The sequence below is a fragment of the Macaca thibetana genome, chromosome 9 (genome assembly GCF_024542745.1).
Source record: "Macaca thibetana thibetana isolate TM-01 chromosome 9, ASM2454274v1, whole genome shotgun sequence".
Taxonomy (NCBI): Eukaryota; Metazoa; Chordata; class Mammalia; order Primates; family Cercopithecidae; genus Macaca; species Macaca thibetana.
The window spans coordinates 38,271,044-38,415,222 of record NC_065586.1 but is presented as its reverse complement, the minus strand read 5'-3'; the positions used below and the strand labels follow the sequence as shown (position 1 = coordinate 38,415,222).

The following is a 144,179-nucleotide window of genomic DNA, read 5'->3' as shown; positions in this document are numbered from 1 at the left end:
TGACTGTTTGGCAGAATAGCTCATTGTCAGGTAGAACTCTTTTCTAGGGCTCAAACTACATGGCCTAGATACAATGCACAGATAAATGGGCCAACCCCACCTTTCTAGCACATTGGTTATTAGCAAAAAGCTTCAGCCTGCGCTCCAGTTATGGCTATAGTTGGCTTCACAGGTGTGTCAAGATTTCTACTAGATGGAGGAGGAGCCCTGTCAACAGGGTGATGACAGGGCTGCTGCATGTTGCTCTGGAGGTTTTTCACTGCACAGTGAACTGCCTGATCACAGCAGCCCTATACAAAACTGGATAACACAGTTCTTAATGGTTTCTTACTCATTGAGCATTTCCTGATTGAGTGGCTGTGAGGCAACTTTTTACAAGACAAAGATATTAGCTCAGAGGATCAAGTAGAACAAATGTATCATTGCTAAACACCAGGGGTTTGGCCTAGGTGTGGTTGCTCACCACACAGAAAGCCAGTCACTAAGACGAGTATTGCCAGGGAAGAAGGGCTTTATTGTGGATGCTGTCAGTCTAACCATCAAATTCGTCTCTCTCTCAACTAAAGTTAGGAGTTTATATAGACAGGAATTAAGGGGAGCAAGGAATATGATCAACAGGCAGTAGGTGGTTAGACGAGAGATCTAGTATCTCATTGTAACCACCTGTGGGAAAACAGGACTGAGAGAGAAGGAAGAGGAGTTAGTCAACTGGCAACAGGTCTCATTGTCCAGTTGTGGTAATCTGTAAAGTTTCAGTTCCATGAAACTATGTGGGAGTCCTAATGATCAGTTTATTGAGAAAGCAACTCAGATGACAAACGTTAAATTTCTCAATTTAAGACTGGGAGGTCAATCCTATACTTTGGATATGTTTGCTTGCCTAAATCTGATGTTGAATTGTAATTCTCAGTGCTGGAAGTAGGTCCTAGTGGGAGGTGATCATGGGGATGGAACCCTCATATGGCTTAGTGCTGTCTTTCTGATACCAAATTCTCCCAAGATCTGGTCATCTAAAAGAACGTGGCACTTCCCCCAACTCCCTATCTCTTGCTCCTGCTTTGCCTTCTGCTATGACTGAAAGCTGAGGCTTCACCAGAAGCCAAGCAGATGCCAGCACCATGCTTCCTGTAAAGCCTGCAGAACCTGAGTCAATTAAACCCCTTTCCTTTATAACTTATTTTCTTTATATTACCCAGTCTCAGGTATTTCTTTATAGCAATGCAAGAATGGTTTGACAGTCAATTTCTATGTTTATTCCCCCCAAAAAAGCCCCCATAAACATCAAATGTATAGGAAAATTGAGCTGGTTTAAATATCAGAAATTTGGCCCATATTAAGAATAGTGGAATTATTGTATTGTGCGCTTACTGAGTGGTGTTGTAAATTGACAACTACACATTTTATTTGGTTCCATGGAAAATTATGACCCCTTGAGACTTTATGTTTACAATTATTACTACTGTTCATTTTACCATCTCCTCAACCTCCATGCAGCAGGGGCATGTTGAAAATCACACACTCCAAAAATTAAATACAGGACATTTCAAAAATTAACATTGGTATTGAACACACTCCCCCAAATCAGTCTTACTTGCCATTCGTATTTTTTCTGTAGTGAACTTTCCATACCAATCTTTCACCAATTTTCTCTTCTATTCTTATCCAAAGCAGTCTTACAAGTAATTTTTTTCAGCCCATAACTCGCCTTTCCATTTCCTTAACTGTGTGCTTTGAAGAACACAAGCTTTTTAATTTAAAAAGATCTAACTTATCAAAGTTTAAAGTGCATAAATCTTTCGTATTATTTTATTTTATTTTATATATTTATTCTTAATTTATTTATTATTATTATACTTTAAATTGTAGGGTACATGTGCATAACGTGCAGGTTTGTTACATATGTATACTTGTGCCATGTTGGTGTGCTGCACCCATCAACTCGTCAGCACCCATCAACTCGTCATTTACATCAGGTATAACTCCCAATGCAATCCCTCCCTCCTCTCCCCTCCCCATGATAGGCCGCGGTGTGTGATGTTCCTCTTCCTGAGTCCAAGTGATCTCATTGTTCAGTTCCCACCTATGAGTGAGAACATGTGGTGTTTGGTTTTCTGTTTTTGTGATAGTTTGCTAAGAATGATGGTTTCCAGCTTCATCCATGTCCCTACAAAGGACACAAACTCATCCTTTTTTATGGCTGCATAGTATTCCATGGTGTATATGTGCCACATTTTCTTAATCCAATCTGTCACTGATGGACATTTGGGTTGATTCCAAGTCTTTGCTATTGTGAATAGTGCTGCAATAAACATACGTGTGCATGTGTCTTTATAGCAGCATAATTTATAATCCTTTGGGTATATACCCAGTAATGGGATGGCTGGGTCATATGGTACTTCTAGTTCTAGATCCTTGAGGAATCGCCATACTGTTTTCCATAATGGTTGAACTAGTTTACAATCCCACCAACAGTGTAAAAGTGTTCCTATTTCTCCACATCCTCTCTAGCACCTGTTGTTTCCTGACTTTTTAATGATCGCCATTCTAACTGGTGTGAGATGGTATCCCATTGTGGTTTTGATTTGCATTTCTCTGATGGTCAGTGATGAAGAGCATTTTTTCATGTGTCTGTTGGCTGTATGAATGTCTTCTTTTGAGAAATGTCTGTTCATATCCTTTGCCCACTTTTTGATGGGGTTGTTTGTTTTTTTCTTGTAAATTTGTTTGAGTTCTTTGTAGGTTCTGGATATTAGCCCCTTGTCAGATGAGTAGATTGCAAAAATTTTCTCCCATTCTGTAGGTTGCCTGTTCACTCTGATGGTAGTTTCTTTTGCTGTGCAGAAGCTCATTAGTTTAATTAGATCCCATTTGTCAATTTTGGCTTTTGCTGCCGTTGCTTTTGGTGTTTTAGACATGAAGTCTTTGCCAATGCCTATGTCCTCAATGGTACTACCTAGGTTTTCCTCTAGGATTTTTATGGTATTAGGTCTGACATTTAAGTCTCTAATCCATCTTGAATTAATTTTCGTGTAAGGAGTAAGGAAAGGATCCAGTTTCAGCTTTCTACTTATGGCTAGCCGATTTTCCCAGCACCATTTATTAAATAGGGAATCCTTTCCCCATTTCTTGTTTTTCTGAGATTTGTCAAAGATCAGATGGCCGTAGATGTGTGATATTATTTCTGAGGACTCTGTTCTGTGCCATTGGTCTATATCTCTGTTTTGGTACCAATACCATGCTGTTTTGGTTACTGTAGCCTTGTAGTAGAGTTTGAAGTCAGGTAGCGTGATGCCTCCAGCTTTGTTCTTTTGACTTAGGATTGTCTTGGCAATGCAGGCTCTTTTTTGGTTCCATATGAACTTTAAAGCAGTTTTTTCCAATTCTGTGAAGAAACTCATTGGTAGCTTGATGGGGATGGCATTGAATCTATAAATTACTTTGGGCAGTATGGCCATTTTCACGATATTGATTCTTCCTATCCATGAGCATGGTATGTTCTTCCATTTGTTTGTGTCCTCTTTTATTTCACTGAGCAGTGGTTTGTAGTTCTCCTTGAAGAGGTCCTTTACATCCCTTGTAAGTTAGATTCCTAGGTATTTCATTCTCTTTGAAGCAATTGTGAATGGAAGTTCATTCATGTTTTGGCTCTCTGTTTGTCTGTTACTGGTGTATAAGAATGCTTGTGATTTTTGCACATTAATTTTGTATCCTGAGACTTTGCTGAAGTTGCTTATCAGCTTAGGGAGATTTTGGGCTGAGACAATGAGGTTTTCTAAATATACAATCATGTCATCTGCAAAGAGAGACAATTTGACTTCTTCTTTTCCTAACTGAATACCCTTGATTTCTTTCTCTTGCCTAATTGCCCTAGCCAGAACTTCCAACACTATGTTGAATAGGAGTGGTGAGAGAGGGCATCCCTGTCTTGTGCCAGTTTTCAAAGGGAATTTTTCCAGTTTTTGCCCATTCAGTATGATATTGGCTGTGGGTTTTTCATAAATAGCTCTTATTATTTTGAGGTACGTTCCATCAATACCGAATTTGTTGAGCGTTTTTAGCATGAAGGGCTGTTGAATTTTGTCAAAAGCCTTTTCTGCATCGATTGAGATAATCATGTGGTTCTTGTCTTTGGTTCTGTTTATATGCTGGATTATGTTTATTGATTTGCGAATGTTGAACCAGCCTTGTATCCCAGGGATGAAGCCCACATGATCATGGTGGATAAGCTTTTTGATGTGTTGCTGAATCCGGTTTGCCAGTATTTTATTGAGGATTTTTGCATCAATGTTCATCAGGGATATTGGTCTAAAATTCTCTTTTTTTGTTGTGTCTCTGCCAGGCTTTGGTATCAGGATGATGTTGGCCTCATAAAATGAGTTAGGGAGGATTCCCTCTTTTTCTATTGATTGGAATAGTTTCAGAAGGAATGGTACCAACTCCTCCTTGTACCTCTGGTAGAATTCAGCTGTGAATCCATCTGGTCCTGGACTTTTTTTGGTTGGTAGGCTGTTAATTATTGCCTCAATTTAAGAGCCTGCTACTTCAGGAATTCAGCTTCTTCCTGGTTTAGTCTTGGGAGAGTGTAAGTGTCCAGGAAGTTATCCATTTCTTCTAGATTTTCTAGTTTATTTGCATAGAGGTGTTTATAGTGTTCTCTGATGGTAGTTTGTATTTCTGTGAGGTCGGTGGTGATATCCCCTTTATCATTTTTTATTGCGTCTATTTGATTCTTCTCTCTTTTCTTCTTTATTAGTCTTGCTAGCAGTCTTTCAATTTTGTTGATCTTTTCAGAAAACCAACTCCTGGATTCATTGATTTTTTGGAGGGTTTTTTGTGTCTCTATCTCCTTCAGTTCTGCTCTGATCTTAGTTATTTCTTGCCTTCTGCTAGCTTTTGAATGTGTTTGCTCATGCTTCTCTAGTTCTTTTAATTGTGATGTTAGAGTGTCAATTTTTGATCTTTCCTGCTTTCTCTTGTGGGCATTTAGTGCTCTAAATTTCCCTCTACACACTGCTTTAAATGTGTCCCAGAGATTCTGGTATGTTGTATCTTTGTTCTCGTTGGTTTCAAAGAACATCTTTATTTCTGCCTTCATTTCGTTATGTACCCAGTTGTCATTCAGGAGTAGGTTATTCAGTTTCCATGTAGTTGAGCGGTTTTGATTGAGTTTCTTAGTCCTGAGTTCTAGTTTGATTGCACTGTAGTCTGAGAGACAGTTTGTTATAGTTTCTGTTCTTGTACATTTGCTGGAGTGCTTTACTTCCAATTATGTGGTCAATTTTGGAATAAGTGTGATGTGGTGCTGAGTAGAATGTATATTCTGTTGATTTGGGGTGGAGAGTTCTGTAGATGTCTATTAGGTCTGCTTGCTGCAGAGATGAGTTCAATTCCTGGATATCCTTGTTAACTTTCTGTCTCGTTGATCTGTCTAATGTTGACAGTGGGGTGTTGAAATCTCCCATTATTATTATATGGGAGTCTAAGTCTCTTTGTAAGTCTCTAAGGACTTGCTTTATGAATCTGGGTGCTCCTGTATTGGGTGCATATATATTTAGGATACTTAGCTCTTCCTGTTGAATTGATCCCTTTACCATTATGTAATGGCCTTGTCTCTTTTGATCTTTGATGGTTTAAAATCTGTTTTATCAGAGACTAGTATTGCAACCCCTGCTTTTTTTTGTTCTCCATTTGCTTGGTACATCTTCCTCCATCCCTTTATTTTGAGCCTATGTATGTCTCTGCGTGTGAGATGGGTCTCCTGAATACAGCAGACTGATGGGTCTTGACTCTTTATCCAGTTTGCCAGTCTATGTCTTTTAATTGGAGCATTTAGTCCATTTACATTTAAGGTTAAGATTGTTATGTGTGAACTTGATCCTGCCATTATGATATTAACTGGTTATTTTGCTCGTTAGTTGATGTAGTTTCTTCCTAGCCTCGATGGTCTTTACATTTTGGCATGTTTTTGCAATGGCTGGTTCCGGTTGTTCCTTTCCATGTTTAGTGCTTCCTTCAGGGTCTCTTGTAAGGCAGGCCTGGTGGTGACAAAATCTCTAAGCATTTGCTTATCTGTAAAGGATTTTATTTCTCCTTCACTTATGAAACTTAGTTTGGCTGGATATGAAATTCTGGGTTGAAAATTCTTTTCTTTAAGAATGTTGAATATTGGCCCTCACTCTCTTCTGGCTTGGAGAGTTTCTGCCGAGAGATCTGCTGTTAGTCTGATGGGTTTCCCTTTGTGGGTAACCCGACCTTTCTCTCTGGCTGCCCTTAAGATTTTTCCCTTCATTTCAAGTTTGGTGAATCTGGCAATTATGTGTCTTGGAGTTGCTCTTCTAGAGGAGTATCTTTGTGGCATTCTCTGTATTTCCTGGATTTGAATGTTGGCCTGCCCTACTAGGTTGGGGAAGTTCTCCTGGATGATATCCTGAAGAGTGTTTTCCAACTTGGTTCCATTTTCCCCCTCACTTTCAGGCACCCCAATCAGACGTAGATTTGGTCTTTTTACATAATCCCATACTTCTTGCAGGCTTTGTTCATTTCTTTTTCTTCTTTTTTCTTTTGGTTTCTCTTCTTGCTTAATTTCATTCATTTGATCCTCAATCGCTGATACTCTTTCTTCCAGTTGATCGAGTTGGTTACTGAAGCTTGTGCATTTGTCACGTATTTCTCGTGTCATGGTTTTCATCTCTTTCATTTCGTTTATGACCTTCTCTGCATTAATTACTCTAGCCATCAATTCTTCCACTTTTTTTTCAAGATTTTTAGTTTCTTTGCGCTGGGTACGTAATTCCTCCTTTAGCTCTGAGAAATTTGATGGACTGAAGCCTTCTTCTCTCATCTCATCAAAGTCATTCTCCATCCAGCTTTGATCCGTTGCTGGCGATGAGCTGCGCTCCTTTGCCGGGGGAGATGTGCTCTTATTTTTTGAATTTCCAGCTTTTCTGCCCTGCTTTTTCCCCATCTTTGTGGTTTTATCTGCCTCTGGTCTTTGATGATGGTGATGTACTGATGGGGTTTTGGTGTAGGTGTCCTTCCTGTTTGATAATTTTCCTTCTAGCAGTCAGGACCCTCAGCTGTAGGTCTGTTGGAGATTGCTTGAGGTCCACTCCAGACCCTGTTTGCCTGGGTATCAGCAGCAGAGGCTGCAGAAGATAGAATATTTCTGAACAGCGAGTGTACCTGTCTGATTCTTGCTTTGGAAGCTTCCTCTCAGGGGTGTACTCCACCCTGTGAGGTGTGGCGTGTCAGACTGCCCCTAGTGGGGGATGTCTCCCAGTTAGGCTACTCGGGGTTCAGGGACCCACTTGAGCAGGCAGTCTGTCCCTTCTCAGATCTCAACCTCCGTGTTGGGAGATCCACTGCTCTCTTCAAAGCTGTCAGACAGAGTCGTTTGCGTCTGCAAGTTTTCTGCTGCTTTTGTTATTGTTTACTGTGCCCTGTCCCCAGAGGTGGAGTCTACAGAGACAGGCAGGTTTCCTTGAGCTGCTGTGAGCTCCACCCAGTTCGAGCTTCCCAGCAGCTTTGTTTACCTACTTAAGCCTCAGCAATGGCGGGCGCCCCTCCCCCTGCCTCGCTGCTGCCTTGCAGTTAGATCTCAGACTGCTATGCTAGCAATGTAGGAGGCTCCGTGGGCGTGGGACCCTCCCGGCCAGGTGTGGGATATGATCTCCTGGTGTGCCTGTTTACTTAAAGCACAGTATTGGGGTGGGAGTTACCCGATTTTCCAGGTGTTGTGTGTCTCAGTTCCCCTGGCTAGGAAAAGGGATTCCCTTCCCCCTTGCGCTTCCCAGGTGAGGCGATGCCTCGCCCTGCTTCAGCTCTCGCTGGTCGGGCTGCAGCAGCTGACCAGCACCTATCGTCCGGCACTCCCCAGTGAGATGAACCCAGTACCTCAGTTGAAAATGCAGAAATCACCGGTCTTCTGTGTGGCTCGCGCTGGGAGTTGGAGACTGGAGCTGTTCCCATTCAGCCATCTTGCTCCGCCCTATTTAATTTTTTTGAGACAGAGTCTCGCTCTGTTGCCCAGGCTGGAGTGCAGTACCAGGATCTCAGCTCACTGCAAGCTCCGCCTCCCAGGTTTACGCCATTCTCCTGCCTCAGCTTCCCGAGTAGCTGGGACTACAGGCGCCTGCCACCACGCCCGGCTAGTTTTTTGTATTTTTTTAGTAGAGACGGGGTTTCACAGTGTTAGCCAGGATGGCCTCAATCTCCTGACCTCATGATCTGCCCGTCTCGGCCTCCCAAAGTGCTGGGATTACAGGCTTGAGCCACCGCGCCTGGCCATATTATTTTAAATTAAGTGCATTAAATTTATTTTTGTATGTTCCATATTTATTTTCTATATTCCATTGTGTATATGCACCATATTTTATTTATCCATTCATCTGCTGATAGATACTTAGGTTGCTTCCAAATCTTGGCTGTTGTGAGTAGTGCTGCAGTAAACATGGTACAGATATATCTTCAATATGCTGATTTCCTTTCTTTGGAGTATATATCTATCAGTGGAATTGCTGGATTGTATGGTAGCTCTATTTTTAGTTTTTGAGGTACCTACAAACTGTTCTCCATAGTGGTTGTACTACTATACATTTCCACAGTGCACAAGGGTTCCCTTTTCTCCACATCTTCTTCAGCATTTGTTACTACCTGTCTTTTGGACAGAAGACATTTGAACTGGGGTGAGATGATATCTCATTGTAGTTTTGATTTGCATTTCTCTAATGGATCAATGATGTTGAGTACATTTTCATATGCCTGTTTGCCATTTGAATGTCTTCTTTTGAGAAACGTCTATTCAGATTTTTGCCCAGTTTTCAATCAGATTAGATTTTTTTCTATAGAATTGTTATAGCTCTTGATATAGTTATAATTACAGCTTCTGATATAGCTAGTGATATAGTTTGGATATTTGTCCCTGCCTAAATCTTATTTTGAGATGTAATCCTCAGCGTTAAAGGTGAGTCTTGGTGGAAGGTATTTTGGTCAAGGGGGAGGATCCCTCATTAATTGATGCTGTCCTCGAATCCAGGCCCTTATTTCTGCCATGTACATTTTGGAAAACTTTTTCCAGTGTTAAGAATAAATATTGGGAGTTTTACTGAAATATTAAATTTATAGAAACTAGTATTAATAATGAGTCTTTAAACATTGAACTTCACTTTATTTTTAAATTTTTGTGGGTACAAAGTAGGTGTAAATGTTTATAGCGTTTTGATACAGGCATGAAATGTGTATAAACACATCAGGATAAATGGGGTATCCATGACCTCAAGCACCCCTCACAAGACCTGAGTACTCACAAGATCTGGTTAAGTGTGTGGTACCTCCCTCTCCCTCTGTCTTTGCCCCTGCTCCTAGCATGTGAGGAACGTACTCCCCTTTTGCCTTCCATCATGGTAGGAAGCTTCCTGACGCCTCCCTACAAGCTGATCAGATGTTAGCACCATGCTTCCTGTACAGTCTGCAAAACCTTGAGTCAATTAAGCCTCTTCTTTATAAATTACCCAGTCTCAAGTATTTCTTTATAGTATTTCAAGAATGGCCTAATACAGACAGATAGTTTGCAAATATTCTCTCCCATTCTATGGGTTGTCTCTTCACTTTGTTTCCTTTGCAATGCAGAAGCTTTTTAACTTGATGTGATCCCACTTGTCCACTTTTGCTTTGGTTGCCTGTTTGTCAGGTATTACACAAGAAATCTTTGCCAACTCCAATGTCCTGGAGAGATTCCCCAATGTTTTCTTTTAGCTGTTTCATAGTTCGAGGTCTTAGATTTAACTTTTTAATTGATTTTGATTTTTGTATATGGTAAGAGATGGGGGTCTAGTTTCATTCTTCTGCATATGGATATCCAGTTTTCCCTGCACCATTTATTAAAGATATTATCTTTTCCCCAACATATGTTCTTCATACCTTTGTGAAAAGTGAGTTCACCGTAGATGTATGAATTTGTTTCTGGGTTGTCTATTCTGTTCCAATGTGTTTGTTTTTATGCCAGTATCATGCTGTTTTGTATACTGTAGCTCTGTAGAATAATTTGAAGTCAGGTAATATGATTCCTCCATTTTGATTTTTTTGTTTGGTTGTTTTTGCTCAGAATAGATCTGATTATTCTAGGTCTTTTGTGGTTCCCATATCATTTTAGGATTGTGTTTTCTATTTCTTTGAAGAATATTAAAGCTTTCTGGATGTTCCACAGTTTATCCATTAACTTGCTGAATGACATATTTTTTCTTTTTTCCTGAGACAGGGTCTCACTTTGTCTTCCAGACTGGAGTGCAGTGGCATGATCAGAGCTCATTGTAGCCTCAATCTCCCAGGCTCAAGTGATCCTCCCACCTCTCTGCCTCCTGAGTATCTCGGACTACAGTTGCATGCCACCATGCATGGCTAAGTTTTGTATTTTTTTGTAGAGACAGTTTTGCCATGTTACCTAGGCTGGTCTCAAACTCCTGGGCTCAAGCAACCCACCCACCTCGACCTTCTAACATGCTAGAATTACAGGCATGAGCCACTGAACCCAGCCAGAGTATTTTGGTACATGAGATGATTCAGGCTCATCTTGTATTTATCCCAATCTCTGACTAGGAATCATCCCTGGTCCCCTTTTCTGTGGATAGTATTTACAAACTAGTAACTTGGCAGTTGGTGTGCTTACTGTTACTGAGGTGTCACTGTGTTTATGTCCTCTCAGAATGAATCACAAAATACATGTATATGTGTGCACACAACAATTTATTTGTTCCTATATATTTAAAAGATATGAGCTCTATTCAAATCCCACACTCCAGGTTTTCTAGCTTCTCTTCATTCCTATTTTTATAAACACTTTATCTAACAGAGAGAAACCTTGCTGTCATCATTCTCAACATATTTATTTGCTCAATAGTACCAATCTCTCAACAATGCTGCCCATCTCCTCCCCCTGTCCCTTCCACACCTCACCCTCAGCACTCTTGGTGCCAGCAGACAAGAGAACCACGACTCCTCTCATCCCATGAGGCATGTCTAACTCCTCCACTCTGGGGAGGGAAGGCAGAAGAGACATAAAAAGTCAAAGAGGGGAATCAAAAGAAAGAGGAATAGAAGGTCACATTGATTTTTTAAAATAATAAATCATCTTTTGATTGTCCTAATAAACATCTCTTGGTGATGATATAGTTTATGGATATGGCTAGATTTTTCTTTTTCCAATTTTAGGATTTTGCATCTAAATCTATGAGACTTTGGTCTACAGCTTTTTTTTTTTTTTTTTTTTTTTTTTTTTTTTTTTTTTTGGTTTTGGTTTTGGTATCAAAGTTGCACTGGCTCAAAAACTGAATTGGAAAATTTCCATCTTTTTTCTTCTAGAAAAGTTTGTAAAAGCCTGGTATTCTTTATTTCTTAAATATTTGGAATAACTTCAGGGAAGCCCTCTGTCCTAGAGTTTTCTCTCTAAGCAAGTTTTCAAATATTCCACTCAAGTATTGTTTGCAGTTGTGACAAGGCACAATCAATCTCTGATATGACCTTGTTTCCAGGGCTTTTACTGATGGCATGTTCACCAAAGGACAAATCCGCTGAAACTTCCTAAGTTCTAATAATTTCTCCTCCGTATTGCAACATGCAAGGCAACAAAAATTCTACTTGTTTTCTTCTCAAATTAGTTTTTCAGCCTCCTGCCCTATGCAGCATGAGACATCTGGAAAATTATTGAGAAATTATATGTGTTTGAAGCCCCTAGTGTATCCATTTTTTCATTGCAGTCGTTTGTTCTCCTGGTTTCTGGTCCCCCCATGCCTTCCCCTGACCCCCAGGGTATGGCCCTCTTCCTGAACCAAGTTCAGTATTCAGGTTCTTCCCTATAGCCAGAAGTGGAAAGGGTCCCCTGAGCAAACAGCTGCATTATGTGCATGTGCTTTCTGGGATTTACCACTCTCTAGAATTTTGCCCCTTTAGTTCTCTTTGCTTCTATAGCACTAAGTTGCATTTAAATATTTTCTGTAATTTCACAGTTGTCCTCAATTGGTCCATTCTGCTGCCAACTACTATACCTTACCCAATGGGGAAACCTATTTTTGCTTTTTTTTTTTTTTTTTGAAACAGTCTCTGTCACTCAGGCTGGAGTGCAGTGGCATGATCTCATCTCACTGAAACCTCCACCTCCCAGGTTTAAGTGATCCTCCCACCTCAGCCTCTGTAGTAGCTGGGATTACAGGTGTGCACCACCATGCCTGGCTAATTTTTGTATTTTTAGTAGAGACAGGGTTTCATCATGTTGGCCAGGCTGGTCTGGAACTCCTGACCTCAGGTCTTGTCCACCTCAGTCTCCCAAAGTACTAGGATTACAGGTGCGAGCCACCATGCCCAGCCTATTTGTGCTTTTTCAAAATCCCATATTTAAGTTATATCTACATATACATTTTAAAGTTATATCACCTATGAAAGATGTGTTTCAGTATGGAGAAAAATAAGAGTTGGGTACAATAAGTCACTCACAGCAGAATGTCCTGGCTTACGTGTTAGACATCTGCTAGGGCAGAAACCACCAGAAATCTGGACCCACTGTCTTCTACTAATCCTCATAAGTTGCATACAAGGCAAGTTGACTTGCCCCTTTGATCCACCATTCTGAGATGGGTCGCCCAAAATTAGTCCGTCCCAGGATTACTCAAAAATTCTGCTGGTGGGCTCCTGCCCTATGGCCCCAGATTAAGGGTTTTTCTCTTTCTTCCTGGACATACAAGAGCACTCTTGTGGTTCCCTTTGCTAAAAAATCTTCCCTTATTTTACATATGGCTAAGCAATAAACTTTTGAATTACTTATAGCCATTGGCTCCAGAGTGGCATCTTTTCAAGTCTCTTAGAAAATAGTCTTGACAATGAACTAAACCAGATATTAACAAAATAAAATGCTATTTCTCAATAAAAACCTTTTTTCACGTGGTAGTTCATGCCTGTAATCCCAGCACTCTGGGAGGCCAAAGTGGGCGGATCATGAGGTCAGGAGATTGAGATCACAGTGAAACCCTGTCTCTATTAAAAACACAAAAAATTAGCCAGGCGTGGTGGTGGGCACCTGTAGTCCCAGCTACTTGGGAGGCTGAAGCAGGAGAATGGCTTGAACCCGGGAGGCGGAGCTTGCAGCAAGACGAGATTGCGCCACTGCACTCCAGCCTGGGTGACACAGCAAGACTCCATCTCAAAATTTAAAAAAAAGAAAGAAAAAAAGAAAGAAAAAACCTTTTTTCCACATTTTCTTAAATTGCTAGATATCCTGCAAATCAACACCTCTGGTCTATATTAAATTTAGATTTTAACTTAAAACGTCCACACATTGGATACAATTAAAAATACTTTCTCTACTATGTGATGTTCACTGAGAAGGTACTTCTTATTACATATGCTCTATAAAATATAACCTCATAGTAAATTCTTTCCTATAGTTTCCTATAGTTTGTGCATTTTCTCTGGCCTCTTGACTTCACACAGAATGATTTTCCACATTCATTATATCCATGGGGTTTCTGTCTTATATGCGTTCTGTGGTGAACAATTAGGGCTGACTTCTGACGAAAGGCTTTCCCACATTCATTACACCCAAAAGGTTTCTCTCCTGTGTGTCTTTTCAGATGTTCTGTGAAACTGGAGTAGCAGAAAAATGTGTCCCTTCTCAACCTAGGGATGCTGAGCCACATTTAACCCTGTATGAACTCTCTGATGTTTACTGAGGTGTGACATTGAGCAAAATGTTTCCTATATTCAATCACCAATAATTTTTTTCCACTTTCAGTTTTATAATATAATGTATGGTCCAAATTCCAGAATAATGTTTTCCTGCATTCCATTATCTTCACATTGTTTTTTCCCTCTTTAAGTTTTCTTCTATACTGTAAGAATTGACTTCAGGGCAAGGGTGTTCTCATTATCATTATATTAACAGATTTCTCTCACTCTTTATGTTCTCTGTTCTACAAAGTTCTGACTTCACCCAGAGTAATTTCCCTCACTTACTACAACTCTAGGGTTTCACCCCAAGTGTGTTCTCTGACGTACAGTTAGTTTTGACTTAATATGGAATGATTTTCCACAAACATTACATTCATAGGGTTTCTCCCCTGTGTGTGTGCTACGATGTGCAATGAGTTTTGACTTCACACAGAATGATTTTCCACATTCATTACATTCGTAGGGTTTCTGTCTTATATGAGTTCTCTGGGGAACAATTAGGGTCGACTTTGATAGAAGGTTTTCCCACATTCATTACATCTGAAAGGTTTCTCCCCTGTATGTCTTCTCAGATGTTCTGTGAAACTTGAGTAGTAGCAGAAAAATTCTCCACACTGAATACATTTATAAGGTTTCTCACCTGTGTGAGTTCTTAGATGTTTAGTAAGGGTTGACTTCTCAGAGAATGACCTCCCATATTCATTACATTCATAAGGTTTTTCTCCTGTGTGAATTCTTTGATGTTCAATGAGGTCTGATTTCTGAGAAAGGCTTTCCCACATGCATAGCATTCATAGGGCTTCTCCCCTGTGTTTTCTGATGCACTGTAAGGACTGACTTAAATGAGAAGGCTTTCCCACATTCATGACATTCATATGGTTTCTCCTCTGTGTGTGTTCTCTGATGTTGAGTAAGGGCTGACTTTTCACTGAAGGATTTCCCACATTCTAGACATCTCTAAGATCTCTCCCCTGTGTGAGTTCTTTGATGTTTAATGAGGTCTGAATTCTTACAGAAGGTCTTCTCACATTCATGACATTCATAGGGTTTTCCCCGTGTGTGTTTTCTGATGTCTCGTGTGAGCTGACTTCTGGGTGAAGGTTTTTCCATATTCATGACATTCATAAGGCTTTTCTCCTGTATATGTTCTATGTTGTAAATGAAGGACTAATTTTTCACTGAAAAAGGTTCCACATTCATTATATTTAATAATATTGTAAATTGAGTGGGTTCTCTGAATTGGAGTGGGATTTAACCTCTGGCTGAATGGGTAAACACTCTGATGTTCAAGGAGATTGATTCCTCAAAGATATTTTCTCCACATTCTTTGCATTCATAGTGGTTCTCTTTTGGATGTGTTTGCTGATGAGTAATGAAAAATGAAATACCACAGGTTTTCCCATGTTCCGTATATTTGCAGGTTTTCTGTCCTGTGTAAGCTCTCTAATATACAAGGAAGAGTGAATTCTCAGTGAAAGCTTTCCCATATTTATTATATTCAAAAGGTTGCTCCCAATTTTTAATTTTCTGATGCCAAATGAGGCATTCAGCCAGAAGCCATTCCCATTTTTATTATATTCATAAGATTCCTCTTCAAAATGAATTATTTCATGCTTTCATCACAGAAACATTTTCCACCTTTGTTAAACTCATTGAATTTCATTCTTGAATAGTTTCTACTAGTATTAATTAATTCTGAAATATAGAGTGACAAGAAAGATTAGTTGACAAGGATATGTAAGATAAATAAAGTTAGCATTATGTTTGAAGGCTTAGTTCAGGCCATTATCTCCTCACACCTATATTATGACAACAATGTTCACACTTCCAGTCTTATACCTCTTTTCAACTCAACACAGCAGCAACAAATCAAATTTCTAAAATTTCTAATTCATAGATAGTCCTATAATCCAGACTCCAATTCTGTGTGTTGTTGTTGTTGCTGCTGTTGATGTTGTTGTTGTTTTGGAGACAGAGTCTTGCTCTGTCACCCAGGCTGGAGCGTAGTGACATGATCTTGGCTCATTGCAACCTCTACTCCCTGGGTTCAAGTGATTCTCATGCCTCAACCTCCCAAGCAGTTGGGACTACAGGTGTGCACCACCATGTTCAGCTAGTTTTTATGTTTTTAGTAGAGACAGGATTTTGCCATGTTAGCCAGGCTGGTCTCGAACTCCTGGCCTCAAGCAATTCACCCACATTGAACTTCCAAAGTACTAGGATTACAGACATGAGCCACTGCACCTGGATTAATTGTTTTTCTAGCTCTGATTCACTAGGAATAAAAGTATGCAACAATAAGAGTGAAATCAATGAGTGAACAAGCCATCCTTGCCAGAGGATCAGGCTTATGGTTCTATTCCGGCTGTGGGATTTGCCCTTTATTCCATCAACTGTACTACACTATATTGAGTCCAAGGTCCCAAGAACAAACACTTTAACCAAGCCATTCTTTTACAAGTCTAGAATGAGTATATTTCACTCTAGGTAAGTTTCGCTGTTTGTCCCTCATAAATTGCTCATTCCCATCATAATCTTATACTGATTGCTTTTTCATTGTCAGCTTACAGTCTAACAGTGTTTTTAAAAAGTTGCCCTCCCAAATTTTCCCACCACTTCCAGGTTCATTTACTAAAAAAGATGAAAGGACTGTTTGTATAATTCATTCAAGCACAAACATCAGCTGGATTGCTATTAAAATATTCTTTGTTAAACACTGAATTTTAAAATATTCCATGCAGTTCTGTTTTCGTTCACCAACTATGTCCCCGGCAGCCATTACTTTATCTATGATTTTCTCTCAGTGCCCTACATAGATATTTAATCATTGGTACTTAAAAAATAATGTTTATCAGTATTACCTAGAGAGCTTTTCCAAACACAAATTTTTTCAGGCTTCACGCTGAAATCGTTACTCTTTGAACATTTAATTTTAATTTTAATTGCTTTTTATATTTTAGTGACAGAATCGCTCTGTCACCCAGGCTGCAGTGCAATGGCACAAACACAGCTCACTGCAGCCTCTTCCCAGGCTAAAGCAAGACTCTCACCTCAGTTCCCCAGTAGCTGAGATCACAAAAATTAGCCAGGCATGGGATCACAGGTGTGTGCCACCATGCCTGGCTAATTTTTTAATTTTTCATAGAGATGGGGTCTCCCTGTGTTGCCCAAGCTAGTCTCAAATTCCTGGGCTCAAGCGATCCTCCCATCTCAGCCTCCCAAAGTGCTGGGATTACAGGCATGAATCACAGGGCCCAGGCTATTTTAAAATAATTCTGTAAAAAATGGTGAATATGGTAGAATGCTAATGAAAGTGCAACTCAAAAAAGCATGTATAGAAAAATATATTTAATATTTTGTAGAAGGAGGGATGGTCTTTACTAGGAAGAGTACACTAGGTAGCTTTCTGGGGGTATTGAAAAATCACTCTATATTCATCTCAATGATGGGTATATGAGTGTTATATATATATATATATATATATATATATAAAATTTATTAAGCTGTGACAACTATATAATTTATACTACAATTAAAAAAACAAGAAGTGTGTAGGGAAGTGATACTGGGAGATGCTGGGTGATTCAGAGCCACTGGATATTTGGGTCATGTCAACATGCTACTTCCAAAGGTCTGGAGCCTCTAAAATATGATTCCTGGAGAACATTTCAATGGTCTTGTTATCTGAACTTACCCTTTGGAATATACCTACATCCATCTGGCACTTACTAACTCACCCAGATGACTCTGTAATGGAAATTTCTCCTCTAATATCCATGGCTCCTCGCCTTTCTCCAACTTCAGGATCACTTCTGGTTTAGGAATGCAATACCCTGTGAATGAGAATTATATTACTTGGGACAAACTGGGTGGGCTTCCCTGAAGGAGGAAGACAGTATACACCAAACAGTGTACACACACACACACACACACATACACACACACACACACACACCCCATTTAATACTGTTATGGGGGCAGAGAAAAAACATTCTTTCTGGCATCCAAAAGGGATACATTGTCCTTGACCTCTGAACCTCAAACCTAACTATTATTTATATTATATACAAAATTTCCACAAGTTTCTATTGATAAGAAAGGACATACATTCTGGTCTTCTACATGGGAAACAATTCCTACCTACCTACTGAGACAAAGTGGCTGTAGTTCTCCAGCATCACATCCCTGGACAGGGTCGTCTGAGCAGGGTCCAGATGCTGCCACTCCTCTTGAGTGAAGCCCACAGTCACATCCTTAAATGACACTGATCCCTGGAAAATAACAGTTCTGCTCAGTCTGAAGTGATAAGAATCAGCTGACGTGAAAAAAAGATGTTTAGGGACTAATTCTTACCATTTTTATTATTGAAAATTAAATAGAAAATGTTATAAAGGGCCTCCATGATATATGTTGCTTTATGTTACACATTGTGGATAAAAAATCAAGAGAAATATCCTGTTGGTGCATTAATTTATTACTTAATGCAAAAATATTTAGTGCCTACATGTGCCTAGAGCTTTCCTAGTTTCTGAGTATTCCAATTTGAATACAAAAGTCTTCCTTACAAAAGAGGAACATATCTTCTCATAAGAAAACATACATAGACAGATCTACCACAGGATTAAAGGACTCACTACACAGATATGTGCAACACAGATGGATCATAAAAGTGTTCTGCGTAAATTCATGTGAGAGTGTGTCAACATATTAGATTTCACTGAAGTGATAAAACTTTAGTTCCTTTGTAAACATGTAAAACTCAATAAAAGTTTAAAAACCATAAAAAAAAAAAAAAAAAAAAAAAGAAGATGGTCGAATAGGAACAGCTCCAGCATCCAGCTCCCAGCATGAGCGACACAGAAGACAGGTGATTTCTGCATTTTCAACTGAGGTACTGGGTTCATCTCATTAGGGCGTGTTGGAGACTTGGTGCTGGTCAGTGGGTGCAGCCCAACCAGCGAGAGCTGAAGCAGGGCGAGACATAGCCTCACCTGGGAAGCTCAAGGGGGAAGGGAATTCCTTTTCCTAGTCAAGGGAAACTGAGACACATAACACCTGGAAAATCGGGTAACTCCTACCCTAATACTGTGCTTTACCAAGGGTCTTAGCAAACAGCACAGCAGGAGACTATATCCAACGCCTGGCACAGAGGGTCCCACACCCACGGAGCCTACCTCATTGCTAGCATAGCAGTCTGAGATCTAACTGCAAGGCCGCAGAGAGGCTGGGGGAGGGGCACCTGCCATTGCTGAGGTTTAAGTAGGTAAACAAAGCCGCTGGGAAGCTCGAACTGGGTGGAGCCCACCACAGCGTAAGGAGGCCTGGCTGTCTCTGTAGACTCCACCTCTGGGGACAGGGTATAGCTAAACAAAAAGCAGCAGAAACCTCTGCAGATGTAAATGTCCCTGTCTGAAAGCTTTGAAGAGAGCAGTAGTTCTCCCAGCAGGGAGGTTGAAATCTGAGAACGGAAAGACTGCCTGATCAAGTGGGTCCCTGACCCTTGAGTAACTTAACTGAGAGACATCCCCCACAAGGTGCAGACTGACACCTCACACCTTGTACGGCTGGGTACAACTCTGAGACAAAGCTTCCAGAGCAAGAATCAGGCAGCAACACTTGCTGTTTGGCAATATTCTATCTTCTGCCGCCTCTTGCTGGATACTCAGCCAAACAGGGTCTGGAGTGGACCTCAAGCAAAATCCAACAGACCTGCAGCTGAGGGTCCTGGCTGTTAGAAGGAAAACTAACAAACAGAAAGGACACCCACACCAAAACCTCATCAGTACATCATCATCATCAAAGACCAAAGGCAGATAAAACCACAAAGATGGGGGAAAAGCAGGGCAGAAAAGCTGTAAATTCAAAAAATTAGAGTGCATCTCCCCCTCCAAAGGAATGCAGCTCATCACCAGCAACAGAACAAAGCTGGATCGAGAATGACTTTCACGAGTTGAGAGAAGAAGGCTTGAGTCAATGAAATTTCTCAGAGCTAAAGGAGGAACAATGACCTAGCACAAAAAATTAAAAACCTTTTAAAAAGAATAGAAGAATGGATAACTAGAATAACCAATGCAGAGAAGTCCATAAACAAAGTGATAGAGATGAAAACCATGACATGAGAACTACATGACAAATGCACAAGCTTCAGTAACCAACTCGATCAACTGGAGGAAAGATTATCAGTAATTGAAGACCAAATGAATGAAATGATGCGAGAAAAGAAGTTTAGAGAAAAAAGAGTAAAAAGAAATGAACAAAGCCTCCAAGAAATATGGGATTATGTGAAATGACCAAATCTACATCTGATTGGTGTGCCTGAAAGAGACGGGGACAATGTAACCAAGTTGGAAAACACCCTGCAGGATATTATCCAGGAGAACTTCCCCAACCTAGCAATGCAGGCCAACATTCAAATTCGGGAATTACAGAGAACGCCACAAAGATACTCCTCGAGAAGAGCAACTCCAAGACACATAATTGTCAGATTCACCAAAGTTGAAATGAAGGAAAAAATGTTAAGGGCAGCTAGAGAGAAAGGTCGGGTTACACACAAAGGGAAGCCCATCAGACTACAAGCAGATCTCTTGGCAGAAACTCTACAAACCAGAAGAGAGTGGGGGCCAATATTCAACATTCTTAAAGAAAAGAGTTTTCAACCCAGAATTTCATATCCAGCCAAACTAAGTTTCATAAGTGAAGGAGAAACAAAATCATTTAGAGACAAGCAAATGCTTAGAGATTTTGTCACCACCAGGCCTGCCCTACAAGAGATCCTGAAGGAAGCACTAAACATGGAAAGAACAACTGATAACAGCCACTGCAAACTGATAACGGCCACTGCAAAGACATGCCAAATGAAAAGACCATCACTGTTAGGAAGAAACTGCATCAACTAATGAGCAAAATAACAAGCTAATATCATAATGACAGGATCAAGTTCACACATAACAATATTAACCTTAAATGTAAATGGGCTAAATGGTCCAACTAAAAGACACAGACTGGCAAATTGGATAAAGAGTTAAGACCCATCAGTTTGCTGTATTCAGGAGACCCATTTCAATTGCAGAGACACACATAGGCTCAAAATAAAGGGATGGAGGAAGATCTACAAAGCAAATGGAAAACAAAAAAAGGCAGGGGTTACAATCCTAGTCTCTGATAAAACAGACTTTAAACCATCAAAGATCAAAAGAGACAAAGAAGGCCATTACATAATGGTAAAGGGATCAATTCAACAGGAAGAGCTAACTATCCTAAATATATATGCACCCAATACAGGAGCACCCAGATTCATAAAGCAAGTCCTTAGAGACTTACAAAGAGACTTAGACTCCCATACAATAATAATGGGAGACTTTAACACCCCACTGTCAACATTAGACAGATCAATGAGACAGAAAGTTAGCAAGGATATCCAGGAATTGAACTCAACTCTGCACCAAGCATACCTAATAGACATCTACAGAACTCTCCACCACAAATCCACAGATTATACATTCTTCTCAGCACCACATCACACTTAATCCAAAATTGACCACATAGGTGGAAGTAAAGCACTCCTCAGCAAATATAAAAGAACAGAAATTATAACAAACTGTCTCTCAGACCACAGTGCAATCAAACTAGAACTCAGGACTAAGAAACTCAATCAAAATTGCTCAACTACATGGAAACTGAACAACCTGCTCCTGAATGACTACTGGGTACACAACAAAATGAAGGCAGAAATAAAGATGTTCTTTGAAACCAATGAGAACAAAGATACAACATACCAGAATCTCTGGGACACGTTTAAAGCAGTGTGTAGAGGGAAATTTGTAGCACTAAATGCCCACAAGAGAAAGCAGGAAAGATCAAAAAATGACACCCTAACATCACAATTAAAAGAACTAGAGAAGCAAGAGCAAACACATTCAAAAGCTGGCAGAAGGCAAGAAATAACTAAGATCAGAGCAGAATTGAAAGAGATAGAGACACAGAAAACCCTTCAAAAAAATCAATGAATCCAGGAGTTGGTTTTTTGAAAACATCAACAAAATTGATAGACCACTAGCAAGAGTAATAAAGAAGAGAGAAGAATCAAATAGACACAATAAAAAATGGTAAAGGGGATATCACTGACCCTACAGAAATACAAACTACCATCAGAGAATATTATAAACACCTCTACACAAATAAACTAAAAACCTAGAAGAAATGGATAAATTCCTGGACACATACACTCTCCCAAGAATAAACCAGGAAGAAGTTGAATCCCTGAATAGACCAATAGCAGGCTCTGATATTGAGGCAACAATTAATAGCCTACCAACCAAAAAAAGTCCAGTACCAGATGGATTCACAGCCAAATTCTACCAGAGGTACAAGGAGGGGGTGGTACCATTCCTTCTGAAACTATTCCAATCAACGGAAAAAGAGGGAATCCTCCCTAACTCATTTTATGAGGCCAACATCATCCTGATACCAAAGCATGGCAGAGACACAATAAAAAGAGAGAATTTTAGACCAATATCCCTGATGAACATCGATGCAAAAATCCTCAGTAAAATACTGGCAAATTGAATCCAGCAGCACATCAAAAAGCTTATCCACCATGATCAAGTGGGCTTCATCGCTAGGGTGCAAGGCTGGTTCAACATACGCAAATCAATAAACATAATCCAGCATATAAACAGAACCAAAGACAAAAACCACATGATTATCTCAATAGATGCAGAAAAGGCCTTTGACAAAATTCAACAGCCCTTCATGCTAAAAACTCTCAATAAATTCGGTATTGATGGAACATATCTCAAAATAATAAGAGCTATTTATGAAAAACCCACAGCCAATATCATACTGAATGGGCACAAACTGGAAAAATTCTCCTTGAAAACTGGCACAAGACAGGGATGCCCTCTCTCACCACTCCTATTCAACACAGTGTTGGAAGTTCTGGCTAGGGCAATTAGGCAAGAGAAAGAAATACAGGGTATTCAATTAGGAAAAGAAGTCATATTGTCCCAGTTTGCAGATGACATGATTGTATATTTAGAAAACCCTATCATCTCAGCCCAAAATCTCCTTAAGTTGATAAGCAACTTCAGCAAAGTCTCAGGATACAAAATCAATGTGCAAAAATCAAAAGCATTCTTATACACCAATAACAGACAAACAGAGAGCAAAATCATGAATGAACTTCCATTCACAATTGCTTCAAAGAGAAGAAAATGCCTAGGAATCCAGCTTACAGGGGATGTGAAGGACCTCTTCAAGAAAAACTACAAACCACTGCTCAGTGAAATAAAAGAGGACACAAACAAATGGAAGAACACACCATGCTCATGGATAGGAAGAATCAATATCGTGAAAATGGCCATACTGCCCAAGGTAATTTATAGATTCAATGCCATCCCCTTTAAGTTACCAATGACTTTCTTCCCAGAATTGGAAAAAAACTGCTTTAAAGTTCATATGGAACCAAAAAAGACCCCACATTGCCAAGACAATCCTAAGTCAAAAGAACTAAGCTGGAGGCATCACGCTACCTGACTTCAAACTATACTACAAGACTACAGTAACCAAAACAGCATGGTACTAATACGAAAACAGAGATATAGACCATGGAACAGAACAGAGCCCTCAGAAATAATACCACACATCTACGGCCATCTGATCTTTGACAAATCTCAGAAAAACAAGAAATGGGGAAAGGATTCCCTATTTAATAAATGGTGCTGGGAAAATCGGCTAGCCATAATTAGAAAGCTGAAACTGGATCCTTTCCTTACTCCTTATATGAAAATTAATTCAAGATGGATTAGAGACTTAAATGTTAGACCTGAAACCATAAAAACCCTAGAAGAAAATCTAGGTAAAACCATTCAGGACATAGGCATGGGCAAGGACTTCATGTCTAAAACACCAAAAGCAACAGCAACAAAAGCCAAAATTCACAAATGGGATCTAATTAAACTAAAGAGCTTCTGTACAGCAAAAGAAACTACCACCAGAATCAACAGGCAACCTACAGAATGGGAGAAAATTTTTGCAATGTACTCATCTGACAAAGGGCTAATATCCAGAACCTACAAAGAACTCAAACAAATTTACAAGAAAAAAACAAACAACCCCATTGAAAAGTGGTCAAAGGATATGAACAGACATTTCTCAAAAGAAGACATTTATACGGCCAACAGACACAAGAAAAAATGCTCATCATCACTGGCCATCAGAGAAATGCAAATCAAAACCACAATGAGATAGCATCTCACACCAGTTAGAATGGCAATCATTAAAAGTCAGGAAACAACAGGTGCTGGAGAGGATGTGGAGAAACAGGAACACTTCTACACTGTTGTTGGGACTGTAAACTAGTTCAACCAATGTGGAAAACAGTGTGGCGATTCCTCAAGGATCTAGAACTAGAAATACTATTTGACCCAGCCATTCCATTACTGGGTATATACCCAAAGGATTATAAATCATGTTGCTATAAAGACACATGCACACGTATGTTTACTGTGGCACTATTCACAATAGCAAAGACTTGGAATCAACCCAAATGTCCATCAGTGACAGACTGGATTAAGAAAATGTGGTACATATACACCATGGAATACTATGCAGCCATAAAAAAGGATGAGTTCGTGTCCTTTGTAGGGACATGAATGCAGCTGGAAACCATCATTCTCAGCAAACTATCGCAAGAACAGAAAACTAAACACCACATGTTCTCACTCATAGGTTGGAATTGAACAATGAGACCACTTGGACACAGGAAGGGGAACATCACACACCAGGGCCTATTGTGGGGAGGGGGGAAGGGGTGGGATATCATTAGGAGATATACCTAATGTAAATGAGGAGTTAATGTGTGCAGCACACCAACATGGCACATTTATACATGTGTAACAAACTTGCACGTTGTGCACATGTACCCTAGAACTTAAATTGAAAAAAAAAAAATGGTTAAAAACCTTAAAAAATATGTGGCAAGTCAATGGACTTGCTTAACAAGATAAGAGCATGTCTTACCTGCGATGAGGTAAAGGTTGCAGAGGCATGGGAGATGAGGGAGACTAGGAAATACTTTTGGCTTTAATCCTGTTAGTGTTCTCCAAATATTTATCACTCAACTGATCCATAAAAATGTTTAGCAACTACTAATTTTATTTATATTTATTTATAAAGTAAAATACAATCAATCCACATATAAGGAAAGCTTAATTTTGTTCTTATTTTTTAGATAAAAATATAAATATCCAAGCTGATATTTTCCTCCAACACTCTAAAGGACTGGCAGTATATACATAAACACAATTACCTTGCACACTTCCTTTAGGCCATAGACTCCCTGCTCCCCTGACTCCACGTCACTGATGCGAATAGCAGAACTGATGGTGAACTGAAAATACACACCCAAATCCCTGTAACGTAATTCATTTTCACTGAGGAAGCAATGCCACCAAAGTAGAGTGGAGACTGTGCTGGAGAGCAGCATTAGAGGTAGATTGTCTATATTAAGGGGCAGCAGTGGAGATGTAGAAGAGGGAATTCACTAAGCAAAGGAAGAGAGCAAGGGCTACTTCCAGAGGGCCTGCATAGAGGCCTTAGAAGATCTGGAAATTAGAACCAGGAGGTTGGGTGTTGTGGGAGGATAGAGGGCAGAGTGACAGTAAGACACATGCAGGCCATAGAGGTCTTGGAATATCTTCATGTCACGGAAGTGAGCATGTCCAGTGGAAGGCTACAAAGATGATTCTGAAGCTGGGGAGAGACTTAAGGTCTAGAGTTCAAGACCAGCCTGGCCAACATGGTGAAACCCCGTCTCTACTGAAAATACAAATAATAGCCATGCGTGGTGGTGGATGCCTATAATCTCAGCTACTCAGGAGGCTGACGCAGGAGAATATCTTGAATCCGGGAGGCAGAGGTTGCAGTGAGCCAAGATCATGCCACTGAACTCCAACCTGGGTGATACTCCATCTCAAAATATATATACATTTTGAGATTAAAAGAGAGAGATATATATATATATCAGGAAAAAAAGAGCATTCCAAAATTAAATAAATTTTTAGCTAGATTTACTAAAGAAAAAAAATGCAAAGAACTAAAATCAGAAATGAAAGTGACATTACAAAAAAAATGAGTTATAAGAGAATACTATGAACAACTGTACACTAATAAATTAAGTAACTCAATGAAGTAGACACATTTCCTAGAAGGACACAAATTACTAAAACTGACTCAAGAAGAAATATAAAATCTCAACATACTTACAAAAAGTAAAGAGATATATCAGTAATTTTTTAAAAAACTGCCCAAGGGAAAAAAATCCAGGGTAAGATGGCTTCACTGGTGAATTCTATCAAATTAAAGAAATAATACTAATCTTCCTCAAAGATTTCCAAAAATTAGAAGGGAATACTTCCTAACTCATTCCTGTGAGTTTTATTCCTGTGAGTGCCAGCCAGCATTATCTTGATACCAAAGCCAAAAAAAGACTTCACAGGAAAAGAAAATTACAGGCTAATATCCCTTATGAACACAGATGCAAAAAAAAAAAATCAATAAAATACTAGCAAACCAAATTTGGCAGCATATTAAAAACATTACATACTATGACCAAGTTGGATCTATCCCAGGAATGCAAGAGTGGTTCGATATAAGAAAATTAATCAGTGTAAGACACCACATTAATAAAACAAATGAATAAACACGTGATCATATCAATGATGCAGAAAAAAACACAAAATCCAATACTATTTGAGGATAACAAAATTCAGAAAACAGAGGAATAAAAGACATTCAAATTGAAAGGCAGAAGTAAAACTACTCTATTTGCAGATAACATTATTTAGCAAAAAATCCACAAAAAATCGGAACTAACAAATGGTTTCAGCGAAGTTGCAGAGTACAAAACCAACACATAACAATTAGTTTTTTTTTAATACTCCAACAATGAACCATCCAAAATGAAATTCAGAAAATAATTCCGTTTATGATAGTATCCAGTAGTATAAAATACTTAGTGTTATGGTCTGAATGTTTGTGCCCTTCACAACTTCATTGAATCTAATACCATTGCAATAGTACAAAGAGGCATGGCCTTTAGGAGGTGATTAGGAAGCTCTGCCCTCATGAATGAGATTAGTGTCCTTATAACTTAATGGACACAGTAGTGGCTTGACAACCTGGAGAGAGAGGTTTAGATACTGTGCTACCAATAATCAGAAATTTTATTTTTGATAAGCTTACATAAAGTAATAATGTTTTTCCAAAAATAAGACTTAGTCAAATGGTACCTTTTAACTTCTAAAATGTTTTAATACATCAAAACTGATTTGAATATTTAATATAGCAAGTATGGATAATTCCAGGAAGATGATGATCTAAGGGATCAAACCAGAGCTGAGGAGACAGGTAGCACTGGCAGGTTTAAGACATTAGATATCAGCCGGGTGCAGTGGCTCACGTCTGTAATCCCAACACTTTGGGAGGCCAAGGTGGGCAGATCACCTGAGGTTGGGAGTTTGAGACCAGCCTGACCAACATGGAGAAACCCTGTCTCTTCTAAAAATACAAAATTATCCAGGCGTGGTGGTGCATGCCTCTAATCTCAGCTACTTGGAAGGCTGAGGTAGGAGAATCACTTGAACCCAGAAGGCGGAGGTGGTGGTGAGCTGAGATCGTGCCACTGCATACAGCCTGGGCACCAAGAGTGAAACTCCATCTCAATTAAAAAAAAAAAAAAAATGGATACAAACAGGGAGAAGGAGCAAATAAATATAAATATTGTGGATAATGGTATAGCCTGGTTTCTCACTGTTGGAGAAAGAAGTTACAAAGATGGAAAACAGAAAGGCTATGGGGTTAAGATTGAAACTGGAAAATGTCTATGTAAACTCATTGTTTAAAAAACATGTATAGATAGACCAATATAAAAATAGGTGCACACATGTGTATTTGTGTGTGTGTATACATACACATATATATTTCCTAATTCTGTCAATTGAGAGGGTCTGAGACAGTGACAACCTTTAGCAATGAGCACCCAGATCTTGCTTTTTAAATTCCATCCTCCACTAGAAAGAATAATGTCCTTTGGAGAAATGGCTAATGGCAGAGGTAGTGCAGGAAAAGGACAAGATGGGCTAGGTACATCTGTTGTGCTACAGAGTAATTACTCAAAAATTGATGTGGGAGGCAGGCTGAAAATGGAATAGGTAACTCCAAAACTCCATCCCAAACTAAAGCAACAATTAAGCTGGAAAAAAAAAAAAAAAGCCCTCTCAGCATCAAGCTTTTCAGAATTCTCCAATCTAATTAAAAACCTAGTACACCCAGAACATTCCTGGTATGGCTTGCTGATGCCTGTGCCAAAGTGGACAGTATGCACGTTGTTTTCAGAGAACTATAGTTGTGTATTTTGATCTGTCTATGCTGGCTCTCTGAAAAAGTGGCTCAGAGGCTTGTCTTTGTTTTGCCTGCCTTGGAACTTTCTCAGGGCTATTCTTCCAGGAAGTGCTTGTTGAAAGCATTTAAAGACAATTATCAGGCCACAGCAGCCAGATGAGAAAAGCAGCAGATGGACTGATAAAACTGCGAATGGAAAAACTGGGAAGGAAATATATGGGGGCCAGGGGTGGGGATAAGGGGTTTGAAAAGCTCCTGCATAAACCAGGGAATTGAGGTCATGTGCAAGGCCAGGGCAATATGCATGCTCAGAAAAAACCTGAGAGGAACCTAAGCTTTCATGTCTGGTTGACCTTCAGGCTCGGTGTAAGCAGGAAGTAAAGTTTTACAGAGAGATGCAAATGGCCTGGCAAACCATTACAGGAGCACCCTAAAACAGGGCCAATATGCAAAGACCAGAAGAGTTTTTTGTTTTGTCTTGGCTCTGGGCATTTAAAGAAATCTCTGTCAAATCACAAACTGACCACTAACAGAACAGAGTTTCAGTGACCATGTACAACAAAGAACACTGACTATACAAAAATAGTTTAGAAAAGTCACAAAATAAACAAACAATGCAAAATAAACAGCAACAACAAATTCTGGGGAAAAGAATCTGATTTCTAGAATTAGCACATTTTAATATTCAAAATGCTCAGTTTTCAATAAAAAATTATGAGGAATGCAAAGAAGGTAATATGACCCACAGATACACAGAAAGAAGAAATGAATAAAACCTGTCCTCAAAGACACCTTTGATATTGGTCTTACTAGATAAAGAATTGAAATCAACTGTTCTAAATGTGCTCGAAGAGCTAAATGAAACCAGACAAAGAACTAAGACAAACCAGGAGGATGATGCTGTGCCAAATACAAAATATTAAATTAGAGAACAAAATTATAAAAATGTAATTAGGACTGTCTGGAGCTGACAAGTACAGAAACTAAAATTTTTTAAATTCAGTGAAAGGATTTAATAACAGATTGGAGCTCAAAGAGAACAAAGAATCAGCAAAACTGAAGACACTGATGGAGGTTACTCATTCTGTGGAGCAGAGAAAAATGGTGAAAAATGGACAGTGCCTAAGAGATCCATGAGACAACATCAAGCATACCAAAAGTTAATAAAAAGAGTTGCTGACAAAGAGGAGAAAATGGAACCAAAAAATATCCGAAGAAATAATGTCTGAAGACCTTCCAAATTGATGAAAAATGTGAATCTCATGTCCAAGACTCTCAAGAAACTATAATTAGGATAACCTCAAAGAACTTCAAACTGAGAGAAATAATAAATTGTCAAAAGACAAAGAATCTTGAAAGTAGCAAGAGATAAGGGACTAACCATGTACAAAGGATCTGAAATAAGATTAACAGCCAGTCTTTTATTAGAAACCATGAAGGCCAGAGGCAGTAGGATAATGGCACCTTTAAAGTGCCAAAAGAAAAAAAAAAATCAAAAATTCTACATTTGGCAAAACTGCCTTTCAAAAATGAAGGAGAATTTAAAACATTCCTAGATCAACAGAATCTGAGAGAATTTATTAGTACTAGACCTGTCCTATAAGAAATGCAAAAGGAAGTCCTAAAGGTTGAAACAAAAGGACACTAGACGGTAACTCCAATCCAAACATACAAAAAATTCAAATGGTAAAAGTAACTACTGTAAGAAAATGCAAAAGCCAGTCTTATTGTATTCTTGGCTTTTATGTGCTTTTTTCTATATGATTTAAAAGACAAATACATAAAACAATAATTATAAATATATGGTAATGTGCACACAATTTACAAAGGCATAAAATGTGACAATAAGAAGACAAAGGACAGGGACAAAGCTGTATAGGAGCAGAGTTTTAATATAAGATTAAGGCTCAGTTGGTATTAATGCAAGCTAGATTGTTATAAATTCAAGATGTTAATTGCAATTCCAAGTATTAACACTAGGTAAATAATGACTACAAAGAAATACAAAAGGAATTAAAATGACACGTTAGAAAAAAACAAACACAAAAGAAGACATATACAGAAAAACTGAAAACAAGATGTAATACACATGGAAAACAAATAGCAAAGAGGCATAAGTGCTTTATCAGTTTATCTTTTACTCTAAATGTAAATAAACTCCCAAGTAAAATACAGAAATTGGCAAAATAGGCTGGGCACGGTGGCTCACACCTGTAATCCCAGCACTTTGGGAGGCCAAGGCGGGTGGATCACAGGTCAGGAGTTTGAGACTAGCCTAACCAATACGGTGAAACCCCATCTCTACTAAACAAACAAACAAAAAAATACAAAAATTAGCCAGGTGTAGTCGTGTGCACCTGTAATCCCAGCTACTTGGGAGGCTGAAGCAGAAGAATTGCTTGAACCCTGGAGGCAGACGTTGCAGAGAGTCAAGATCACACCACTGCACTCCACCCTTGGCTACACAGTGAGACTCTGTCTCAAAAAAAAAAAAAAAAAAAAAAAAAAGAAAAGAAAAAGAAAAGAAAAAAGAAATTGGCAAAATAAATACAAATATATAATCCAGCTATATATTGTCTACAAGACACTCTCTTTAGATACAAACCCACAACACAATAGGTTGAAATTGAAATGACAGAAGAGGATAGTAACCTAAAGAATGCCAGGGTGGCTATCCTGAGACAAGAGACTTTAAGTCAAATATTATTACAAGAGAAAAACACTACATATTGATTTAAAAAAAAAAAAAAAAAAAAAAACGGTCAGTCTACAAAGGACACATAGTAACAGAAATAGAAATAAATCATCCTGAAATTTACATGGAATTTTAAGGGATCTCAAATAGCCAAAATAATCTTGAAAACCCAGGCACCTATGGTAAAATGATTTTCAACAAAGTTGTCAAGAACAGCACTAGAGAAAGGACAATTTTTCTAACAAATAGTGTTGGTAAACTGGATAGCCACATGCAAAACAAAACTACAAAAAAAATTAACTCAAAATGAATCAAAGACCCAAATCTAAGAACTAAAGTTACAAAACTCATGGCAGAACACATAGTAGAATGGATTCTTGACATTATATGTGGCAATGTTTTCTTGGATATAATACCAAAAACCACAGGCAACAGAAGTAAAAATAAATTGGACTGCATCAAACTTAAAAATTGTGCATCAAAGAACACAGTTAACTGAATGAAAAGGCAATCAACACAACAGGAAGAAATATTCACAATTCATGTATCTGAGGAGGAATTAACATAAAAAGTATATAAAGAACCCCTACAACTCAAAACAAACAAAATAACCTAATTCAAAGATGGACAGAGGACTTGAACAGACATTTCTCCATAAAAGATATATAAATGGTCAACAAGCTTATGAAAATATGCTCCACATCACTAATCATTAGGGAAATATAAATCAAAACCACAATGAAAAATTACCATATACCCAACACAATGACTGCTATCAAAACAACAAAAGAGAATAATGAGTGTTGGCAAGGATATGGAGAAATCAGAATCTTGTACACTGAGGATGGGACTGTAAAATGGTGCACCTTCTGTAGAAAACACGTTGGTGTTTCCTCAAGAAATTAAAAATAGAATTACCACAGGTTCCAGCCATACCACATTTGAGTATATACCCAAAGAACTGAAAGAAGGATCTCAAAGAGATAGTTGTACACCCATGTTCACAGTAGCATTATTCACAACAGTTAAAAAGAGGAAGGAACCCAAATGTCCACTGACAGATGAATGAATAAACAAAACATGGGGACAATGAAATATCATTCAACATTAGAAAGGAGATAAATTCTGACACATGCTACAACACTGAGGAAGCTTGAGGACATTATGCTAGGTGAAATAACCCAGTCATAAGACAAATACTGTATGATTTCATTTATATAAGATATAGCAAAAATAATGAAACTCTTAGAAACAGAAAGTAGGATGGCGGTTGCCAGGGGCAAGGAGGAGGGGAAAATGAGGAGTTACTGTTTAATGGGTACAGAATTTCAATTTCCCAAAATGAAAAAGTTCTGGAGATTAGATGTACAATATGAATATACTTAACACTGCTTCTGAACTGTACATCCAAAAATGGTTAAGATTGCTAAAACAAAAAAACCAACAATAAATAAAGATGCCTGCTTTGGCCACATATATTCAACACTGTACTAAAAATTCCAGCCAGAGCAATTAGGCTAAGTAAATAAATAAACAAACCCAAATTGGAAAGAAAAAAATAAAATAGTTTTGTTTGCAGATGACATGATCTTATATGCAGAAAATACTAAAGAATACACAAACAAACTGCTAGAAGTAGGAAACAAATTCAGCAAAATTTGTTTTTGATACAAGATTTTGAGTGTTGATACAAGATCAACACTCAAAAATTAGTTGTCATTACAGTGAAGAGTAAAAAAGCAAATTGACAAATTCCACTTACAACAGCATTTAAACAAAAGAAATTTTAGGCTTGTGGGCCATTACAGTCTCTACTGCAACCAGTCAACTCTGCCCTTGTAGTGTGAAAGTACCCACAGACTATACATAAATACATGAGTATGGCTGAGTTCTGATAAAACTTTATAGACACTGAAGTCTGAATTTCATATAATTTACAACAGCATTTAAACAAAAAACTATTTAATAAATTTAAGCAAGGATATGCAACACTTGTACACTGAAAACTACAAAACATTAATGAAGGACAGAAGACCTAGGGGAAAAAAAATCTTATGTTCATGGATTATAAGATTTAATATTAAGATAACACTCCCCAAAGTGTTATCACCCACTCTAATACTTACCCAATGCAATACTTATCAAAAACTCAGCATACATTTTTGCAGAAATAGAAAAGCTAACTAAAAATTCCTATGGATTGCAAAGCACCCTGCTGTGGAAAACTGTCAGATTCACAATAAATTAAATGTAAAATTACCATATCCCCCAGCAATTTCACTCGTAGGTATATACCCAGAACAATTGAAAGCATGTATTCTAACAAATATTTGTACATGAATACTCGTAGGAGCACTATTCACAATAGCGAAACACAGGATGACCCCCAATGTCCATTAACAGATGAATGGATAAACAAAAGTTGGTATATCCATATAACAGAATATTGTTCAATCATAAAAAGGGACAAAGTACTGATATATAACTACAACATAAATGGGTCTTGAAATCATTATCCTAAGTGAGAGATCAGACACAAAAGGCTACAAATTGTATGATCACATTCATATGCCATATCCAAAATAGGCAAATCTATAAAGACAGAAAGGAGATTATTGGTTGCTAGGGGCTGGGAGCAGAGGGGGGAAAAGGGAGCAACTGCTTATTAAGTAACAACACTGCTTATTAAGGGTACCATGTTTCCTTTGGTGTGATGAAAATATTCCAGAAATAAATGGTGGTTATGGTTGTACAACACTGTGAATGTACTAAAATCATTGAATTCTATACTTTAAAATGTCTTAATTGTGAATTTCACGTGATGTGCATGTTACCATAATTTTTTTTTTTTTAGGTATAATCCCTCGAAAGTCATTGCAAATATTCCAGTTCTGCCCAGTCTCTAGGGCTGTCACAAAGCCTGCCACATCTTAACAACCCATGATCACCCTAGCTTACCAGGACTGTTTCTTTAAACAACCATGAGTCCTAATGCTACATAATTCATTGGATTTTTTGGGGGGGAGGGGGGACGGAGTCTCGCTCTGTCGCCCAGGCTGGATCTTGGCTCACCGCAACCTCCGCCTCCTGGGTTCAAGCGAGTCTCCTGCCTCAGCGTCCCAAGTAGCTGGGACTACAGGCTTGTACCACCACACCTGGCTAATTTTTGTAATTTTAGTAGAGACGGGGCTTCACTATGTTGGCCAGGCTGGTTTCGAACTGCTGACCTCGTGATCCGCCTGCCTCAGCCTCCCAAAGTGCTGGGATTACAGGCATGAGCCACAGCACCCGGCCTAATGTTTTTCAATTTTAAGAACAGTCTTGACACTTGTGAATATTCCTTTTTTTTTTTTCAGACCGGGTCTCATTCTGTCTCCCAGGCTGGAGTGCAATGACATGATCTTGGGTCACTGCAACCTCCGCCTTCCGAATTCAAATAAATCTCCTGCCTCAGCCTCCCCAGTAGCTGGGATTACAGGCACATGCCACCATGTCTGGCTAATTTTGTATATTTTTAGTAGAGACAAGGCTTCACCATATTGACCAGGTTGGTCTCAAACTCCTGACCTCAAGGGATCCACCCGCCTCAGCCTCCCAAAGTGCTGGGATTCCAGGTGTGAGCCACCTCTCCCAGCCGCCATTATTTCTTTAAGGCATTCAGGTTCCACTATGCCATGGATTATTTCAGTAACATTGTTTGCTCTTCTTTCGATTTGCATAATCCTATCCCTAAAGAGACTGAAAACTAGGAACATGCCACTCCCAGGCTCCTTGGGACTCGACACATCCTCCTGGGATCATCTCAGAGGGAACTGGCTGTGCAGGCACTATGGAGGTGGTGCTGATCTTTCTATGCAGCCTGTAGGCCCTCATTGTCCTGGCCAGTGAAGCTGACAGGGAGAAGGAAATTGACCCTCTTCATTATGACTACCAGACCCTGAGGACTGGGGGGTTGGTATATGCTGTGGTCCTCTTCTCCCCTGGGATCCTCCTTATCCTAGGTTGCAGAAGCAAGTGCAGTTTCAATCAGAAGGGACCCCAAGAGAGGAGGAAGCCCAGTGGGGAACCTCATCACTGCAAATGCAACAAAGATCCAGAAAGCAGAGAATTGAATGAAGTGCATCCCTCCGGTGGGAAGCCTCTGGAACCCAAAAGCAGCTGCTTGAACTTTTAGATGCAAATGTTGATGTTTAAGAAAACAGCCACTTCAGCAACAAATCTTTCCCCAAGAGAAGCCAGTAACTTGTGTGTCCCCACACGCCCTTCCCTGTCCCTTCTAACACCATTCCTCCACCTGATGATCCAACTAATCTCTTGCCTCACCACTGCAGCCTGCAGGCTCCTCCAACTCCTGTGATGTGTCTGTGTGTGTGTTTGCTGACTCTAGTGTTCATAGCTACTTGTTCATGGTTATTACTGTTAGTGAACTGTGGACTCACTTTCCTGGGCAGGGGCTGAGCCATGTAGCCATCTGCTCGTCTCTGCCCCCCATCACCTCTCACTCTTGGGAGTCTGCTTTATTCCCTGGAGAGTCTAGCTCCTTCCCTTTAGAGCATGGGCAGGAGTCTCCAGTTGTCTTGGGACCTGGGAAGGTTTGTACCACTTTCATTTTCTTTCTTCATGGAATCTCTTCACTCCTTTTACAAGAACCTCACTCCCTTATCCCACTCCAACCCCAGTCTGTTCTGAAGATCAGTAATTAGAGATACAAAGCAAAGCAAGGAGTTTGTGAGCCCAGCATTGCCTTCAGCAGGCTACTATACCCTTCGATGGTTATTTTTCTCCCTGGGGAAGCCCCAGGGAGCCCTATCTGCCCTGCCCTTCACATAACACCCAGGGATTCCAGGACCAGATCTGCTGCTTTCTTTTTTTTTTCAGAGTCCCACTCTGTCACCCAAACCGGAATGCAGTGGCACAATCTCAGCTCACTGCAACCTGGGTTCAAGGGATACTCATGCCTGGGCCTCCCAAGCAGCTGGTACTATAGGCATGCAGCACCACGTCCAGCTAATTTTTGTATTTTTAGTAGAGATGGGGTTTTGCCTGGCCTCAAGCAATCCACCTGCCTTGGCCTCCCAAAATTCTGGGATTACAGGTGTCAGCCACCGTGCCTATCCCAGGCCCAGGGCTTCTAATCTGCCCTTGGGGAATGTAGCCCTTGCATATTTTAACAGCAATAACCCCAGGGGCTCTGGAACCCTACCCCTCTCCAATCTTCCTGCTTCTGAGACTTCAATCTACAGCCCAGTTTTTCTGCACACAGGCTCCCATCCCTGAAGCTGAGTCTCCAGCAGGTGATGACTGCAGGATTCCCACTCTGTTGTGGCCAGCACACTGGAATGGACAGAGGGAGAGTAAGGGGCCTTTGCTTCTCTGCCCATGTCTCCTTGGTCAGCAGAGACAACCCCCACATGATTTGTGCTGCCTGTCAGTGGTCAGAGAGGTGAGTGAGGTAGCTTAGAGACCCAGTAGGCTCCATGCAGCACTGCTGCAGAGGGTACAGGAAGAGGTCAAAGGTCATAATGAGAGTGGAAGCTCAAATGAGATCCCGCCCTTCCTGTCCTCCATGTGCCTGTGGAAATCAACCAAACAGAGCCTCTGTGGCCAGACTGCTGTTTTCTGTACCACGATCTGTCTGAACAATAGAAAAAAGGAATAAAACATTTGTTTCCTAGTGAAAAAAAAAAACTATGAACAAAAAACAAGTAAACTTCACTCAATGGATTATTTTTAAAGTAAACAAAAATTTTGGAATCTTTTATTGAGAATTAAAATATTATTTCAAGACTTTACATAAACTAACAACTTTCTCAACTGTGTTAGTTACGGGAACCAATGAGTTTCTAACTGCAAAGGAAATTAAGAATATCAAATGCCAAAAAAATCACACAATCCTTTAATCACTCAATTCTAATAGTGTAAACGCTGAAGTAAAAGAACAATTTTATGACAGTTACTTCAATGAAAATGCAAAGAACATCAGATGCTATTTTGACCTCATGATGCAGAATGTGGGCAGGACGGCCCACAACTTGGAATCATTCATGCTTTACTTCCGCTTGGACCAAGCATGTCTGTGCCCTTATGCAAACATCAACCACAATTTGTATTTGTATTATCGCCACCAAAAGCAGTTCAGAAGCAAAGGGAAAATATCTTCTGCCTTGTGATTACTTGCATCCACGGCTCTGCTGAAAATAGATGAGGCATTTAGATCACTGAACATCTCTGTGATCATAGTGAAGCTATCATTTTGTTGTTGTTGCAGTAGATTTTATCCTGGCTTTTCAAAATTTGATTGCATCTTTGGAATCAGAAAACACTTCTAGCAGTAATACTTTCAAACTGTCATTCGAGCTGAAAGACTGCTGCTGTTATATAGTTTGGCAGATGTTTACAACTTCTACTGCAATTACTATATCTCAATCTGAATTATTTTTATTTTTTTATTTTTTATTGAGACAGTCTCGCTCTGTCACCCCGGCTGGAGTACAGTGGTGCAATCTCAGCTCACTGCCACCTCCACCTCCCAGGTTCAAGCAATTCTCTTGCCTCAGCCTCCCAAGTAGCTGGAATTACTCGCCACCATGCCCTAATTTTTTGCAATTTTAGTAGAGACAAGGTTTCACCATGTTGCCCAAGCTGGTCTTGAACTACTGAGCTCAGGCAATCTGCCCACCTAGGCCTCCTAAAGTGCAAGGATTACAGGTGTGAGCCACTGCACCTGACCTTGAATTCTTTTTAATAAAAAAATTTGTTTGCTACTTTATATAGTATTAGTTGAGGAAATCATACATCTTCCATGTTTAGCTGTTACTATGTGCTGGTGACTTTCTCCATTTTTGCATACTACACAAAAAGCTTCAAAAGGAATCTTTGCTCATTTAATAAATCTCCACTTTTCAAACAATTCATCACAAAGTTTAAGCTTGAATTTAGCTATTTGGCATTGAAATATACATAAATAAAAATAGATAATAGCAACCACCACAAAAATTGAGCTGAGTGAATTTGATAATCTCGCAGCTGCCTTAGTATGTCTGTCACTCACAAGTCTGAACTCAGAACTAACATCAAACAGGGGTTGAACCACTGAAAGCATTACAAACTTGCAAACTAATAATCAATTGAAGTGGCCGGGCGCGGTGGCTCACGTCTGTAATCCCAGCACTTTGGAAGGCTGAGGCTGGTGGATCACAAGGTCAGATTGAGACCATCCTGGCCAACACAGTGACACTTTGTCTGTACTAAAAAAAATACAAAAATCAGCTCGGCATGGTGGCATGTGCTTGTAATCCCGGCTACTCAGGAGGCTGAGGCAGGAGAATCACTTGAACCCGAGAGCTGGAGGTTGCAGTGAGCCAAAATCACACCACTGTACTCCAGCCTGCCGACAGAGTGAGATTCCATCTATTAAAAAAAAAAAATCTATTGAAGTAGAGTTGCCACTGAAGTGGCCTGAGATGGCTATCCTATCCTTGGCTGGTATCTGGGAATGTGAATTTTGGGAAGGTTTGGGAACCTGGATTTCAGAAGGGTTCCCTCCACCCTGACTGATCAAATGGCTCACTGTACCTGAACAATATGGTTTCTGCAGAACACCTGCTTTTTTTTCTGGGAATCTGGAATTTTGATTTGTGCACAATAGACAGTGTCTACATGACCAGACCCCAATAAAAAGCCCAAACACTGAGTCTCTAAGGAGCAACATTTTGCAACATTTGCAACAAATGCAATATTTGCAACATTTTGCATTTGTTGTCACAGCATATTGCTGGAGGAATTCAGCACATCCTATGTGACTCCACTAGGAGAGGATGCTTGGAAGCTGGTGCCAGTTTCCTCTGGACATGGCCCTGTGACATCTCCCCTTTGCTGACTTTGCTGTAATAAGTCATAGCCATAGTGTGACTATGTGCCAAGTCCTGTCAGTCCTCCTAGCAATTTGTTTAATCCAGAAGTGTTCTTGGGAATCCCCAATACAGCTGGCATCAGAAGCAAATTTTTTTTACTTCTCACTCTTTGTCACCCAGGCTGGAGTGCAGTGGCACAATCATAGCTCACTGCAGCCTTGAACTCTTGGGCACAAGTGATCCTCCTGCCTCAGCTGGGACTACAGGTATGTATCCTCCTGAGTAGCTGGGACTACAAGCACGTGCCACCATCCCGGGCTCTTTTTTTTTTTCTTTAAAGATGGGGTCTTGCTATGTTGCCCAGGTTTATCTTGTGCTCCTCGCCTCAAGTGATCCTCCTGCCTCAGCCTCTCTAAGTGCTGAGATTACAGCTATGAGTCATTGCACCTGGGCCAGAAGTGGAATTTGCTAGAACTACACTGACTCACTAAGATTTGGCTCCATCACTGTTTGGGAAAAGGAAAAATGATGAGGAATGGTGATAAGCCTTTGATAACTGGGTGTCTATGGAGCCCCCTATGGTTTGAGAGCAGCAGCTGAACTGCTGTCTGCTTTTAGAAGCCACAGTGACCTATGGGGTTAGAAACAGCTTCTTTGAGCTATGCTGGATGAAGTGAGGGGAAAAATATACATCTGGGTGATGGCTTTGTTTTTTGTTCTCTTCTGTAGGTGGGAGGAAAAAAAAAAAACAACAGTGACAAATTGTAAAGGTGAGTGTTGGGTGGCTCCAAAATGTTAAAAGTTCTCAGGGCTGGAGCAAAGCTGGGGTGGGGAGGGTGCCAAGACTCCATCCAGCCTCTTCTTTAGCCAAGCTGCTGCCCTGTTGCAAGAGCTGCCTCCTTCTTTGCCACCGCCTGTAACCTCCCCCATCTGCTTTCCAACCTGAATCTTTCCCACAGCAGTAATGCTAACCTAACTGCAAATGCTGGATTTACTGCTATGGGTTTAGTTTGTAATAGAAAAAAAAATGTTTAATGGCTTTGTTTTTTGTGGTTATTACATCTAAACGTATTGATATGATAAAATTGATATAACATGTTAAATGCTTTCAATTTCATAAATTCTAGAGGAAACACACTGATCAGGAAAAGCTGCAGAGGAAATTGAGTGGGACACAACTTCCTTGCTTTTTGCAGCTAGTGGGCAGCTTGGAATTTAAATTCTCAATACTGGAAACAGAACAGGTCTTCAAAATTAACTATTTTTGCTATGGTTTTTGCCTATTGGAGCCACTGGAAAAAAGGAGACTATGAAGAGAGGCAATCTTGAGCTAGAGATATGCTTTGGAATTTACAAATCTGTTTTTCATCTCTAATGAGCTCTTGTAAGATCATATAGCTCACACTCAGAGGCTGATGATTTTCTGGCCCCACGTGTATAGTTTTGAGTTGGTCAGCTTGAACCCTAAGGTGAATAAGGTAAAAAAAAAGCCCAAAAAAGCCTTGCTTGTCACTCGGCTAAGAACACAGCTGTCTGGCCCTGCAGCATCTCAGTCTCCAGTTACTGGAAGAAAATATATTAGATGCTGGGGAAACTATAAGGCTACAGGGTGATGCTGCATGTTGGCAGGGAGAACTGTTCAATGTAGAAACTGTGGGAAACAAAGAGAGATTCTCATCTGTGTAGCCGCTGCTACGTGCTAATTTGGGGGTAAGAAAAGTGTTAAGAAATAAAAAAGCCAAGACCTCTGTCTTCACAGAGCTTTCAGGCTAGAAGGGAAAGTGGTCACAGTACAAATTGTATACAACTCCACTAGTACTTAAGAGGTCTGATTTATTGCTTTGAAACACAAGTGCAGGATGTTTAAGGTTTATCAGCAGCCTTTCCCTTTGCGGAAATTGTAAACTAAAAATAAAATCCTAAGCCCCCACCAACTGAAGGACACTCCCCTTAGCCAAGGGGACCCCAGAAAAACCTTACAACTGAGTTCCTGGCCATGACTAGATGGAGGTCAGACATGTCTCATTATACCCTCTCATGTTTGTGGTTTAGACACAGTAACTGACAGCATTAATGTTAAAATAGAGATCATAAGACTGGCAGAACAGACTTTCGTGGCAATGAGATACCAAATTATAAACAAGACCTAAGGCCATGCCAGGCAAGGGTTAGGTCAAGCACCTTAAACTTAAAGAGTAAACTATGGTCTGACTGCCACAAGGTTTTTCCTTTTTCTCTAGCAGCTAAATAAACACTTGACCTTGAGATAAGCAAAATGGAAACAATTGTAGCTCATCACCAGACACTAATTGGCTCCCAACCCATGTTCCAAGCACCATAACTACAGCTTTGATTAGACAAGAGACTGATTTCAGTAACTTTCTCCTGATAAGAAGACCACCCACCATAAACTGGTTCTGGCTGGGTTTACAGAGGTTGCACACTTGAGTGCCTTCATGTCCTGAAAAGACCTTTTGACTGATAGGGCCTGATTATAATACATTCAAATGTTAGGTCTCCATCCCAAAGTGAACATGGGTCACATGTTACATGCATATTGGTTCAACACACGCGCATCAGGACCACCTTCATGCATATTCATAGCTCCTCCTGTAACCTGTTGAAGATGTATGTTTAGCTAACTTGTCCAGCATAATGCTCCCATCCCAACCTATGTTCCTTCAAAGTGCCTGTCCCCGGTCTTAGCCAGAGGCATTCTTCTCAGCCTGTTGCAGGCTGTAACCCCCTATAAGAAATAAAGCCTCACTCCATTCCAAATAGTTAAATCTTGCGATTTATATTATTTTATTTTATTTTATTTGAGATGGAGTTTTACTCGTCGCCCAGGCTGGAATGCAATGGTGCGATCTTGGCTCACTGCAACCTCTGCCTCCCGGGTTCAAGCAATTCTCTTGCCTCAGCCTCCTGAGTAACTGGGGCTATAGGCACCTGCCACCATGCCCGGCTAATTTTTGTATTTTTAGTAGAGGTGGGGTTTCACCATGTTGGCCAGGCTGGTCTCGAAATCCTGACTTCAGGTGATCTACCTGTGTCTGCCTCCCAAAGTGCTGGGATTACAGGTGTGAGCCACTGCACCCGGCCTAAATCTTGTGATTTTTAAATTCAACAGAGTCAAATAAACGGCTCCTTGAGAGAGCAACATTTAAGGCAGACATTAGTTTTTATTGCCCCATAACGCTTCAGTAAGTTTCCCTGAATGTTTGCATTTACTTGTCAATCAATTCACAGTGACTGAGGCAGAAGTAAAACCCACAATTACCTTACCCCTGGCCTATGTGATAAAGTAACATATTTTTTATCACATATTTGAGAGACATCTCTGCTACTAGGAACTTTTTTTTTTAAATCTTTTATTTTAGGTTCGGGGGAATATGTGCAGATTTGTTATGTAGGTAAACTCATATCACAGAGGTTTGTTGTACAGATTATTTCATCACCCAGGTACTAAGCCTAGTACCCAATAGTTATTTTTTCTGATCCTCTCCCTCCTCCCACCCTACCCTCATGTAGGCCCAGTGTCTGCTGTTCCCCTTTGTGTCCATGAGTTCTCATCATTTAGCTCCCACTTATAAGTGAGATTGGGCGATTGCTGACCTGCATCTCTCTTGGGTGGATCTCCTAGGACATAAGCAAAAGACCGTTGGCCACAACCACTACCAAGGTCCCTTTCTCCTCTGCTTCCAAGTTGGGGAGGAAACACAAGCCCTAAGATCACCCCAGAGCTGTGGTGGGAAGCCCAGGAGAGATAAAACCTGAGTTGTTTTAAACTAGAATATGCATGTGGCTTTTTAAAGATGTTTCCAATTTTTTTGCTATTCTCCCCTTGAGATTTTGAGGTCTATGCCTACCTTACCAGACTGGACACTAGTGCTCACTTGTCACTGACACATGACATGAAAGTGATGCTGTGTAACTTCCAAAGTTATGTTTAAAAAGGCCATAAGCATCTGCCTGGTTCACTCAGGTCACTCACCTGTGTGCCCTTGACCACCAAGTCAAAGCTCTTAATGTCCTGAGACTGCTCTGCTACCTGGAAGCCCAGGGTACCTGGAAGGTCTCCTATAGGCCCTGCAGCCAAAGCCCCATGTCCTCTGCAGACATGTGAGTGAAGTCACCTCCAGATGATGCCAACCCTTTGCTGTGGATTCAACTCCAGCCAATGAGTCTTCTCTGCAGTCACCAAACACCAATGAGCAGCAATAAACCATCTTTTCTGTTTCTTCCTAGCCCTGTGAACCATGAATAAAATAAAATGGTTGTTTTGTGCATTATTTTGTGGTGATGGTGGTTCTTTCTTTAAAAAAAAAATTAACAGGAAAAGCACCAAGAATAACACTTGTAGGACATTCACAAGGTACAAAATAACATACATTGAAATCTAGGTTTCCTTCTTTCCCTCTTCCGCAGCCTATCAGGTTCTGCCTTTGGAAGTAACAATGGTTAAGTTTCTGCACATCTTTCCAGATTTATTAACTAAACAATCATACAGCACTGACACAGTGAGGAAGCTTTTTAAGGGCTTTGCTTACATTTATTCATTTACTCTTCATTCACTGTAGACACTCAGGTGGTAGCAGGAAGGAAAGTATTTTGCTCAACCAAATGAAAGTCTGATCTGCTCTTTGAATGCTGTTCCTTTAGTCACATGGTTCTATTTTATGTTCCCAAATCTTTTTTATTTTCTCCTCTAATTGAGCACGCAGAGATGTGACTCTGTTTTCTAGTTTTTCTTCCGTTTCACCACTAAATCTTAAATTTCATATGAGACAGGTAGTGATGAAATTCCTGAGTCACAGGACATGTATATATGTATGTTTATGATGGTGCCTTACACACACAAATATTTTTTAATCTAGCTGTTAACCATTAAAATTCTATACTCAGAGTGAGGAAATATTACATGTTCCTTCCCAAACCCTGTTAACTACCCCGTCAATTAAATAATCCCTGAAAAAATGGTAACATCTATATTAATGCAATTTTTATATCTAATCGATGACCCATTTGATAAAATAGTTCTAGAAACTTGTAATGAATCAGCAGTGATACAAATTTGTACTGAAGTATTTCATATCTAAAAGGGTATCTACTTTGTTTTAGACATGACAACTCTCTCATGTTTATTTTAGAATTTTTATTGTTGCATGCTTAAAGGGCTTGTCAATTCCCTTCCCTTTCCTAATTCTCATGACCAGATCATAAGAATGTGTCTGATCAGGCTGACTGATGTGCCACAACACATATTTAATCCTGGAATTTAGGGTTATCAGAAGTCTCCATTTAAAAAAATATTAATTATATGTTTTCAAATATCCGGCTGGTGAACAAAGAGTGCTTCATTTTTCTTAATGTCTCAGTGAATAGCCAGCCTTTTATGTATACATGAATAGAGAATCTCTCAATAACTTCAGAGATTCAGAAACAAGTACATAAACTTAGTTGCATAGAGAGAAAATGTAGGTAAAATACATAAGTGATAAAAGACCGTTTTATATAATTACTTTTTAAACTAAATTTATAATAATGCTTTTTAAACTAAATCTGGAACAAATTTTAAATTATTTAATCTAGAAATGCCCAGTGATTCAGGAACAGCAGAAATGGGTGGGGAGGGCATTTCAACTCAAGCATGGAACTCCTTTTATTCTCAACATGTTACCTTTTTCTCTCTTCACTCTGAAATGTTCACTATCAAATATATTTGAGAGGTCTTTTTTCCTGATTTAACATTTATTTCATACACAGAGAATAACACTGTGGGTCTGGGATTCAGGTTTGAAATGCAACATGTACTCTAAGCAACCCTTTTACCCATGTCAAAATAGCAGCAGTTGGACCCCATAATGTGGCATGTATTCATTTGAAAATTCTACGGTGACCTATCACTGTGATCATGTGATGAAGCATATCTTGCCTTCCATTCTAATCATCACACTCTGTGAGCTTTGAGGTTCAAGTTTGACAGCATTTGTCAATTTTGGAACGTCACACAAAGAACGCTCAAATATGGGGAATTTTATGTACTGTTGCTGAGGTTTCACTTTCATCTTCTAATTGTGGTTTCTTTAAATAGGCCAGTTCACTTGTACTCAAAATGTCTTCCTCATTTTTTTGTTTCCCCTACTCCAATTTGTCTATGGATTTATGAACATATTTTATAGTATTATTACTGATTTATACTTTTGATTCTTCCACCAAGCTTTTTGTCTTATTTTCCTATTTTTAGAAAAATGTACTGTTTCCCCACACCACTTTTGTACACAATCTTTAATAGAATAGACACAGAAAAAAACACAACCACACTGCCTTCAGCAGATGAGGAGGATCTTGATACCAAATACAGCATGAGACATTCCATCAAAAGGAAATTATAGACCAAAGTCTTCTGAGTATAAATGTGAAAATCTGAAACCAAATATTAGAGTGGCCTAAATCTGGATATTTTTAGGAAAAAAACCCTGAAATTTCATGGTGGGAAACATAATTTTGCTTAGTTTAGAGGTTTTGAGGGATTGTTTTAAAGAAAAATTTAAAAGATAAACAGCATTAAATGGATATAATAGTTATAAAATAAAAACATGAAAAGTCTTAAAAATTAAAATATATTAATATATTATTATAAAAATATTATAAAGGTTATAAAAATATTATAAAAGGTTATAAAATTCTTTTGTAATCAAGATTGGGATTAGATTTGTTTATAAGGTCTTATTAAAATTAGCCATAATATTAAAAATACAGCCAGGTGCAGTGGCTCACACCTGTAATCCCATCACTTTGGGAGGCCAAGGCAGGCGGATCACGAGGTCAGGAGAAAGAGACCATCCTGGCTAACAAGGTGAAACCCCATCTCTACTAAAAATATAAAAAGGAGCCAGGCATGGTGGCAGGCACCTGTAGTCCCAGCTACTCAGGAGGCTGAGGCAGGAGAATGGCGTGAACCCAGGAGGCAGAGCTTGCAGTGAGCCAAGATTGTGCCAGCCTGGGCAACAGAGCAAGACTCCGTCTCAAAAAAATTAATAAATAAAAATAAAAATAAAAAATAAAAATATTAAAAATACATTAATACTCAACTAAAAGTTTTTTTTTTTTTTTTTTAAATAAGTTTAAGATTTGTTCTCCATCGAACTAATCAAAGAGTATGTATTCCCATGTGCCGGAGTGCCAGGTCACCACATACTATTATGTTGGCTTTGCATATTTGATGATGTGTTGCTACCAGGATGCCATCTGGGTCTTTACCAGCATCCTCCTCTACATCCAGAGGACCAAGAGCATGTTCCAGAGGACCACATACAAGTATGAGATGATTAACAAGCAGAATGAGCAGATGCATGCACTGCTGGCCATTGCTCTTACGATGTATCCCATGAGTACTGATGAGAGCATTCACCTCCAGCTGCAGGAGAAATACAGGGACAAGATGCTGCACCTGCAGAAAGGTGACCCACAAGTCTGTGAAGAACTTTTCAGTTACTCCTGACCCAAGTTCCTGTCACCTGTATTGCCCAACTACGATAATGTGCACCCCAACTACCACAAAGAGTCCTTCCTGCAGCAGTTGAAGGTGTTTTCTGAAGTACAGCAGCAGGCCCAGCTTTCAACCATCCCCGGCTTCCTCAAGCTTTACACCACCATGCCTGTGGCCAAGCTGGCTGGCTTCCTGGACCTCACAGAGCAGGAGTTCAGGATCCAGCTTCTTGTCTTCAAATACAAGATGAAGAACCTGGTGTGGACCAGTGGCATCTCAATCCTGGATGGTGAATTTAGTCAGCCTCAGAGGCTGACTTCTACATTGATAAGGACATGATCCACATTGCGTACACCAAGGTCGCCAGGGGCTATGGGAATTTCTTCATCTGTCAGATTCACAAATTCGAGGAGCTTAATAGAACCCTGAAGAAGATGGGACAGAGACCCTGATGACATTCACATACATTATTCAGGAACCTGTTTTGATATATTATAGGCAGGAAGTGTTTCTGCTACCATGAAACTTTTACCTAGATCAGCCATCAGCCTGTCAACTCAGTTAACAAGTTAAGGACCAAAGTGTTTCAAATGGGTATCAGTAAGGGATCTTTGGAGCCAGGAGAAAAAAAAAAAAAAAAAAAAAAAAAAAAGATTTGTTCTCAGTGAGATTACACGCAGTAATAATTTTTAATTCTCAAATCTGTTTCTTTTTAAAACTTTTGAGATTGATATCTCAGAAGTTCAACCTTTACTATATTTTTTTACACATTATTTACAGGTCACACGTCATTACCCTCTGTTTATTTTCCCCTTCAAAATGTATATCTTTTTACTTGGCTAGAATGGTAACTTTGTCCTTCAACTTTTCCATCAGCTTTTAACTTTTCTCTCACATTCTATGTCTGCTTTTATAATACTAAAATATTGATCTCAAAGGTCAAAAAAATTTTTTCTCAGATGCAACATTTTATACTCTTAACTTTTTGATAAGTCTGAATTGTTGCATGTAATCAGGAAATTTACCATGCTATTGTTAGGTTTGTGCACAAGTAATTGTGGTTTTTGCCATTACTTTCAACGGGATTGTAATTGTAATCCCCATTACCTTCAATGGCAAAAACTGCAATTACTGCACCAACCTAATACTAGGAGCCATATATCCGCCTGCTCAAGGTGCTAGTTTTCATGTTTACATTCCTCTATAATACAGTGTTCACTCATGACCTTGAATACATTGTGCCTGTGTCTAATTAAATTCAAGTATCTTTTTCATCAAGTTTGACTTCCAAATTATTTAAATAGACTTTATTTAGGCACTTCCCATTCTCTAGTATGCCATAGTCCAGGTTGTTCAGATAGTTGCTCAATTAAGTCAGTGAGAGAGTTGGGGTCATAGATTTAATTCATTAAACCACTAAAGCATCAGTCCAGATAGCCATATTTTCAGTTAATTTCAATTAGCTGCTCATGAAGGGTTGGCCAGTCGAATGGAAGTTGATTCTTGGCACAGCCTTCAAGTGGCAATTGGTTTAAAATGTCCTGAGTTCTGAACCATCTTGGGGGCTGAAACAGTTTGGATATGTGTCCCTGCCCAAATCTTATGGTGAATTGCAATCCTCAGTATTGGAAATGACTGGGTGAGAGATGACTGGGTCACAAGAGTGTATGTCTCATAAATGGTTTAGCATCATCCCCTTGTTGCTATTCTTGCAACAGTGAGTGAGATTTGGTTGTTTAAAAGTGTGTGACCCCTCCTCCCACCTTGCTCCTGCTCTGGCCTTGTGATGTGTATGCTCCCACTTAGCCTTCTGTTATGATTCTAAGTTTCCTGAAGCCTCCCCACAAGCCACGCAGATGTCAGTATCATGCTTCCTGTAAAGTTTTCAGAACCCTGAGCCAATTAAATCTCTTTTCTATATAAATTACCCAGTCTCAGGAATTTTTTGTTTGTTTTGTTTTGTTTTTTTGGGGGGGGTTGTTTGTTTTGAGACAATCTCGCTCTGTCACCCTGGCTGAAGTGCAGTGGCGTGATCTCAGCTCACTGCAACCTCCACCTCCTGGGTTCAAGTGATTCTCCTGCCTTGGCCTCCTGAGTAGCTGGGATTACAGGCATGTGCTACCATGCCCGGCTAATTTTTGCGTTTTTAGTAGAGACAGGGTTTCACCATGTTGGTCAGACTGGTCTCAACTTTTGACCTCGTGATTTGCCCACCTTGGCTTCCCAAGGTGCTGGGATTACAGGCATAAGCCACCATGCCTGGCCAGGAATTTCTTTATAGCAATGTGAGAATGGACAAATGCAGAAAATTGGTACCAAGGAGTGGGGCATTACTATACAGGTACCTGAAAATGTGGAAGCAGCTTTGGAACTGGGTAATGGGCAGAGGTTGAAAGAGTTTGGAGAACTTGGAAGAAGACAGGAAGATGAGGGAAAGTTTAGAACTTCTTAGAAACTGGTTAAATGATTGTGACCAAAATGCTGATAGTGATATGGAAAGTGAAGTCCAGGCTGATGAGGTCTCAGATGGACATGAGGAACTTAGTGGAAACTAGAGCAAAGCTCATGCATGTTATGCCTTAGCGAAGAGCTTGGCTGGATTCCATCCATGTCCTAGGGATCTATGGAAGTTTGAACTTGAGAATGATGTTGTAGAGTATCTGGCAAAAAAATTTCTAAGCAACAAAGTGTTCAAGAAGTGCCATGGGCCAGGCATGGTGGCTCACACCAGTAATCCTAGCACTTTGAGCGGCCAAGGCAGGTAGATCGCTTGAGCCCAAGAGTTCAAGACCAGCCTGGGAAACATGGCAAAATCCCATCTCTGACTAAAAATATATAAAAAAATACCTGGTGTGGTGGCATGAGCCCATAGTGCCAGCTACTCAGGAGGCTGAGATGGGACAATTACCTAAGCCTGGGAAGTCTAGGGTGCAGTGAGCCATGATCGTGCCACAGCACTTCAGCCTGGGTGACACAATGAGACCTTGTCTCAAAAACAAAACAAAACAAAAAAACTGGTGCGACTGCTTCTAACAGCCTATGCTTGGATGTGGAAGCAAATAAATCAGTTGGAACTCACATTTAAAAGGTAACCAGCACAAAAATTTGGAAAATTTGCATCCTGCGGCCTGGCCATGTGGTAGGAAAAAAACCAAAATAACAAAAACAAAAAAACAAAGCCTGTCTTCAGAAGAATTCAAGTGGGCTGCTGAGTAACCACCTGCTAGAGAAATTTGTATAACTAGAAAGAAGGCAAGTGCTGATAGCCCAGATAATAAAAAGCCTTGAAGGCATTTTAGAAATCTCAGAGGCAGCCTATCCAAACACAGGATCAGAGGCCCAGGGAAGAATTGTTTTGGAGGTCAAGCCCAGGTCTGCACTGCCCTGCACATCCTCAGGACCCTGCTCCCTGTCTCTTGGCAACTCCAGATCCAGCTGTGGCTTAAAGGAGTCCAGGGGTAACTTAAGCTGTTGCTCTGACAAGTGTTAAAGTCATAAGCCTTGGTGGCTTCCACATGGTGTTAAGTCTGCTGCTGCACAGAATGCAAGAGTGAGTGAGGCTTGGCACCTCCACCTAGATTTCAGAGGATGTGTGGAAAAGCTTGGGTGTCCAGGCAGAAGCTTGCTGCAGGGGTGGAGCCCTCACAGAGAACCTCAACTAGGTGCTGTAGAGGAAAAATGTGGGGTTGGAGCCCCACAGAGTCTGTACTGGGGCATTTGCTAGCGAAGCCACCATCCTCCAGACCCCAGAATGGCAGATCTACTGGCAGTTTGAACCCTGCACATAGAAAAACTGCAAGCACTAAACTCCAGCCCATGAGAACAGCTTTGGGGGCTGAACCTTGCAAAGCCACAGAAGCAGAGCTGCCCATGACCTCAGGAGCACACTGCTTGCACCAATGCCCTGGATGTGGGACATGCGGTCAAAGGAGATTATTATGGAGCTTTAAGATTTAATGATTGCATTGCTGGGCTTTGAATATGCATTGAACCTGTAGCCCCTTTCTTTTGGCCTATTAATCTCTTTTGGAATAGGGTTTGTAACCCAATGCTTGTACTCTCATTGTATTTTGGAAGTAACTCTAACTTGTTTTTTATTTTACAGGTGGAAGAGATTTGAGACTTTGGACTTCAGACTTTTCAGACAATGCTGGAATGGGCTAAGACTTTGGGAGACTGTTGGGAAGGCATAACTGTATTCTGAAATGTGAGGAGGACATGAGATTTGGGAGTGGCAAGGGGTGGAATAATATAGTTTGGATATGTGTCCCTTCCCAAATCTCATGTTAAAATGTCATCCCCAGTATTGGAGGTGGGGCCTGATGGGAGGTGACTGGCTCATGGGGGTAGTTTTCTCATGAATGGTTTAGCACCAGTCCTTTGGTGTTGTCCTTGCAAAAGTGAGTTCTCACAAGATCTGGTTGCATAAAAGTATGGGGCATCTTGCTCTCACTCTCTCTTGCTTCTGCTGCTGCTATGTGAGATTCCTATTTCCCCTTCACATTCCACCATGATTGGAAGATTCTGGAAGTATCCCAAGAAGCAGATGCCACTATGCTTCCTCTACAGCCTGCAGAACCACGAACCAATTAAACCTCTTTTCTTTATGAATTACCCATTCTCAAGTATTTCTTTATATCAATGCAAGGATGGACTAATACAGGGCCAAGCAGACCATGGTCCCTTAAGATGGTCAGCTGATTATAAGGTGGCTTATATTGCAAGGTGAGGTCAGGGATTAAAACCTAGAAGTTGAAGGATTCTTTTTTTATTATTGTTTAGGTTGATTCTTTTTTTATTATTGTTTCAGCTCTTCTTTTGACTTAGCCACCTCTTCCAGGGCATTAGATTCCTGAAGAAATTCTGGGGTAGGAGCAGTTGAGAAAGCAAGTGAAAACAACTCTTTGTTCGGGGTTCAGGTAATTATTTCAAGGTCTTGGGTCTTCAGAGACCTCAGTCCCCAGAAAACCAACTACCTTCTTGTGCCAGATCCATCACTCATCAGTGCTGTGACTCTGGGCAGACCACTTCAAATCTTTCCATTTCACTTCCCTAGGCTGTCAAATATGGGTTGTAGTCCCTACTCTGTGCATTCCTCCAGGCTGATGTAAGCATCACAAGAAATAATAGATATTCTCCGTGAGCTGTAAAGCATCATACCCATGGAAAGAAAGAAAATTCCATCCTCCACTGCCCTGGAGCCACCCACGTTTCTTCTCTGTATTCAACCACTACCAAGGTTCTGGCATATTATTCTAGACATATAATCATTGAACACTTCAGGGCACTTACGAATCACCAGTCTTCTAAAGACTTTACCTCCATTTCACTACTTTTAGCCTCATAACATAACATAACACAGGCCATATTAACATTTCAATACCTCAGAACAGGGAACTGAGGCACAGAGAGGTCTCTATAACTTTCTCAGGTTTGTGCATCTTCTAAGTAGGACTTGAACCCACAACTTTATGCACCAGGCCCAGTGTTCCTGATCACTCCAATATTTCTATATTGTCTCACCTCAATACAGGTGTTTGCATACGCAGTCAGTCTGTTGGTTATTAGTGCAACTCGCACTGCAGGTTCTTGTTAAAATCCAACTGAGATTCAGGGGGCTTCGCTATGCAGATGGTGAACAATGGGTCAAATATTTAAACTGTCAATAAATGATTACTCATTTCTCTATGGTCTTTGGCAGGAAGATGTCAACAGTTGTCTTTTTCATAGTACATTTCCCAGCATCTTGCCTCCAGGATATGAGAGTAGATCTTGAGGGATCAAGGCAACCTACTGTCCACACCAGGCGGAGGAAGAGAATAATCTGCCACTGGCCTCATAGTTCGGTGCACCCTGGAAAGCAGTCAACTGAAAGTATTGTGGAAATTAAATTAAGTTCATTCAAGCATAACAATTCTAGATTATTCAGTGTCTCATATTTCAGACTACTCTAAAACTGCTATGCTATATTCTTTATTTCATGTGTGCAAATTTAAGTTTATTAAGTCAAACACTACTGCTACAACTACAGAAGATATATTTACAACTTCAAAATTGCTTCAGCTTTAATAGCATAGAATATCTCAATGTAGTATTTATATATTTAGTTGCTTATTAACCATTAGCTAAAATGAAACACTTGCTGAACAATGCTGCCATATTTTTTAAATTAATGGACATTATGTGAAACAGTTTTGAATTAACATAAAAACTGAAGTAGTGTAGAAAGTCCTCATATACCCTGGGGGGGGGGGGGGGGGGGGGGGGGGGGGGGGGGGGGGGGGGGGGGGGGGGGGGGGGGGGGGGGGGGGGGGGGGGGGGGGGGGGGGGGGGGGGGGGGGGGGGGGGGGGGGGGGGGGGGGGGGGGGGGGGGGGGGGGGGGGGGGGGGGGGGGGGGGGGGGGGGGGGGGGGGGGGGGGGGGGGGGGGGGGGGGGGGGGGGGGGGGGGGGGGGGGGGGGGGGGGGGGGGGGGGGGGGGGGGGGGGGGGGGGGGGGGGGGGGGGGGGGGGGGGGGGGGGGGGGGGGGGGGGGGGGGGGGGGGGGGGGGGGGGGGGGGGGGGGGGGGGGGGGGGGGGGGGGGGGGGGGGGGGGGGGGGGGGGGGGGGGGGGGGGGGGGGGGGGGGGGGGGGGGGGGGGGGGGGGGGGGGGGGGGGGGGGGGGGGGGGGGGGGGGGGGGGGGGGGGGGGGGGGGGGGGGGGGGGGGGGGGGGGGGGGGGGGGGGGGGGGGGGGGGGGGGGGGGGGGGGGGGGGGGGGGGGGGGGGGGGGGGGGGGGGGGGGGGGGGGGGGGGGGGGGGGGGGGGGGGGGGGGGGGGGGGGGGGGGGGGGGGGGGGGGGGGGGGGGGGGGGGGGGGGGGGGGGGGGGGGGGGGGGGGGGGGGGGGGGGGGGGGGGGGGGGGGGGGGGGGGGGGGGGGGGGGGGGGGGGGGGGGGGGGGGGGGGGGGGGGGGGGGGGGGGGGGGGGGGGGGGGGGGGGGGGGGGGGGGGGGGGGGGGGGGGGGGGGGGGGGGGGGGGGGGGGGGGGGGGGGGGGGGGGGGGGGGTCCCCCACCTCAGCATCCTTTTTGTAATCACATCTTACATGAGTGCGGTAAATGTTACAATGACTGAACTAATATTGATACATCCTTATTAATGAAAGTCTAGAGTTTGGCATAGAGGTAGAGATGGACAATCCTGATGTCCAGTTTTTTCATAACTGTATGTATCCAGCGATTAATTTTCCATTTGGTAGGAGCGTAACAGTTTTATCTTCATCAATATTTGTATCGTATGTTAGTGTATGTGACATTACTTCTCCATTACATGCTGGCTTCATTTCTTGTTGTACTTCAGACTTCTCACAGACCAGCAAGGGGCCTGCAACCATTCACGGACTGCTCAGGATTGCCATGGTTATGCTGGCCCTACAGGAGCTTGACAAACTATAGGTGGTCTTCTTATCAGGAGAAAGTTACTGAAATCAGTCTCTTGACCAATCAAAGCTGCAGTTATGGCTTGTGGAACAGGGGTTGGAGGTTAATCAGTATCTGGTGGTGAGCTACAATTATTTTAATACTGCTGATCTTGAGGTCAGTGCTTGTTTAGCTGCTAGAGAAAAATTAACTGTGGCAGTTAGAACACAGTTTATTCCTAAGCTTAGGGTGCATGACTTAACCCTTGCCTGTTGTGGTCTTCAGTCCTGTTTATAATTTGGTATCTCATTGCCACAGAGTCCATTATGTCTTATGATCTCTAATTTCACATTAATGTTGGGCAGTTGTGTCTAAACCATGAACATGAGGGGGTATAATGAGATGTGTCTGAACCTCCTCCCATCTCATCATGGCCAGAAACTCAGTTTTAAGGTTTTCCTGGGGTCTCTTTGACCAAGGGAGGGCCTGTTCAGTGAAGGGTTAGAATTTTATTTTTGGTTTACAACTCCCACAAAGGCAAAGGCTGCTGATAAGCATCTGCACTTGTGTTTCAAAGCAACAAACACACTTTTTTTTTTTTTTTTTGAGATGGAGTCAAACAATAGGGCACACAGAAGTCATGCAACATGGTGGTCCTACCACCACCTACAGCCTCTCCTCCTCATTAAAGTGGCCTGTGGAGGGCTTAGCCCAGCAGGCTTAGAGCTTCTACACAATGGGTATCTGCTCCCTGGGAGGGTGTTCTCAGGACAGCCTTCATTTGCCTGCAGGGATTTTGGGGATTGTTTTCAAAGCACAAGTGTGGTCCCAGCTAAGAGCAGCCTCATCAGCACTCTCCTCAGATGTGTTGGTCTCCTTGATGGGCCAAAAGGAAGTGAGAAGCCACTGAAAACACATATACTTATTTGTCTTCCCTTTTTATGTTACCCATTCCACCATCACATTTCCTCTTCCTCTTTTTCTCCACCCTTCATATCTTCCATACCTTCTCCGAGATGGAGGACAGGAAGTAAGCAAGTTTGTGCCTCAGTGAGTTATTTCAAGGTACATACCACCCTCCCCTGAGGCTGATGACATCTGTAATAATATTTTAAAAGCACTGTGAGGATTATATTATGCTGCGCTCTTCACACAGGTCTGTTTTTTCTCGATGACTTTAGGAACCCAGAAAGGTACAGTGGTTAAGTCAAAAATCAAAGGTCCCCAAACTAGCACAGAGGATACCTGTGGAAAAGATAAGATCTTTTCCTGCCACATTGATCTTTCAAATTGATTTAGATTCGCAGTGGCACGGTCCTTAATTCAAGGGAGAAAACTGGTGCTGAGGGAAATGCCTCTACATTACAGTTTATAATGGAAACTGTCAGTTGGTAAGAGATGCCCACCTAATACCACCTCATTCAAGGGTATTGTGTGTCTCCCGTAATGTACATTGTCAGATTTTTATCTCTAGATTTGATTGGAAAAGAAATAAACCAGGAAAGTAAAAGCTCTGTGTAAGAAAGAAGCATCGTCTTACATTGACAAGGTCTTCTTTATTTGGAGATGACTTGTCCAAAAGTTTCTCCAAAAGCTGGGAGGACACAGAGTGACTGTCGGTGTCCTGGAGGTTGGAGATTATGGATCACTCAGGGAGCTGTGCTTAATGTGGTGCGTGGAGGTGGTGGGTTCACATGCATGGACTGAGTTGACACAGGGCCATCCTCCTGGGTGGAGGAAGGATGGCAAAGAGGAGCAGCAGGAAAGAAATGAGAAACCACCAGGAGCCAGGAAGGACAGGTTTCCCCTAGAAGCATCAGAGGAAACCTGGCCCTGCCTATGGATTTTGCACTACTGGCTCCGAGAACTGAGACATTTCTGTTGTTTTAACCCACCCAGTTTATGGTCATGTGATTTCAGGCCTAGGAAGCTAATATACCAAGACAAATCAATATACCTATATTTTGAATTTGCATGCATTTCTTTCATGCATGTCCCTAATATTTACACAATTATGATTATTTTTATCTTTCTATATTTTATATACCACTAGTGTCATTTTAGGTTAATTTAAATAATTTCCCTGGTCGTGAAGACAACATAAGTATATAATGCCTGCATAATTTTATATATATATATATATACACACACACACACACACACACACACATATATATATATATATATTTTTTTTTTTTGAGACCGAGTTTCACTGTGTAGCCCAAGCTGGAGTGCAGTGGCGCAATCTCGGCTCACCGCAACAGCTGCCTCCAGGGCTCAAGTGATTCTTGTGCCTCAGCCTCCCCAGTAGCTGGGACTATAGACACGCACCACCATGCCTGGCTTTTTTTTTTTTTTCTGAGAGAAAGTCTCACTCTTGTACCCCAGGCTGGAGTGCAATGGTGCGATCTCAACTCATGCAACCTCCACCTCAGGGTTCAAGCGATTCTCCTGCCTCAGCCTTCCAAGTAGCTGAGATTACAGGTGCCTCCCACCATGCCCAGATAATTTTTGTATTCTTAGTAGAGACAGAGTTTCACCATGTTGGCCAGGCTGGTCTCAAACTCCTGACCTCAGGTGATCTGCCCACCTCAGCCTCGCAATAATTTTTCGTATTTTAGTAGACACAGGGTTTCACCATGTTTCCCAGGGTATTCTCAAACTCCTGAGCTCAGGTGATCTGCCCACCTCGGCCTCCCAAAATGCTGAGATTATAGGTGTGAGCCACTGCGTCCAACCACAATATTATTTTTAGCATAGGTTCTAATATATACTGATTTTTAGCTAATTCTAATTGCTTATTAATATCAATAAAAATGTGCAGATCATCTTGTTATTGAAGCTCTATGGATCTGTGAGCTCAGGGGAGATGCCTCCGTGTGCAGTGGGAAGCCTCAGGTGCAGCATGCCTGGCATCTACTGCTCAAGATAAGAGTGCAGGCAGGGAGCTTGCTGGGCAAATTTGCAGGAAGGAGACTAGACTGAGGCATGAGAAACAGTCTGTCACCAACACCCACCAGTGTTTTCATGCCTGAGTCAGACCAGAGCTTTTCAGATGTTACTGTGCGTACACATCATCTGAGATCATATAAAGTGTGAATTCTGATTCCGTGGGTCTGGAATAGGATCTGATGTTGCATTTCTAAAGGGTCCTTCCCCCATATTTTCCCATACATATTTTAATATCCTCAAATTCATAAGAACTGTGGAAAACAAGAAGGAAAGCCATGAGCAGACAGAAACCAAAGAGTAATCTCTTGCAGAGAGAACTAAAGACTTTTGACTTAAAATTTTCCCAGTCCAGGGCTGGGCGCTGTGGCTCATGCCTATATTCCCAGCACTTTGGGAGGCCGAGGTGGTTGGATCACCTGAAGTTAGGAGTTTGAGACCAGCCTGATCAACAAGGTGAAACCCCGTCTCTACTAAGAATACAAAAATTGGCCAGCTGTGGTGGCAGGCACCTGTAGTCCCAGCTACTCAGGAGGCTGAGACAGAAGAATTGCTTGAACCTGGGAGGCGGAGGTTGCAGTGAGCTGAGATCATGCCATTGCACTCTAGTCTGGGTGACACAGCAAGACTCCGTCTCAGGAAAAAAAAAAAAAAAATTCCCAGTCCAGGCCAGAAGATGGCTAGAGAGGACAGCTGAGAAGCTGACAGAGGTGCCACTTTAAGAAACACCAGAAATGAAAGTAAATACACTCCAAACCTCGATCTCCCCTCTGACTCCTGTTCAATCTCCCCATTGGCGCCTCCTCCAGTCTTTGCTAAAGTGTGGAACATCCTCACCCTCTCCCATTCCTCATCTCTGATTCACAATTTTCCATCTTGATTCTTCAGTCTCTCTTTCTTTCCTATCATCTCCTTCTCCCCTGTGACCTCCTCACTTAGTCAGCAAGTTCTCTATGTCCAAAAAGTCACAGGAAGTTTTTCAGACCCTGGAAGTTGTCACTCGCATCCCCTTCCTTTAGTGAATCTCTCTAACCCCTCACTTCAGAAAACGCCCCAAGGCTTCTGATTCTCCAGTACTTTCTCCTTCCACTCCCGGGGTTCTCCTCACTTGACAGAGAATTCAGTGGATCTATCAATCCAGTGAATGTGTCCTCCCCAGCACTCACCAGACTGCTCGCTATGTGCTGATCTCTCGAGCAATCAAGTGGGGAGAGAGAAACCTGGCTTCATGAGTACCCTGGGAAGTGGATTCAGGGCTGAATCGCCCCTGCTTATAGATAATGTATGCTTATTTCAGGTGCGATTTGTATATGAGATAACCCTTCCCTTAAGAACTCTTTAATAAAAAGTGAGAATTGTGCACCCTGTTCCCACTGAGGAGGCCTACATAGAAAACTAAAGACTGAGACATCAGGAGCTGCTCTGAGGAAGAACCTCGTTCGTTCTGTCATTGGGCAGCAAGTGGGCAGGGGTCCTGGCCTAGGTGGAAGCAGGAGCCTCTGTGAAAACCACCCCTCCTCTAGTCACAAAGAGCCTGTGGGCCTGCCCTGAGGGAACCTGTGGGGCTCTCAGCTTTGGAAATGGGGAAACAGACACTGATCCTGGCCTCCGCTCAGGACTAGCAGCTGAGTCCTCCCTGGGCCCCTGCAGAGCCTCAAGCCAGGCTGAGCACAGGCGCACGCCTCCCAGAAATGACACCCCGCCACAGGGCAGCAGGAAAGACCCAGCCAGGGTTTGGTTGGCCAAGGATTTGCAGGAAGGGCCCCTGTTTCTCCAGGGTCTGGAGGGTGGATAAGAGGCCTGCAGCAAGGCCGCCTCGGTAGAGCACTGGAGTATCTGGACTGTGGCATACACCCTACTCCTCCTCTTCATCCTCCTCCTTCATGGCACAGGTCAAGATGGCCCTCAGCATCCTGATCTCACATTCATGACAGAACTGTCCCCTCTCCTCCTTCCTCCAGGATGTAATGAGTTTGTTTTCAGGGTCCCTCTCCCAGACTGGGAGCCTCAGACTAACTCACCTGCAAGCTGAGCAGTAAGCGTAGCACCTACAGCACTGCACGGTAGCATGGTCAGGGAAGCCCCTTGGTGTGTGATGTGTCTTAAGAGTGATGGAAACCACGGCAAGGGAGAGGGGATCCCTGATCACTTCTTAGGCTTCTTAGGTCTGAGGCTGACCACTCCTTAACCATCTCTAACATCCAGCCCCAGGACAAAGCTGACTGTATCTGTGGTGTATCTCACAGCACTGCAATGCCATATGAGTGAAGCACAGTGACCCAGATGAATGCAGATGTGGGACAAAAACTGTTTTCTCCACTACGAAGGCTGCCACACGGCTCTCAGAAAATGTCTGGCGTCATAAATTCCAGGAAATGTTGGCGGGTTTTTTGTTGTTCCTGTTGTTTCCCTTTCAATTTTACAAGGAGTGACATAGATGCATCCTGATTCCTGCCAAGAGTTCCCTGGAAACCAGTGTGCTACACAGATCTTCAGTAATGCTGCAAATATTACAACAGATCTTGACACCCCTGCTGGTCATTGTCCCTGCATGGGGGACACAAGTCCATTCACTCTCCTCTCCAGATATAAACACTGGGATTCAGCTACATGCCTCCCTCCTACCACATCAAGGTTCAGCCTAATGACCACCCTTCGAAGATAACATCTTTTTTTTTTTTTGACAATTTAAAAAATAATTTCTATTTTTATCTTAGATTCAGGGGGTACATGTGCAGTTTTGTTACGTGGGTATACTGTGTGATGTGAGGGTTGGGGAACGATTGATTCTGTTACTCGTGTAGAGAGCACAGAGAGCAACAGGTAGTTTTTCAACCCTTGCCCTATTATATGTTTAACCCAGAAAGTCCAAATTTGGTTTTCACATTTTGAAATTAAATGTTTCATTCATGTCCCCTTTTTCAACTGGTTTCTCAGTTGTTTGTGTGTAATGTTATGAATGGCATGAGGTTCAGTTTTTGGTGTAGATCTCTGGATGAAGGCTTATCACCCTTTCTAATCTGTGTAATGCCCTGCACCCAGTTAATCATGGAGTGTGTATCCAAAAAGTACAAACACAGAGTGACCCCTGGGACTCAACACCTTCAACCTGGTATCAATAGAAGGCCTGTATCTGCATTACAAATATGAATCCACAACAAATCCTTCCCATGGCTTTGACCCATTTCTCTATACCAGGCTGTCTCCCAAGAGAATCTCAACAAAGAACTGTTTGGAACTCAAGTCAAAAGCATGCCCTTCAAGCATTGTTTAAGCAGAACGCCTACCCTGGCATACCAACCAGAAAACAACTGGCCAAAGAAATCGGCAGTCTGGAGTCTAGGATACAGGTGGGCTTGTATTTCCATTTCATTTCCTTGGGGTCAAAGAAAAGACAAGCTGGGATAAGCAGTCTCCAATCATACCATGTTAAGAATGAACTGAAAGACTCCTATCTCTGCCTTTTACCAATCATGGAACACGTGATCTGTTGTATTCATTGTGGGGGGAGGGGGAGGAAGTTCAATTGGGCCTTTTTCCTGACAGGAGAAAATTAAATCATATTTGCATGCTCTAGAGAATATAGGTAATATGGTCACCATGATCATGATAGGTTGTCATTGATACCTGGAACCAATATTACAGAATGCTCAGAATGCTTGTTCTTTAATAGGTAATATTAAGGACAGTGAGGTCAGGGCTGCCATAAAGTCCCGTTTCTCATCCCATGGTTTTTGTTTCTTTCTACTGTTTTGTTTTGAGACAGAGTCTTACTCTGTCACCCAGGCTGGAGTGCAGTGATGCAATCTCAACTCACTGCAACCTCCACCTCCTGGGTTCAAGCCATTCTTATCCCTTACCCTCCCGAGTAGCTGGGATTACATGTGTGTGCCACACCTGGCTAATTTTAGTATTTTTAGTAGATATGGGGTTTTGCCATGTTGGCCAGGCTGGTCTCGAACTCCTGGCCTCAAGTGACCCGCACACCTTGGCCTCCCAAAGTGCTGGAGTTACAGGAGTAAGCCACTGTGCCTAGCCTCTACTAAGTGTTTTTATGTGGGCTTTACACACTGCAGAGTTTAATGTCTGATCCCATTTTGTAATATTTCGAGTGGAATAATGATATAAAAATAAAACCGGCTGGGCGCGGTGGCTCATGCCTGTAATCCCAGCACTTTGGGAGGCCAAGGCGGGTGGATCACGAGGTCAGGAGTTCAAGACCAGCCTGGCCAAGATGGTGAGACCCCGTCTCTACTAAAAATACAAAAATTAGCCAGGTATGGTAGCGGGCATCTGTGGCAGAGAACTGCTTGAACCCGGGAGGCAGAGGTTGCAGTGAGCTCAGATCACGCCACTGCACTCCAGCCTGGGTGACAGAGTGAGACTCTGTCTCAATAAATAAATAAAGTAAAACCATTCTGTTTCTCCAGTTAAGAAAGAAATAGATGGAAAGATCACAATCACACAAGGAGAAGTGTATCCAGACTGTCAACAACTAAGTAAAAGGGACTCTGTTGAAGAAAAGCCTACAGTCACTGTTTTACATCAAATGCCATAATCCTGAGTAAGCCCTGAAATACAGGGATCTGAGTTTCAGGTAGGCCAGGTGAACACGTATTTCCTTCTCTTTATGCACCCAGTCCAGGTGTCAGAGTGCTACATCAAATCCCAAAATGAAAGTGTGTCCCAGGCTGGGGGCAGTGGCTCACATTGGTAATCCCAGCACTTTTGGAGGCCGAGGCAGGAGTTCGAGACCAGCCTGGCTAACATGGTGAAACCTCGTCTTTACTAAAAATACAAAAATTAGCCAGGCGTGGTGGCATATTCCTGTAATCCCAGCTACTCGGGAGGCTGAGACCTGAGACAAAAGAATCGCTTGAACCTGGGAGGCAGAGGTTGCAGGGAGCCCAGATTGCATCATTGCACTCCAGCCTGGGCAATAAGAGCGAAAATCTGTCTCAAAAAATAAAAAAGTGTGTCCCATGGGAAGACATGGAGATTGGCTGGACTACTGGCAACTGGCCCACTAGAACTGATGGTTCAGAAGGAAAGCACAAGAAACCATGTAGAATGAGGCTGGATCTGCCAGGGTGTTCACTAATGTATTTGTTGCCTCCACATTTCCAGCCGTGTTTAAGACTTCTTTCCTGATCGTATTTCAAGTGACAAGGCGGAGGTTGCAGTGAGCCAAGATCCCACCATTGTACTCCAGCCTGGACATTGCAGTGAGACTCTGTCTCAAAACAAATTCCTCCATGCCCTCCAGTAAGAAGGCAGCCACAGGGTTTGATTATGGCAGTCACAATCTATTCAGTCAGCTATTTGATTTACAGGGGTCTCTTTATCTAGTATTGCATCTGGAATGAATGAACTCTAATGTATATATGAATGATTCCAGGCTCAGCAGTAAGTACTGGTAATTAGTGAGCTTCTCTTTAAATGAATTTTCATCAGAGGTTCCTTCACATGGATTGTGTGTTATGAAATGCCTTTGACTCTGGGGAGATGACAGAGAGCCAAGGCAAGTCAGTCAGTCCTTAACCAAAGCCTTTGTGAGACCTAAAGCGTGAGAGGGAGGCAGAGAGAGCAAGTGGGAGTGAGACAAAAACAAGTGTGGGGTGGGGAAGAGGTGAAGGAAGAGTGGACACACACCCGTCGGCCAGCTCTGGCTTTAGGATGCCAGTCAGTACCCCCCCCCCCCCCCCCCCCCCCCCCCCCCCCCCCCCCCCCCCCCCCCCCCCCCCCCACCCCCCCCCCCCCCCACCCCCCCCACCCCCCCCCCCCCCCACCCCCCCCCCCCCCCCCCCCCCCCCCACCCCCCCCCCCCCCCCTCTCCTAACCCAGGGACCTTTCCTTTGGAGACCACAGATGGGACAGAGAAGGAAGTGATTCCTGGTATTGGGCTCAAATAGATACTTAATATTATGTAGACTAAATCCGATAAAGCTTGAATCTTCTTTTCCCACTTAGATTTGGTTTCAAAACCAGAGAAGACACCTGAGGCTGAGCTGGCTGCAATGAGGACACTCCTCGGGAGGACAGCAGCTCCAAGGACATGAGAAGCCTCAGCCCTGGGCCCCAGGTGAGTCCCCAACAGTGCCAGTGCACGTCCTCAGCACAACTCTTTGAAGTAGAAACGTCTCTCTAGGCTGTTTCCAAATTTGTTGCAGAGAATGCTGATGTCTCTACCACAGCACGCTAGTGTTGGAGACGTGACCACCATCCCCATCTCGTGGGAAGGTAGTTAGGAAGCAGGGAAGGCAATTAGGAAGAAAGGAAGGCCATGGATCTTCCAGTCCTGGTGTGGCAGGCAGTGCAGAGTCCTCTTCTTCCAGCACTGCAGGGGTTTAATCCAAAGGCCAGGATCAGAGTATGAGCGCCTCAGGGGCCTGGGAGGGAGTAAGGGTGGTAAGAACAATATTTGAAAATGTCTGTCTTAGGGTTGATGTGAAGATGGCCTGAAAGCCCTCTTTTCTTCTTGTGTTTTCCTATAGAATGCTTAACCAAAGGAGGGAGACAAAAGTGACGCCATCACGAAACCACAGACAGGTGTCCTCCTTCAAGCTTTTCAAAGGAACCAATTCCCTGGAAATGCCATCAAGGAAGAGCTGGCAAAACAAACAAGCATTCCAGAATCCAGAATCTAGGTAAGTTTTCTGTCTGTGGTGCACAATTTGTCCCATAATTTTGGAAGTGGTATTGCCCGCTGAGATGGTACTAGAGAAATGGGAGCAGGTATCTTGAAAGAAGTTGAGAGTTTTGTTATGAGGGTGCTGTCTTATGTATCTTATTCGTCTTATGTCATATTTGTCTTATGTCTTATGTGTTGTGACCTTTATCTCCATGCTAGGCTTCTAGGCACTAGACAACAGTGTAGACCTTGCCCCTCCACTAACCCCCAGGTGTAATAATCTAATTATCTAGGGTCCTCTCTTTTGTGGGAAAATCCTGACATTCTAGCAAATCAATGTGGGATCCATTCGTGGAATGGCAATAATTCCCCTAACTCATCCATATTTTGCAGACTAAATGTTATGTACAGAATCACCAAGATAAAGCCCCACAGATGGTCACATCTGCCTCACAGACAAGCAAATGAAGCTGGAACCTCTTACATCTTCCGACATCTTTGTTTCCCTTTCTCTTAGATGTGGGCTCAGAACCGAAGAGCTCGGCACCCAGGCCAGAGCAGAGGCAGCCCCATGAATTCCCCGGCAGCCCCAGTCACAGACCTTGCCCTACTGCTCAGCTGCAGCACAGCAACCTGTGCAATGCCCAAGGAGCTCGGCGCACAGGTCTCCCTCCAACTCCCCCAGCAGCCATTGGTCATCTGTACCAGCCCATCCTCCACTAAGCAGGTCTGTGGAGGCTGTGTGAGCCAGGCACCAAGGGCCATGCTGCCCCAGTCCACCTGGGTTGTGCCAGGAGATCTCTCCTCTCAGGATCCATGTGTCAACAGGACCAACTCCTGGAGGGGTGATCTCACCCACTTGTCTCCTTTCTGGCATGTGTACCAAGGAAATTGCCAGAATGACAAGGACAGTGACGGCACTAGCCTGGCAGTTCTGCCCTTCAAGGACACTACTCAGCCTCCATCTGGTCATCCTGAGAGAGGATCACAACAAGGTCGGCAAGACACAGCCCACCTTAGGCAATGGTGGCGTGAGCAGCCCCAGGGCGTGGTGATCAAATCGTCATCTGGGGACAGGGAGCTGCTCCACAACATGCTCACATGGACACACCTGCAGCAGCCTAGGGCATGGCCGAGCAAGGGGCCATCCCCTTCCTTTGAGCCTCTTTTTTTTCTTTTTTGAGACAGAGTTTCGCTCCTGTCACCCAGGCTAGAGTGCAATGGTGCCATCTCAGTTCACTCCAACCTCCACCTCCCAGGTTCAAGGGATTTTCCTGCCTCAGCCTCCTAAGTAGCTAGGAGTACAGGCACTCGCCACCAAGCCCTGCTAAATTTTGTATTTTTAGTAGAGATGGGGTTTTGCCATGTTGGCTAGGCTGGTCTCGAACTCCTGACCTCAGGTGATCCACCTACCTTGGCCTCCCAAAGTGATGGGAGTACAGGCGTCAGCCACTGTGCTCGGCCTCACTTCATGCCTTTTAGATTAACTCCTGACAACCTCAGAGTTTCAGAAATCAGCATCACCAGTTAGGATTAGGACAGGAGAACCCTCCACAGCCTGCAGCCAGGAAAAGTTTCAGGATCTGCTTGATGCCCTGCAGAGCTCACTAGGGCTTCGGGTTTAGGAAGGAGAAGGCATCCTTCTCACCACCCCATCCAGCTCCTCCTCAGGATGAAGAACTAGCGTGATCCACAGGAGGATAAACAAGGGGACACACCATGTCCTGGAACAAGACTAACGCAAGAGGAAACTGACCACTTGGAAACGCAAAAGGAGCGTCTTTTCTCTGCCTTGTGGACACCGCTTAAGTCTCTGGCCTCCCTTCATGGCCTACGTGATTGTTTTCAAGCTCCACACTGTCCTGCAGGCACCACAGACACCAGGCAGTGGATACCTTTGCTGAATCCTAAGGAGCCAAAGAGTTTTTATAACATGACCTCCTCCCTGCGATCGTCACATCCTGGGCAGTCTGGACAATGCACAAACTAGAACTGAACCAAAGTGAAAATAGGTATAAGAGACACATCCACACTTCACTCCCTTTGGTGAGTTCACAGGGCAAGCCTGAAGGCAAGCTGATGCAGAGAAAACGGGGGTGCTATATTTTGTCTTGATGTCAGTTCATCACAGAGGGTTTGCATCTTAGCTCTTACTGGGGGAGATGGGAACTAGAAGTTATCTATCTACCAATGATTGATAGCATAAGCTTACATGCATAATACTGAATAGTGTTCACATGTAATCCTCCCTTTAAACAGAGAATATGACAAAGAAATGCAAAACAGCAACTCCATGAAATCACTGAACAAAGCAGGATGTTCATCTTCTGACACTGTTAATATTTTGTATATATTTACATGCACCTTGCTGCCCTTTTTGTTATAAATTAATTTTTGGCAAAATTTATTTTTGTCTGTGTCTCCTCTCTTCAAGTGGTACCTTCCAAGAATACATCACAGATTACCAACCTATGTCTGCTTCCACTGGTGCCTCAAAAATATTCTTAAAAAAGAAATGTGGTTTATCAAGATGCCTATCTTTCCCACAATTCCTTCATTCATTTGTGTTGTCTCTTTCCATGAGAACCTGTGGGACCAGAGTCAGGACGCCTTGCTCTAGTTCACAGTTTGAATCTGCAAAGATGCCAGTCTGTTATTACTACACACAGACATAGATGCATTTTGCTTTGGGGTTTCTCTACGGTGTGCATATTCCAAACCCACTGTTTACTTCTTCCAGATGATCGACACAGGATACTTTTCCTCAGTTTTTTTTTTTTTTTTTTTTTTTTTTGAGAAGGAGTCTCGCTCTGTTGTCCAGGCTGGAGTGCAGTGGCGTCATCTCAGCTCAGTGCAAGCTTTGCCTCCCAGGTTCACACCATTCTCCTGTCTCAGCCTCCGCAGTAGCTGGGACTACAGGCGCCCGCCACAACACCCAGCTTTTTGTACTTTTAGTAGAGACGGGGTTTCGCTGTGTTAGCCAGGATGATCTCGATCTCCTCGCAATCTGCCAGCCTCAGCCTCCCAGAGTGCTGGAATTACAGGCGTGAGCCACCGCACCCGGCCTTTTGTTTTTCAAAGAGACAGAGTCTCACTCTGTCACCTAGGCTGGAGTGCAGTGGCACCACGGTAGCTCACTGCAGCCTTGAACTCCTGGGCTCAAGCAATCATTTAGATAACTATTAACTGGGGTATTATAAATCTCTCTCCCAGCCCCACCTTACATACACATAGGCTACATGCACACACACACACTCATAAAAGTCTCACAGTTTCCCCTGAATGTAATCTGATAAATGTCTTAGGCAGCATTGGGACCATGCTGTTAGGAGTTGAGTTTGATTTTTTTCAATAGTGTCCCAACATATTCCTCATGTGCAGAGATGAGACTCTAGCATGGCCAAATGCCAAATTTCCAAGAGACATTTTGTCTTTGTCCATTTGTGCTACCATAACAAACCACCTGAGACTAGGTCATTTAAAACAATAGAAATTTACCTCTCACAGCTCTGGAGGCAGGGAAGTCCAAGATGAAAGCGCCAGAAAGGTGAGTATCCGGTGAGGACCAGGTCTCGGCTTCCAAGGCAGACCCTCCTTGCTGTTTCTTCTTGAGGGGAGTGACACTGGGCCCTCACATGTCAGAATGGGGGGACAGGGGGCAGCAAAAAGAGACCTAGTGTGTTCTATCCAGCCTGCTCCTAAGATCACTAATCATTCATGAGGTGGAGCGCTCATGATGACCTTACCACCTCCCAAAGGCCAAACCTTTGCAAGTTGTTGCACTGAGGATTCAGTTTCAACATGACTTGTTTTTTGTTTTGTTTTGCTGTGAGACGGAGTCTTGCTCTCTTGCCTAAGCTGGAGTGCAGTGGTGCCAACTCAACCCACTGCAATCTCTGCCTCCTGGGTTCAAGTGATTCTCCTGACTCAGCCTCCTGAGTAGTTGGGATTACAGGCACGCACCACGTCCAGCTAATTTTTGTATTTTTAGTAGAGATGGGGTTTCACCATGTTGACCAGGCTGGTCTGGAACTCCTGACCTCAAGTGATCCTCCTGTCCCGGCCTCCCAAAGTGCTGGGATTTGTGCTTGGCCTTCCAAAGTGCTGGGATTTGTTGAGCCACTGCACCCGGCCTCAACATGACTTTTGGAGAGGGGACAAACTCTCAAAGCACGGTGGATGTCACAGTCACTCTCCCTATGCTCAGGGTAACGTCGTATAGTCTGTGGCCCAGGTGTAGGCCATCAGACCCCATGATTGCAAGGTTCACCCTGTGGCATATTGGCAAGCAGCAATGCCAGGCTATGCTCAGGTACATTGGAGAGGGGTTTTGCATTGGGAGAGCAGGAGAGCTACTCCCTCTGGTAATCTGGGGAGAACTGGTACCTTTTTCTCTTCTCATCAGCACCTGGACCATGGGCCACCACGCATGTGCATCTTGACACTCTTAGAGATCAGGAAAGCATGTGCGGTGGCAGCAAGTGAAGGAACAGCACAGGAGAGGGGTGCAGGTACTACCCTTCCTGAATGCCTCATTAGGCAACCGGAGTGCCACACTCACCTCCCTCAGTTGTCTCCTGCCTTTCCACAAACCTCACAATAGGCCATCTGCACGCACAACCCAGGGGTGTTCAATAACAAACAATAGTCTGTAGGGATGCTCCATGCAGCCAGTGATGATAATCAGAGAGCTCCAGCCAGACCTTTGGAAAGTGGTGCTAAAGTGCTGATCACTTTGTGTGCAGTGTGGTCACCACTTTTACAGGTGGGAACCTCAGAGACCACCTGCCAAACAGGCTGAGCCCAAGTTAAGTTATGCAGGGATACAGTCAATGGGCGAGCACTCTTGTCCTGCACACAGTGCATATTAGGATGGGAAGAGATGAGACACTCACCTTCCCCAAGAAAAGTGCATTACAGCACAGGACAAGTGCAAACCTGCCAGCAGCTGGTGGTTCTGTCCAAGAAGCCTTTTGCCATAATATGGAACCTGTCAGTTAGCCAAGAGCAGTTAGTTAAAATTAGACTAGATGACACTGGCTTTGGATGGGCCATCCTGTTTATGCCAATGGTTGTAACTGCTTCCTTTTCACCCTGATGGTTAAGGAAGGATCCCCACTCTGATGCTATAGAAAGATTGAACACTGAACACCTGACACTGGACAGATAAGATCTAAGTCAGTTTGTCAGTCACACCAACTCTCAGAAAGGTGAGAAGGACACCACATGCCGGACAGAGCCACACAGGGTTCTACTTGGGAGCAGAGTGGAAAAGGAGGGGTTGTGGTAAACAGCTGTATTATCCAGAGCGTACAGTGACCACTGTTTGCTGTGGGAGGATGTGAGGGGTTTGGTGAATAATTCCAAGAGCTGGCAGGGAACCAGATCTTACTACTTAGGAATAAGCAGGAACTGTGCCTGGCCCCCTTGACAGGGATGACTATCTGCTAAGGTACCTCACTTGTGGAAGCAGAGTGGGGATAGAAATGAGGTTAGGTCATTTGAGGCCCTTTTGGTTTCAGATGTCAAGAGAACCAAGAATACTAGTCCTTAATTTCAGATCACAGTTACCATAATTTAAAATATATTAAGGATGTATAAAAGCAATTCAAATGTTCTTTAATGGTGATTTACAGGTTCAGTCAGAAACACACGACTAACAAAAGAACACCTTAGTACAGAAACAAGATGTTCCTCAGGGTTGGTTGGTTATTTACTTATTTATTTACTTAATACACTTCATTTTTTAGAGTAGCTTTAGGGTTACAGAAAAATTGAGCAAAAAGTACAGAGAATTCTCATATAACCCTTCACCCCTCCCATCCTCCACAGGCTCCCCAATTATTAACATCTTGCATCATTATGGTTCATTTGTTACAATTAATGAGCCAATAGTGATACAATATTATTAACTGAACTCCAGAGTTGACATTAGGGTTTACTGTTTTCCCTTCACTGTTTTCCATTCTCTGCATTTTGACAAATTACATTACCCTAGAGAGTACTTTCACTGCCCTAAAAATCACCTCTCTACCTGCCATCCCTCCCTTCCCCTCAACTCTCAGCAACCACTGGTCCTTTCACTGGCTTGATAGTTTTGCCTCTCCCAGAATATCATATAATTGCAATAAAAAAAATAGAAAGCCTTTACAGATTGGTTTTCACTTAATAAGCATTTAGGGTTCCTCCAGGTCTTTTAATGACTTGATGTCTAATTCCTTTTTATCATCTACCTGAGGACTATATCCTGCAACCCCACTATAATTGCTTATTAATGTCAGCACGGGTTTTGCTGTTTATTTAGAATTATCTACAAAGACAATCATGTTTTTTGTGAACAAAGACAGCTGTATTTCCTCCTTCCAAATCTATGTGCATTTTATTTCCTTTTTTTTTTTTTTTTTTGGTATCACTGCATTAGATAGCACTTCCAGTACAATGCTGAAAAGCAGTGGTGTTCCTTGCCATGTTCCTGATCTTAGTAGGAAAGCATCTAGTTGGAAACATCAAGGATGATGTTAGCTGTAGGGTTTTTTGTAGTAGTTCTTTATCAAATTGAGTAAATTCTCCTGTATTCCTTCTGTGTTTGGAGGTTTTATCATGAATGGATATTGGATTTTGTAAAATGCTTTTCCTGTACCTATTGATATGATCATATTTCATCTTTGAGCTGCTAATGCATGCAATGGACTGCACTGAATATCAAATGTTGAACAAGCCTTGCATTCCTGATTTGCTAATATTTTGAGGATTTCTGCACCTGTGTTCACTGGAAATATTGATCTGTAGTTTTCCGTTCTTGTAATACCTTTGCCTGGTTGTGGTATTAGGGTAATACTGGGTGCACAAAATGAGTTGGGAAGTCCTATCTCTGCTTTTATTTTCTGAAAAAGATGGTAGAGACTTGGTATCATTTCTACCTTAAGCATCTCAAAAAATGCACATCAGTGAAGCCATTTGATCCTGGCACTTTGTTTTGGAAGGTTTTATTATTATTATTATTATTATTATTATTATTATTGAGATAGAGTCTCACTCTGTCACCCAGGCTGGAGTACAGTGGCACAATCTTGGCTCACTACAACCTCCACTTCCCAGGTTCAAGCGATTCTTCTGCCTTAGCCTCCTGAGTAGCCTGGACTACACACATGTGCCAACATGCCCGGCTAATTTTTTGTATTTTTAGTAGAGACAGGGTTCCACCATGTTGACCAGGCTGGTCTTGAACTCCTGACCTCGTGATCTGCCCGCCTTGGCCTCCCAAAGTGCTGGGATTACAGGTGTGAGCCACCGTGCCCAGTCTTGGAAGGTTATTAATTACTGCTTAGATTTATTTAATAGATATATATGCCTACTGAGGTCTACCTTGTGTGAGCTTTGAGAGAATGCATCTTGCAAGGAATTGGTCCATTTTAGCTAAGTTATCAAATTTATGGACAGAGTTGTCCATATTTCTTTCTAATTCTTTTGGTGACCATAGGATCAGCTGTGATGGCCTCTTTCCTTTTTGGTATTAGCAATATTTGTCTTCTGTTTTTAATTTATCTAGCTAGAGGTTTATCAATTTTACTGACTTTTTCAAAGAACCAGTTTTGGGTTTTACTGATTTTCTCTTTTCAATGTCACTGATTTTTACTTTTTTTCCAGGTTACTTTGGATTTAATTTGCTCTTCTTTTTCTAGTTTCCTAAAGTAGAACTTAGATTACTTGTGTAATCTAGGATCACCAGACTGTATAATCTTAGATTATTTGTATGATCTGATAATGTAATATAATGTACAATCTTCACACTGTCAATAACAGCCCCACACCAGCTTGATTCTGGCTGTGCTCCAGCCTCAACCCTCCTCTTCATATTCGCAAAAGTCTCTGAGGGCCGAGATCCCTGTCTGGGCACAATGAGCCTTGAAATGACAGTCCAAGAGCCCTAGGCAGCAAATGGGCTGTATGTGTGGGCCTCTTTCCAGGGCCCTGTCTTGGAGAGCAGCTGCTTAAAGAAAATTTGGAGTATCACTTACGCTGAAGGGAGTGTTCACATATGTACCCTAGGCACTTCATGGCATGGGATGAGCCACAGGTAGGAAGAGAAAGGGAGCAACACAGAGGCAGGTCTAGATCTTCACATGTACAGGATAGATTTTTTTTTTTTTAGATAATTTGTTATTTTGATTTATAACTTTTAAATGGATAAACATTAGCTCTGTGGTCTCCTTTTAAACTGTTTCAAGACATGACAAACATCTAGGATGGGCCTGATGATGTAACCACTACTAAATTAGGATACCTACTTCCTATTCATAATTAGGTTAAATTCCACTATGCATATGAAACAATTTATATCACATACCACTTGTACATATGTAAGTCCTATGAACTTCAGGGATAATTCACAGATGTGTTTAATGCTATTGCTCTAATTATTCAATTTATGCTTTAAAAGAAGCTTCATAGTCAAGTGGGTGCAAGGGATAAGGTTGCAGAAAGGATGTGGTTATTAATACAACAAGGGAACTACTTGAGGCTAAATTCTGATTCCTTTGTAATCCTGATACAATACAGATCTCAGATTCCTTTTCAGTTCTGTAAACCAATTGTGTTGATGGTTACTCAAATGTAAAAGTGGTAAAAGTTTCATATAATCACACACACATAAACACACACGGTGCACACAAACCATAGTAAAATCTGAGTTAAGTCTGTATCTACTAGCAAGGTAACATCGATTTCTTGGACTTGACCATATACTATGATTGTATATTATCCTTAGAGGAAGTTTGGTGAAGTGTACTTGGGAATTCTCTGTACTCATTACAACTTCTTGTGAGGTTATTTTAATTATTACTTTTTTTAAGTTCTTAAAGTTTTACATTCCACAATATACATCTATAAATTATTGTTAGGTGCCCTAAAAACTATTATGGCATCAAACTCAAAACAGAATTTGTCATATTGTGTTTCTAAGCAAAATTTTCACTTCAGATTTCTTAAATTGACAATTTTCTCCTCGATGCAAACTCAAACATAATCTTGTTTGTATTTTTGCCAAAAAACTTTCACAAATTCAAAAAAATCTATGAGGTTTTATGCCAGTATTAATCATCTAATATTCAACAGAATATCACTTCCTAACAAAAGCTGTCCTATAATTGTAGTCTTGGGTTTATCCCCTACTGTTACTTTGGAGTAACATAAGGCGAGTTTGTGGATAGTTACTGAACATTCAGGATGTCTACAGGGCTTTCTCCACAGTGTGAATAATGTGAGGCATTACGGAGGCTCACTTGTGGCTGGAAATTTCTAATATCCATTTCATTCATAAGGTTTTTCTCCTATGTGTGTTCTCTGATGTACAATGAGATTTGACTTTTGAGAGAAAGTTTTCCTGCATGTGTTACATTCATAGGGCTTTTCCCCTGTATGTGATCTCTGGTGTTTAGCAAGGTCTGATTTACGGTAAAAGATTTTTCCACATTCATTACATTGACAAGATTTCTCTCCTGTGTGAGCCCTGTGATGTACTGTGAGTGATGATTTGTGACTGAAGGATTTCCCACATTCACTGCATTCATAAGGTTTCTCCCCCGTGTGCTTTCTCTCATGTAAAATAAGTCCTGACTTCACACAGAAAGATTTTCCACATTCGTTACATTTATAGGGCTTTTCTTGTGTATGGGTTCTCTGATGTACAATGAGAGCTGACTTATGGCAGAAAGCTTTTCCACACTCATTACATTCATAGGGTTTCTCCCCTATGTGAATTCTCTGATGCTGAGTGAGTTGTGACTTCTGGCAGAAGGTTTTCCCACATTCATTACATTCATAGGGTTTCTCCCCTGTATGTGTTCTATTATGTTTAGTTAGGTATGATTTATTGTAAAAGATTTTTCCACATTCATGACATTCATAGGGTTTCTCCCCTGTGTGTGTTCTATAATGTTGAGAGAGGGTTGACTTATGGCTAAAGAATTTCCCACATTCAGGACATGCAAATGGTTTCTCACCTGTGTGCGTTCTCTGATGTACTGTTAGGTCTGACTTCAAGCAGAAGGTTTTCCCACATTCATAACATTCATAAGGTTTCAACCCTGTATGAATTATCTGATGCCTGGTGAGCACTGACTTGTGGTAGAAAGTTTTCCCACATGCATTACATTCATAAGGTTTATCTCCTATGTGAGTTCTCTGATGCTGTGTAAGATGTGACTTTTGACAAAAGGATTTCCCACACTCAAGACATTCAAAAGGTTTCTCACCTGTATGAGTTCTCTGGTGTACCGTAAGGTGCGAATTCATACAGAAGGATTTTCCACATTCATAACATTCATAGGGTTTCAGCCCTGTGTGTGTTCTCTGATGTTTAGTGAGATCAGATTTCTGGTAAAATGTTTTCTCACACGCGTTACACTGATAGGGTTTCTCCCCTGTATGTGTTCTCTGGTGTAATGTGAGAGCTGACTTATGGCTAAAGGCTTTCCCACATTCATTGCATTCAAAAGGTTTCTCCCCTGTGTGTGATCTCTGATGTTTAGTGAGATTTGACTTCTCCCAGAACATTTTTCCACATTCATTACATTGAAAGCGTTTCTCTCCTGTGTGCACCCTCTGATGTCGAGTGAGATGTGACTTCTCCCAGAAAGCTTTCCCACATTCATTACACTCAAAGTGTTTCTCTCCTTTATCACCTTTCTGAAGCTGTGACAGACACAATTTCCTCCTGAAATTATTCCCACTTTCACCACAATCATAGTGTTTCATAGGTACCCCGTGATGTTTAGAAAGGGTGGACTTCACACATAAGAACTTCTTACAATCACTAAATTCATAGTGATTGTCCTTTGATGGAGGTATCTGATGGAACAAGAAGGATGAACCATCACAGAAAGTTCTCCCAAATTCATTATATTCACAGTTATTCTCTTCTGCATTCTCTCTCTTCCGTGTATTGAATACTGCCTTTTCAAGGAGGGCTTCCCGACATACACTGTATTCAAAATTGTGCTCTAAAGTTTGAATCTTCTCATGCTGCAAAGTGTTCTCATGATGACTCAGAGTGTTCCTATTTTTCAAAACTTCATTTTTCTCTCGAGTATAAGTTTCATCATGCTTAATATTGAGTACCAACTTCCCAAAGGCATTAAATTCATCAGACTTTTTTCCTAAATAGTTCATCTTACTGATAACCAATTGTGAAACAGTGTTGAAACTCATTCCACACGAGTCACACTGACAGAACATTTTTCTGGAAGGAAAAGAACTTACGTCCACGTTAAATGGTATTCCTATTACATTACCTTGTTCCTTAGTCAGCATTTCATCATTGATGAATACAATTTCCCACAAATGTTTAGATTGGTTTTCTTGGCTCCTCTCTTTCAGGTGATCAGCTGTCCAGACTTCTAGAAACAAGCAAAATTAATCTTACCATATAAATACTGAAACATTTCTTAGGGAATGAAATCTTTATACAAATGCCCTATGTTGTAGCTGACCTGGTTTTTTGGCCAATTTCCAGAGATGAACGTAACTGCAAGTGCATATTTTTTGTATGTCATGGGTTTGGGGTGAAAAAAACAAAAACAAAAACCAGAAACAAAAGGCCTAGGCTAGTGGAAAAACAGAGGGAAATTTAACTACTTGAATGTACACATTTGGTTTCTAACGTAAGAAGAAGAATAGCAACTAGTTACATCTGCATTTCTCCATGCATCCCCCCAAGAACTATAAACATCAGCATAAGTGGAGCAAATAATATTATCTATAACAACCCATGACTTTAGCGTAACTAGGAGATGGAAAATATTACTAATTTCAAATATCACTAAGCAACAGATATTCAAATATAGCAAAAAGTGACAGTCCATGCCTACAAAGAGAATCAGCCAGAGACTGTGGTGATCACATGGAATAGAGGAGACAGACAGCCCAAAGAGGGTGAAACACAAAACTACTCCCAGAAAGGGAAAGTTTCACTATGAGTGGGAAAATACTCAGAAGATGTCTGAGTTCATGCAGATTAAAGCTCAGGCTACTGGGAAATCCAAGAGAAGAGACTTGGATTGTATGCAAACTAAAGAGGCAAAGGGTAATCAAACTCAGGAATGAAGTTGTAAAGAGGACACAGTAATCACAGAAAATAAGACTGTAATTCAAGTCTTATTAAAGACTTATTAAAGACATTCCTAATTAAGGAATCTGTGATGGACTAAACTGTGCCCCTCAAAAAATGTGTATGTTAAAACCCCAACCTCCAGTGTGACTATATTTGAAGATGGGGACTTTAAGGAGATTAACTAAGGTTAAATGAGGGCATAAGGGTAAGAAACTAATACAACGGCATTGGTGTCCTTATAAGAAGAGGGGGAAACTGGAAAGCACGCACACGAGCTCTCTTTCTCCCCCCACTCACCACCCCCAACCACTGGTCATATGCACAGAGAAAAGGCTGTGTGAGGGCACCAGAAGAAAATGCCATTTGCAAGCCAAGGAGTGAGACCTCACCAGAAACCAACTCTGCTGGCACCTTGACTTTAGACTTCCAGCCTCCACAACTGTGAGAAAATTTATTTAAGCTACCCAGTCTGTTGAATTTTGTTACAGCAGCCTGAGTAAACTAAAACAGAGCCAAAGGGGAAACTACATTTGACTGAAACTTGAATAAACAGCATTGTAAAGGAGAATGAAACAAGAAAAAAGAGAAGCAGCAATAATTTTAAAAGAGTAAGAAAAAAGAAAATGGGATCAGAAAGTAAGTTCTGGATAAAGTTGGTCTACAATTAAGTAAATAAAATTATAATATAGTATATATATTACAGTCCTTAAAGAAGAAAAAAGAAAACAATGGAATAAATCTAATATTAAAAAGTATAATCTAAGAAAACTGTTCAAAAATAAAAGACCTGATCCACATATTCAAAGGAACCATCATGAACCTGGGAAAACTGTTCAGCAACAGTTTTCTCTAAAACATATCTTAATAAAACTACTAGATGTTGAAATTGAAGAAAAAGTACTCTGGACAACAATGCCAGGTCTCAGCAAACTTTTACTTTGAGTCTTGAAATCAGGTAATACTATCCATACAACTCAGCTTTTATTTTTCGAAGTTTTAGTTATTCTGGTTCCCGTGTATTTCCACATAAGGTTTAGAATTATGTACTCAATTACTACAAGAAATCCTGCTAATTACTACATGGAATTATATTAAATCTATAAATCATTTTAACAACAAAACATGTCAGCAATATTGAGCTTTCTGATATAAGCAGGGAGTTCCTGTTTAGGTCTTCAATTTCTCTCTGCAGTGGATTGTTTCCAGTGTGGCCTTTCACATCTTTTGCCAGACATAGCTATTTAAAAAAAATGTTTGATACTATTGCAAATAGAACTTTCAAAAGTTTCAATTTCCAATTGATCATTGCTAATATATATAAGTAAAATTCATTTTTACATATTTTTCTCCTGCCACCTAGCTACACTTAATAATTCTAGTCATCTTTTTCCCATATCTTGGGAGACTCCATTAGATTTCCTACACAGATAATCATATCTTTTGTGAATAAAGACATTTCTACTTCTTTTCCACTCTAGTCTCCTTTCTTTTTCTTCCCTGGTTATACTAGGTAGTATATATTACACTATCAAGTATGAGTGGACATCCTTGTCATGTTCCTGATATTGAAACCATACCGTTTTTCACAATTATATACAATGTCAATTGTACATTTTCTATAGATGACTTTTATCAGATTAAAGAAAGTTATCTTCTATTCTTCATTTGAGAGCTTTAATTAGAAATGGATGCTAAATTTTGTCAAATGTTTTCTCTGCTTATATTGAAATGGTCATATGGGTTTGACTTTTTTCCTATATTTTTCTTTTTAATACAGGGCAGAGATGACTACATAATTGATGGGGCCAGTGGAAAATAAAAATGTGAGGTTACTCAGAATGTATAAAAAGAAGTATAGTAAAAAGTAAAATAAATTATGTTTTTTTCTTTTAATATATTTTATTACTTGTAAAATATAGGTATAATAGTAATACAAAATAACATAAATTTACAATCACAAAAAAGTTTTGTTGTAATAACTTTAAATAATACAATAATTACTAATAGTTTGTTAATATATCTTGACTGATCATAAGATTTTCTGGCACTCTTTTTGCAAATTCATTTATTAAGTCATCAAAATTTATATTTTTAGCAACTTCATTTTCAATATGTAATTGAAAGTAATATATATTCTTGGCAAATGCAAGATAAGTAATTTTTGCTATTTTTTATTTGAGAAGGTTGATTTTTTCAGCTGATGCAATCATTAGGGACCTGTTGGTTCTTTATACGTTGTGGCAATATGGGCTAAATTTCTGATTTCTGATACATTATTGTACAATAAAAGTTAAAAAAATACAAGTTTTGGTAAATATAGACAAAGACTGGAGTAGCAGCTCTCTGAAATTCTTCATGAATATTAGTTTTGTACAAAACTGAATTCAATTTTACATGTAAATGTATACAATGGCATTTTAATGTTTCCTCTGACATGTCCTACATCTTGTATAAGAAACGAAAAATGGCTTCATGATTTGCATATAATTGGAAACACCTGTTTATGCAGTGTATTGCTGTATTTTCAAATGCAAAAAAAGCCTATTTTTAAAACTGATTTGTTTCAACCAAAATTTTATACGAAAATAATGTTCTCTCCCATCAAATGAAATTCCTATTTCTAAGCCTGTGGATATTTGCTTTGCAATGTTGCAGCAGTTCTTAAGACCAGAGAATCTGCACTCCAAAGAATTCTAGTAACTGCCTAGTGTCCCTTAACACAATGTCCACAAGTATGCTTTTATTTTCTAATACTTTACTGACAATGATGACTGCCTGAAAGCTGGAGGTTACTGTCCCAGTACTCAGCCCAGAAAATTAGTATTTCCTAAGAATGTCAGAGGGACAGACTTAGGGGAGAGACAAGCAAGCCAGCCTCACACTGTGGGTCCTCCTCTTTGGGGTGCAACTGTTTGTGAGTTTGCTGCTGCTGCAACCAATGCAGACAAAGGTCATTGCCTTAGCCACCTACACACAATTCCAGGACACTCCCAGGCCATACTACACAGACCAACAGCTTAGTAGGGCACTGCCTCTCAAGTATCCTGTCTACTTGCACACATAGTCCAGTGTCCATCAAACTTCACATACAAATCACAAGTTCAAAAATAAAACTGTGAAGAACTTCAGGATGGCAACAGCAGGGCATTAAGCGAAGCACAGGATCCCTTCTTACAAGAGTGCAGCAACATGTGACTGCACAGGTTACCTAACCATGAAGTTGGCTTAGACACAGGGAATTACACTGACTGCTTTTCAAATGATGAAAAAGCCTGCCAGGGATTAACCACATTTGGTCATAAGGTATTAATAACCTTGTTATATACTACTGGTTTCCAATCCCTAGAGTTTTTGAATTTATGTTCATGAAGGACACAGGTCTACAGCTTTCTTTCCTTGCAATGTCTCTGTCTGGTTTTGTTATTAGGGCAATGCTGGACTCAAAGAATGATTTAGGAAGTACTCCCTCTTCTTGAATTTTCTGGAGAAGTCTGTATAGAATTGGTACTATTAATTGTTTGCTGGAATTCACTACTGAAGCATCTGGGGACCTTTGTGGAAAGGTTATCTATTTGTTTTGGAGTAAGCAGTAGTAGCTGTTTATTTGGAGTAAACTGTTCATTTCATCAAAATCGTCAAATTGATAACTTACAGGTATAGTATTCCTTCACTTCCTTCATAATATCTATAGAATTTCAGTGATACATCATTCTTATTTTTGATATTGATAACCTGTTCCACCTAGAAGTTTATCCATTTTATCAATCTTAATGAAACAGCTTTTGATTTCACTGATCTTCTCAATTGTTTTTCTGTTTTCACAGATTATATTGTTCTCCATTTTGTTTTTTGTTATTTCTTTTCTTCTACTACTATATGGATTTGTCTTCATTTCTACATTCTCAAAGTGCAAGTAGCTGAGACCATTGATTTAGACCTTTCTTCTTATTCAACACAAGTTAATCTTCATAATATGTTTAATATATATTACACATAATACATTATATCCCATATATGAGAGACTTCATATATGCATTTACATATTGTGGAAACTTCATATATGCATTTACAGATAGTGGATATATACGCACATAATACAAGCACACACAATGCTTATTTGTGTTGCATAAGAAAGATCTCAAATTAATGACTTCAGGTGCTTCCACCTTAAAAAGTTAGAAAAAAGTAAATTAAACTCAAAAATAAGTAGAAAAAAGGAGTAAGAATCAAAATGGAAAACAATGAAATCAATGAGTATTATATGTATTTTATATTTCCTATATCTAAATTTCTTACAAGTAAATTTCCCATAAATTCTGTTTTCATTAACCCAAAGTTCAAAATACTTTCTAATTTCCTCTTCTAACTCTTCTTTGAGGCATCCATTATGTAGAAGTATATTCAGTTTCCAACTATTAGGGAATTTTTAGATACTTCTGTTACTGATTTTTAATTTAACTAAATTTAAACCGCTTATGGTGGGAGAAAATATATGACTTCAATCCTTTTACATTTATTAAGGTTTGTTTTGTAATCAAGAATGTGATTTACCTTTGTAAATATATACATTCATCTGCCCTTGGAAAGAATGTATATTCCACTGTTTTATTTGGGGAGGAGGGTGCAGAAGACATTTTATAAATGTCAAGTTATTTAGGGTTAAGTCTATTATATCTTTGCTCCTTTTTCATTTCCTGTTTTATCAATTATTAAAAGGATGCTAAAACCTCTGATTGTAACTGTGGATCTATTTATCCTTCCACGTCTATCAGATTTTGCTTCAAATATTTTGCAAATCTGTAACTAACCTAAGTTTAGGATTGTTAAATCCTCTTGATAGACTGATCTCTATCAATAAGAAAAAAACTTTATCACTGGTATTCCTGGCTCTGAAAGCTACTTCATCTGGCTGTCAGAGCACTGCAGCCTTGTGAATAATTTTACCATTCTATATCTTTTCCCATTCTTTTTGTTTATCTATTTGTCTCTGAATCTAACATGTTGCCTTTATAGGCAGCATAACTGGATCTTATTTTTATTTATCTTATCCAGAAATCTCCGCCTTTAAATGGGGTGTTTTAGACCATTTATATTTTCTGTGATCATCAATGTTTATAAAACCTTTAGTCACTGTACTTTTCAGTAATAGTACATATATGAATCTTCCAATAGTATATACTTCCTTTTCATAGCCTTTTTAGGCTGTGATTGTCATATATTTTAAATATGTTATAAACCCCACAATACATTTGATGTTATTTTTGTATAAAGTCAGTATCTTTTAGAGATTTACATAAAGAAAAATATCTTGTATACATATCCAAGTAGTCAACATTTCCTGTTCTTCATCCCCCTGGGTAGATCCAGATTTCCATCAGACATCAGAACACTTCTTGTGGTGCAGGTCTGCTGGAGAGGAAATCTTTCAGCTTTGTTTATCTGGAACGTCCTTATTTCTTCACTGTTTCTTATAGCTATTTTTACCAAGTATACAACTCTACATTGAGTTTTTTTGCTTTTAAAACTAAAATTAATGTTCTACTATTTTCTCTGGTGCCTCATTTAAGGAGAAATCTGCTATCATCCTTACCTCTGTTCCTCCATAAAACATGTCCTTTATCTCTGGCTGCTTTGAGGATTTCATTTTAACACTGATTTAGAGCATTCTGGTTATGATTCATGAGGCTTGGTGTAGTTTTCTTCATGCCTCCTGTGCTCAGGGTTTGATGAGCTTCTTAGATTGGTAGGTTCCCATCACATTTGGAAATTTTTTAATCATTCTTAAAATATTGTTTTCTGTTCTTTTCCCACTTTCCTTTTAGAGACTCCAATTCCATGTGTGTTAGAGACTACTTGAAATTCTCCTAAAGCTCACAGGGGCTTGCTTTTATTTTTTGAGACAGAGTCTCATTTTGTTTCCAGGCTGGAGTGCAGCGGTGCAATCTCGGCTCACTGCAGCCTCCGCCTCCCATGTTCAAGTGATTCTCCTGCCTCAGCCTCCCGAGTAGCTGGGACTACAGGCACCTGCCACCATGCCCAGCTAATTCTTCTATTTTTAGTACAGATGGGGTTTTACCATGTTGGCCAAGATAGTCTCGATCTCTAGACCTCGTGATCGACCCGTCTTGGCCTCCCAAAGTTTGGGATTACAGGCATGAGCCACTGCACCCGGCACAAGGGCTTGCTTATTTTTCAAATATGCTTTTTCTCTGTTTCATTTGGATGGCTTCTATTACTCTGTGTTCAAGTTCACTAAACTTTTTCTTCGGTAATGTTTAAACTGCCATCAGTTTTTGCCCTATGTGTTACTCTTTTTTCAGAAGCGGGGAGACAAGGTCTCACTCCGTCACCCAGGCTGCAGTGCAGAAGTGCAATCTCGGCTCACTGAAACATCTACCTCTCAGGCTCAAATGATCCTCCCACCTCAGCCTCCCAAGTAGCTAGGACCACCACAGGCATGTACCACCACACCTAGCTAATTTTTTTGTTGTTGCATTTTTGCTACAGACGAGGTTTCACCATGTTGCCCAGGCTGGTCTCAAACTCCTGAGCTCAGGAGATCCACCTGCCTTGGCCTCCCAAAGTACAGGGATTACAGGTGTGAGACACCAAAGGCTGGCCATGTATTTTTCATCTCAAGCATTATAGTTTTCATTTCATTTCTAGAAATCTGATTTCTATCTTTTCTGTTATACTGAATTCTGATTTGGGTTCTTTTTTTAAATCTTCCGTGTCTCTACTTAAGTTTTAGAACATATAGAACCCAATTATAATACTGTTTTCAATGAACTTGTCAGTTAATTCTACTATCTATGGCAATTCTGAGTCCATTTCAATTTCCTGGTTAGTCTCTTTGAGAAAGCTCATGTTTTCTCATATGTCTGTAAGTCTGGTAATATTTCAATGGATGGAAGACTGAGAGTTTTACTTGGTTGGATGCTGGGTACTTTTGGCTTCCAATAAATATTTTTGTGCTTTGCTCTAGGATGCACTCAAGTCTCTTGGAAACAATGTGACACTTTCAGGTCTTGCTTTTATGATTTGTTAGGCAAATCTGAAGCAGTGCTCAGTTTGGGGAACATTACTCCTCACCACGGAGAAAAGACCTTTCTGAACACTCTACCCAATACTCTGAATTACGAATTTTTCCACTCTGGCTGGCAGGATCAGTCCTTTTCCAGGCCCTATGTGAGTACTGCGTACTGTTTCCTCTGATTCTTTTCAAAAGTTATTTCACTCATTTCCTCATATACATAAGCTGATTAGTACTTTGCTGAACATTCATGGAGGCCCCTTTACAGATCTCCAGACCTCTCTCTGTGTGCATCTATCTCTTGCAAGGCAACAGCACCTCTCAATCCCCACAGCTTCAAGTTCTAAGAAAGAACTGCCAAAAGGCCTTAAGCCAGCTTCCTCCACTACCCCAATTAAAATATCCAGCCCAGTCATGGCAGTCTGAGAAGAGTGGAGTACAATGCCCACCTAGCTCATTGAGAACAGATTCCAAAATAAACCAAGAATACCAGAGACTACTGCCCCAACCCAGATCCCTGATCATTAAGTACAGTGTCATCCATCAGAGAAAAGCAAAACACTGCTGTAGCCTCCAGATCCCAAATAATGGAGCAGGACTTTCACCTAGGGCCAGCTGTCAGGACAGGACAGAGAGTTCCAAAACTCTCCTCCAGAAAACTCACTTTGTTCAGAACAGAGTGTGGGTGAGTGCAAGCCTGAGGTCACCCTCAAAAAGGATGGAAATTCAATGATAACCAATTAAGAAGAGGGTGGCAGTTCTATGACAGAAACAAGCTAAACTACAGACCAACTGAAAGTTTACTGGAGACAGCAAGGGAAAGAGATGGCTAAGAAGAGACATCCAGGGTAATTAGATGTGTTCCTATCTACCAGAGACACTCACACAAATGCATACACAGATTCTCCACAGTAATGATTTTTAAATTTATGTTTTCTAGGAGGTGACTTTCAGAATGGCAACATAAAAAGCAAACTCAAAGCCTCAAAGACAACCCTCTAGAAAGAACCCAAATTTAACAAGAGCAATCTAAGAGCAACATATGGTCCAGGACAGTGTTGAAAACAATAGAGCAACACGTCAACAATCAGTAGAGGCTATCAGCAAAGTGTAACACCAACAGACGCAGACAGGCTAACACAGCCATCACAGAAAGAGACACTCAAAGAGAGCACTGTTAACACCACTGCCATCCTAAAGGCAGTGTGCATTTCGAAGGCAGAGCCCTCTGACAAGCAACATCAGTGAGAACCCAATGGGAGTGAAAAAGCTTCTCTCAAATAGTACAGTCAAGTCACCTAATAAGAAACAACAACAAGCCTAGAGAGAATAGAAAAACCACTATCTAGAGAAAGCACAAAGTATTCTCTAAAATGTCTATTCTTCAACAAAAAAATTACAAGACATACAAACAAACGGGAGACTGTCACCTATATACAGGAAAAACAGTAGGCAATAGCAACTGCCCTTGAGAAGATCTGGATATCAGACTTAGCTGACCTCAAAGCAGCTATTATAAATATGTTCAGGCCAGGCACAGTGGCTCACACCTGTAATCCCAGTACTTTGGGAGGTCGAGGCAGGTAGGTCACCTGAGGTCAGGAGTTCAAGACCAACCTGGCCAACATGGTGAAACCCTGTCTCTACTAAAAATACAAAAATTAGCTGGGTGTGGTGGCAGGCACTTATAATCCCAGTTACTCTGGAGGCTGAGGTAAGACAATGGCTTGAACCTGGGAGGCAGAGGTTGCAGTGAGCTGAGATCATGCCTCTGAACTCCAGCCTGGGAGACAGAGCGAGACCACATCAAAATAAAAAATAAAAATAAAAATGAAAACAAATATGCTCACAAAGAAACACTACTCAGAAAAGGGAGGTATGATGATGCCTCATCAAACAGAAAAATATCAGTAAGAAGACAGAAAAGAATACAATGAAAATTCTGGATTCAAATATTATAACTGCAATGGAAAACTCACTAGAATGACTCACCAAAAGATTGGGCTGGGCGGGGTAGCTCACGCATGTAATCCCAGCACTTTGGGAGGCCGAGGCAGGCAAATCACCTGAGGTCAGGAGTTCGAGACCAGCCTAACCAACATGGTGAAACCCCGTCTCTACTAAAAATACAAAAAAATTGAGCATGGTAGCTCACGTGCCTGTAATCCCAGCTACTCTGGAGGCTGAGGCAAGAGAATTGCTTGAACCCAGGAGGCGGAGGTTATAGTGAGCCAAGATAGTGCCACTGCACTGCAGCCTGGGCAAAAAGGGCAAAACTTCATCTCAAAAAAGAAAAAAATAGAAAAAAAAGGTTGTAGCTGGCAAAATAATCAGTAAACTTGAAGATGGCTCAATAGAGATTAAGTAATCTAAAGAACAGAGAGAAATAAGAGTGATGAAAAATGAAGAAGCCCTCAAAAAAATGAGGAACACCATTAACTACACCAATATATTCATAACAGAAGTACCAGAAGGAGTGGAGAAATAATCAAGTAGCAGAAAAAATATTCAAACAAATGAATGGCTATGCTCACTTTGTAACACATATACTAAAACTGGAACAACACCAAGAAGATTAGCACAGCAGCTACACAAGAATGACACACAAGTTCGTGAAGTTTTCCATTATTTAAAAAAAAAAAAAAAAAAAACGCCAAAAACTTGCAAATCTGTTGACGAAGAGAAAATCTTGAAAGCATCAAGAGAAATACAATTCCTCACATGCAAGGGAATGTCCTAAGATTTACATATGGCTTCTCATCAGAGGCAGTAGAGGCCAGAAGGAGGCAGGATGACATATTCAGTGTACTGAAAAAAAATTTTTTTTGATAACCTGTCCCCTAAAATAGCAGAACTATTTGCAAAACGGAGGGTGAAAATTTAAAATCCTCAAATTAAAAAACAAATAGAAACCAAAAAAACCTGAGAATCCACTGCTAGTAGACTAACCATAAAAGAAAGAAAAGAAGTTCTTTAGGGTGAAAACAAGTGAGTCCAAACACTAGTTCAAATCCACAATTATTGTGGGGAAAGGCAATGATACGAGAGAGTAAAAAAGGCACATTTTTCTTTCTTTTCTTACCCAATTTAATAAGCAAATATGTATAAGTCAATGTTTATAACTGCATTGTTGGACCTATAACATATATAAATGCAATATATTTAACAATAAGGCAGGCCAGGCACGGTGGCTCACGCCAGTAATCCCAATACTTTGGGAGGCTGAAGCAGGAGATCAGTTAAGCCCAGGAGTTCAAGATCAGCTTAGGCAACATACTGAGACCCCATCTCTAAAAAATAAAATTCGTTTAATTAGCCGGGCATAGTGGCACACACGTATAGTCTCAGCTACTCAGGAGGCTGAGGTGGGAGTATTGTTTGAGTCCAGGAGGCTGAGGCTGCAATGAGCTGCGATCCTACCACTATACTCTAGCCTCACAATGACTCAGAGAGACTCTGTTTCAAAAATAAATAAATACATTTATAAACAAGGAAACAAATAATAAAGCAAAAAAAAAAAAAAAGAATAAAGCAAAAAAATAAACAGAGTGGCTGGGTGTGGTGGCTCACGCCTGTAATCTCAGCACTTTAGGAGGCCCAGGTAGGCAGATCACCTGTGGTCAGGAGTTAAGAGACCAGACCGGCTAACATGGCAAAACCACGTCTCTACTGAAAACACAAAAATTAGCTGGGTGTGTTGGCGCATGCCCGTAATCCCAGCTACTCGGGAGGCTGAGACAGGAGAATCACTTGAACCCAGTAGACGGAGGTTACAGTGAGCCCAGATCATGCCACTGCACTCCAGTCTGGCCGACAAAGCGAGACTCCATCTCGGGGAAAAAAAAAAAAGACAGAGGAACAAATCTGTGCTAGAGTAAGGAAATTACCCTAGATGATAACTCAGAATCCACACAAACAAATGAATTAAAGCAGAAATGATGAATAAAGAGGTTAGTATAACAAACTCTAAGAATAGATACTCCCTATCTTTCTTTCAGCTTCTTTAAAAGGCATCAACACATGAACACAGGGAAGGGAACAACACACACTGGGGCCTGTTGAAGGGTTGGGGGCGAGGGGAGGAAACTTAAGAGGATGGGTCAACCACCATGGCACACATATATCTACGCAACAAACCTCCACGTTCTGCACATGTATCACAGAACTTAAAGTTAAAAAAGAAAAAAAAAAAAAAGACATCAAATGACATAAAGTAACAATTACAGGTTGAGTATCCTTTATCTGAAATGCTTGGCATCAAAAGTGTTTCTGACTTTGGATTTTTTCCAAATTTTGGAATGTTTACATTATACTTACTGGTTGAGCTTCCCAAATCCAGAAATCTAAAATCTGAATTACTCCAACAAGCATTTCCTTTGAGCTTGTTGAGCATGCTGGCACTCAGTTTCAGATTTTGGAGCATTTGAGATTTTCGGATTTGGGATGCTCAGCCTGTATAACAATATATTGTTGGATTTTAAATATACATGTACTACATATAAAAATAACAAATGGAGAAGATGAAATAGAGCTATGTATAAGTACTGTTTCTGTATTTTACTAGAGTTAAGGTAGTAGAAATCTGAAGTAGATTTTGATAAGGTAAGATTTATTAGGTAAGTTCTAGAGCAACCACTACGTAAATAAATTTTCAAAGGGACACAGTAATTTTAAAAATTAAAACGTTATACTAAAATATATTCATTTCATGTTGTGTACACATAAACATACAGAGTGGAACGAGAGACACTGGAGACTTGGAGGGGTGGGGAGGAGGGTGAAGGATAAGAAATTACTTGATGGCTGCAATGTATACTATTCTGTTGATGGCCACACTAAAAGCCCAGACTTCACCTCTATGTGACATGTCTGGGTAACAAAACTGCACTTGTACTCTCAAAACCTATAAAAATAATAAAATAAAATATACTCATGTCATGTAAAAGAAAGTAGAAGTAAAAGGAATTAAGTATCAAAAAAGTACAAGACCGAAAACAAAAATGGCAGAAGTAAATCCAACTACAGATGCTCCTTGACTTACAATCAAGTTACATCCTGATAATAGTCAAATTAGTTGAAAATACTGTTTTTCCACTTAAAATGGGAATACATTCTAGTAAAGTTAGAAAAAATATAAGTTGAACCTTCGTAAATACTGAACATACAAAGGGGTTTCAACCCAATAAACTCATTGAAAAGTTAAAAAAAATCATAAGTCAAACCACTGTAAGTCAGGAACCATCTGTATAGCAATAACAACAGGAAAAAGGGAATGATTTGAAAATCCAATCAAAAAGTAATAATTCTCAGGTTGTCGAAAGTGTGAAAATCCAAACATGTGCTGTCTATAAGAGACTGAAAATTTGAAAACAGAAAAAGATATATCAGGCACATGGCACCTATAAGGCTGGAGTAGCTATCCTAATATCACACAAAATACACTTCAATACAAAAATTTTACTAGGGATAAAGAGGGGAATTTTATTAATATAACAATAAAAGGGTCAATCAATAAAGAAGACATAACAATTCTAAGCATATGTACTACTAACAGAGCCTCAAAGCATATGTAGCAAAAACTGACAGAAATTAAAAGAAAAAATACACAAGTCTACGATACTAACTGCAAACTGTAATACCCCATTTTCAATAATAGTTAGGACAACTGGGCACAATATAAACACGGAAACAGAAAATATAGACGACACTCTAAAGCAAACCAGATCTATGAGATGTAGACAGAACATTCCACTCAAAAACAATGGAATAAAGTATTCTTCAAAAGTACACATGAAACATTCCGCAGAATAAATTTAAAACGATTCTCTGACCACAGTGGAAATTACAAATCAGTAAGACAAAGGAATTGTGAGACTGCACAAATGTGCACAAATTATATAACACATTCCAAAGTTAAAAAAAAAAAAGAGTCAAGCAATAAGAAGGGAAATTTTAAAAAATGCTTTGAGATAAAAATGAAGACATACTCAAGCTTATGGAGCACAGATAAAGTAATGCTTAGAGAGAGATTTGTATCTGTAATAACCATATTAAAAAAGATCTCAAATCAATAATTTTCCACCTTAAAACACTGGATAGGAGCAGCAATACAAACCCAAAGCAAGCAGAAGGCAGGAAAGCATAAAGATTATAGAGTAAAAATTAATGAATTAGAGAACAGAAAAACAATAGCTGATTCCTGGAAAAGATCAACAAAATATACAAACCTCTAACTAGACTGACATTGAAAAAAAAAAAAAAGAAGATTCAGATTACTAAACGTAGAGATTAACGATGTATTTATTACTAGTACTCTTACAGAACTAAAAACAATTACAAAGAATGATAGGAACAATGTATGCCAACAAATTAACTTCAACAAAATGGAAACATCCATAAAACAAAAACGACTAAAACCAACTCAAGAAGAAAAAGAAAAATCTGAAATGACCTATGCAAGTAAAAAGAGTGAAGTTGTAAATTTAAAACTCCCCATTACAGGTGGGATGCAGTGGCTCATGCCTGTAATCCTACCACTTTGGGAGGCCAAGGCAGGCGGATCATTTGAACTCAGGAGTTTGAGACCAGTCCAGGCAACATGGTGAAACTCCATCTCTCCAAAAAAACATACAAAAATTTAGCTGGGTGTGGTGGCATATGCCTGTAGTCCCAGCTACTTGGGAGGCTGAGGTGGGAAAATTGCCTGAGCCTGGGAAGTCAGGCTGCAGTGAGCCATGACTGCACCACTGTACTGCAGCCTGGGCAATATAGTGAGACCCTGTCTCAAGACAAAATACAGACAAGAAAACTTCCCACTACAAAAACAAAAACAAAACACAGATCCATATGGGTTCAATGGAGAATTTTATCAAACATTTAAAAAGAATTATCAATTACTCAAAAACTCCAAAAAAAGAAGAAGAAACACTTGCCAGCTCATTCTATGATCCCAATACTACACTGGTACCAAAATCAGACATGAAAAAAACTACAGATCCATGTGTCATGATTACAGACCTATAAATCATCAACAAAATACTAGCAAATTTCGTATAATAGTATATAAAAAGGATCACATAGAGTGATCAAGTGGGATTTATCCTAGTAATGAAAGTTTGGTTTATCATTTGAAAGTCAATTAATACACATTAAGTAGAAAAGAAACAATAACCACGTGATCATCTCGGTATCGAGAAAAAGCATTTAACCCAAACCAATGCCCATCTTCTCTATAAAAACTATCAGCAAACCAGGAATAGAGTTAAACTTCCTCAGCCTGATTAAAGGCATCTACAAAAAGTCCACCACTAACATCACACTAAATAATGAAAGGTACAATGATTTTACTCTAAGAACAAAAAAAAGACAAGAATGTCCTCTTGCTGGTTACACATCACACAGGAGATTCTAGTCAAGAAAAGCAAGGAGAATGGGAATTCAGATTGAAAAAAAAAAAAAGTGAAACTATCTGTATTTGCAGTTGACTCCCCGTGCATATAGAAAATCTTAAAGAATCTACTAAAACAATATTAAAACTAATAAAAGAGTTCAACAATGTTGCAGGGTGCAAGTTCACTAACAACAAACAAATCATAAATGAAATTTTAAACAGAATTCTGGCGGGGCATAATGGCTCAAGCCTGTAATCCCAGCACTTTGGGATGCCGAGGTGGGTGGATCACCTGACGTCAGGTGGTTGAGACCAGCCTGGCCAACATGGTGAAACCCCATCTCTACTAAAAATACAAAAAAAGTTAGCCAGGCATGGTGGCATGTGCCTATAGTCCCAGCTACTTGGGAGGATGAGACAGCAGAATCGCTTGAATCCCAGAAGCAGAGGTTACAGTGAGCCGAGATAGTGACAATGAACTCCACCCTGGGCAATAAGAGCAAAACACTGCCTCAAAAAATAAACAAACAAACAAACAAACAAATAAATTCCATTTACAATAGCATCAAAAAGAATAAAATACTTATAACTGTAATCAAAGAAACACAGAGCTTATAGTCTGAAAACCACAAAACAATGATGGAAGAAATTAAAGACAGTCTAAGTAAATGGAAAGGCACTGAAGAGTGTTCATACGGTTAAGATGGCAATAACTGCCAAATTAATATCTAAATTCAACACAATCCCTACCAAAATCCCATCTGCCTCTTTGAAGAAACTAACAAGCTGGTCTAAAATTTCATGTGGAAATTTAGGGAACTGAATATAATCACAACTATCTTAAAAAAAAAAATAGAAAGTTAGAAGACATACACTTCTCAATTTGAAAATTTGCTACAAAATTACAATAATCAAGATGGTATGATACTGGCATAGAGGTAAATGTGAAATAAAATTGAGAATTCATAAATAACCACTACTATATATTATGTTCAGTTAGTTTTCAACAATGATGCCAAGACAAGACAATTTAATGTTGAAAAATCACCTTTTCGGCTGGGCGTGGTAGCTCATGCCTGAATCCTAGCATGTTGGGAGGCTGAGGCGGGCAGATCACAAGGTCAGGAGTTTGAGACCAGCCTGGCCAATATGGTGAAACTCCATCTCTACTAAAAATACAAAAAAATTGGCCAAGCGTGGTGGTGCATGCCTGTAATCCCAGCTACTCAGGAGGCAGAGGCAGGAGAATTGCTTGAACCTAGAGGACGGAGGTTGCAGTGAGCCAAGATCACGCCACTGTACTCTAGCCTGGGCAACAGAGTGACATTTTGTCTCAAAAAAAAAAAAGAAAAAAGAAAAATCACCTTTTCAAGACATGATGCTGAGACAACTGAATATTTGTATGCAAAACAATCAAAATTATTCCTTTCCTCACACCATATACAAAAACTAATTGAAAATGGATCACAGGTCTACATTTAAAAGCCATTACTTAAAGAAAATACAGGAGTGGATCTTCATGCCCTGGGGATAGACAAAGCCCTTTTAGATAACATACCAAAAATACAAGCAACAGAAGAAAAAACAAATTAGACTTCATGGAATGAAAACTTATTTTTCTATCAAGTACAAAGACAATAAAATGACAACCCACAAATGGGAGAAAAACATTGGCTAATAACATATGTAATTAGCGACTGGTACACAGAGTATGTAAAAAACTCTTACAACTCAACAATAAAAGGACAAATAACACGACTACATAAAGAAAAAAGGAACCGATTTTTCTATATTAAGCTTCTATCCTTCAACTTTGCTATAAAGACTTAATAGTTTTGAGAGTTCTTTAGAATTTCCTCCTTAGGCAATCATGGCGGCATGAACAAAGTTAGTTTTATTTCTTCCTTGTCCATCTGTATGCCTCTTATTTTGTTGTCTTATGGCATTACCTACAATTTCCAATGAGATGTTGAGTAAGAGTAAGGAAACGGGACATCTTGTTTCCTTATCTTAGGGAGAAAGTACCCAGTGTCTCACCATTATGATCTTAGTAATAATTTTTTTGTAGATTTTTTTTTTATTCAGTTGAGGAAGTTCCTCTCTATTCCTATTGTGTTCAGTTTTATCGTGAATGGGTGTTGGATTTTATCAAATGCTTCTTGTCCATCAATTGACATGATATGGTTTTCTTCTGTAGCCTGTTGATGTGGCAGGTTACATAAATTGATTTTTTTGTTTGTTTGTTTGAGACAGTCTTGCTCTGTTGACCAAGCTGAAATGCAGTGGTGCAATCTCAGCTCACTGCCACCTCTGCATTCCAGGTTCTAAGCAATTCTGCCTCAGCCTTCAGAGGAGCTGGGAATACAGGCACATTCTACCACGACCAACTTATTTGGTATTTTTAGTAGAGACAGGGTTTTACCACATTGGCCAGGCTGGTCTCCAACTCCTCACGTCAGGTGATCAATCCGCCTCAGCATCCCAAAGTGCTGGGATTACAGGCGTAAGCCACTGTACCTGGCCACATTAATTGATTTTCAAACTGTGATCAGCCTTGAGTGGTCATGGCATCAAATTATTATTATTATTATTTTTTTTTTTTTTTTGAGACGGAGTCTCGCTCTGTCGCCCAGGCTGGAGTGCAGTGGCCGGATCTCAGCTCACTGCAAGCTCCGCCTCCCGGGTTCACGCCATTCTCCTGCCTCAGCCTCCCGAGTAGCTGGGACTACAGGCGCCCGCCACCGCGCCCGGCTAGTTTTTTTTTTTTGTATTTTTTAGTAGAGACGGGGTTTCACCGTGTTAGCCAGGATGGTCTCGATCTCCTGACCTCGTGATCCACCCGTCTCGGCCTCCCAAAGTGCTGGGATTACAGGCTTGAGCCACCGCACCCGGCCAAATTATTTTTATACAATGTTGGATTCTATTTGGATTTTTGCATCTATATTCATAAGGGATATTAGCGTGTGGTTTTTCTTCTTTGCAAGGTCTTCATATGCTTTTAGGGTAAGAGAAAAAACAACCTTTTAAAAAAGTGTTAGGAAGATTCCCTTTGCATCTCTTTTCTCAAAGACACTGTGGGGAACTGGTATATTTCTTCCTTAAATGTTGCCCAGAAATCACCAATGAAACCAAAAAAGTCTGATAATTTATTTTCTTTCTTTCTTTTCTTCCTTTTCTGAAAGCTTTATGGATTCAATTTATTTTACTGATATTGGTCTGTTTGAATGGTTTATTTATTCTATGTAAGTCTTGGTAGTTCGTGTATTTCAAGGAATTACCCATTTCACCTAAGTCATGGGTTCAGGAGAAGCCAGGAATAAAGGCATCCTGTACCAAAACTATCTAATTGCATTACAAACGCAAAAAAATAGTATCAATGAAGGAACCCCTTCAATGCAGGAGGAAGTCTTGAGCTTAATTACTTCGGAAAGAGATAGAAGTCTGTGAGACTAAAGGCAAATCTACACATAAGTACTGTATTTTAGTTGACAAAATTTTAAAATTATTTTCCACGTGGGTATGATTAACAATTCTGACAGTGCTATACACGTATACAGGGAAAGAATAATGACAGTAAATGGAATGCCAGGCATAGTGGCTCACATCTTTAATCCCAGCACTTTGGGAGGCCGAAGTAGGTGAATTACCTAAGATCAGGAGTTCTAGACCAGCCTGTCAAACATGGCAAAATTCCATCTCTACTAAAAACACAAAAATTGGCTGGGCATGGTGGTAAGCACCTGTAGCCCCAGCCACTTCGGAAGCGGAAGCAGGAGAAATACTTGAACTCAGGAGGTGGAGGTTGCCGTGAGCTGAGATCACACCACTGCACTCCAACCTGGGTGACAGAGTGAGACTCCACCTCAAAAAAAAAAAAAAAAAAAAAAGAAAGAAAGTAAATGGATGATGGATGGTTAGAGCCAGATTTCTTACTGTTGGATATGGTAATTTACAGTGAAGCAAGGGAAGAAAGTTAGAATGATCCATGTGGTAATGAAGAGTTGAAGGTATAAGTATAAACAATGTTTAGCTTAAGAGAGATACAGATGGTTACATGTAGAACTATTTATAAGTAAGTATATTACATGGATTATACATATGCATATTTCCCTGTTCTGTCAGCTGAGATGGCCACACCCTAGCACACCATTAGCCCCTATCTTGGTTTCTAACACCATTCTCAAATAATAGGAACCAGGGTTACATGAAGAAATGGTGGCTGATTTCAGAAAGGGAATATATAAGATGAGCCTGGACCATCTTGTAGTGAAAGAAAGAAAGTGCTCTAAAAAACAACAGCAACAAAATTCATAAATCTCCACTTCTTATGTGTGAGTTGTGCAGAGTAACATTGTTCCAATGTGTACAATATGGAAAATAGGAAAAAGATGTAACTTTATAGCGGACAAACTGTATGTTTGCCGAGACATTTAAGGCCAACATCAAAAGTCATAAAACATGGTGACAGTATGCATGCTTGATATGTGACAAAAAAGGTACTTTACCACTGTGGCCTTTTTCCCCAAAACCTATAATCCCAGTCTTATCTTGAGAGAAACATAAGACATTCCAATAAACGGGATTTATATATACCTCACCAGGACTCCTCCAAACTGTCAAGGTCATCCAAAACAAGGAAAGTCTGGGAAACCACCATAGCCAAGAGGAGCCTAAAGAGACATAACAACTAAATGTAATATGGTGCCCTGGAAAGGATCCTGGAACAAAGAAGGACATTAGGTAAAAATCAGCAGACCCTAAATAAAAATACAGACTTTAGTCAATAATCATGTACCAATGTTGTTTCAACAGCTGTTGCAAACGTACCATCCTAATATATTAGTAACAGCAGAAACTGGGTAAATGGCAATTCTCTCTACTATCTCCCCAATTTTTCTGTAAGTCATGAAATAAAGTAAATGTTTTAAATAGACAAAGGAGATACATAAATAGCCAACAAGTATGTAAAAAGATGTTCAACATCAGGCCGGGAGCAGCGGCTCACACCTGTAATCCCAGCACTTTGGGAGGCCAAGGCAGGTGGATCACGAGGTCAGGAGTTCAAAACCAGCCTGGCCAACATGGTGAAACCCCATCTCTCCCAAAAATACAAAAATTAGCTGGGCGTGATGGTGGGCACCTGTAATCCCAGCTACTCAGGAGGCTGAGGCAGAGAACTGCTTGAACCCAGGAGACAGAGGTTGCAGTGAGCCGAGATTGCACCACTACACTCCAGCCTGGGCGACACAGCGAGACTCCATCTCAAAAAGAAAAAAAAAAAAAAAGATGTTCAACATCATTAGCCATTGAGAAATGCAAAAAACCACAATGAGATACTTCTTTACAACTACTGGATTGGTATAATAAATAATAATAATATTAATATAAAGTGTTGGCAAACTGGAGAAACTGGAAAATTCATGTATTGCTGGCAGGATTGTAAAGTATTGTGGCTGCTATGAGAAAAAATCGGGTAGTTCCCAAGAAAGCTAAACACAGAGATACTGTATAACCAGCACTCTACTTCTAGGTATATATCTGAAATGAATGAAAATACATGTCCATGTGAAAACGTATACATGAACACTTACAGCAGAATTATTCATAATAGTCAAAAAGTAGAACTAAAACCAAATGTCCATCCACTGACAAATGGATACATAAAATGTAGTATATCCATACACCATGTTATATGGCCATAAAAAACAAATGAAATATTGATACATGCTACAACATGGATGAACCTTGAATATGTTATGCTAAGAAAAAGAAGCCAGGCAGAAAAGGTCACAGACAGTTCCATTTTTATGAAACATCCAGATTAGGCAAATCCACAAAGACAGAAAATTCAATTTTGGTTGCCAAGGGCTACAGGAAAGGGGAAAGAGAAAGTAATTGCTAATGGATATTGGCTTTGTTTCAGGGATGATGACAATGTTCTAAGAAACACTGTCGGCTGGGCGTGGTGCCTCACGCCTATAAGCCCAGCACTTTGGGAGGCCTATGCAGGCAGATCACTTGAGGTCAGGAGTTCCACACCAGCCTGGCCAACATGGTGAAACCCCATCTCTACTAAAAATACAAACAATTAGCTAGGCATAGTGCTGCATGCCTGCAATCCCAGCTATTTGGGAGGCTGAGGCAGGAGAATTGCTTGAACCCAGGAGGTGGAAGTTGCTGTGAGCCGAGATCGCACCACTGCACTCCAGCCTGAGTGACAGAGTAAGATTCTGTCTCAAAAAAACAGTTGTCGCCCAGGCGTGGTGGCTCACGCCTGTAATCTCAGCACTTTGGGAGGCTGAGGTGCATGGATAACCTGAGGTCAGGAGTTTGAGACCAGCCTGGCCGACATGGTGAAAATATAAAATCAGCTGGGTGTGGTGGCATGTGCGTGTAATCCCAGCTACTCAGGAGGCTGTCTAATCCCAGCTACTCAGGAGGCTGAGGCAGGAGAAATGGCTTAAACCTGGGAGGCAGAGGTTGCAGTGAGCTGAGACCACACCACTGCACTCCAGCCTGGGCAACAAAGCAAGACTCCATCTCAAAAAAAGTTAAAAAAAAAATTGTCAGGAAGTTTGCATAATCCTGCAAATACCCTAACAATGATTGATTTATACACGTAAAACTGGTGGAGTACAGTATGTGATTATATCTCATATAATTCTCAAAAAAATTGTTTCTTATATACTTGTTTCGTGGTGTGTAAATAACACACAACTGATATTATGCATTGTTCTTACAGCCAACCACTTCACTAAACTAACTGATTTTAGTAATTTAAATCACTTCTGTGTAACATTTACTTTTGCTTGTACAGATAATCAAATCGTCTGCACACAAAATGAGAATTTGACTTCCCAACCTTTATATTATTTTTTTCTTGTCTGTGTAATGGACAGTAGATCCTATATGAGATTCAGTAAAACTGCTGATAGAGGAGATCCAGCATCTCTCATATAGAAAGTGTGCTGTGATTTTTCAACAAATAGTGTACAAAATGTTTTTGGCCATTACCTTTATTTTATTTTATTTTACTTTTTGAGATGGAGTCTTGCTCTGTCGCCAGGATAGAGCACAGCGGTGCTATCTCGGCTCACTGCAACCTCCATCTCCAGGGTTCAAGCAATTCTCCTGCCTCAGCCTCCCGAGTAGCTGGAACTACAGGCGCGTACCATCACGCCCGGCTAAATTTTTTGTATTTTAGCAGAGACGGGGTTTCACCATGTTGGCCAGGATGGTCTCCATCTCCTTACCTCGTGATCTGCCCACGTCAGCCTCCCAAAGTGGTGGGATTACAGGCGTGAGCCACCACACCCAGCCTATTACCTTTATTAAAGATTAAGAAGCTGAATTATTTATAGTTGGTAGGCAATTTACAAAACTTTTTATTTGAAGACAATTCTTTTTTATTTTTGAGGCAAGGTCTCACTGTGTCACCCAGGCTGGCGTGAAATGGTGTCATCACAGCTTACTGCAGCCTTGACCTCCTGGGCTCAAGCGATCCTCCCACCTGAGCCTCCCAAGTAGCTGGGACCACAGGCACACACCACCACACCTGGCTAATGTCTTTACTTTTTGTAGAGATGGGGTTTCACCATGTTGCCCAGGTTGGTCTCAAACTCCGGAGTTCAAGTGATCCACCCACCTTGGCCTCCCAAAGTGCTGAGATTACAGGCATGTGCCACCGCACCCAGCCTGGACACAATTCTTAAATTGATATGCAGCTCGAAGAAATAATGAGAAGATTCTGTATATCCCTCACACAGTTTTCTCCATGGTAACAATTTGCAGAACTACAGTTCAATATCAGCCAAGAACTGACATTAATTCATTCAATCAACTTTATTCAGACTTCGCAAGTTTCACATGCATTAAATGTATATATCTAGTTCTATAAATTTTGCCACACGTATAGATTTTTGTGAAAATCACAAAATTGGTGATACAGAACAGTCCCATCACAAGGATCCCACACATGGTAGCTACCGCTATCTCCCACCCTTTCTGCCTTCCTAACACTGGCAACCACAAATCTGTTCCCCATCTCTATGCTGTCATTCAAAACTGTTACACAAATAAAATCATGAGGTATTATGATAAACAGCCTAACTGCATTTGTGATAATTGGTTGCTAATAGATTTCAAATCCCACCCATCTCCCCTATTACCCTACATTTGGGCAAGCCAATAAAAAAGCCTAGGTGGTCCCTCCGTCAACGCCAGTAGGAAACTCAAACCAAACAAACTCCATCCTTTCTGTGTGCGCTCACCCCAGCCCAAATTCCTAATGACAAGCAGCCATTCTTTCTCCCTTCTTTTTCAATCCACATTTAGACCTGCTTAGGAGCCTTCTCTGGTCTCCCTAGAAACCTGTCTCTATAAGTGATAAACTTTATTATACTCTTGATATCATTACCAGTTTTGATATCTAAACCAAACATGGGGGGTAGGAGGGTTCATCCCAACTCTATGGGATGGACCAGAACAAATATGTAAATTTTTGAGATTGGGTTTTTTTAAAACTCAGCTTAATCTCTTGAGATTCATCCATAAGGTTACATGTATTGGTCATTCATTCCATTTTAATACCAGGTAATACTTCATGGTATGGACACACCACACATTATTTATCATTCAAAAACATCTGGATTATTCAGGTTTGGGCTATTACCCATAAAACTGCTATGAAATTTTTTTGATGGAACATAAGTTTTTATTTCTCAAGGATAAATGTCTAACAGTGCAACTAGTGGTTCACATGCTAAGTTTGTTTTTAGTTTTAAATGGAACTGACAAAACTATTTTCTAGAATGACTGTAGCATTTTACATACCATCAAAAATGTACGAACAATTCAATTTCTCTAAATCTTCACCAGCACTTGTATTATCACTTTTATAAGGCAGGTCAAATAAGAGCATGATAAAAACATCTCTCATTATGACAAGTCTGGCTATAAACCTCTTTGCATTTATCCTCCTATGAGTTTGTTGAGCTTCTTGGATGAATATATTAGTGTTCTTCAACAAAATGTGGGTGTTTCTGCGAATTCTTCAAAAAACTTTTCTTTCCCTTTCCGTTCTCTCATATTGATACTCCCATTTGTATATGCTGGTGCAACTAATGATATCTATTTCCTAAGGTTTTGTTCATTTTTCATTATTTTACTGGCTTTTCCTCAAATTACACAATATACATTGATCTGCACCAAACAATCCGGTTTCTGCCAATTTAAATGGCAGTTATTACTGTGTTGCCTGTTGATAGTCCCGTGCATGGGTCACATTTTTCCTATTTCTTTGCATATCTCATTTTGTTGTTGTTCTTGAACGGACAACAGGTCCACTCAGTTAACAATGTTGAGTGACATAATCAAATGGTGGAGTACACAGCTCCAACCTGTCTCCCCACAGAAACACCAAAAACCAAGAACTACAAAAACCAACCTTGTTAGAACTCTGGAAGACAATTAAAGGTTTACAGTAACCAAGTGAATGCTAAATCAGGAAAAAGGCAACCTCAAATGGTGGCAAAGTTTTGTGGCATTTTTACTTTACAAGAGAGCCTCATTAATATTATGAGCTGATATCTCCTCAGAGATCAATTAAAGCCCTGAAGACAGATGGATGACATATATAAATTGCTGAAAGAAAACAACTATCATCTGAGAATTCTCTAGCTAGTAAAACTATCCTTCAAAATGAAAGAGAAATGAAGATAATCCCAGATCAACAAATGCTGAGAGTTTGATGTTACTAGGCCTGCTATACAGGAAACACTAAAGGGAGTCTTTCAAGATGAAATAAAAAGAAATTAGATTCAAATCTGGATGAAAAAATAAAGATTTCCAATAAGGTTAACTATATAGAAAAATATAAAAGCCAGAGTCATTGTATGTTTGCTTTGTAACTCCATTTTTTTTACTTCCTGCAGGACTTAAAAGATAAATGGATAAGAACTAAATATAAATTTACATTATGGGCACATAATGTATAAAGACATAATCTGTGACAACAACATAAAGGGGATGAGAAAGGTGCTAGGTAGAAGCAAGTTTTTCATATGATATTGAAGTTAGAAGGGAATCAATTTAAACTAGATTGTCACGAACATGAAAGTAATCCCCATGGTTAATTACAAAGACAATATCTAAAAAATATACACAGAAGGAAATGAGAAGGGAATAAATATAAAAATCAGGCCAGGCATGGTCTCATGCCTATAATCCCAGCACTTTGGAAGGCCGAGAGGGGTGGATCACATGAGCCCAGGAGTTCAAGACAAGCCTGGCCAACATGGCAAAACTCCATCTCTACTAAAGACACAAATATTAGCTGGGTGTGGTAGCACGTGCCTGTAGTCCCAGCTATTTGGAAGGCTGAGGCATGAGAATTGCTTGAACCCAGGAGGAGGAGGCTGCAGTGAGCCAAGATCATAACACTGCACTCCGGCCTGGGCAACAGAGCAAGACTTTGGTCTTGGAAAAAAAAAAAAAAAATGAAACATAAAGAAGGTAGTAATAAAGGGAATATGGGACCAAAAAAGGTATATAACATACAGAAAACAAAAATGCAATATGGCAGAAGTGCTTCCTTGTCAGTGATTACTTTAAATAATTGACTGAACTCACCAATCAGAAGGCAGAGACTGGCAGAATGGATTTGATTTGATTTTTTTTTTTTTTTAAAGACAGGGTCTTGTTCTGTCACCCAGGCTGGAGTGCAGTGGCACAAACATGACTTACTGCAGCCTTGACTTCCTGGGCTCAAGGGATTCTCCTGCCTCAGCCTCCCAAGCAGCTGGAACCACAAGTGCACACCACCACACCCAACCTTTTTTTTTTTTTTTTTATAGAAAGAGTCTCACTTTGTAGACCAGGCTAGCCTCCAACCCCTGGTCTCAAGAGATTCTCCCAAAGTGCTGGGATTACAGCTGTGAACCACCTAGCTTCAGAACAGATTTTTTAAAAACATGATCAAACTACATGTTGTCCAAAACAAACTGACTTTAAATCCAAAGACACAAATAAATTAAAACTGAAAGGCTGATAAAAGATATTCCAAGAAAATAGCCACCAAAAGAGAACTGGGGTGGCTATACTAATTACACCCAAAACTGATTAAGTCATAAGCTGTTACAAGAGACAAGGAAGGATACTTTATAGGATATAAAAATTGTAACTACATATGTACCAAGCAGCATCTAGAAATATGTAAAGCAAACACTGACAGAATGCAAGGGAGAAACTGACAGTTCTTACAGTTAATAGTTTTAGACTGAGGCTGGGCATAGCAGATAGCACCTGTAATCCCTGAGGTTTGGGAGGCCAAGTTGGATCACTTGATGCCAGGAGTCCAAGACCAGCATGAGCAACATAGTGAGACCCCGTTTCCACCAAAAAAAAAAAAAAAAAAAAAAAAAGATTGCTGGGCATAGTGGGCATGGTGGTGTACAGCTGTAGTCCCCTCAGGAGGCTGAGTGGGGAGGATCACTTAAGCCTGGGAGTTCGAGGCTGCAGTGAGCCATAATTGTACCACTGCACTCCAGCCTGGGCGGCAGAGTGAGACTCTGTCTCTTTAAAAAAAAAAAAAATACAAATGCAAATGAATAAAATGAATGAATGATACATATGAATACAGATACAAAGCTACACACACACACACACACACAAATACTAGTAAAATATATTTAATGGTATATTAAGAGGACTATACACCATGACCAAGTGAGCAAGGGGGATTTATCCTGGAAATGCTTGTGTGGTTCAACATAAGAAAATCAATGTTTAAAAAAAAAAAAGAAAAAGAAAGAAAGAAAGAAAATCAATGCAATATACTTCATTAATAAAACAAGTAAAAAAAAGGACATGATCATCGCAGTTGATGCAGGAAAGGCAGTTGACAAAATCCAGCCCCCTTTCAGGATAAATACATTCAGAAAACACAAAACAGAATAGAACTTCTTCAACATGACAAAGGGCATTTATGGAAAATTCACAGTTTGGCCCGGCGCGGTGGCTCACGCCTGTAATCCCAGCACTTTGGGAGGTTGAGGCGGGCGGATCACTTGAGGTCAGGAGATCGAGACCATCCTGGCTAACATGGTGAAACCCCGTCTCTACTAAAAACATAAAAAATTAGCTGGGCGTGGTGGCAGGCACCTGTAGTCCCAGCTACTCGGGAGGCTGAGGCAGGAGAAAGGTGTGAACCTGGGAGACGGAGCTTGCAGTGAGTTGAGATCGCGCCACTGCATTCCAGCCTGGGCAAAAGAGCGAGACTCCGTCTCAAAAAAAAAAAAACGAAAATTCACAGCTTTACATCATATTCACTGATGAAAGAAAGCTTTCCTCTTAACATCAGGAAGACAAAAATACCCACTTCTGCCAGTGCTATTTAACACTGCAGTAGATGTTCCAGCCAAGCAAGAAAAAGAAAGGCATCCATTGCAAAGGAAGATGTAAAACTATGTCTACTCACAGGTGATATAATCCTAAAGATAGATTATAAAGAATCTACAAGAAAGATACTATAGCTAATGAATGAATTCTGCAAAGTTGCAGGATACATCAACACACAAAAATCAGTTGTGTTGCTACACACCTGCAAAGAACAATCTGAAAAGAAAATTAAGAAAACAATTCTATCTATAGCATCATCTAAAATAAAATGCTATCTAGAAATAAAGTTAACCAACAAGGTGCAAGACTTGTACACTGAAAACTACAAAATACTGATGAAAAATATTAAAGAAGGCATAAATAAAGGAAACAGTATCTCATGCTCATAGTTTGAGAGATGTCATATTGTTAAAAGGACAATACCATCCAAAATGATTTACAGATTTAACACAATCCCTATCAAAATTCCATCAGCATTTTTACCAAAATAAAAAGCTGATTCTTAAAGTCACATGGAATTATAAGGGCCCTGAATAGCCAAAACGATTTTTAGAAACAAGAACAAAGTCAGAGGGCTCAAAATGTCCAATTTCACAACTTATTAGAAAGCTACAGTAATCCAAATAGTGTGGTCATGGCATAGGTATAGACATACAAACAGAATACAAGTGAGAGCCCAAAAATACACTACCTGTGGCCAACTGATTTTTGACAAGGGTGTCAATTCTATTCACTGGGAGAAAGAAAAGCCTTTTCTTTCAGTTGATGCAGGCCAAATATTGTCACGCTACTGACATGAAATATTCACAACAGTCATACTCACAGAGACAAAATACATTAGAGGTTGCCACAGACTGGTAGGAAGGGGGAATGAGTAGTTACTGATTAACGGCAATAGAGTTTCTGTTTGAAGTAATGAAAATGTTTTCGAAATTGTGGTAATGGCTATACAACATTGTGAGTGCAATGCCACTGGACTGTACACTTAAAAACTGTTAAAACGGCAAATGTCATGTTATATATATTCTACCACACATAAAACAAGATATTGTCAAAATGCTTCGACATCTTTTGGGGAATACCTGACTGAATTTCTTTTGCATTTTTGTCAACAGTCTGTCAAATGTCTTAGCTTCGGCTGCTATAACAAAATACCATAGACTGTGTGGCTCAAACAACAGAAGTTTATTTCCTCACGGTTCCGAATGCTAGAAGTCTGAGATCAGGATGCCAGCATGGCCAGGGCCTGGTGAGGGCCTCTTCCCAGCTTGCAGACAGCCATGGTGAGGGCCTCTTCCCAGCTTGCAGACGGCCACTGCATGTTCACATTGCCTTTCCTCTGTGCACATAGAGAGTGAGCAAGCTCTCACTTCCTCTTCCTGTAAGGCACTAACCTCATCGTGAGGGCCCCACCCTCATAACCTAATCTAACCCTAATTACCTCCCAAGGGCTCCACATCTCCAAACACCACCACACTGGGGGTGAGGGCTCCAACTACATGAACATATAGTCTATAACAGCATAATCAGTGTTGAGGTTTTCTATTCCATTGTTCTATGTGTATGTTCTACTAATGTGTATATTCTACCAACATCCTGTCCTCTTATTATAGCTATTAATATATACATACAGTAGTCATTCCTTATCCAAGGGGGATACATTCCAAGACACCCAGTGGAAGCCTGAAACCTCACATAGTATTGAGCCCTATAAATACTATATTTTTTCCTAAATATACAAACCTATGATAAAGTTTAATTTATAAATTAGGGACAGGGAAAGATTAACAACATCATAAAATAGAAAAGTTACAACAATATGCTAGCATCACTATTGCATTTTAGGGCCATTATTAAGTAAAATAAGGGTTACTTGAACACATATCATGAGAGTAAATAATCAAGACAGTTATTAAGTAATTAACTCATGGGTAGCATATACAGCCTGGGTATGCTGGACACAGGGTTGACTCATGTCCTGGGACAGGACAGTGCAAAATTTCATCATGCTACTCACAACAGTGTGCAATTTAAAACTTAGGAATTACTTATTTCTGAAGTTTCCTATTTAATATTTTTGAACCAGAGTTGACCTCAGGTAACTGAAACTGCAGAAAGCAAAACCACAGAAAAGGGGAGATTAATGTAATAAGCCTTAACACTGGATACAGTAATTCCTCCTACTATTCTTTTTCTCAAAACTTCTGAGAAAAATTTTCTCAAAATTGTTTAATATATATATGTAGTTCCTTTGACTGTTTATGCAAATTTTGGAATAAGCTTAAAGCTGAGAAAAACCTTACTGGAATCTTGACAGGAATGCCATTAAACCTACAGATCTGGCTGGGTGCGGTGGCTCACGTCTGTAATCCCAGCACTTTGGGAGGCCGAGGCGGGCGGATCATGAGGTCAGGAGATCGAGACCATCCTGGCTAACACTGTGAAACCCCGTCTCTACTAAAAATACAAAAAATTAGCCAGGCGTGGTGGCAGACGCCTGTAGTCGCAGCTACTGGGACTGCAAGAGAATGGCATTAACCCAGGAGGTGGAATTTGCAGTGAGCCGAGATCACGCCACTGAGTGAGTCTCACAGAGTGAGACTCTATCTCAAAAAAACAAGCAAATAAACAAACAAAAAAACCTACAGATCAATTTGGAGAGAACTAGCATACTTACTGCGTTTTCCAATCTATCAAGAGACCATGCGTCTTCATTTATTTCAGTAGTCTTTTATTTCTTTCATCAGCATTTTTTAATTTTCAGCACAGAAGTCCTATACATATTTCGTTCAATTTATACCAAAGTATTTAATTTTCTATGGAATAAGTGGTATTATGTTTTTAATTTAAATTTGCATATATTCATTGTTAGTGGAGAGAAATTGATTATATGTGTTCATCTTGGACACTGAAACTTTTTGGAAATCATTCATTCATTCTAGAAGGTCTTCATTTTCTTTTCTTTGTTTTTGAGACAGAGTTTCGCTCTTGTTGCCCAGGCTGGCATGCAATGGCGTGATCTCGGCTCATCGCAACCTCTGCCTCCCAGGTTCAAGCGATTCTCCTGCCTCCCGAGTAGCTGGGATTACTGCTATGCGCCACCACACCCAGCTAATTTTGTATTTTTAGTAGAGATGGGGTTTCTCCATATTGGTCAGGCTGCTCTTGAACTCCCAACCCCAGGTGATCTACCCACCTCAGCCTCACAAAGTGCTGGGATTATAGGCATGAGCCATGGCGCCTGGCCTGAGGTTTTTATTTTCTAAGATTCCTTGTAATATTCTACATATACAATCATGTCATATGTAAATATAAAGTTTTATTTCTTCTCTATGCATATGTTTTCTATCTCATTTTCTTGCCTCATTGTGCTTGATAGAAGTTACAATACTGCAATGAATAAGATTGGCAAGAGCAAACATCCTTGCCTCGTTTCCAGTTTTACAGGGAAAGCATTCATCTTACCAGCAAATACATTTGCTATAGATATTTTGTGCATGTTCATTTATCAAACTGAGGAAGATCTTCTTAATGTCTTGTATGGAGAGTTTTTACCATGGATGGATATTCCATTTTGTCAAATGTTTTCTCTACATTAACTAAGGCTATATAATTTTTCTTCTTTAGCCTATGGTGGGTTAATTACATTGATTGATTTCTGAATGTTGAACCAGTCTTGCTTACATAACTCAAGTAAATCCCACTTGGTTATGGTGTATACTTTTTACATGGCTGTTTTCTGTTTGCTAGTATTTTGTTAAAGATTTTCGCTAGTAAATTTATGGGAGGTATAGGTCTGTAGTTTTATTATTTTTGTACTGTCTGTATGGTTTTGACATCAAAATAATTTTTTAAATGTGTTAAGAAATGTTCCCTCTTGGCTGGGCGCAGTGGCTCACGCTTGTAATCCCAGCACTTTGGGAGGCCGAGGTGGGTGGACCACGAGGTCAGGAGTTCGGGACCAGCCTGGCCAATATGGTGAAACCTCGTCTTTACTAAAAGTATAAAAATTAGCCGAGCGTGGTGGCATGCGCCTATAGTCCCAGCTACTAGGGAAGCTGAAGCAGGAGAATCACTTGAACCTGGAAGGCAGAGATTGCAGTGAGCCGAGATTGCACCACTGCACTCCAGCCTGGGTGACAGAGCAAGACCCTGTCTCAATAAATAAATAAATAAATAAATAAATAAATAATAAAATAAAATAATGTTCCCGCTTCTATTTTCTGAGGACATTGTGTAAAATCATCATTAATTCTTGTGTAAATGTTTGCTAGAATTCTCTAGTGAGGACTGCAGCTCTCTTGTACTCGGAAACTGGTTTTTTGGAGGTTTTTATTTAAAATTTAAATTATTTTATTCAAATTATGTCAACCTTTATGAATATCTATGCGTCATTCAAATTACCTGTATCACCCTGATTTGAGTTGTAATAGTCTGTGATTTCTGAAGAACTGATACATTTCTTCCATGTTGTCATTTTGTTTTGTTTTGCTTTGCTTTTTTGAGACAGAGTTTTGCTCTACTGCCCAGGCTAGAGTGCAATGGCGCAATCTCAGCTCACTGCAACCTCCCACTCCCTGGGTTCAAGCTATTCTCCTGCCTCCACCTCCTGAGTAGATGGGATTACAGGCATGCGTCACCACGCCAGGCTAATTTTTGTATTTGTAGTAGAGACAGAGTTTCACCATGTTGTCCAGGGTGGTCGCCAACTCTTGACCTCAGGTGATCCACCCGCCTTGACCTCCCAAAGTGCTGGGATAACAGGCATGAGCCACCACACCTGGCCTATGTTGTCATATTTATGAGCATAAAGTTGTTGACAAGATTTCCTTATTATACTATTAAATGGATGGTGGAGTGATATTCCCTGTTTCATTCCAGATATTGATGATTTGTCATCTCATTTTATATTTTTAATCAATATTGCTAGACGTTTATCAATTTTATTGATTTTTTTCCAAAGATCCCTCTCTTTCATTAGTTTTCTCTACTTTTTCCTATTTTCAATTTTACTGATTTCTGCTTCCAGTATTATTTTCTTCCCTCCACTTAACAGTGGTTTTATTTTGCTCTTTGCTAGTTTCTTAAGGTAGAAAGTCAATTATGGGTTTGCGACCTATTATCCTCTTTAGAGTTAGCATTTAGTGCTACACATTTCTCTACCAGCACTGCTTTAGCTACCTCCCACATATATTGAAACGGTATGGTCTCATTTTCATTAAGTCTATGCACTTCTACTATTGAATTTGAGGCCTCTTCTTCACTCTAGACTTTATTTAGAAGTCTGAGGTTTAATTTCTAAATGATTAGATATTTACCTATTATCATTCTATTACTGTAGTTTGGTTTCATTATGGCCAGAAAACATACATACTCAGAATGATTTCAATTATTTTAAATCTGTCAAGGCTTATTTATGGCCCAGGATATGATCTATCTTTCTGAATATTCCATGGACACTTCAGGAAAAAATTGTATTTTGCTGTTGTTGGGCACTATTCTTTTTCTTTTCTTTTTTTTTTTTTTTTTTTTTTGAGACAGAGTCTCACTCTGCTATAACCCAAGCTAGAGTGTAGTAGCACAATCTTGGCTCACTGGAATCTTCGCCTCCCGGTTCAAGCGATTCTCCTGCCTCAGCTTCCTAAGTAGCTGGAACTACAGGCATGCGCCACCATGTCTGGCTAATTTTGGTATTTTTAGGAGAGACAGGATTTCACCATGTTATCCAGGCTACTCTTGAACTCCTGACCTCAAGCAATCTGCCCACCTCAGCTTCCCAAAGTGTTGGAATTACAGGCGTGGGCCACCGCACCCAGTCTTGTTGAGCACTGTTCTACAGTGTTGCTTCAGTCCTGTTGGTTGATGTTGCTGTCCTGTTCTTCTATATCTGCCAGTAATCATGGCTGGTAATTCTACCAACTGCTAAGAGTGAAGTGATGAATTTTCCAACTACAGTTAAAAATGTGCTTTTCTCTTTTCAGCTCAATCAGTTTTGTTTTATGTACTTTGAGGTTTGCTAGAGACACATTTAGGATCACTGCATTTTTGTTGAATTGATCCTTTTGTCATTACATAATGTTCTTTTTGTCTAATAATTTTCTTTGCTCTGGAGTCTACTGTATTTGATATTAATAGTGACACTTTTTGTTTTGATTAATGTTTGTACAGTTTATCTTTTTATATACTTTATCAACCTATGTTGTTCACTATGTTATGAGTTTCCTAAGAAAACATTTTTAGGATGGGTGGAGGAAGATGGTAGAATAGAAAACGCCACCGATCATACCCACTCCCCTGGAGGAAGACTAAGATTGGCAACTATACACAAAAGCAGCAGTTTCACGGGAACTAAAAGTCAGGTGAGCACTTACAGACCATGGTTTTCACTTCATGTGGCTGAAAGAGAACAGTTTGGAAGTTCCTAAAAAAACTATAAATAGAGCTATCAAATGATCCAGCAATCCCACTCCTAGGTATATACCCAAAAGAAAAGAAACCAGTACATTAATGAGACATCTCTGCTCCCATGTTTACTGCAGCACTATTCACAAGAGCTAAGATTTGGAATCAACCCAAGTGTACATTCACAGATAAACAGATAAAGAAAATGTGGTACATATACACAATGGAGTACCATTCAGCCATAAAAAATGAGAGCTCCTGTCATATGCAACAACCTAGACGGAAATGGAGGCACAGAATATTAAATTTTGAATGTTATCACTTATTTGTGAAAGCTAAAAATTAAAACAACTGAACTCATGGAGATGAGGTAGAAAGTGAAAGGACGGTTACCAGAGGCTGGGAAAGATAATGGGGTAGGGTAGGGGGAAGGTGAGGATAGTTAAAGGGTACAAAAAAATAGTTAGAAAGAATGAATAAGACCTAGTATTTGCTAGCACAACAGGGTGACTATAGTCAAAAATAATTTCATTGTACATTTTAAAGTGACTAAAAGAGTATAACTGGATTGTTTATAACACAAAAGATAAACACTTGTGGGAATAGATACCCAGTTTACCCTAATGTGATTATTAGACATTGCATGCCTGTATCAAAACATCTCCTGTACCCCAAAAACATATACACCTACTATGTACTCACAAAAATTAAAAATTTTAGAATCATGCTTTATGTTTTTTCTATTCTGCCAATATATATTTTAATTAGTGTACTTTTTACATTTAAGGTAAATATTGCTCTGTTAGGCTGCTATTTGTTTTGTTTTCTATAAATATTTTTTATGGAATATAAATATTCCTAAATTTTAGATTCCATCTTGGTTTATTTACAGTGTTTCTAAGTGTACCACATTTTATAGTTTTCTCAGTAGTTGTTCCAGGTATAAAAATGTACGTATGTAACTTATCACACTCCGTCAGGCATTTTACCACTTCAAGTGAAATGTACCAAGTTTCATTCCACTTAGGCCCCTTTACCCTCCCCACTTTTAAAATATAATTGTGTTAAGTGTTTCCCCTACATACAGAGCATTTTGCTCCAACCATCGAAAATGATTCTAGAAACTCATGAGAAAAATATATTTATCCCCATTTCTGCCAACCTCCAATCTTCTTTCTTTCCTGAATTCCAAGCCTTCTTTTGTTATTTCCTTTCTATTTAGAGAACTTTTAGCCAATTTTTAAAGGTAGGTTTGCTAGCAACATTTTCTCTTAGCTTCCCTGTCTAATAATGCCTTTAGTTCCCCTTTATTCATGAATATAGTTTCAAAAGATACAGAATTTTTATTTGATAGTGCTTCTCTTTCAGTTCTTGAGAAAATATACTACTTCCTTCCAGCTACCACAGTTTCAGAAGAGAAATCCACAGTCATTCCCTGTAGGGAATGTGTTGCTTCTCCCTGGCTACCTTGAATATTTTTTTTGTCTTCAGTTTTCAAAGATTTAATTACAGTGGGAGTTTGCCATGGACTTAACTTATTTGATGTTACTTCAGACTTGGGAAAGTGTAGTTTTATAACTTTTGCTAAATTTGAGAAGGTCCAGCCATTACTTCTTCAAATACTTTAAACACCTCTTTCCCTTCTTTCTGATGTTACAAATGTCAGTTCTTTTGTTATTGCCCCATTTTCCAAATACCGAGAGAATCAAACCTCATCCCATTCCCTCCTGCCTTCTGGCTTTGTCTAAGCTACCATAAGGAAAACTACCATAGGCCTTTAATGAGCTCTCTATGCCCTATGCCCCGCCCAACATTTTCTCTACACAGGTGAGAAACATCTTATAGAAATATAAATCAGATGTTGCTCATCTGCTGAAAATCTACCACTAAATTAAAAATAAAATTAACTGAGTAAGGCTTATGATAGGCTCACCTTTGGACTCTAGCTGCCTCCCTCAACTCACCTCCTGCCCTTCTTCCAATCAACTCCTCCTTTCAGTCACTGTGACTTTTTGGTTATTCCTGAAAACCACCAAGCACATTCCTGTCCAAGGCTAGAAGCTGCAACTACTCCTGCTGAAAAGGGACAGAATCCTCATGGCTCACACAGTCATTTCATTCAAGTTTCTGCTCTAATGTTGACCTCATTAAGGTTTCCCCTGACTGTTCCTGAAAGTACTACATTCAGCCAATCTAACTTGCTTTAATTTCTGTCATAGTCTTCAAAACCACAGAACACTTAATACACATAAACATGTAAGTATATATACTTAGAGACATAATTTTTTATATATATATATATTTACTTACTTATTTTTGAGACAGAGTCTCGCTCTGTCACCCAGGCTGGAGTGCAGTGGTGCAATCTCAGCTCACTGCAACCTCTGCCTCCTGGGTTCAAGTGATTCTCCTGCCTTGGCCTCCCAAGTAGCTGGGATTACAGGCACCTGCCATCATGCCCAGGTAATTTTGTATTTTTAGTACAGATGGGGTTTCATTATGTTGGTCAGGCTGTTCTCGAACTCCTGACCTCAAGTGATCTGCCCACCTCGACCTGTGCTGGGATTACAGGTATGAGCTACCACGCCCGGCCCAGCCTAATTTTTTTCATTGTCCTCAGCACACAGCAAGTACTCAAAACTTATTTGCTGAGCTTAAAAATGAGTGTATAAAAAAATTATGACGACAGAATAAACACAAAACAATGGAGGTTAAGATGGGACACTGAAAGTGCTTTGAGAAAAATAACCAACAATAGTAAAGTTAAGGTGGGCAAAGACTGAACTATTGGCAGTTGTAAGAATGGTAAACATTCAAAAAATGATTCAAAAAATGATTCAAGAAGAAGAAATTTTTTGTGAGTAGTATCTGGAGGTTTGATTAGGTATCAGTATTCTCCATCACTTTCAGAGGTTAGGACCCCTATGGAGATGTTCTTGAAAAACGTTCCAAAGTTGCCAATCCCTGAACTAACTACTGGGAAACAACAAATCCCCTGATGTCAATCTGTGTAGTACATATTAAACTCACCTGGAAAGCTCTGGCTTGGGAATTCTTCCTCCAGTCTCCATGGCTCTTCTCCTTGTTCTAGCCTGAAGATCACCTCTGGTTTGTGAACACAATACCCTGTTGACAGGAAATAATTTAGGATTTGGACAAAGCAGTCTAGACCTCAGGCCTTTGAAGCAGGAAGAAGCTTCTGGGGCTGCTTCAAGTTGCCAGTGGAACATTTTCACTGGAGAGGTGAACACAAGTATCTTCCGGTGCTCAGAGGTGATCAATCAACACTGACTCCTGAAGCCTAACCTTAAATATCATTAAACTATACAGACTGCCCATATGTTTCATAATCAAAAGAATAAACAAATGCTATTTAGAATGATACAGTGAACCGACCTTACCCACTGAGACAAGGTTGCTGTAGTTCTCCAGCATCACATCTCTATACAGAGCCCTCTGACTAGGATCCAGGTGCTGCCACTCCTCCTGGCTGAAGCCCACAGTCACATCTTCAAATGATACTGATCCCTGGAACTTCTGTTCTACCTGAAATGTTCAGAATTAGGTGGCATGAAAAAAGAAGTATGGGCTAATCCTTACCATGATTATTATTCAGAGTATTTGTTTTGCTTTATACTTTTAGGGAAAAAAGATCATAACAGAAATATTCTGCCATTAATGCATTAAGATATTAATTCATGCAAAAAAAAAAATCAAGTTCCTACAATGTACCTGAAATTATCATCACTGCTAGAAATACTAAGATTAATAAAAATCTTCCTGTGTTCAAAGAACACACAGAGTGGTAAGAAAATATATGTGGTAATATGTTATAAGTACTAAGGTGAAAGTACAAACCCAATAGACTAATGTTAGGAGCAAAGTTAGCTCTGCTTTGAGCTTCACTGAGGAAGTACAACTGTTGGTTGAATTATGAAGAACACTCTGTTATGTTCTTTATAAGCGTGGGGCGATGACACAAGCAAAAGTGAGGGCCTGCAACACACTGCAGACTTCAACAAAAGGGCAGACAGCACAGGAGATGGCCTGGTGCTGTCTTGAGAAGAAAAGCCAAGCAAATGGGTTATAGAGTAATTTTAGACCAATGGTCTCCAAAGTATTTGATCATTTACGATTTTCAAGAATATTACTGTGAACTACAGATTTGTATTTACAAATCACAGAAATAAACTGTCAGTACATTTATTATGAATTCTAATTTTATTTTCATTTGGATTTAAAAATGTAGAAAAAGAGCCTGACGTTTTCTTCATCACAATACATATTCTGGGTTCTAATCCTTTAATTCAGAGATAATAATAAGGATGTGTAGAAAATGGAAAGATTTTGGAACTACTATACTTGAAACATCTGTAAGGTACATAGGAGAAGATATCCAATTGGACTGTTCTGGATATCCTCTAGGGCGCATCTTTTAGGGATCACTGCTGTGAAAAAGGGAGAGCCAAAGATGAGATGTGAGCATATACTGAAATTACGTGACCAGGTTTTGTTTACAGAACCAATTCTATTGAGAACGGCAAAGAACAAAACAACATTTACATAAACTACTGTAGAAGAAACCAGGTTGCAAATAGGGCACAGATAATAGGAGACAGAGCAACAAAATGTAGTCACCAATTCATTAAGAAAAAAAATGTTTCCTCTGCCTATCCCCATGAACAGCTGCCCAGATACAAGAGCCACAATGTAAACCAGGAAAGTTAGGGCAAAATAGGTTGGACACAGTATTCTAGCAAGAAATGTCCTAAATATATTAAATTTGACACATAGGTTGGGTGCAGTGGCTCATGCCTGTAATCTCAGCACTTTGGGAGGCCAAGGCAGGTAGATCACCTGAGGTCAAGAGTTCGAGACCAGCCTGACCAAAATAGCGAAACTCCATCTCTACTAAAAATACAAAAAATTAGCCAGGTATGGTGGCCGGCACCTGTAATCCCAGCTACTCAGGAGGCTGAGACAGGAGAATCCCTTTAACCTGGGAGGCAGACATTGCAGTGAGCCGAGGTCGACACCATTGCACTCCAGCCTGGGTAACAAAAGCAAAACTCCATCTCAAAAAAAAAAAAAAAAAAAAGCATAATATGAAGATCAAAGATCAAGAATGAAATAAGGACTACAGAGACATTTATAATATAGTGGGTGTTCAAAGCCATCAAGAGAAAATCAGAAGGTTGTCAGAAAACTGGGGAAAAAAAATAATCAAGAATGGAATTGGAGGCCAGGCACGGTGGCTCGCATCTGTAATCCTAGTACTTTAGGAGGTCAAGAGAGGCGGCTCACTTGAGGTCAGGAGTTCAAGACCAGCCTGGCCAACATGGCGAAACCCCACCTCTACTAAAAGTACAAAAAAATTAGCCAGGCGTGGTTGCGGGTGCTTGTAATCCCAGTTCCTTGGGAGGCTGAGGCAGGAGAATCACTTGAACCCGGGAGGTGGAAGTTGCAGTGAGTTGAGATCACACCACTGCACTCCAGCCTGGGAAACTCTGTCTCAAAAAAAAAAGGTAAGTAGTTCTTCCCAAATTTATATATAGTTTCAATTCAACCCCAAAGAAAGGCTCAGCAAGTTATTTTATGAATACTAACAACATTTGTATGGAAATGCAAGAAACTAGGACGAGCCAGGATCTTGCTGAAGAAAAAAATGTGTTAAACCTGCTACTAGACACCAAGATGTTTCACCAAGTGTGGTACTGGCACAACCAACCAACAGAACACAGTCCAAAAAACACACAGACATATATATACACACAATTGACGACAAATATCACAATGTAAAACAGTGGGGAAAGGACGGTGTTTTCAAAAATAATTCTACATTAATTGTATGAAAAAAAGGAATCTGACATCTACCTCATACAAAAGTAGACACTCATTCCAATGAAAGAGACGTAAATATGAATGCCAAAACAATAAATATTTGAAAAGATAACAAAAGAGATTATCTTCATGACCTCGAAGTAGGAAAAGTCATCTAAAATAGTACACAACACCAACAATAAACTTAATAAACTAATCTAGGGATTGGTAAACTTTTTCTGTAAAAAGTCAGACATTAAATATTTCACCAGGCACAGTGGCTCACACCTGTAATCCCTTGGGAGGCCAAGGCAGGCAGATCACTTGAGGCCAGGACTCCGAGACCAGCCTGGCCAAGTGAAACCCCATCTCTATTAAAATACAAAATTAGCTGGGTGTGATGGCACGTGCCTGTAATTTCAGCTACTTGGGGGACTTAGTCAGGAGAATTCCTTGAGCCCTGAACGCAGAGGCTGCAGTGAACCAAGATCACACCACTGCACTCTAGCCTGGGTGACTGAGTGAAACTCTCTCCAAAAAAAAAAAGAAAAAATGAGATATTAAACTTGGGGCTTTGCAGGCCAAAAGGTTCCTGTCACAACTAGTCAACTCTGTCACTGAAGCCACAGATTAAATGTAAATGAGTGAATGAGCAGAGAGGTGTCAGGATTGTGAAGGGGACAAGATGGCAGCTTCAGGAGTGCTGGCAATGTTCGTTTTGACCTATGTATTCATTACTTGCACCATGGATTTGTAATAATTCATTAAGTTCCATATTTAAAATTTAGGGGGTTTTCAATCTATCTGCTACACATGTAGAAATAAGATTCATTAAAAATTAAAATACGTAATCCCAGCACTTTGAGAGGACGAGGCAGGTGGATCATGTGGTCAGGAGACTGAGACCAGCCTGGCCAACATGGTGAAACCCTGTGTCTACTAAAAATACAAAAATTAGCTGGGCGTGGTGGCGTGTGCCTGTAATCTCAGCTACTCGGGAGGCTGAAGCAGGAAAATCGCTTGAACTAGGGAATCGGAGGTTACAGTGAGCCGAGATCGCACCACTGTGCTACAACCTGGTGACAGAGCGAGACTCTGTATCAAAAAAAAAATAAATAAATAAATACATTTTAATTTATTGGCCCTGCACACTGGCTCACGCCTGTAATCTCAGCACTTTGAGAGGCCAAGGAGGGCAGATCACGAGGTCGAGATATCAAGACCATCCTGGCCAACATGGTGAAACCCCATCTCTACTAAAAATACAAAAATTAGCCAGGTGTGGTGGCACATGCCTGTAGTCCCAGTTACTCGGGAAGTTGAGGCAAGAGAATCGCTTGCAGCCGGGAGGTAGAAGTTTCAGTGAGCCAAGATCACGCCACTGTACTCCAGCCAGGCGACAGAGCAAGACTCCTTCTCAAAAAATAAATAAATAAATAAATAAATAAATAAATAAATAAATAATTAAAATACATGTTAACTTAATTGATCAAACACTACATACAAAAGAAAATCGGAACCTGTGTAAAGTAAAAATGGAAAAAGCAGTTTGACTGAATAGGTTGTACTCATTTCAGGGCTATCACTGGAAGGTTATTCACTGTGGGTCTCTATGCATCTGCCAGGAAGTCTTTGTGTCTTCAGAAGAGTCAGTCTGTCTGTATCCAGTGTCTTCCTTTCTGCCACGGTTGTTGGAGACATAAGAACGTATGAAGCTCAACTTACTGACTCTAACTTGGCCCTGCTATTGATCTGTTATTTTCTGTTCAATTTTTATCTATTACTAATTTCTCATCTTAACATATTGGCTCTTGGCCCAGCACGGTGGCTCACGCTTGTAATCCCAGCACTTTGGGAGGCCTAGGATTGACTGAGCTCAGGAGTTCACGACCAGCCTGGGCAACACGGTAAAACCCGTCTCTAATAAAATGTAAAAAATTAGCCAGGCGTGGTGGCGTGCGCCTGTAGTTTCAGCTACTCAGGAGGCTGAGGCAGGAGAATTGCTTGAACCCGGGAGGCAGAGGTTGCAAAGGTAGCAGTGAACCGAGATGGTGACACTGCACTCCAGCCGGGGTGACAGAGCGAGACTCTGTCTCACAAAAAAAAACAACAAAAACCAACAACAACAACAAAAAACCCTATTGACTCTTACAAATTTCACAAAGTCCACTGCAAAATAAAGTAGGGAATTAATAAACAACTTACCTTGTTCATTTTGTTCTGTTCTTGGAAAGATGGAGACAACTCTGAAGATACAGCTGAGTCAGAAAAAGAGGAATGGGGTCATGAAAGATTAGGCCCGCCTGGCAACTCCCAGATTCTTCTGCCCCAAGAAGCCATACACACCCACTAGGTAAAATGCTCCCCCTGGGAAAATATCAATGTCCTCTGACACTTCAGAATAGGCGGTAGAAATGGTGAAAGACCACCCTAATATAACTCCAACATAATCATGTGGCTCTTGGGCACAAGATTTTTCACCTGGTGAAAGTAAATATTTACTTCCTTAAGGATTTCAATCTGCCTCGGTGTTCACAAAAAAATGCAAAATGATAATATTGGCCAAACAAGTTAATACATTTAATGAAGGAACATTAACACTAAAACCATTGTAAAAAATAGGACTAAGCTATCGATTTTCCAGTAATATTACTTAACCTCTGGTGAGTGACTCCACAGAAAGCCACAAGCGGCAGTGCTTCAAGGAAAAAATCAGTTTTAATTTCTTCATCTAACTTTGTTATTTCTCAAAAGGATGTTTTAAACTTGCTTTGACATGTGGAAAAGTAGACAATACTGGCTCAGGGGTCAGGAGATGTGACTTTCAGTCTTCCCTACTAACAAACTGTGATCCTGAACAAGTCATTAACCCTGACAAACAAACAAACAAAAAAAAATTTTTCTTCTAACAAATGAAGCAAAATTAGGAAATTCTTTTTTTTTCTTTTCTTTTCTTTTTTTTTGAGATGGAGTTTCGCTCTTGTTGCCCAGTCTGGAGTGCAATGGTGCGATATCGATCTCGGCTACCTGCAACCTCCGCTTCCCGGGTTCAAGCAATTCTCCGCCTCAGTAGCTGGGATTATAGGCATGCGCCATCATGTATGGCTACTTTTCCTATTTTTCTAGTAGAGAGGGGATTTCGCCACGTTGGTCAGGTTGGTCTCGAATTCCTGCCTTCAGGTGATCCACCGGCCTCGGCCTCCCAAAGTGCTGGGATTACAGGAGACAGCCACCCAGCCAGGCCAAAATTATGTAATTCTTTAAGATCCTTCCTGAGTGCAAGATCAAGTCAGGACAGAGGAACAGCAAATACCAAGATGCAGTGATGGACATGACCGGAGGGCAGTTTGGGACTTAGAGAGGATGAATGCAGAACTGGGAAGGGAGTTCGTAGGTCGGGGGGTGGTGGTGCGACTGCACCCGCCCTTCCCCACCCAGGTACCGCGCCGCCCTAGCACACGCGCACACGCTAGACCAGACAACTGCCCCTCCCGCAGGGCTCAGCGCGCGGATCGCGCAAGCGCACATGCCCTCCTCCGGACCCCAGCAAACGGGGCAACACACGCCGCGAAGCCCGCTCCGTACAGAGGCTGCGCCTTTGACGAACCGGCCTGGCGTCCTGGCAGACATGCTGCAGCCCCGCCCTCCCCGGCTTCCCCTGTGAGGTCCCCGGTACTCTTGGCCACCACCTGGCACTGGTCCCCTGCCGCCCGCCCCCGGAGTCGCGCGAGGTACTCTCTCCGTCCCTGCCCAACCCGCCTAGGCTTACCCCGCTTCCTCATCCGGTTGCATTAGCCATAGAAGAGCGCACAGACCCTTGAAATCCCGGGACCGCCTCCCACGCAAAACCTGAGACAAACAAAAGGAAAGGCGGAAACGCAAAATCGCAGAAGAGGTAGCCGGTGGCCCAAGCATGCGCAGAGCCCACGCGCAAAGCCTGGCGCTGTAGGCGCCCAACCTGGAAACTAACTTTCCCGTGAGGCAGCGCGAGCAGGCCTTCGGGATTGGCGGAGAGGTGCCCCCGCTAGGCAGTGAGCGGATGCGGTCTGAATTGGTGCGGGAGCTTCCCGCAGCCCTGGCTCTCCTGGGGCGCCCCAAAGGGATGCACTGAAGGGAGATCTGTGGGCAGTGAGTGTGCAGTTTAGACACAGACGCGTCAAGGAAGGGACAGGTGCGTGTCAGTTTCACGTTAAATGTTAGGAAGTAGATCTCGATTCAGTTTAAAAGACTGACACTATCGGCGATTCTTTGGGGGGAGCGGAGGAAAGGGGGAGGTGCCTCGGAAAGCTACTTCATCAAAATCGTTAAAGCAATAAACGGGAATTGTAGCTCAGTGAGAAAATAGACATAATCTAGAAGAAGAAAATAAATGTCACGTATGATTTCCTCTGTGACATTAAAATTGCTTGACTATATGGAAATACATTTAGTCTCTCTGTACCTTTCTTAGGAAGACAAAATTCCTAAAAGAACATCAACAAATTTTTGTATTTTTTCTTTGATCTTTAGTGCATTGTGTACTTTACAAAAGCATTCTCAACTTTATCCACAGTAAGTAAAAACCTAAATGAACAGACAGTATACGTTTTAAAAAGCAGGAAAAAATGCCTGAGAAATAGCTATATATAGCTGTATCTATCTATACATATAATATTGCTCTATTCAAAGTAGTTTGGCACCTGCTCCATGGAAATAAGACACCATGATTAAGCGTGTTCAAATACAGCATTTCAAAACAGTGAGGGAAAGAATGGAGTATTCCAAAGAGCATGTCATTCTGAACAATTTGGAATATAGAGATATACATAGATCACATGTGATAAAATTAACATGTATACAATATTGAAACATTTAAGCCAGTAAATGAGTATAAATTTTTGAAAATTGACATGTGGGCCAGGCACAGTGGCCAACACCTGTAATTCTGGCACTTTGGGAGGCGGAGGCAGGAGGACCACTTGATCCTTGGAGTTCAAGACCAGCCTGGGCACTATAAGATGGGACCCCCATCTCTACAAAAAATTAAAAATAACAATTAGCCAGGGATGTAGGCAAGCGCCTGTGATCCCAGGTACTCAGGAGGCTGAAGTTGGACGATCACTTGAGCCCTGGGTTGCAGTAAGCCGTCATGGCACCACTGCACTCCAGCCTGGGTGACAAAGTGAGACTTTGTCTCCAAAAAAAAAAAAGAAAAAAAAAAAAAAAAAGAAAAGGGATGTGATGCCAAAGACAGCAACTATAAATTTAGTATCAGTTACATTTTATAATAGAGAAAAATAAGCAGCTCCATTCCAGCAAAACTTTTAAAGTCCATTATGATAATTGAAAGAAATGCAAATATGGCCAGGCATGGTAGCTCATGCCTGTAATCCCAGCACTTTGGGAGGCTGAGGCAGGCAGATCATGAGGTCAAGAGATCCAGACCATCCTGCCCAACATGGTGAAACCCCTTCTGTACTAAAAATACAAAAATTAGCTGGGTGTGGTGGTGTGCACCTGTAGTCCCAGCTACTGGGGAGGCTGAGGCAGGAGAATTGCTTGAACCCGGGAGGTGGAGATTACAGTGAGCCAAGATCAGGCTACCGCACTCCAGCCTGGTGACAGAGTGAGACTGCGTAAAAAAAAAAAAAGCAAATATTTGGGTAAAAATATGTGAAACTTTTATTGAAATTTACATTTTTAAATTTATGCTTTATATACTGAAAAGTTCACTTTATTTGGTGCATAATTGTATGAGTTTTGACAAATGCATATATTTGTGTAACCACCACTACAAGCAAGATACAAAATTGTTTCACCTCTGTCAATAAAATTCCTCCATGCTACCTTTTTAAAGTCAGATTCTCTCACCACTCTTAGCCTCTTGCAACCACTATCTATTCTTTGGGCCTATATGTTTGCCTTTTTAGAATATTACATAAATGGAATCATATAGTATGTAGTCTTTGAATCTGGTATATTTTACTTAACACAATGCAATTGAGATCCTTCCGTGTTGTTTTGTGTACCAATACCTCTGTTTGTTTTTCTTGCTGTTAGAAACAAGTGCCCAGTACCTCAAAGAAAACCAGCACATAGGCAGAAAATTCCTAAGCAGGGCAAATTTACTTCTGCAGAAGGGTGCAGCTTGCACGAGTCACGATCACAAGAGTACACTCAGAGGGGTGGGGCAGGGGTTTTTATCCCTGATGCAGTTCCTAGCACTTCTGTGTCCCTTCCCCATTGGCTGGGGTTGGACCTCACAATCGAAGCTAACTCAATTGGCTAAGGTTTAAAATTGAATAAGTCTATTAGGCGGGAAGGAAGTGGCACTGTCTATTACTAGGTGGGAAGGCATATCTGGACTTGTCTGGGCACGGCAAAGGCGGGAAGGTTGTTTACAGAACAGGTAGCTAGGAGACAAGGAAGTACAAGGAAGTAGGTCTTAAGCAACAAAGAACAGGGAACTAATGCTTTTTGAAGAGGAATGTATCACCTCTGACATTGCTGACTCCTATTTCTTGGTATGGATTTACCAGTTTCCTTATCCATTCCCCTGTCCAGAGATATACAAGTTGTTTCCAATTGGGGAAATTGTAAATAAATAAAATATTTTTAAGTTTAAGATTTGAAAAGACTGAAAAAAACACTAATATACACCTATGGTATGGGCTTGGGGAAATGCTTATTCTCAGTGTATTAGTCAGGATTCTCCAGAGAAACAGAACCAATAGGAGGGAGTAAGAGAGAAAGAGACATTGATTATGAGAAATTGGTTCACATGACTGTGGAGGCTAAGAAGTCTCACAATCTGTCATTTGCAAGCTGGAGATCCAGAAATGCTGGTGGTGTAATTCTGGTATGAGTCCAAAGGCCTGAGAACCAGGGAAGCCAATGTTGTAAATCCCAGTCCAAGGACAGAAGAGGATGAGATGAAATGTCCCAACTCAACAATGAGGCAGAAAATATGGGTTAATTCCTCCTTCCTCTGCCTGTGTTCTATCCAGGCCCTCAGTGGATTGAATGATGTCCATACACATGAGGACGGCGATCTGCTTTACTGAGTCCAGTGATTCAAAAGCTAATCTAATCTGTAAACACCCTCATAGACGCACCCATAAGTGATGTTTAATCTGGACACCGTGTGACCAAGTCAAGCTTACACACAAAATTAACCATCACAGCTATACTTTTTTTTTTTTTTTTTTTTTTTTTTTTTGAGACGGAGTTTTGCTCTTGTTGCCCAGGCTGGAGTGTAATGGCATGATCTTGGCTCACTGCAACCTCTGCCTCCCAGGTTCAAGTGAGGCTCCTGCCTCCGCCTCCAGAGTACTTGGGATTACAGGTATGCACTACCACACCTGGCTAATTTTTTGTGTTTTAACTAAAGATGGGGTTTCTCCATGTTGTTCAGACTGGTCTCGAACTTCTGACCTCAGGTGAGCCACCAGCCTCGACCTCCCGAAGTGCTGGGATTACAGGCATGAGCCACCACACCCGGCCACAGCTATTCATTTTTATTATGAATTTGATTAAATCTGGAGGCTCATTTTTTCCTCTCATTTCTTCTTCTTTTTTTGTACCTTTTCCGATTTTATATTTAGTTGACACCTAATAATTGTGCCTATTTGGGGGATATAGAATGATATTTTGACGTGTATAAAATGTGTAATGATCAAATCAGGCTAATTAGCATATTCCTCACCTCAGACATTTGTGTGTGTGTGTGTGTGTTGTAAACATTCAAAATCCTCTCTTCCAGCTTTTTGAAAATATACCATAAATTACAGTCAATCATATTTATCTGACAGGGCTGTGGAACACCAGAGCTCATTTCTTTTCTCTAGCTATAATTTTGTATTCATATACCAACCTTTCCCCACCCTCCCCTCCCCATTACCCCAACACCCTCTAATGCCCGTAATTCTACTCACTTCCTCTATGAGCCCCAATTTTTTTAGCTCCCAAATATAAGTGAAAATGTGCAGTAATTATCTTTCTGTGTCCGACTTATTTCACTTAATGCATCCATGTTTTTTCAAATGAGATGATTTCATTTTTATAGCAGAATAATATTCCAGTGTGTTTATATACCAGATTTGCTTTTTCCATTCATCTGTTTGTGGATGTTTAGGTTGATATTATATCTTGGCTATTGTGAATAGTGTTGCTATAAACACAAGAGTGCAGGTATCCCTTTGAAATATGGATTTCCTTTCCTCTGGATATGTGCCCAGCAGTGTGATTGTTGGATTGTGTGGCAGTTCTATTTTATTTTTTGAGAAACTGCCACACTGTTTTCTATACTGGTTGCACCAATTTACATTCCCACCAACAGTGTCTAAGAGTTCCCTTTTCTATGCATCCTTACCAGCACTTATTTTTTGTATTTTTTATAGTAGACATTCTAACTAGTGTGAATGATACCGCATTGTGATTTTGATTGGCATTTTTCTGATGATTAGCGATGTTGAACATTTTTCATACATTTGTTAGCCATTTGTATGTCTTCTTTTAAGAAATATCTATTCAGATCCTTTGCCCACATTTTAATCAGATTACTTGTTTTTGTTTTTGTTTTTGCTGTCGAATTGTTTGAGTTATTTGTATATTCAGGATATTAGTCCCTTTTGGATAGTTTGCAAGTATTCGCTACCATTCTGCAGGTTGTTTCTTCACTCTCATAATTGTTTCCTTTGCTGTGCAGCTTTCTAGTTTAATACAGTCCCACTTCTCTCTTTTTGTGGTTGTTGTCTGTGCATTTATTTATTTATTTATTTAGAGACAGGGTCTCACCCTGTTGCACAGGCTGGAGTGCAGTGGTGTGATTATAGCTCACTGCAGCCTCTACCTCCTGGGCTCAAGTGATCCTCCTGCCTCAGCCTCCTGAGCAGCTGGGATTATAGGCACCCACCACCATGCCTGGCTAAATTTTGTATTTTTAGTAAAAATGAGGTTTCACCACATTGCTCAGGCTGGTCTCAAACTCCTGTGCTCAAGAATCTGCCCACCTCACCCTCCCAAAGTGCTAGGATTACAGGTGTACGCCACTGTGCCTGGCCTGTCTGTGCTTTCTCTTTTTTTTGATGGAATATTGCTGTGTTGCCTGGCTGCAGTACATTGGCATGAACTTGGCTCACTGCAGTCTCCACCTCCCAGGTTCAAGCAATTCTCCTGCCTCAGCCTCCCGAGTAGCTGGGACTACAGTTGTGCACCACCACACCCAGCTAATTTGTGTGTGTGTGTGTGTGTGTGTGTGTGTGTATTTTGAGTAGAGATGGGGTTTCACCATGTTGGCCTCAATCTCCTGTCTTTGTGATCCACCCACCTTGGCCTCCCAAAGTGCTGGGGGTGAGTCACCATGCCTGGCCCTGTCTGTGCTTTTAAGTCTTAGTCATAAAATTTTTGCCTAGACCAATGCCATGAAGAGTTTTCTCTAGGTTTTCTTCTAATATTTTTACAGTTTTGGTCTTATGTTTAAGTCTTTAATCCATTTTGAGTTGATTTTTGTATATGGTGACAGGTAGGGATCAAGTTTTGTTCTTCTGCATATGGATATCCAGTTTTCCCAGCACAATTTATTGAACAAGGGACCCTTTACACAATGTACATTCTTGGCATTTTAATTACACTTTAAAGGACTTATAATATTGTAATTCCACTTATATGACTTTATAATACTAAAATAAATTTGTATTGATGTATGTGCAAGTATATTTACATCTATCAGGGTTCAAATGGTAAAAGAGAGATGATTCAAGTATTACAACTGAGAGAATTTGATGAAGATTAGTTAAAGCAGATATTTTAATGGTAAAAATGAACACTGAACTAACACAGTATGACAACATCAGGTAGCAGCTACCTGTCTAGGGCTGGGAAACAATGGAAAAGATTAAGGTCCTCAGAACCTAGAAACTCACAAGAGCAGCCCCAGAGAGCTAGAATTAGACAGACAGCGGAAGCAGGGGCAGTGCCAGGATCATGCTGGTACCTCAGGTATTCAGAGAAGAACTTTGCAGAACTGGCATTCAGACCTCCAGAAGGGCACTGTCCAGTTGCTAACTGAACTTTCAGAAAGGCATGTTGAGGCACGTTGTGTTCACCTCTGAGAGTCCTTACTGTCCAGCTGGTGCTGGCAGCCACAGTGGGATCAATGTGGAGAGTTCTGGGAGAGCTAAAAGAAGCTAGAGGGTGATCAAAATGTTCTGGAAGTAGATAGTGGTGATGGTTGTGCAACTTTGTGGCTATAATTATTATTGAATTACACACTTTTAAGGGAGTAAATTTTGTATGTAAATTGTATCCCAATTTTACAAATTTTTTTTTTTTTTTTTTTTTTGACAGAGTCTAGCTCTGTCACCAGGCTGGAGAGCAGTGGCATGATCTCGACTCACTGCAACCTCCACTGAAGAAGGAATTCATGAATTTTACAAGTATAATCAAAGACCACCAAGAAATTTTTACTTTTTCCTTCAAAAGCTAAGTGTAGTTAGCATCCCCCGCCCATAGTCTATGTTAGAGAATAATATTAACTGCCGGTTTTTCCTTCTGTGCTCCGTGAGCCTTATCTGTACTCAACAGTTTCACATTCCTTGAGGCTCAGTGAGTTCCTGTTTCACCTCTCTAGGGCAGCTGCAAAGTTACAAGGTTGGTAAGCATATGTTACAGAAACGTAGTTTCCCAAGGATGTGGAACATGTAGTATAGATAAATGTAAAACACTGATCAACTGCCTTTGTTCTCCCTTCTGTAAGTATACTTCCCGCATCACATAGCTCCCGGCCACTGACTGCTTAAAAGTTGGCTGCATTCTTTTTCCAGGGCTTAGACTTTCCTGGATGCTAGTCCTACTGAGCCAGGTGATCACCTCAATAAAGGCTTTCCTGAATTCTATTCGGTCTCTCCCATCTCTGATTGTCCCGTAACATTTTCTGGGGGCCTGTCTGGGATTGGAGATGGCACATTTCTGTCTCCTTTGCCTGTGGGCTAAAGCCACAGGATGTGGGAGATTTTGGACCCTTGGTGCTACTGAGGAAGACTTAGCCCAGAAGGAGAACAGCTCTCCTGTGTATTGGAGCCTCGCCCTGACAGCTCAAATGGAACTGACTCAGGAGTTGCAGGACAGTCACAGAGCAGCGCGCAGGCAGAATACTGAACCATGGTAAGGTTGGGTGCTGGAAAAGCCCATTCCATAAGGACAGAAGGGGAGCTTGATCCCCTTCCCGGGAAAGACCAGTTATCCAACCCAGAGTGGCTTGGGGTGGCAGGAGTGGCCTGCAAATTTGGATGAACCTCGTGTCCCCACTAACAAGTGAAAGTGGTTTACTGGATCTGGAGACAGAAACTGGGAGTGTGTGGGTGCATGTGAACCTACCCGAGACATGAGAAAGGCTCGTTTCATCTGATGAGGAGTCCTGGGGCAGGAGTGCTGTGTGCATGTGTGTGAATGTGGAAGCCTAACTAGGCTCACCCAGGACATGAGAGAGGCTCATTTCATCCGATGAGGAGTCCTGGGGCAGGTGAGGTATGTGAAAGTGTGTGAAAGAGACGGTCTCAGGAGAAGCCAACGTGGGGAGTGATGTGGAGAGGTGCATATTTCTGAGTGCAGACTGTATCCTCTGAGGTGAGTGTGGGATGAGCCAGACCTAGGTAACTGCATAAGACCAACAAGATTCACTTCATAGCTTTACAGCAGTAGTTGGCTGTGACCTGGCCAAGCAGCATCCAAATCTCCCATAATAGGACCCCATCTGGTGAATCTGAGAGTGAAAGTGAGAGTGAAAGTGTGCCATGAGGGAGGAAATAGGAGGAAAAATGTCAAAGCCAACTTCATTAGAATGTATATTGAAGAACTTTAAGAAAAGCTTTGATGGTAATTATGGAATGAAGTTAACACTGCAGAGGCTAAGAACACTTTGTGAAATTGACTGCCCCTCCTTTAACATAGGGTGGCTGGCTGAGGGAACCATAGATAGGAAAATAATGGGCCGAGTGTTCTCACTGGGGTCGGAGAACAGCCTGGGCACCCTGATCAGTTCCCATACATAGACTCCTAGCTGAGCATGATTCAGACCTGTCCGAAATGCCTACAGGCCTGTTTTGAAAATTATTGTAAGACTCTAGTGGCTAGTACAAAACAAGGAACCACAGAAAAGACCTGCAAAGTGTAGGCCCAGGAGAAAGAGCGGCAACTCCCTCCAGAGGGTCAGACTTGGAGGAGAGTACCCCGCAAAGTTCACCACATAGGGAAGAGCCAGGGCCACTGCCTGATAAATCAAAGGAGGAACTCCAGGATGAGATTGGCCATCTCCGGTCAGGACACGCCTGAGCTATGCAGATACCCCTCAAAGAAACTAGGGGACAGATCTATTTAGATGCACAAAATGAGGTTCAAGGAGGAGAACGGCTTTATGTTTATCAGCCCTTCTCTACTATAGATATTTTCAACTGGAAACAGCATACCCCCTCCTATACAGAAAAACCCCAGGCTCTTATTGACCTGATGCAGTCCATCTTCTTAACTCACAACCCAACCTGGGCTGACTGCAAGCAGCTCCTTCTGTCACTGTTCAATACAGAAGAACGCCACGGAGTAATACAAGCAGCTCATCAGTGGCTAGAAAGCAATGCTCCAGTAGGCACAGGAGATGTCAGACAGTATGTTCAGCAGGCTTTGTCAATAGAAACTGACCCAGGCTAGGACTCAAATGAGGCACAAGGGCTGCCGAACTTGCTGAGATACCAGGAGGCTCTGATACAGGGAATAAAGGCTGGAGGGAAAAAGGCAACAAACATTGGAAAGGTTTCAAAGGTCCATCAGAAACCAGATGAAAGTCCCAGTGCATTCTATGAGAAGTTTTGTGAGGCTTACTGGCTCTACACACCTTTTGACCCAGAAGCGGCAGGGAATCAGTGCATGGTTAATGCAGAATTCGTGAGTCAGGCACAAAATGACATTAAGCGAAAGTTGCAGAAGCTGGAGGGGTTTGAAGGTATGAACATTTCCCAGCTTATCCAGGTGACAACCAAAGTGTTTGTAAATCGAGATGAAGAAGCAAAGTGGGAAGCCAAGCATAGAGCAAAGGAAAAGGCAGAGTTCTTGGCCACAGCCCTGGTTGAAAGAGGCTGGATTTGCAAGAGGACATGGACAATGTCGTGGATGTGGTCATGGTAAAGGACAAGCTAGGGCTAGGCCAGGTCAGGAGACCAGGACAGGTCAGGAAGGTTGGCCTAGACTAGAGAGAAATCAATGTGCTAGATGCATGCAAAGAGGGCATTGGAAAGATGAATATCCAGAGAAAGGAAAGGACAAAGGCAACAACCAGGGACAGAATGTCTGGACAAGGTCTGCTTGCACCGCTGAGCAAGGCATAGTAGTATCCGATGTGGATCTAATTGGGCTGGCAGAGCCAGTGACTACCTTGAAGACTGAAACTGACCGGGCTTCATCTCATTAGGCCCTGAGGAGTCCATGGTCTCAATGGTAGTAGGGATGGTAGTAGGGGGCGGAAAAATAGACTTTATGGTAGACACAGGTGCTGAACACTCAGTTGTGATTCAAACAATTGGGCTATTGTCAAAACACTATGCTAATATTATTGGGGCCACAGGTATCACAAAAAAAAAAAAAAAAACACCTTTTTTCAAATCAAAGAGATGTATAATTGTAAACTGAGAAGTCCAACACAAGTTCTCATACTTGCCAAACTGCCCAGTGCCCTTGTGAGGAGAGACTTGTTGCAAAAGCTGCAGGCTCAAATCTCCTTCACAGCAAGCAGATATATAACCTTGAGCCTACGGCAAAAGAAGGCGATAGTACTAACTCTTACAATACTCAAGGCAGAAGAGCAGATATTTTATGAAAGTAGTTGCCAGGAGTGTGGAAAGGAGTACAGCACAGCTGAGAAAGAAAAACTGTTCAAGGACTTACTCCTTAAGTTACCAGGAATCTGGGCGGAGGACTATCCCCCAGGGTTAGCAGTAAATCAAGCACCTGTCATAGTAGAGGTACTACAAGGAACCTACCCAGTGCAGATCCATCAGTATCCCATTCCCATAGAGGCTAGCCAAGGACTTGCAAAACACTTAAAATGGTTCCTTGAATTTGGATGTGTCTCCTCGTGGAATACTCCCCTATTGCCAGTGTTAAAATCTTCTGGCAACTACCAGCCTGTACAAGATTTAAGGACAGTCACCAAGGTAGCCGCTACACTGCATGCTATTGTGCCTAACCCATACACTATGCTTGGAATACCTGCTAGTGCTGCTTGGTTCATATGCTTGGACATTAAAGATGCGTTCTTCTGCATCCAGTTAGCCCCCGTAAGTCGAGACATTTTTGCCTTTGAGTGGGGCCCATCTCAGTATACCTGGATGAGACTTCCCCAAGGATTTAAAAACTCCCCAACTATCTTTGGAGAAGTACTAGCCTCAGACTTAAAGGCTTTCACACCACCAAGCAAATGCTGTGTCTTACTGCAATACATAGAGGATCTGCTGTTAGCCACACCAACAAGAAAATAATGTATCCAAGGAACAGAGAGTCTCCTTCAAGTGCTGTGGGAAACTGGCTATAAAGTGTCTAAGGAAAAGGCACAGATCTGTGGCCAAGGAGATCGGTATCTTGGCTTTTACATCTCCCAAGGGCAGCATGAGCTTGGGCAGGAGTGAAAAGAGGCTGTCTGTAGCATTCCTTGACCAGACACAAGGCAGCAAATGTGGGAATTCCTAGGGGCAGTTGGTTTTTGCCTCATATGGATTCATGACTACTCACTGCTAGCAAAGCCTTTATATGAGGCAACCAAAGAAGGGGAAAAGGAGCCCCTCCTTTGGGGAAAAGAACAAGACATGGCTTTCAAGGAAATCAAGAAAACTTTAATCCAGCACTAGGACTGCCAGGCATGACAAAGCCCTTTTACCTGTATGTTCATGAAAGAAAAGGAATGGCTACAGGAGTCTAAGTGCCAATGCTAGGGTCATAGTATCAGCCTGTAGCATACTTGTCCAAGCAACTAGACTTGGTGGCTATGGGATGGCCACCCTGTTTCAAGGTGCTGGTTGCCACTGCCTTGTTAGCTGAAGATGCTAACAAGCTCACATTTGGGCCGAAGCTGATAATTTGGGTACCCACACAGTTGTCAACTTGATGGAACAGAGAGGACATCATTGACTCTCTAACCCTAGGATGCTAAGATACCAAGGACTCCTATGTGAGAATCCATACATCACTTTAGAGACTGTGAATACCCTAAATCTGGCCACACTGTTACCAGTAGAATGTGCAGAACATGGAAGGCCCCTGTTGTGTGCCCCAGGGTACCACTGCAGTGTAGAAACAGTGATTGAGGTCTTTTCAAGCCAGAAAGACTTAAAGGATCAACCCTTAAAAAACCCAGATGTTGACTATTTTACTGATGGAAGCGGCTTCATATCTGAGGGTATCAGAAAGGCCGGATATGCTGTCATCACATTAAGCTCAGTGGCCGAAGCCCGCCCGCTACGGGTAGGAACCTCAGCACAGAAGGCAGAACTAATAGCTCTCACAAGAGCACTATTTCTAGTGAAGGGAAAGTCAGTGAATATCTATACTGACTCAAGATATGCTTTTGCCACCTTGCATGCTCATAGAACCATTTACAATGAAAGAGGACTGTTAACTACTGAAGGAAAAGAAATAAAGAACAAAAAGGAAATAGAGCAGCTCCTAGAGGCTGTATGGGCTCCAAAGGAAGTAGCAGTCATCCACTGTAAAGGACATCAAACAGGAGGAAGTGTTAAAGCTACAGGAAACAGAAAAGCAGACAATGAAGCAAAATAGCCTTCAATGACAGAAAAAACAAAGACAGAAGAGACTTATGCCATGCCGTTATTACAGCTTCCCCTTGCAGGCACTCCTAACTACTCATCCAACAAGAAGGTGGGGTTTGTGCAGGAAAACAGGAGATATCAGAAAGGAGGCTGGTGGAAGTTTTCAGACGGGAGGCTTGCCATTCCAGAAGCCACTGCTTCCTGACTTATAGAGCAGTTTCACCAAGGAACACACATGGGGAACATAGCTTTAGAGATTCTCATAGGGCAGTATTTCTATGTGCCATGCCTAACTGCCATCACTCAAGCCGTCTGTGAGCAGCGTGTTACTTGCACCCAGAATAACTCATGGCAAGGGCCTACTTGGCCTCCAGGAATTCAGGAAACAGGAGCGGTGCCAAGTGAAAACCTACTTGTAGACTTTACTGAACTGCCTCAGGCTGGAGACTATCGGTACATATCGGTGTTTGTCTGCACTTTTCAGGGTGAGTCGAGGCATTCACCATCAGGACAGAAAAGACATGAGAAGTAACCAGGATATTATTAAAAGACATTATTCCTAGATTTGGACTTCCTCTAAACTTAGGTTCAGACAATGGACCAGCTTTTGTGGCAGAAGTAGTACAGCAACTAACTCAGATGTTAAAAATTAAATGCATACAGCCTATCACCTACAAAGATCTGGAAAGTTTAAAAGGATGAACCAGACACTGAAACAACTGTTGAAGAAGTTTTGCCAAGAGGCTCATTTAAGGTGGGACCAGGTATTGCCCATGGTCCTTCTCTGAGTCAGGTGTACCACTACAAAAGTACCTGGGTATTCACCCTCTGAGATAGTGTACAGCCCACCATCCTACTTGTATCTCAAGTAAAAGGAAATTTAAAGCAAATTGGAGAACTGACCCTAAGAAGACAAATGCAGGCATTAGGTAATGAGGTAATGCAAGAAGTACAAGGGTGGGTAAGAGAAAGAAAACCTGGCCGGGCACGGTGGCTCAAGCCTGTAATCCCAGCACTTTGGGAGGCCGAGACGGGCGGATCACGAGGTCAGGAGACCGAGACCATCCTGGCTGACACGGTGAAACCCCGTCTCTACTAAAAAATACAAAAAACTAGCCGGGCGAGGTGGCGGGCGCCTGTAGTCCCAGCTACTGGGGAGGCTGAGGCAGGAGAATGGCATGAACCCGGGAGGCGGAGCTTGCAGTGAGCTGAGATCTGGCCACTGCACTCCAGCCTGGGCGGCAGAGCGAGACTCCGTCTCAAAAAAAAAAAAAAAAAAAAAAAAAAAAAGAAAACCTGCTAGCCTTACAGATGCAATACATCCCTTTCAACCTGGGGACCCTGTATGGGTTAAACGCTGGAATCCTACAACCCTCAGGCACTTATGGGATGGCCCCCATATTGTGACCATGTCTACCCATACTGCTGTTAAAGTTGCAGGTATTACACCTTGGATCTGTCACAGCCGACTGAAACCTGCAGCCTTAGTTCAAGACCAGTGGATGAGGCAGCAAGATCCAGATCATCCAACTCAACTGATCTTGCAGAGGAACCAAGGCACAGCAGGAAAAGACAACTGCCCTGCTCCTACCACACTGGAGGCTGGTCGGTCGATGTACAGTTGAAGCTTAAGGAAATGTCAAACCCTGCTCTTGTCACACAACTGGAAGGTGACTAGTCTATGCATGGCTGAAGCTTAAGGAAAAGTCAAGCCCTGCTCTAGTCACACAACCGGAAGCTGACTAGTCTATGCACGGCCAAAACCTGAGGAAGCCAGCACTAGATAAGTAAATGTAGATTGAATTTGCAAGTGTAGTTATACTATTGATTATACTGATTGTCTTGCTGTCATGCTATCTTTGCAATTGCTATCAAACTTGTTGCCAGGGAGGATGCCCGTGCATAGTATAAACTTAATTGCACTAATGACAATAATGTTAACAGGCACGGGAGGAAACCAAGATAACTGTCATCATTGTATGTTAGAAGGTTGGTCTAGTAAAGCTACAACTAAAACCCTGTTATATCAAACTTATTATGAGTGTACAGGAACTCCCCTGGGGACATGTGTTTATAATCAAACCAGCTTCTCCATCTGTAACCCAGGAAATAGGTAACCTCAAGTATGTTATAATCCAGGCCTCCTACCCTATGACTTCTAGTTTGAAATTCAAATAGGGAAACTTTTATTACCCTCATATGCCAATCCTAAAGACATTAGAACTGGGTAACTCATAAGCAAAACACAGGTATTCCCTTATTTACATAAACGATCTGTTTCTATATATTTTGATGCCTGTCAGGCTGCACACCTCAGCAACCCAAACAATCTAGGCATAGTCTGCAAGAACTTAGGAAAAGAAAGAGTCAGCAGCAAGGCTGCTAAGACCATAACAGGAAAACTAGAAGAAGAATGTCCTGATTGTAACATTCAATGGACTACATATGAGTTCAGCCAATGCCTTTATGCAGGGAGAGTAGCTCTGCTAACCAACCAAGAAGCAAAGATTGGTTGTGTGACTAAAATATGCAACCCCCTTAATATGACCATATTAAATCCAAACATGCCTTTTTGGACTAAAGAATACTAAGGAGAGCTAAGCTTTGCTCGAGAAGGAGCAAATCTAGGTGTTCCGTTAATCATTATTAAAAAGACACAGCGAGCTAAAGCTCAAGTCAGTCCAATGTCACAGTTCAGATTTTTCAAATCCTTCAATAAACATTTTAACCCCAAGGAGCCAAAAGTTCAGATTCCACCGATGTCAGCCAAGAACCTATTCACTCAGCTAGCTGAAAGTATTGTTACTAATCTTGGAGTCACCTCATGTTATGAATGTGGAGGTATCAGTATAGGTGACCAATAGCCCCAGGAGGCTAGAGAACTAATGCCACAAGATAACTTTACCATACCAGAATCTGTTACAAGGTTCAATTCAAGCCCAGGTGTCTGGCTATTAAAAACCCCTATCATTGGAAGATACTGCATAGCACAATGGGAAAAGACTTTCAAATTCAAGTAGGAGATATGACTTGTTTAGGTCAGCAACATTTTGAAGAGTCTAAGAACAAGACAGAGTGGAGAAGCTTTATAGACAATTTCTCTGTACCATATTTTAACCCTCTCTCAGTTTCCAGTGCTAAATCAGTTGTGGTATCAACTAGACACTCCAAATGTTTGGAAAGCACCGGCAGGACTATATTGGATCTGTGGGACAAAAGCCTATTAACTATTGCCCAAGAAGTGTACTGGAGCCTGTGTATTAGGGATAATAAGGCTATCCTTCTTCTTGCTCCCACTGAAACAAGGGGAAGATTTTAGTTACCCAGTCTGCAATGAAGAAAGAAAAAAGACCAAAAGTAATGTCTTTACTCAGATAAGTACTGTGGAAAAGATAAGCACAAATATAAAGAAAGACATTGAGATAGGTAGCTGGAAGATAAAGAATGGCCTCCTGAAAGAATTATCGAATACTATGGGCCAGCTACATGGGCCCAAGATGGATCATGGGGCTACCACACCCCTATTTACGTGTTAAACCAAATTATAAGATTGCAAGCAGTACAAGAAATCATAGTCAATGAAACAGCCTGAGCCTTGGATCTCTTAGCCATACAGACCACTCAAATGAGAGATGTTATATACCAAAATAGGCTAGCATTAGACTACCTCCTAGCCTCAGAAGGAGGAGTTTGTGGCAGGTTTAATTTGACCAACTGTTGCTTACAAATCAATGATAATGGAAGAGCTGTTATGGAAATTACTGTTAGAATGTGGAAGTTAGTCCATGTCCCAGTCCAGATTTGGTCCGGGTAGAGCCCAAACTCACTTTTTAGAGGATGGTTCTCATGGTTTGGAGGCTCTAAAACCTTGATAATTGGTTTTATAACTATAGTAGGATGATGTCTAATACTGCCTTGTCTTTTACCTCTCCTCATCAGAAGCATGCAGTCTACTATTGAAGCAATAGTGGACCAAACAACTACCACCAAAATAATGGCATTACAAAAATACCAACCATTCCCCCCAGAAGAATATGAGCCTACAGAGGAAGAGATAAATGATTGTGGTGATTTTTATTAATCTACATTTATGGTGAGCACCAAAGGTGGGGAATTGTTGCAGGAAGTCAGGGACCCCGAATGGAGGGACTGGCTGAAGCCGTGGCAGAAGAACATAAATTATGAAGATTTCATGGACATTTATTAGTTCCCCAAATTAATACTTTTATAATTTCCTACACCCATCTTTAAAGCAATCTCTGAACATGAATTGTGAAGATTTCATGGATATTTATCACTTCCCCAATCAATACTCTTGTGATTTCCTATGCCTGTCTTTACTTTAATCTCTTAATTCTGTCATCTTTGTAAGCTGAGGATGTATATCGCCTCAGGACCCTGTAATGATTGTGTTAACTGCACAAATTGTTCATAAAGTATGTGTGTTTAAACAATATGAAATCTGGGTACCTTAAAAAAAGAACAGGATAACAGCGATGTTCAGGGAACAAGGGAGATAACCATCAGGTCTGACTACCTGAGAGCCGGGTGGAACAGAGCCATATTTCTCTTCTTACAAAAGCAAACAGGAGAAATATTGCTGAATTCTTTTTCTCAGCAAGGAACAGCCCTGAGAAAGAGAATGCCTTCCTAGGGGGAGGTCTCTCAAATGGCCACTCTGAGAATGTCTATCTTATACGGTTGCAGATAAGGGATGAAATAAGCCCCGGTCTCCTGTAGCACTCCCAGGCCTATTAGGATGAGGAAATTCCTGCCTAGTAAATTTTAGTCAGACCGGTTGTCTGCTCTCAAACCCTGTCTCCTGATAAGATGTTATCAATGACAATGCATGCCTGAAACTTCATTGGCAATTTTAATTTTGCCCCAGTCCTGTGATCTTGCTCTGCACCCATTTGCCTTGTGATATTTTATTGCCTTGTGAAGCATTTGATTTCTGTGACCCACACCCTATTCGTACACTCCCTCCCACCCAGGGATTTGAAAATCACTAATAAAAACTTGCTGGTTTTGCGGCTTGAGGGGCATCACGGAACCTGGTGACATATGATGTCTCCCTTGGACACTCAGCTTTAAAATTTCTCTCTTTTGTACTCTTTCCCTTTATTTCTCAGACTGGCCGACACTTAGGGAAAATAGAAAAGAACCCATGTTGAATTATCGGGGGCTGGTTTCCCCCGATAGGGGATGAAGAAGGAATTCATGAATTTTACAAGTATAATCAAAGATCAAGAAATTTTTACTTTTTCCTTCAAAAGCTAAGTGTAGTGTAGCCCCCCTCCCTGCCCCATAGTCTAAGTTAGAGAAGAATACTAACTGCCTGTTTTTCCTTCTGTGCTCAGTGAGCCTTGTCTGTACTCACCAGTTTCACATTCCTTGAGGCTCAGTGAGTTCCTGTGAGTTCCCGCTTCATCTCCCTAACACAGCTACAAAGTTACAAGGTTGATAAGCATATGTTACAGAAACATAGTTTCCCAAGGATGTGGAACATGTAGTATAGATAAATGTAAAACACTGATCAACTGCCTTTGTTCTCACTTCTGTAAGTATACTTCCTATATCATGTAGCTCCTGGCCACTGATTCCTTAAAAGGTGGCTGCTTTCTTTGTCTAGGGCTCAGACTTTTGTTGATGCTAGTCCTACTAAGCCAGGTGATCACCTTAATAAAGGCTTACTTGAACTCTATTCAGTCTTTCCCATCTCTGATTGTCCCACAACATCATCTCCCAGGTTCAAGTGATTCTCCTGCCTCAGCCTCCGGAGTAGCAGGGATTACAGGCACACACTGCCACACTCAGCTAATTTTTGTATTTTTAGTAGAGATGAGGTTTCACCATTTGGCCAGCATGGCCTCAATCTCCTGACCTCGTGATCTGTGCACCTTGGCCTCCCAAAGTGCTGGGATTACAGGCATAAGCCACCGTGCCCAGCCCAAATACTTCTTTAAAAGAAGAAGCTGGAGACTAGAACTAATGGATAAAGTAAAGGGCTATTGCTGGGGTGAGATTAACAAGCACATACTCAAACAGGAAGGAGGAAATTCCTTAATCTGTTATCCTTCATACAGTCATCATTATAAAAGTTAAAAATTAGGCCAGGTGTGGTGGCTCACACCTGTAATCTCAGCACTGTGGGAGGCTCAGGTGGGCAGACCACTTGGGGTCAGGTGTTCAAGAGAAGCCTGGACAACACGGTGAAACCCCATCTCTACTAAAAAATACAAAAATTAACCAGGTATGGTGGCAGGTGCCTCTAATCCCAGCTACTTAGGAAGCTGAGGTGGGAGAATTGCTTGAACCTGGGAGGCAGAGGCTGCAGTGAGCAGAGATCGCACCACTGCACTCTAACCTGGGCGACACAGCAAAACTCTGCTTCAAAAAAATAAAAATTAGGCTGGGCATGGTGGCTCACACCTGTAATCCCAGCACTTTGGGAGGCTGAGGCAGGCGGATCACCTGAGGTCGGGAGTTTGAGACCAGCCTGATCAACATGGAGAAACCCCATCTCTACTAAAAATACAAAATTAGCCAGGCGTGGTGGTGCATGCCTATAATCCCAGCTACTCTGGAGGCTGAGGCAGGAGAATCACTTGAACCCGGGAGACAGAGGTTGTGGTGAGCCAAGATCGCACCATTGTACTCCAGCCTAAGCAACAAAAGCGAAACTTCGTCTCAAAAAAAAAAAAAAAAAAAAAAATTAGAATGATATTAAATGTTAAAAACACAATGCTTCATTAACTCACCCAAAAAAGATTCCAAACCACATAAGACAATTCTATGTTTTATTTGTAGGCCCTTGACATAAACGAAGTTAAGGGCACCACCACATAGCTTTCACATAAACATGGGTCACAAGGCACTGCTGACACTGAAATTCTGTAATTCCTATGACTCTTTCAAAAATTTTGAGGGAATTGAACTATTTCGACTTTTGAGCATAACAGGAGACTTTATTTATAAACATGATTTAGAATTCCCTTAAAGTATGACAATTTAAATTCTTATAAAATATGGAGAATATATGTTTTCTATAGACTCATGTATAATGTATAAAATACAAGGGAAAGGTTCAAAAGAGCTTCACGAAACTGACAGCAGTCATTACCTTTGTGGAAGAGGCAACACTGGGAACGCTGGTCAAAAGAGCTTTTATACTTACATGAAAAGGTAATGCATTTTACTATTACTTGTGACAGTGTAAATTAATAATTTTAAAAGATAGACAACACAAACCTGATACATACACTCACATGCAGGACAGCAGGAGAGGGGACAACCTAACACGGCTCTTTCTCTATGGCATGGGAACTTCTCCTCCCTGGTTTTCACTCTTGCCATCTTCAAACTGGGTCAATCTACTCTACCACCCAGGGTTCTGAAAATAAAATGCAGGAGCTCCTAGCCCAAGACCTACCTGGAATATTGTAATTCCTCATTAAACGTGCTTTAAGTATTATATCAGGGTTCTCCAGAGAAACTAAGTGTGTGTGTGTGTGTGTGTGTTTTGTACATTTGCACATATATGTGTGTGTATATACGTGTGTATATATTTATGTATATATTATGTGTGTGTGTGTTTGTACATTTGCACATATACATGTGTGTATATATTTATGTATATATATATTGTGTGTGTGTGTATATGTATATATATAGAGAGAGAGGAGAGATTTAGTATAAGGAATTGGCTTATGCAATCATGCAATTATGGAGGTTCACAACTCCCTTGAATAAAAGAACTGCAAGCCTCATTCTAGGAGAGGCCCTTTACTTCCAGGAGAAGCAGCCCCTCTTACCAGGATCTCCTTCATACCTATTCCCCCTGAGCAAAAGGGGCTTGCTGGCTGCTGCAATCTGCCTTGCTCCCACAAACACAGTGGTAGAGCCCCAGAGGACTTGCAGCCTCAGAAGAGGGGCTGAAAAGACTAGGGGACTATGGCAGCCTCAGAACAGCCACAAAGAGTAACTCCTGAACATGTCAGTGGTGGGAGCAACAGGTTCAGTGTGGACACTGGTATGATATAGTAACATACAATGATCATGCCTTTGCTTCTCTTATTTTCTGGAATATGTAAATAGCTATGGAACCTATGCTTTTAGCCAAGATGGAGTAACAGGAACCAAATTTATCCTCCCATCTGAAAGAACTAACAGCAGACAAAATATAGGAAATGGTGGCGCACCAGACCACATCAGGCAGTCGAAGGACAGAGACAGGGATCAAGCGAGGTGAGTCCCCGACTGCCCCAGCTTACAGCCTGAGACATTCTAAGCAGTGGCATAGGGAGGAGAACCCCAGGCAGAGCCCAGCGCTCTTCCTGGTTAAAGGAAATGAAGCTGGGGCCAGGTGCGATGGCTCACGCCTGTAATCCCAACATTTTGGGATAGGTGTGGATGGCTTGAGGTCAGGCACTCAAGACCAGCCTGGCCAACATGGCGAAACCCTATCTATCTCTACTAAAAATATAAAACTTAACCAGGCGGTAGCGGCATGTTCCTGTAATCCCAGCTACTCAGGAGGCTGAATAGGATAATTACTTGAGCCTGGGAGGCAGAGGTTGCAGTAAGCCGAGATTGTGCCATTACACTCCACCCTGGGCGACAGAGCAAGACTCTGTCTCAAAGTATAAAATAACAATAAAAATAAAGGAAATGGAGCTGGCATTTGCAGGACTGAGTCTGCAGGGGAGGGAGCTGCACCAAGAGGAAGCTCCAGAGATGATAAGCAGAGGGAAAAAAACAACCAGAAGAACTTAAGGGAACAGTGTCAAGCATTAAACTCTAGCTTTTTAAATATACTTTACCCATCATTCTGTCTTTTCCAGCTGGGCTCACTTAGCACTTCCAAGTTCCCAGGGAAGTTCTGGAGTGGGTGTGGCATTGGAACTTGCCAAATACAAGTTATCTTTCTGTGATTTGCTCCCTTCAGAACCCTGGGACTTATACCTTAGTCCAGTGCCCCTCTGTGCTGGAAGAGAAGGGTCTGTCACTCTGTGATAAGGCAGTCCCCAGGCAAGCAGGCAATTCCCTTGGACTTCTCTCTGGAAGCCACCACACAGTCATGGCCCTGATGACACCCAAGGGTGTGTAGAGCACAGGACTCCAGATGGAGCTCTGAGAGCAGATCTATCCTCTTACTTTCAAAATCATGGAAGTGAGGTTTGTGGATAGGTCAGAATTTGAATCTCCTTTGGAAAGTGACTTGTTTGGGGAAAGGGGGCACAGGTTAAGAATCTGATGTGTGCTATGAGCTGTCTCTTCAGAAACGTGAACTTACTCAAGCAGTGACACAATTTTGCTCATTCAGTGAAGTTCATTAACTTCCTGCATCTCCTTAGCAGGCACCAGCTCAACAACTGCTGGAGACAAAAATGTCAGTTTTCTGCTTATCTGCATATGGAATCTGTCACTGTTCTTCAAAGTGGGGACTTGAGGAGCCTGAGCTTGATAAAGAGAGCCAGTTGGTCACCCCAGGCCATTCCATTCCATCTGGGTTAGGTGCATATGGCCTCCTGCTGGCCATTCTGATCCTAAGACCAGAGAAAGGGTCGACAGTAGTCATTTAGTCACTTAGTTATGCAGGTGCTCGGGGAAGTCTGTATGTAGTCTAGATTTTAAGGCTTCGTTGGTGAGAGCTGGGCAGGTGGTTGGTTAGAATTCAGTCAGCCAGTGAATCAGGCAAGCAAGAGGGGTTTGGCAAGGATCAAATCATCAAGCCAAAGTTTCCCAAACACAGCAGTGTGATAACCTCTGTGCACAGATCCCCTCCTTCTGTGATGGGCTGAACTGTGTCCCCTTCAAAATTCCCATGTTGAAGTTCTAATGCCCAGTACCTCAGAATCTCACATTTTGAGACAAGATCTTGGAAGATGTAATTAAGTTAAAAGGGGAGCATAATCCAATATGACTGGTGTCTTTATAAAAAGAAGAGATTAGAACACAGACACACACACTGGGATGACCATGAGACAGACACGGGGAAAAGATGGCTATCTACAAACCAAGGAGAGGCCTCAGGAAAAATCAGCCTGCTCCATGATCTTGACCTTCCAGCCTCCACACAGTAAGACCGTAGATTTTCATTGTCTTTGCTGCCCAAGCTGCAATGCTTTGTTATGGCAGCCGCAGCCACCCTGCCACCCTGCCACCCTGCCAAAGCACACTGAAGATGCTTTAGCATGGGTGTCCAAGGGAGAGAATACAGTCATGGGTTCTTAGTTTCTGTTTCTGGATGGACCAGCAAAGCCCATTCCTCATCCTTCTTTTCCACTTATCACTAGAGACAGAAACTAAAACCCATGGCCTCAGACTGCTAAAATCCTGAAACAAAAAACAGGACAACAATAACAACAACAACAAATAGGGTGGGTTAGACAATTTTGGGAGAGTAGACAGAAAGTCTTACTCCTCCTGGGAGTCCAAATGAGACTTCCGTTTGCTGAATGAAAGACAGAGACTTGGCTAGGTACAGTGGCTCATGCCTGTAATCCCAGCGCTTTGGAAGGCTGAGGAAGGAAGATCACTTGAGTCCAGGACTTCAAGACCAGCCTAGGCAACATAATGAGACCCGGTCTCCACTAAATATTAAAAAAAAAAAAAAAAAAAAAAAAAAAAAAAAAAAAAAAAACTGGCCAGGCACGGTGGCTCATGCCTGTAATCCCAGTACTCTGGGAGGCTGAGGCAGGAGGATCACTTGAGGTCAGGAGTTCAAGACCAGACTTGTGAACATGGTAAAACCCCGTCTCTATTAAATAATACAAAAATTAGCGAGGCATAATGATGGCACATGCCTGTAGCTACTCGGGAGGCTGAGCTGGGAGAATCACTTGAACCTAGGAGGGGAATCTTGCAGTGAGCTGAGATCACATCAGTGCACTCCAGCCTGGGTGACAGAGTGAGACCCTGTCTCAAAAAAAAAAAGAAAAAAAAAAATTAGGCATGATGGTACATGCCTGTAGTCTCAGCTACTCAGGAGGCTGAGGTGTGTGGATCGCTTGAGGCCCAGAGGCAAAGGCAGAAGTGAGCCAAGATTGCACCACTGCACTCCTGCCTGAGTGACAGAGCGAGACACTTGTCTCAAAAAAAAAAAAAAAAAAAAAAAAAAAAAAAAAAAAGACAGCGACTTGGTAAGGAGGAGGAAGGAGACCCAGGCAGGGAAAGATGGCACTCATGACCATGGCCCAGAGAGCCCTCTTCAGAAGACAGTGTGGGGTGGGACGTGAACAGTGGGAGAGAGGAAATGGGGAAGGGCAATTGCAGCTCAAGCCCCTAGGCACTGGATCTGTCTCCTGGTCTTCATGGAATGGCTCTAGCAAGCTTGTTCTATCCAGTAGAACAAAAGTTGAATCCAAATCTTAAAAATTCCATCCCTGAACGTGTAGAGGTGGGGTGTCAAAAAGATTCTAATAATTCTAATACATTCTACAATATATTAAAAAATATTAAAAGTTGGCTGGTTGCAGTGGCTCAAACCTGTAATCCCAGCACTTTGGGTGGCCAAGGCAGGTGGATCACCTGAGGTTGAGACCGGCCTGCCCAACATGGTGAAACCCCATCTCTACTAAAAATACAAAATTAGCTGGGCGTGGTGGCGCATGCCTGTAATCCCAGCTACTCGGGAGGCTGAGGCAGGAGAATCGCTTGAACCTGGGAGGCGGAGGTTGCAGTGAGCTGAGATCGTGCCATTGCACTCCAGCCTGGACAACAAGATCAAACTCTGTCTCAAAAATGAAATAAAATAAAATAAGTCATAGTGATTAAAATATGTTTAGCACAGTATCAATGAATAATTGATTGCAGCAGAACTCAAAACAGATGATGATACATAGAAAACAGTGATGTGTATGTATGCATTAAGTATTTAGAGACAGGGTCCTGTTCTGTCACCCAGGCTGGAGTGCAGTGGTACGATCACAGCTCACTGTAACCTTGAATGCGTGCACTCAAACAACCTACCACCTCAATCTCACAAACAGCTGGGATGACAGATGCACATCACCCCACACACCTAATTTTCTTTTATTTTTTTTCTGAGACGGGGTCTCATTATGTTGCCCAGGTTGGTCTCCAGCTCCTGGCTTCAAATAATCCTCCCAAAGCACTGGGATTAGAGGTATGAGTCACACATGCCCAGCCAGATAATTGGTATTTATTGTCTTCATAGAGAAGCCACAGCAGAGGTATGGTGTGGGTCTTTGAGCTGTAGAATCAGCAGCTCAAACACTGCTTGAGCCTGTTCACCATCATGCTTCTCTTTGCTTTCCTACATTTCCACACATTTTTTTCTCTTACTGAAAATGCATTCCAGTCACCAAGTAATTGGAACATAAACACCTCCAGTTATGAAAATCTTAGGATAAGCTATCAGTGGTTCAACTTAATCAAATACTCATCAATGAAATCTTCAATGTGAGACTAGGAGGGTTAGGTCCTGTGACTGGCCCATCTGGGTTAAGCACTAGCAGTAGAGTACTGTGAAAAGTAACGCAGAGCCTACAAATGCAATAGCCACTCCAAAGGATAATTTTGCATGCAAACATGGTGAAACCCCATCTCTACTAAAAATACAAAAAGTAGCCGGGGGTGGTGGCTTGCACCTGTAATCCCAGCTACTCAAGAGGGTGAGGCAGGAGAATTGCTTGAACCCAGGAGACAGAGGTTGCAGTGAGCCAAGATCATCATCATCATGCCATTGCACTCCAGCCTGGGCGACAGAGCCAGACTCTGCCTCAAAAAAAAAAAAAAAAAAAAAGGACAAGATTCTACAGATTCTACATATATTAAAATTAAGCAAGAGGCTTAATTTGACCCATGGGTCAAATTAAAAATTAAAAGTGGGAAATTAGAAGGCAATTTGAACTGAATGAAAATAAAACACATCACAATTTGTGGGATGCCATTAAACTGAACTTGGAAGAAAATTTATAGCACTAAACATTCAAAAAAGAAGTCTCTAGTGAATGATGTCAGCTTCCCACCTTAAGAAACCAGAAACATTTAAGAGCAAAAATAGCTAAAAGTAAGCAGGAGAAAGGAAATAATAAGCATCAGAGTGGAAATCAATGAAACAGAAAAAAAAATAGAGAAAATAAATGAACTGAAAAGCTGGTCCTTTGAGAAGAGAAATAAAATTGACAAGTCTCCAGCCAGAGCGATTAGGAAATGAGGGAACAAACAAATGACTAATATCAGGAATAAGAGTGGTTACATTGGCCAGGCACAGTTGCTCATGCCTGTAATCCCAGCACTTTGAGAGGCCAAGGCAGGCAGATCACTAGGTCAGGAGTTCAAGACCAGCCTGGCCAACAAGGTGAAACTCCACCTCTACTAAAAATACAAAAATTAGTGGGGCATGGTGGCATGGGCCTATAATCCCAGGTACTTGGGAGGCTGAGGCAGAAGAACCACTTGAACCCGGGAGGCAGAGGTTGTGGTGAGCCGAGATTGTGCCGCTGCACTACAGCCTGGGTGACAGAGCAAGACTGTCTCAAAAACAAAAGAAAAAATACATTCCATGTCTCTGCTTGTCTCTGAACATCCAGAACACAGTTATGGAAACTTGTTTAATGTCCTTATCTGCTAAGTCTGACATGTGTATCAGTTCTGGGTCAGTTTTGCATAGTTGATTTTTCTCCTCATAGTGAGTTATTTTTCTGTTTCTTCGCAAATCCTTTTTTTTTTTTTTTTTTTTTTTTTTTTTTTTTTTTGAGATGTAGTCTCACTCTGTTGCCCAGGCTGGAGTGCAATGGTGTGATCTCAACTCACTGCAACCTCCATCTCCCAGGTTCATGCAGTTCTCCTGCCTCAGCCTCCAGACCAGCTGGTACTACAGGTGCCCACCACCATGCCCAGCTAATTTTTGTATTTTTAGTAGAGACAGGGTTTCACCATGCTGGCCAGGCTGGTCTCGACCTCCTGACCTCAGGTGATCTGCCTGCCTCGGCCTCCCAAAGTGCTGGGATTACAGGCATGAGCCACTGCTACTGCCAAGTCTGCTAATCTTTGAATGAGATTAGCAGATATTATGATTTTATGATGCTTTTAGCCCCATAAAATGTTTTTATATTTCTCTAAATATTCTTGAGGCTTCTTCTGGGGTGC

The 144,179-nt window shown here is 41.1% G+C and overlaps 1 protein-coding gene, 1 non-coding gene and 3 pseudogenes across 5 annotated transcripts; 3 read left to right on the top strand and 2 right to left on the bottom strand.

Annotated features, from left to right (window-relative positions):
* Positions 1-9,145: 9,145 nt before the first annotated feature.
* Positions 9,146-44,729, bottom strand: LOC126962216 (zinc finger protein 37A-like; annotated as a pseudogene). Its single transcript, XR_007728636.1, has 5 exons — positions 44,707-44,729; positions 42,656-42,773; positions 17,858-17,984; positions 17,451-17,546; positions 9,146-15,408 (listed from the first exon to the last, which is right to left on the bottom strand). The product of XR_007728636.1 is annotated as a zinc finger protein 37A-like (transcript).
* LOC126963131 (FXYD domain-containing ion transport regulator 6-like) lies at positions 34,564-35,195 on the top strand (annotated as a pseudogene).
* Positions 44,730-45,823: 1,094 nt separating the features above from the next.
* Positions 45,824-46,888, top strand: LOC126963119 (eukaryotic translation initiation factor 3 subunit L-like; annotated as a pseudogene).
* A 19,314-nt stretch (positions 46,889-66,202) lies between these two features.
* Positions 66,203-118,214, bottom strand: LOC126963099 (zinc finger protein 33B). Of its 3 annotated transcripts, XM_050805056.1 has the most exons (6): positions 118,043-118,212; positions 116,479-116,531; positions 111,855-111,999; positions 111,484-111,579; positions 94,249-94,325; positions 72,980-74,519 (listed from the first exon to the last, which is right to left on the bottom strand). In XM_050805056.1, the coding sequence occupies exons 1-6, from the start codon at positions 118,053-118,055 to the stop codon at positions 74,496-74,498; spliced, it is 408 nt and encodes a 135-aa protein (XP_050661013.1). In that variant the 5' UTR covers positions 118,056-118,212; the 3' UTR covers positions 72,980-74,495. The 3 variants fall into 3 exon arrangements, with proteins under 3 accessions (XP_050661011.1, XP_050661012.1, XP_050661013.1); XM_050805054.1 differs by lacking the exon at positions 94,249-94,325 and having other exon boundaries at positions 66,203-74,519; positions 118,043-118,214; XM_050805055.1 differs by lacking the exon at positions 94,249-94,325 and having other exon boundaries at positions 66,203-74,516; positions 118,043-118,214.
* On the top strand, positions 84,792-84,897 carry LOC126963450 (U6 spliceosomal RNA). Its single transcript, XR_007729087.1, has one exon. It is a non-coding gene; the product is annotated as a U6 spliceosomal RNA (small nuclear RNA).
* Positions 118,215-144,179: the final 25,965 nt, after the last annotated feature.

Excerpts from the sequence above, each read along its gene's own strand:
- LOC126963099 (XM_050805054.1), bottom strand. Across the intron at positions 111,580-111,854 it reads CAGCAACCTTGTCTCAGTGG|GGTATTGTGTTCACAAACCA; the intron begins GTAAGGTCGGTT and ends TCCTGTCAACAG. Across the intron at positions 74,520-111,483 it reads CCCAAGCCAGAGCTTTCCAG|AAGTCTGGACAGCTGATCAC; the intron begins GTGAGTTTAATA and ends GCTTGTTTCTAG.